Genomic DNA, 144,179 nt, shown 5'->3' with positions numbered 1-144,179 from the left:
GTGGTGGATGACATTCTGGAAACTTAGGGAGAGCGTTGAGGGCTCCGGTGCAGAGTACGTTGTTGTCATTTTGTTTTTTAGGTGTTTTTGTTTGTTTGTTTGTTTCTGCCTTTCTGCTGGGGATTGACTCCAGGATGCTCTACTACTGAGACATAAACCCGACTCTTTTTATTTATTTTTATTTTTATATCCTTTGTGACAGAATCTTACTAAGTTTCAAAGGCTGGCCTCAAATCTGTGATCCTTCCTCAGCCTCCTGAGTGGTTGGGATGACAGGGGTGCACCACAAAGCCTGGCTTTCCAACACAGTTTTAAGTTTCAAAGACAAGCAAATTAGCAGTCAGGGGACAATCTACTTGGTTAAGGACTAAGATGACTAGGAAAACAGAAGGGGGAAAATGAGCAGTAACTAAGTCCTCTGTACCAGGGTGACAAAAATATGGCTAGTGGAAGCATGATAGAGAATGGCAGGGAAGAAAGCGCTCATTTTCTTTCAGTATTTTTCTCTATTATTTTTCTTTATAGTGATAAAATCCCAAAGTTTTTCTGGGGCACATGAATTCCTTGCTGTGTCTTGTATAGTCCAGTCTACTCATGAGAAACAGCCATGATTTTGATTTTTGAACAATACAATGTGAGTGGTAGTGATACAGCCTCTGAACCAGACTTTTAGAAGGCTACGACTTTTCCTCTGCTCTCCCTTTTTCCTGCTCCACTATTGAGATGTGATGACATCTGACCAAATACCTTGAAGGCTAACACAGAAGCCCTGTGTTGATGGTGGACCGAACAGCCAGCCTAGATTCTTGCATGACTTTGTGGAGTGGATCTTTCTATCCACCGTGTACCTCCCATTTATTAATTTATGCCAATTTAATATGATTTGCCTATTAGAGATTAGATCAGTTCAGCTATTACATAACTAAAGCAGAATAGCAGACCCAGAAAGGAAGAGTGCACTTCTCAGAAATAAGGCAATGAACAATTCTGTGCTAGGGAAGACTGAGCTTGTGGTACTAAGTTCAGTGACGACCTAAGTTCTAAATTAATCAACTATAAAAGGGAGTTACATTAAAGGGACATGATTAGTAGAACTCTAAATTAGACTTCTGCAGGATAGGTTTTTACTGTCATATCAAACAAAAATGGGTTGATCTTATTAATGGTTCATTCCTTAGATGGATGTAGAAGGACTAGGATTAGGTGAGAGTGAGAAAAGATAGTAAAAAGAAGACCGTTTCCTCAGTGACTGATCATTGACAGTCTGGTATTTCTGGATCACTCTATAGTTTGTCTTTGATCTGCCCACCAAGATTATGAGTTCTTGAAAGGATGTTCAGGTCATTTTTATCTTTATGTGTTTTGTGTCATGGAACCCAGTGTTTTTCACATGGAAAGTACTCAGTGAAAAAAAAAAATTCCAATTGAAGTCGGGCACGGAGGGGCACACCTGTAATCCCAGAGGCTCAGGAGTCTGAGGTGGGAAGATCACAAGCTCAAAGTTGGCCTCAGAAACTTAGCAAGGCCCTAAGCAACTCAGAGACCCTGACTCTAAACAAAAAAGAACTAGGGAGTGGCTCAGTGATTAAAGACCTCTGGATTCAATCCCCAGTCAAAAAAAAATTAATTCAGTTGAATTGTTAACTCCAAGTTAGGTACTTCGTCAGGAACACTTCCTTGCTTCCTGTGCTAAACCCACTCCTCTTGGAGTCAAACTGTTCTGACATGGTGGCCTAAGAGCAACAAAAGGAGGAACAGGAGTTCAGAAAGCCCTAGGATTTTTCTACACTCTTTATAGGCAAACTTGATTGTGAACCTGAATTTGAAAACCAAGCACCTGAAGGGTTTTAGAAATAGAAAGGGATTGAATTCGCCTTGGTATCTTCTCTGCATTTCTGCCTTCGGAGAAGGAGGAAAGACCGTCACAGCAGGTGGGTTGAGACCCAGAGACCAAAAGATAGAGAGATGGAAAAGTAGCAGCAGGCCAAGAAACAGCATATTCCAATTCCCTGAGCTGTCAGCCAGGCACCTTTCACCCCACATCAAATTCTATCCCAATTTTCCCTCTTAAATTGCAATCCCAAACACACTGCAGATGTGATATCATTTTCCCTGATAACTGGACCCTCAGAGTTAATGACTTTCCTTCCTTCCAGCGGGGAAACAATTTCGTTTTGCTTAATGTAATAATCTATTGTAGTTCTTTTCTGTGTGCCACTCTGACCTGAGACCCTGCTTCAGAGGAGCCACCCTCTCCCATCCAGCTGCACATGGGTACTTTATTACTGTGTTATTCTCCATTGTGAATCGTACAGCCACACCGCCCCAGCCGGCTGATGACTCCCTGTGGACAATACCCATGGGCTGCCAGGAGATAAAACTGGTCAAGACTGAGGAGAGACCTGTGTGTGAGAGGGAAATACGAAACAGTTCTTTTCTGTTTTAATGTGACCCACCCAGATGGACCTTCCCTGATCTAGTGACAGAGTCTGGGAAATATGAGCAGCTTCGTTCTGTGCTTTACCTCTCTCTGAGCCACAAGTGGTCTCTGGGACCCCCTTTTGCTATCGTGATCTGTACTTCTACCTGGAGGAAGTATCAAGCGGGCCTGGGCCAGTAGCCAGGAAACAATTTGAATGAAGACCACTGAGCTCCGCTAAAGGGCAGCTCTGGGAAAGAGTGTCAGGGCTTCTGCAGGGAGATTCCTGAAGCCAGAGGCAGCCGCCTGGGCTCCTCCGTTGCTGAGTCAGGAGAGACTCAGAGACTTCACCAAAGCACTTGACGAATGGGAGCAAGGCTAATTTGGTGTCGTTTGTTTCCCATTTCCAAGTCCTCATTAAAATAATCTGCTCTGATTGTCTAGGGAAGTTATTTTCTGCGCTTCCTTTCCCTTCACTGTATCAGTACAATTTCACAGGCAGCAGATTTCTGTGGGGAGGGGTCCAGACAGCTCTGTGGAGGGAGGGGAGGGGCTCATGGATTGCTGGGAGCAGGGCCAATCTCTTGGCAGCCAGCGAGGTGGGAATCCCAGACCCTCCATGGCCCCTGGACTGCATTCCCTGAAAGGCATCCGATTGAGGGAGTCCACCTCCCTGGGAAATTCCTTTGATCTGAGAATAAAAATGAAATCTTGGTTTTGGTTAATATAATTCGAAAAGGGTTCTCTAGGAAGGCAATGAAGTAGCCCAAAATAGAACATGGAACTTGGATTCCCTCAGTCGCCCAAATGTCTGATTTGGCTTATGCTGAGATGATCAGTGACTGGGGTTGTTCACCCATAGCTGAGCACCTACTATGTGGGAGGCAGTGTGCAAGTGATGGGGATACAGGGATGAGGGGAACCCAGATTCTATCTTTCTGTCAATGTCTGACTGCTTTCTTTCCCATCTGGTTCTCTTAGCTCAGAAGACTTGTCTGCATCCAGGTCCCCGTGGCCATTGGGGTCCCTCACACCCTTGCAGATGCTCGTTGTGCCCTGCTGATTCTGCCTTGACACGTGCCTCTGGCCCTCCTCATCTCCCAGAACTCTGGATAGGAATTCTCTGGTTTAGATTTTGCTGTTCCAAATCCATTCTCAGACCCCTGCTCTTGGCTAATGCCCAGTCAGGCCAGTCCCAGCCCCAGTGCTATTGCACGTGACCTTTGAGTAATAGTTTTAAAGGGAATTACACTCAAACAGAGACGTAGAATACCCATGCTTACACAGACCATTCAAACTGCTGGACAGCGCATGCCGGAAGCCCAACCTGGGCTCATTCCTGTACTTCATCTTTCTCAGCCACAGATGAAAGCCAGACCAACCAGGTTCCTGCCCCTGCCAGACTGACATGACAATACCAGCAGCCCCCTTCCTTGGCTCCTGTTTAAAACCAGTAATGTGATGTATTTCTTCTTTGCATAAAAGAATAACAACATTTTCTTTTTTTCTGCTATTTATTACAATTTGTTATGAGGATCACGTGCTTTTTTTTTTTTTTAAGTCACTCTATATTACTACCTACTATGTGCCTGGTGGGATGCTGGAAGTGAAAACAAAAATCAACAAACGCAGTCAGTGTTTCCAGAAATCCACCCAAAACAAACAAAGAAAAGGTATTGGATAGCCCCTCTAGCTACTGTCTGCACGGGAAGAATCCTTTACATACAAGGCAGAGTGCATGAAAATGTCTTTCTCTCACAACATCCTTTATCTTCGGTCTGGTATCTGAAGCTCGCTGACTTTCGCCTGCCTCCCTTCTTCCTTCCCTCCCTCACCAGCCCTCTCCTCTCCCAAGGCAGAGGTGCCTCTTGCATTCAGATGTATCTGCACGGCCTTCAGGCACTTCGTGTTTCTATAATCAACATATTTTAAAGTCTTGCGAAAGGTTTTAATTGGCTGAAATGCTGATTGCCATAACAACTGGCTAATGAACCGTCTGGTAACACATGTAATATTTATTTATGAATTAAATGGCCATGGAGTATGAAGTTGAGTTTCCTCTCAAGGGCAGCACGGGGCCATCTTTGGAGAGTGCAAGTTCTCTGCAGGGGTTGCTTAATGGGGATCCAAAAAGGCAAGAGAAATGACACTCCATTCCAGGTCAGGTGTGCACTTGTGTCAAGAGGAGAAAAGAACGGTCATAGGTAATGGACAGGGCTGCCCAGAGAGGTGATAACAGGTAGGGTTGTAAGGACTGCCCCTCCTTACACTTTGCACCTAAAGATGGAAAGCTTCTGACAGTAATTCTCAGAACAGAAGAATTTGTTCCTTTTGAATTTCAGTAAATTTCCCATCTGTAGGTGTGACTATCAGATCAGAATTCGTATACATCAAAAATACACAGAGGCTAGGAACGTGGCACATGCCTGTAATCCTAGCAGCTTGGGAGATTGAGGCAGCAGGAGCACCAGTTCAAGGTCAGTCTCAGTAACTTAGTGACACCCTATCTCAAAATAAAAAAATAAAAAGGACTGGGAAACATAGCTCAGCGGCAGAACACTCCTGGATTCAATCAAAAAGAAAGGGAAGAAGGAAGGAATAAATGGAGGGAGGGAGGGAGGATGGAAGGAAGGAAGGAAGGAAGGGAGGGAGGAAGGGAGGGAGGGAGGGAGGAAGAAAGGAAGGAAGGAAAGGACGGACGGAAGGAAGGAAGGAAGGAAGGAAGGAAGGAAGGAAGGAAGGAGAAAGAGAGAGAGAGAGGGAGGGAGGGAGGAAGGAAAGAAAGAAAGAAAGAAAGAAAGAAAGAAAGAAAGAAAGAAAGAAAGAAAGAAAGAAAGAAAGAAAGAAAGAAAGAAAGGAAGGAAGGAAGGAAGGAAGAAAGAAAAGAGGGAAACAGTATCAGTAATTGTTACTCAGGGTAAGAAGAGTCTATAACGTAATTCCAAGCTGGTTCCAGTCACTATTACTTTCAAGATAGGGACTTGTCTTTAGGGCACCAGAGACCCTCTGAGTGTCTAAGGAGAGCTATAAATCTTTCTGGATACATATATTCACATGAAACTTAACTATGACTTAAGGATCCATACTCACTTGTTTATACCTCATCTCAGGATTTGAAAATCCCAAGCTCAGTAACTGTATCACCCCAGTGAGTGTTTTAAGTACCCACAAGAAACTGAATGATAAAACCAGTATTTCTTCACCCCACCCACAACCACAAAATGAAATAAAACGAGATGATGTTAGCAAGCACGAAGGTTTACCTCCATGATCAGGTCAGAGGAGAGGATCAGTAAAGATGAAGTTTGAAGACTTGCGATGGATAAAAATACTTGCTCAACTAATTTTTAAAGCAATCAAAGGACAGATTAGAGCCATGTAAGGGAGACCAAAATGATGGCTTTATTATTTGCTTATGGTATTTTTGGAAAATGTAACCTAGGCTTGCAAAGATTGAACCTCAGAATTAAATAGCTAGGGCTGGATGTGGCTCAGTGTTAGAGAACTTTCCCAACATGAATGAGGTCCTGGGTTCAATCTCCAGCATCACAAAACACACCTACAAAGAATTAAATAGACTTGTAGATGGAGGCTCTTCTGGAAAGAGGTTGAGCTTTCGCAGAGGGTGGGGCCTGTACCCACGCTCTTCAGACAGAGGCCAAGGAGAAGGAGTAGAGAAGAAAGCTGCGGATTGCATCACAACAGGTAGAAGGGGACATCAGGAACGAAGAGTCGACACTCTTCTCTCAGTCTTTCCCTGTCATTCTGGGTGAGATAAAGTCAATTTCCCCTTCCAGGAAGATGAGGAACTTCTCCTTCAGTGGTCCTCAGGACCTCAGGTCTCAAGTCCTCCCAGAAGCTGGAAGGTAAACAAGGAGGAGCCTGGAACTTAAAGTCAGACAGACCTGAACTCAGACCGCCAGTCTGCCTCTTACCAACACTATGACCTTGAACTGTGGGCTTCTCTTAGCCTTTCTTGTGCTGACAAAAGTGTCTGTAGACATTTCTGCGTGGGTGTAGGAGGAACCCACATCATGGCTTCTCTCCTCCTGTCCCCATTCACGGCGTGCTCTGCTTGTGCAATAGTGATGGCAGGCACCAGGAGGGTCATAAAAGGAAGCATTTGCAAAGGGGAAGGACTGGAGTTCAGAGTCAATGCTGTGACCGGGAAACTGAACACTGATCAGGATCCAGGCCTGGGGAGCATGCTTGGGCTAGAGATTGGGGAGCTGACCAAAGAGATGCTGAGCACAAAATGCCAGGAAATTGATCGAGTTCACACACAGATAGGCACATGTGCATGCACGCACACACACACACACACACACACACACACACACACACACACACACACAGCTCATGACAGAAATCAACGTGCTGAAGAGATGGCCACTAACTAGACAAGCCATCAAGGTCTCTCCCTTCTGTGCTGACCTGCTTTTTGACTGTGTGTGGCTCCTAGAGTTGCTTGTTCCTTGGTTTCCAGTTTTGTTTGTTTTAGGCAACACTCGAAAAGCATATAAACAAAAAGGGGAAAATGTATTCACTGGCTGCCTTAAAATTATCCTCCAAGGCTTCTCACCAAACTGAACAGTAAAGGATTCCAATCTCTTCAGGATCTGTTTCTTTCCTGCCTCCTTTCCTTCTGTCTCTCTGTCTTTCTCCCTCTTCCTATACACACACACACACACACACACACACACACACACATAATGATGATGAAAAAGAAAACACAGGGAAAGAAGATGTCTGTCTGTCTCAGAGGGTAAGCTTCTTGTGCAGTGTAATCTCCCTCTTTTCAATAAAAAAAAAAAAAAATTCTCTTTCCTCAATTCCTGAAGATTCACACATCTCACTTAACTTGTGGCAATGTCAATGAGGCTGTGTAATTTCTTTAAGAGAATCCTGGACATTTGTTGGTACCAATCAGCAGAGAACCTCCTCCATGAACGGAGTGGAATGAGGCCCTGAGTGATGGGAAAGAGAGAGAGTCTTAGTTTGTGGTGGGGGAAGGGTAATGAAGGGGGTAACCAGAGAAGAATGGAGAAAGCCCAGACCCATTTCATGAAATCTCCCTGAATATGCAAAAGAGGACTAATTGCCCTCTTCAAAAACTAATCATTCTGAATTTTACAAGTTGAATTATAAAACCTGACACACTTATTTTTCTCTTTTATTATATTTGTAAGCATTACTCCTTCTGCAAAGAAAATCAAATCCTATTTTTATCAGTTACCGTCATCTCCCCTTTTTCTGCTCCCGACCCTGTTTCTCCCCTCCCCTTTTGCTGAACACTGCAGCATTGCCATGTGTATTAATTGCCCTGTGAAATGCACTTGAAGTCATTAGAATTCCCCATTCAAAACTATTATCTTGTGCCATTATGCCTTTGCATTATATTTATTTAAATGTGCCTCTTCTGAATGAGCTCATTTTTAACAGCTAGCCATGCCTGAAATATTGTTCCCATCCAAGCTGCTCTGGTATCATTTTTCTCCTCTGTGGAAGAGATGTCTGCACCCCAGTCTTCCATCGTGACAGGGGCAGCTTTGTTAGAAGGCAGAAGTGGCTTTTGTGTCACAGGCTTCCTTGAGGAGGAACAGTGGACTCAAGGAGGGACCTTTGGGGTCTGGGTTAGGTATGTTTTCCCAAGAGCTGGTTGCCTATTACCAATTGTGCACGAGCTTCACTTATTCTAGGACACTATCTGAAGAAATGAAGAAATCAAACCAAGTTCCTAGAATGTTCTTTGTCCTTTTCTCTGAAAAGTCCAAACAGGGTATCAGTTGTCATTGGCAACTGCCCAGGTACCACCCAATGTCCACAGGGTCATCTTGCCACTGGGCAGAGGGATGAATTAAATGGCCACAAGAACCAATTACTGAACCTGGGCTTCCTGGAAGTTCTGATACCCCTTTTTGAAACACAAATGTATCTTTCCCAACTAAGACTGAATAGATAGATGTCCCTATTTATCAAACTGTCCTTTTTATTTTTTGCTTCTCCTCCAGAGAATTGGCTTCCATTCCTATCTTCTTTTTATTCAGAGAAGAAAACATACTTTACTCAATGCTGGGCCTAAAATTTATTATTCTTATAAGTTCATACCCCAGAAAGAATTCCACTGGGCTGTTTCTACTGCTAAGCCCAGGGCTGTCCATGTTGTGTGTATACTAATGCACAAGACCATTGACACAGCACATTCCCAAGTGTAGTCCCAAAGACTTATGATTATACCCTTATTATGCCATTTAATCTATGGAGCAATGGGAATAAAGAGGTTTGACCAAGTTTAACCATCTAGTGGGTGGTGGAGAGCAGATTTAAGATCTGGTTCATTCTGGATCTTTTTTTCCTTCCATGACACCAAGTTGCCAAGAGTAGAGAGAAAATAAATGTGTTGGCATAAATATTTGGCAGAGAAAATCAAGAAAGACATTTGGACTAGGTGAGTCAGAAGATTGACATAGAGATGGAAAGAAGAACTTTATGATATGAAGAGCAGAATAAATAAGTTTCTTCCTAAAATGGGAAGTTCAGACCTCAGCAATCTTGGACTTCTTGCAAGTCTTTGAGAAAGCATAAATGTTTAGGAAAAAGTTTGGGGGAACTATAATGAAAGATCCATCTGTGTGGAAATGGTTTGATCACTGATGAATCCTGAGCCCTAGAATGATGTCCCAGGAAATCCATGTCTGGTCAATAATTTATGTGACTCACAGTAAGTCCTTTAAAATGCCTTTGATTGGATGAGCATGTGATGCCATCACTATTGACAATTCTCTTGAAGGTGCTCTTGCTCTTATTATTAGCAAAACACTGTCCATGTGAGCTTGGAGTTTTGATGGCCAAGGGCACAGCCTAGCTATCAAAATAGTACCATTGTCTATGAACCTGCTCTGAACAGATCTACCTGAAGTGCCATGGGGAGATTTGAAAGAGGAAGGAGCTCCGCGATTCCTCTGGTGTGTTTAAGACTAATAAGGAAATAAGACCAGAGCAAACGGAAAGATGAAGGACTCTTTTGGCTTTTCATTCCCCTTAAGATATTCCCCTACTCTGCTCTGTCCCTAGGCAATGGAGTCTTAAACTAGACTTCCTGAGTTCTGAAAAGAAACGAAGTAACTGAGAATTGGAAAGTGCAGGGAATGGACTGGAATTCTCCCATGACAAAGGGGCTAAACATCTGTCCTCTGGGCTGGGGTTTGGCCCTGGAAGTGGTTCTCTGCTGTCCCCATGGGGCTGTGAGGAGGCTGAAGCAGAGGAAAACAGGTGAAAGAGACACTGATGTTGTAGTGGGTTTGCCTCCTCCCCTCAGTACTGAGAGACACCCCAGGAACAGTCTGGTTCTCTCTCTCTCTTGTACTTCTTGGTTCTTATTAGGAGACAAGAACAGAAAAGAAGGCAGTGTCTTCCGGGGTTACATCTGGCTTTGTTTCTCTTAAAGACTCATTTGGCAGCCACAGCAGCCTCTTCCTTGAGGGGAGGGAATAACCATCTGTTCCCAACTTTCACATGAAGAACCTCCAAGTACCCAACTGCAGAGAGTTCAGGGGGACAGTGCTGGTCCTGAGAGACTCCCACTCTTCTGTGGCCTGAATCTCAGAAACCTTCCTGTCCAGTCCTCTCCCCAAGAATCACAGAGATGACTTTTTCTTTTATAAATATATTCTTTCTTTGACAAGTAACAACCAGGAAAAGCAAACACATCCCTATCTCACTATCTCGGCCACAAGTCAAGACTTTCATGAACAATACCTCATTCCTAAAACAACCACAACACACAAGACGACTTCTCCTTCAGAGACTGTTCCGGGACTGGACAAGTGCAGAGGGCTACTGTCCTCCAGTGTCCAAGTACTGGGACGTGTAAGGAAGTGGGACGAAAGTGGGACCTGGGTAAGGGCAGGTGAATGGCCAGGGTGCAACTAGACGCCTTCATTACCTGTGAGGAACTGATGCTTCTACAGAGAGGAAGTGGTTGAGCAAAGAGCACCTTTTTACTTTTTCAAACACTTTTTCTTTCCTTTCTCCTGTCAGATGACCCTATTCATTAATTCATTTTCTCCCTGAAGACTGTTGAATATTTAAACCAGTGACCCGAGATGCGCCCAGTGATTTCAGATCAGGGATATATCCGGCTTAATTTCCTCTTACAAGGCCTCTTCTCGTACAACCAGCAGTCTCTTCCTTTCCTGGACGGACCCTTTGCTTTCTGCCACATGAACACAGTAGCACCCTGTCTCCACAGCCAGTCCATGCTCCGTCTACCTCACTCTCTTGCTCCAGACTGTTTGATTTGAGTATATGTCGAGAGGGAATTTGGAGATAAATTTGTAGGTAAAAGAAACCCTCTCCTAGCTCAAAATTATTTATGTAAAATCTGCTCCAAACACTGACCCAATATTTGTGTGAGGACCCAAGCACAAGACTGGGACAAGCCAGGCCTTCTGAAATCTGTCATCTCCATGTATTTTCCTCTGGTTAAAAATGAGTTGATTTTGAATGGGAAGCGATGTGTTTAAAGGCCTGGGTTCTACTTCTTCTTCATTACTCACTGGCTGAGTGATTTTGTTCAAGAAGCCTAAATTATGACTGATCAACTCCTTATCTTTAATATGGAGATAATGATTGTATCAAAATTCACAGGGCTGATGTGAGAATTAAAATGTGATAATATTTGTAAAAGTGTGTTCTACAACACTATAAGCATAAGACATATTATTCGTGCTGGCTGGAGGCAGATGTCTTGACAGAAAATCTCTGGAGGTTGCTCTCAATATGAACATTCTATGATTCTTCCGGCCATTTAGTCAGAGCAGAGATAAATGGCTGCAGCTGCTGTCCTTAGCAACTGTCCGTCTTTGCTGTAAGCTGCGATTCATCACAGCCACCACGAGGTGGCGCCTCCTTTAAAAATCTCTCCCCACTCTGCCAACGGAATCTGGATCCTTTCAGAAGGGAAAGGCATCAAAGAGAGATTTAGTCAACATTGAGGGAGCTTGGAGTACCGTCTCCTCCACAATGAAAGAAGTCATTTGCAAGATCAAAAGGACTCTCGAATTGGAGAAATATGCATAAATTAAACATATCCACCTTCCTTGCTTGTTCTGTTACCTCTCGCTAATAATGTGGTAGGATTTTCATCACTGCCTATGGCATCTGTCCAGAAATGCTGCTGAGCCATTCTGAAGCATCTTGGAGAAAAAAACCAGCAGCTTTACCTGAACTCCTTGGGAAATACAGCAATACCCACAAAGCCCCCTTTCTGTTTTCCACAACTGGACATGGATCTTATTGCCCAGCCAGCCCCTCTTGATTAGAAAGCTCTTTCTCAGATTTATCCACAATGTTTGGCCAGTCTGAGCCCAGAACGAGCAGTTAAACGAAAAGCTTATCAAACTGTAAGATTTTTTACTCAAAGTTAGACAAAAGGAAACTTCATGAGGTTAGGGACAGAGCCCTGAGCTGGGAACAGGCAGGACAGGCTCTATCCAGGTAGTTCATATATCAGCTGCATGATCTTGAGTAAATTTACACCCCTCTTCCTCATGCTTTTATTTCCCTCTCCTTATAAAAGGAGATTTGAGTAGGGGGATCATTGAAATCCCCTTCAGGGACTGTAACTCTGTGGAATCACACGGCTACATGGGTTAACAGATACATAACATTGACATTGACCTGGCCTTGCCTTGTCCAGGCTCTTGACAAGGACCTTGTCAATCTAAGAAGCACACATTCCTTTATTTATTCAACTCCACTCTCTCTCTCAACAAATTAATAAAGCTACCGTTTCATCTTTCTGGACCCCTCACGATGGTTCAGGGCTTTTCAAGGCTGCAATAGACAATGATGAACCTCCATTTATGTTGTTATTGTCACTGAGTGGTAACTGAGAACAGGCACAAAAAGGTGGTGTGTTTAATTTATGCACATTTCTTAACTTCAAGAGCCCTTTAGCCCTAGATGGTCTTTGCACATGACCTGAAACTCCATGAAAGCAAAGGTCAAGTCTTCAATCCATGTCCCCTCCTCCTCCCATCTCTGTAGACATCCAGACATTGACTCAGGGCTCTGTGCTCTGTGGGTACTTAATAAATACACCTGTCAATTCTCTGACATCAGTTAGAGAAAAAAAGACAATTTAGATAAAAGTCCTGGAATATTTATATTTAGCATAACATTAATAACAATATTAGTGATAGCTAGTATTTTATTGAACTTAAGAGACAAATGGAAGAAAGATAGAGATTTCCATCTGCTTTGTTAATTGCTGTATCCAAGAGGCTAGAATAATGTTTGGGACATGGGGTTGGTACCGGATAAATATTTTTTAAAGAAACAAGTGAATGGATCCTTACCACGGGCTTTTTGTCAGATTGCTGGGAGAGGTGTCACTAGTCTTTACATCACGTTAGAGATGAGAGAAGTGACACCCAGAAGACAGAGTAGCTTGCCAAGGTCTCACAACTCAACATGGGCAGCACTGGGATCCATCCCAGCCAGTCAGTTCATTTTTTAAGTCTACCCTAAATATGAAGTTAAATACTCTCTGAAAATGCCTTGCCTTATCTTTCGATAACTCAGCAGAGGCTAGAATACATTTTGTTCTTTTGTGACTATTAATAATTGTTTTTTCCTCAAGAGAAGAGGGTAGGGAAAAACATTTTCCTAGGCCTCCCAAATCCATAGAGCGAAGAGGTCAAACCTTCCATCTCAGCACACGTCAGTTTGAACATTTAGACACTAGGTGGCGAAAAGCAGATGAGCACCTGACTCACTGAGGACTTGTTGAGCATGGATTTGGTGCTTTGTCTCTGGGTTGAAAGATGGAGAGAGAGACATGGAGAGACATAAGAGAAAGAACTTTGGCCTACGAGGAGGGATTGGGAAATGCCCTGATTGGAGGATCCGTGTGTGATTAGTTTTCCCCTCACAAAGGATGCATTTGGTCTCCAGGTGGTGGGGCTCCACTATTCTCAGGGTTGGGGATCCAGCAGAGAACCCGACAAACATACCTGCTTGCATTATGGAGCATAGGTGCTACCAGTGCACCATGGATTCCGGGTAAACCAAAGTTGAGGGAATGCCATGGAAAGGTTCGCAGGGATCTTCCCAAACCTAAAACCAGAAAAGAAAAAACGAGTCGAGTTGCTCTTTCGTAATGATTTCAAATACATTAACGTAACTCCCATCAACTACATACATTCCGATTTTATTCTTCCTTTTTCCTTTTTGTTTCTAGTCCACCAGGATGGAGAAAACAGACCCCAGGAAGCCAAGAATGTGCAAACCGAATCAAATATTCTTAAACTATTTTTTTCCTAGAGTTATCTTACACATAAGAAGACTAATCATGTAGTCATGGCCAACATTCTTCAGGAAACTGTAAACTTAGTGTTGAAAGAGACCTTAGAGATGATGTTTTTTAACTCTTCTGTTTTTACAAATGAGTCTACTGAAGCCTAGAGAGGAAGCACAGTGGACTTCATCAAGGGCACAGAGACAGTTTGACTAATGTGCCTAGACCTTAAATCTCATGTTACCTAATAGAGAATGGCACAACTCTAAGGCTCCCAATGGAGATGTGAAGAGAAGGAAGAGGCTTTGGGGAGAGAAAAAAAGCATAAATGTCTTCAAGTATACTGGATGTTCACTCTATAATTTGCAATGACTTAAACTGGCAAAATAGTTTCCATCAAAATAGCTGGTGGGGTTTTCACTTCTCTCCATCAGAATTGCAAGACTCCAGGTATGAGTAGGCACCCCTCTCCCGCTGGCCACACGCCAAGATCATTAACTAGATCACCTCTCACCTCCAGGAAGGTCTCAAAGTTGTCAATCTCTTCACATTTGAGGTTACTCTTAAAATCCTATTATCTGGTTATTCAGCTTCACATCTAACCGTGACACTACCTTATCTCTTCAGACCAAATATGGCCTCAAAGTCTGATATGAAAGGATTGATCCAATGTCAGCAGCTATTGTTAAATGCCCTCCTATCATGTCCCAGACAATGTGCTTCATATTAGCATCTTCCCTTAATTTTTCATCAAGACTTGTAAGTTCTGTGTGAGTTATCAGTGCTATGTGATAAATATATACAATTGTCTTTCTGATACAGTGTAGTGTCGTATTTTCTGAACCCCTTAAAGTAAGACGTGACCTGTTTGAGAGGAGGAGCAACACATAATTCACAGAACACCCCAACCCTTTGATCTACAATGGACATGAGAGGGAAAGAACATTTTTTCAGCTACTGAGATTCAAGGGTCATTTGTTACTGTAGCATAATCTAGCCCATCCTGACTGATGAAGCTGCTCTTACTAACCCCATTTTATAAAGCAAGACTTTGGGGCTCAGAAAAGTACTATAAGCTGTTCAAATTTATTTATCTAGTAATTACAGAGCAAGAATTTAATTTTAAGCCCCAGAATGTTTGCTTGTGATCTTTCTACCACAGAGAGAAGTCTGCCTATTGAGTCTGGGCTTCACAATTGGTCTCTCTACCTTCGATCTTTCTTTAATGCTTCCAATACTGTTCATTCAAATATTTATAGTTTATTTGTCCTAAGTACAGCTTTGATTATGGTTCTCACTGCTTCAAACCTCCAAGGCTCTCTTTTGCCTCTAGAATGAATGGAGGAAAGAAATAGAAAATCTGAAACAAGATCCTTTTCTCTCAAATAGCTAATGTTTGCTGCTTCTCAACTGCCTGGACTGATGTCACATATGTGGCTGTGCTAAGGAGAGAAGGGACAGCACTATAGAGTCCTTTGCTTGCTGGTTACAGAGATCCTGTGGAGGAATCAGATCTTTTGGAGTCATTTTAATTTCTTTGCTGAAACTCACTCCTCAAAATATGCCAGGGAAATCCATTTCCATCTCACTGTAGGGTGCACATTCTGGAACTTTCTCAGTCACGTGGATCGCTATAAGAATTTTCTTTCTTTTCTCTTTACCATGAGATCAGAGATGGCCAAGCTCTCACCTGCAAGAATTCCAAAAAGACAGATCAAAGCCACCTGGAAAAATTCCACCATTCAGCCATGTACCCTAGGTTAGATTCTGATTTCCCATGGCTTCTGCATGCTCCCTCCAATCCTTTCCTGGCATTGATATTTACAGAAAAATAATAAACATAATCCACATTGGCGCACATATTGATCACCAGATTTCACTGACATTTACGAATAAATGATGGATTGCCGTTTTTGTGAGGCTGGCTGAGCTGACCTCTGTGCCCTGTACATAATTTACTTTTGATTAAAGGAGTGCTTCAACATCGAGATTCTGTTTGAGAGCATGAGGCAGGATCAATACGTTTATGACACAAACTTTCAAACAATGTACTGTGAGCAAGAAATCTCTGCAGTCAATTCATGGCAGGAGGGGGTGGGGTCAAGGAAGAGGGAAGACCCAGCATATTTCAAGAGCTGGGCACGAGGCACTTCCTAGAGTCTAAAATCACTGTGACTTTACTTTTGTAGATCCACACCTGTGCTACTGTCAGGGAAGACAGGGGCCCAGAATCTGTCCTAGATATCACAGAGGAAGGAGAAAAGTGACAACAGCTGATTAGGAAGGGCAAGCCTTCTAAGAGAACTGGGAATTGTCTTATCCACTGTTTTGAGTACTTTTACCCCTCCTACTGTGGCATAATTTATTTTGCAGTCTATATGATTTGCTTTTGCATGTGGAAAGTTGAGTGCTTTTAGGGATATTTGTGCTCTATTTTGCTACGTTGCTTACTACCCCTAAGTTCCCTCTATTGACCTGTTTTGGTAAGTTTGCTGCTTCCTTGACCTGGAGGCAATGCATGCTGACCTTCTCACTGAAGTTAAACTGCTTTGTTGATACTTTTTTGGAATATTCTGGTCCAACAGGATATCTCCATTTGCTTCATGATCATATCATTGATGGGCAGTAGATAGTAATATCTAATATACATGACATGTAGACTTGCCTCTCCTTTTAATGTTCACAATAGACCTCTGAGAGAGGTAATGCCGTTGTTCCCATTTTCAAGATGAGAAAAATCAAGGCTTTGAAAGATTAAAATCACTTATTCAAGATAGCATAGCTACTCCCTGGCAGGCACTGTGTTCAAATTGTGTATGTCTCACTTCCAGGCCTTTTACTCCATTTCTGCTACTGCTCCTTCCCAAGTTAGAGAATAAGATTCACAAAGACAGGAGCCCCACTTTACATACCACAGCAGCCCTGGTGCCTACAGCTTGAAAATGCACACTGAGTAACTGTGTGCTGCTGCTGTAGCTGAAGTTCAAGGGAGGCCTAGATCACCAAGTACCATTGTGTGAATTGTACATTATAGATCTGATCCCTACCTTTGCAATCTATTGCAGTAGGAGAAATAACCATTAATTAATTATATTACAAAAATGATTTCAGGATGATAGTCACACATAGTTACCATTCACTGAAGGATTATGGTGCATCAAGAATTTTAGAGAGCATCTTTAATGTACTTTTGCAGTAGCCTTTCCAAATGCTATGAATTAGGCATTATTATCACCACAAAATCCATCCCAAATAAAAAGAGATAAGAGATAAAGCTTTTTACCCCTGTCAAGTGACCCACTCACAACAACTCGGATATTTTACCCATTTTTCTCTGCATGCTTGGAATTTAATACTGCTGTATCTTCCTTAGTCTCCTCCTTCTCTAAACATAAGTCTGAAAAACTTCAGCTTCATACCACTCTTGTTGCCTGAACAACAAGACTCTTGTTGCTCTTTATTTCAGGGCTCTGTGTAGCTTTCCCTAACCTCCTGTGCCCTTTCTGTGCATAGCCCATGCAGATTTACTTGCTAACATCTAATCCCCAACCCCTGCTCTTGAAAACAGAATATCCTTCCTTGGCATTCTGTACTTAATGTTGCAGATATAAAAGTCGTTAAAGTAGAATTTAGACTTCCATTAGCATGGCTTATGACTTTCTCTTTGAAAACTTCTATGTGGAAGTATCATTCCTTTGGCTGAGCAAGAAAATGGTGGTGGGCAGATTCGAATTCAAACATAACATACCAGCATAACATGTGAGCGTACCATGTCACTGTACTGCTCCATTACCTGTCCTAATGAAGTACTACAGAATCACTTTCCTATGTGATCATACAGAAGATGCTTACTTGAGACAAAGGTCCACTAGGAGACCCTCATGAGGTACATTATTGACGGATACTATTTGTCAGATCCTGTGCTAGGGACTACACTTGTTATCTCCTTTTGGTCTTACAAAACACTTGGAAGATGCTCTTATTATTGTGATTTTAAAAATTGGAAAATCGTGTCCCATTGAGATTAAGAGGTCTGCCCAAGATCACACACTTAACTAGGGAAAGAGCCAGATTTTCAAATCAGGTCTAAAACCCAATAAAGGTCCCTACATGTGCCTGCTCACACACCAGATGAAGGTGGAGCCAGTGTACAAGGTCCAAATGTTCTCAAAATGTGGGAGGTCAGTCCCTCAACAACACTTGGGGACTTGCTAGAAACGTCAGTCCTTGAGTGCCATCCCAGACCACCTGAAGCAGAGCCCCAGGAGATGAGGGCTCCAGTCATTCAGTTTTATTAAGTCCTCCAGGCAGGTTGAAGTTTAACAACCATTGCCCATTCTCCTTCTTCGAAGCTTAGTGGATATTAGTCATTGTTCTTTGCAAATCGAGTAGAAGTAGAAATGTTCCTCTGCCTGAGCATTTAAAGTTTGTGAGATGCTTCCAGCTGGTCTGGAGATTTGAACTGCAGTTTTTGATATTGACTTGGTAGAGGGGAGATGCTGAAGTAGACCATCTGGTAGGATGAAAAATGGTAGCTTCATATTACCAAAAATGCTATAGAGATTCAATGTCATTCCCACCAAAATTCCAATGACATTCTTCACAGAACTAGAAAAAGCAGTTAGGAAATTAATTTGTAAAGTAAGAGACCTAGAATAGTCAAAGTGATCCTTAGTGAGAAAAACAAAGCAGGAGGCATCACCATATCAGACCCCAAATTATCCTACAGAGCTATAGTAACAAAAGCATCATGGTACTGACACCCAAACAGGCATGGAGATCAATGGAATAGAATAGAAGACACAGAGATGAAACTACATAAGTACATTTTCTGATACCAGATAAAATTGCCAAAAGCATACACTGGAAAGAAGATAGCCTTTTTAGCAAATGGTGCAGGGAAAACTGAAAATTCATATGTAGTAGAATGAAATTTAACCTCTATTTCTCAACCTGCACAAAGGTCATCTCAAAGTAGATCAAAGACCTATGAATTAGACAAGAATTCAGTTACGTAGGAAGTCACTTCCTTAGCAAGACACCTGAAGCACAAAAAAATAAAATAAAAAATCAATAAGAGAGCCAGGTACCACAGTGGACACTAGTAATTCCAGTAGCTAGGGAGGCTGAGGCAGGAGGATGGAAATTTCAAATCCAGCCTCAGCAATGGTGAGGCACTAAGCAACTCAGTGAGACCCTGTCTCTCAATAAAATACAAAATTGGTATGGGGATGTAGCTCAGTGATCGAATGTCCCTGAGTTCTATCCCTAATACCCCTTCAAAAAAATCAATAAAAGGATGACATAAAACTAAAAAGTTTCTCCACAGCAAAGGAAAAATATAAGAGCATGAAGACACACCCTACAGAATGGGAGAAAATCTTTGTCATCTGCTCCTCAGATAGGGCATATAATATCCACGATATACAGAGAACTAAAAAATCTTAACACCAAAAATACAAATAACCCAATTAATAAATGGACAAAAGAACAAAATTGACACTTCTAAAGAGAAGAAATACAAATGGCCAATAAATATACGAAAAAAAAATGTTCAAAATCTCTAGCAATTAGGGAAACAAAACTTAAAACTACATTGAGATTCCATCGCACTCTTGTCAGAATGGCAATTATCAAGAATACAAATAACAATAAATATTGGCAAGGATGTAAGGAAAAAAGTACATTCGGGCATTGTTAGGGGGACTGCAAATTAGTGCAAAAGGAAAGCAGTACTAGGAATGGAAGCACCATTTGAGCCAGCTAACTCACTCCTCTGAATATATCCAAAGGACTTAAAATCAACATACTACAGTAACACAGTCCCATCAATGTTTATAGCAGCACAATTCACATGAGCCAAGCTATGCAGCCAACCCAAGGGCCCTTCAACAGATGAATGGATAAAGACAATGTGGTATATATATGCAATGGATTATTACTGAACCATAAAGAAGAATGACATTAGGTCATTTGCTGGTAAATGGATGAAACTGGAGACTATTATGCTAAGGGAAGTAAACCAGTCCCAAAAAGTCAAAGGTTGAATACTTTCTCTAATATACCAAAGCTAATCCAAAATAAGAGGGAGTAAAAATTTGAAGAAAGATCAGTGGAGTAGATAAAGGGGAATGAAGGGAAGAGGTATGGGAGAGGGAAAGATAGTGGAAGGAATCTGACCTAACTTTCCTTTGTATATGTGTGTGTGTGTGTGTGTATATATATATATATATATATATGAATATACCACTGTGAATCTCATCACCATCATCTATATCCACAAGATGCTAATTAAAAAATATTAACAAAGAGCAGAGGGAAGGGAAGAGGGCAAGGGTGAAGGGGAGGGAAAGAGGAAGTACTGGGGACTGAATTATATTCCATGGTTTTATAATTATGTCAAAATGAGCCTTAATGTTATATATAACTAAAAAGAACCAATAAAAAAGTTACAAAAAGAATGGTGTCCTCTATCATCCTAGGACAGGAAACTCAGGCAGGACCTAACAAGATTAGACTCAATCAAAGAGAGTCTTAGTGGTTTTTCTTAGAATAAGAGACATAGGACCAAGGAAAGCTAATGAGAATCCAAAGAGATTGAGATTTAAAAAAATGATTATGCTCCCTTCCTGAAATTTTGAGTGAAGTTATCTTTTGAATGCCAACCTCATTTTCTCACCTACCTCTGGTCTAGCTGTTGATCACAGACAAAAGATTCCTGAGCACTTAGCAAAAGAGTGGCTGACTGAATCAGAACAGGGAACTTCTAGGATCCTGCTGCTTTTCATATGAAGCTTCTCTTTATTAGGTGTTCTTCAAGTTGGGTCCACGTAGTGTGTGTGTGTGTGTGTGTGTGTGTGTGTGTGTGTAGTGTGTGTGTGTATGTGTGTTTTGCAGGGTGAGATTAGGGAAACGGACAGTGCTTTTGCTTTATTTCCACAATGGACCCTATTCCTTGGAAGCTGATCTGTATGTGGAAAGTGAAGATCCAGGCCAGGCAAATTAAGATCTTGGGGTTAGAGCTTACCAGAAACCTACTTATTTATCAATGGATAAATAATTTATTGAGCAGATATCTGATTAAAATTGTATCAAATATAATCTTGAATTCAGAAACATACACTGTAAGTTCCTCCCACTTGTTTGAAGCCTTGGAAAGGCAAAGATGTCACAGAGAGGCACACAGGTGTAAGGGGACGTGTCATATCTTGGTAGTGGAGGGCAGGCAGGCAGCTTGTCCTTGGATGTGGCCTGGAGGACTTTCTTACTGAATGATACAGGTTGAGGTCATATCAGTCCCTACTCAGACATCTTCAGTGGTTCCTGTACACCCTGCTCAATCCGGTCTTTGATCCTACTGTAGGAGGCTACTGTACAAAGTCCCGTCCAGTCCCCAGAAGCTGTGGGCTTTTCCTCTGTGGCTTCCTAGGACTGTGTGTACTGCCTGCCTTTCCTCCTCTGTTCACTGCGATGCTGTTCAAGGCTCATCTGAAATGGGACCCCTGTGGTATGTTTTCTATCCTGCTCTCTCCCAGGAAGAATGAATTGTTCTACCATTCCTTTCCCATTACTGCTTTATTTGACTTCCAACGTCACCTCTCCTAGCTTCTTGTGGACAGATCATTAAACTTGTCTGGTTTTGCTCATTTGCATTATTCCTGCCTCCTACTGTTGTGTAGATTAAATGACATGTTACATGCCTTGCACAGTTCGGTTAAGCTTCCCTTCCTCCCCTTCCTCCCCTTTTCTTGTTACTCTGCTTTTTCACTCTGTCATTCATTTGCTTAAATCTTGGCCCAGCTATTTCTACTGTTAAAGTTGAGAACTCCTGAATGACAGGGGTCACCATATGTATTGCACAGTGCCTGGCATTTGGGCTGGTATTTTAGGGATGCTTGTGAATGTGTACTTATGTTGACTCTAGATTCACCTTCCATGGGTGGTGACCATCTTTGCTCAAATGCTGATTTACAGAAGTGTCCAAACACTGTTTCTTCAGGGATGATGGGGTTGGGCTAAGGAATCACCTGTGCACCTACGGTTGATTATATTATCCACACTTCCAGATTCTCCGCAAAGGATACAATATACTTCACCATCTTTGCTAAGCTTCCCTGTTTATTAACAGACTCTGTCTGGGACTTGCTTTGGATAGTAGATTGGAAGTAGACGTTAAATAAGCATTTCCAAGAAGAAATATTAAATGCACTTGACAGATCACTCTCAGACAATTCCACCATGACAAGATGCATTTCAAACACTGGCCCTTCCTTTAGCCTGGCTTCTGAATGAGAAGGTACAGGAAGCAAGCCACCCAGCAACTTACAGATCTAATGAAACACAAAAGTGCAAGAAATCTTAGTGTAATAGGCCCCTTCAAACTGGGGACTGCTTCTGCAGCCAAAGTTACTTGGTACCCAAACCCAAATTCCCATTTGCAGGGACTGCTCTGGTCCCAGGCATTCAAATCTCCTAGGTGTTTGCTCCTTAATTCCTTTCTCTCTGAGATTTACTTTCATAAAGCTCTACACCTAAATGGCAGCATGTACTGTAACTAAATGTGACCATAAAGAGGGAAAAGTTATAATGTTGTTTCAGAAAATTGTTGTTCTCATTACCTACCTTATTGCCATATGTTCTAATCTGAAGCACTACGATATGGGAAATTATGGTGACACAAAGATGAAATGATGTTCTGGCTAACGATACCCCCCAAATATTTATTCTGGCTCCCTCCCCAGCAATGCCCACATGCATAATTGATGCCAGCTTCCTCAATTAGAAGTCCAGGGCATAAAGAAAATGAAGACAAGGCCGTTTGCATTTTTGAAGCCTGACAAGGAAAGATTAAAATCTTTTATGAGTTCTCCCCCATCATCTGTGGAATGTGGCACTCTCATATTTCATTTTCTCCGGAAAAAATAGTGTTTGCATTATTTGGAGAAAATCATTACGAATGCAGCTAGTCAGCAGCCGTGGTGGGCCCGGTTACATTACCATTTCTGAGTTATGTTTTGTACTTGGTTTTCTCTACAGACTCTTTCATTTCTTAGAGTTTGTGCATCAGAAAAGGAATAAAACACAGTAGTTCGAGTAATGTGAGCACACTGGATACGGTGCCTGGAGAAGCACGTCTCCCAAACTGGAGGTGACTGGAAAATGTGAACTAGGTCCTTCTGGCGTGAGCAACCCAGCTCTCAAAATTAAATTGTAGACAAGGTCCCTCACTCTCTTTCCCTATAGACCCTCCCAAGAAGAAATGGGCATTTCTCATGGTTGGGTCATCTCATCTCAAGGGATGACTGCCCTTTGTGGACATGTGTGCTGGGTAACAAAGAGCTGGGTCCAAACATGAAAGGCAGTTTTGCCCAAAGAGCAAATATGAGAATTTGAGTCACATTGAACTGGTTTTGAATCCAGTTTTTCCATTAATGGTTGTATAAACTATACAATCACATCAACCTCAGTTATTGCAGGTATGAAATGGAGCAATGATTTCTTAAAATGTGAGGGTTCATGGTAGTATGTATAACTTAACAGACATAATAGGCATTCAATACATCTACTTATCAAATTTTACTGAATCCCTTTATAACAGAATAAATGACTCCATGGGAGTTTATGTGTTTGTTTTTTTTTTCTTTTTTTGTAATAGTTCTTTTTTTCATTGGTAAATCATAATTCTGTTTATTGATGGGATGATTTGATGTATGTTGGTTTGCTTCCACATCTTGGTTATTGTGAATAATGTGATGCGTCTCTCTGACATACGTATTTCAACGCCTTTGAATATACACTCAAAAGTGAGGCTGTTGGATCATATGGTCGATCTATTTTTAGTTTTTTGAGGAATCTCCATACTGTTTTTCAAATTGATCATACCTTTTTTTTTTTCCCCACTAAAAGTTACTGTCAAATGATTTTCAAAGAAGCTGCCAAGAACCCACAATGGGGAAAGGGACAGTCTCTTCAATAAATGGTATTGGGAGAAATGGGTATCCACATGCAGAAGAGTGAAAATGGACCCTTATCTCACTCCATATGCAAAAATCAACTCAAATTAGATTAAATCCCTCAATGTAAGACCTGAAAGTTTAAAGCTACTAGAAGAAAACACAGAGGACACACTGTAAGACATTGGAACGGGTGGCAATTTCTTGGATAGGACTTCAAAGGCAAGAAAAGTAAAAGTTGGCAAATTAGATTGTATAAAACTATAATGCTTCTGCAGTAAACAAAAGAAAACTATTACTAGAGTAAGAAAAAAAACCCCACATATTGATAGAAAATATTTGTAAACCATACCTCTGAAAAGGGGCTTATACCCCAAATATATAAGAAACACAAACAACTCAAAAGCCAGAAAACATATAATCCACTTGAGAAATGGACAACAAATCTGATATTTCTCAAAAGAAGAGACACAAATGGTTAAAAGATATATGGAATAATACCCAACATAACTAACCATCAGGGAGATACAAATTAAAACCACAATGAGATATCACCCTCAACCTCATGTTCATTAAAATTATTATTATCAAAAGACTAATGATAATGACTGTTGTTAAGAGTGTGAAGAAAAGGGTATCTTTGCACAATTTCGTTTGTTTTTTAAACAAAGGAGAGAAAGCATTCTATGATCTCTAAGCACATTTGGCTAACTTCAATTTTGATGCTGATCCCTTTGTAATGTAATTATGAACTGACCTCCTTCTGTTTGGTGGTAATCCACCAGAAACAGATGATGATTTTATTTTCTACTATAGCTCCAGTGCCTAGTTAGCAGAGTCTGGAACATAGAAGTCACTCAGTAAATGATTGCTGAATGAATGGATGGATGAATGAATGAACTTAACTGATCAACATGCCTAGGTAGTGTTGGAACTGAAGGTTGAAACCAGGCAGGGCTGGCAGCATAATTCATGCTATTACCATTACACCAATGCGTGCCTCTCCTCAAGTCCCAAAGCTTTTGGGGGGAACAAAGAGGGGAACACATAAGATCCCCCAAGGGTTCAGTTGCATGACCAAAAGGTTTTGAGTCTCTTTACTTCTTCAAGTGGATAACTATGCTATCCTCAGACATCACCAAGAAATCAAGCATGTAACAGATGCATGACAATTGTGAAGTGGTTACTTCTTGTTTTGGTTCTTGAGTACCCTGGAAGTGACCTAATGGGTGTTGTCTTTAGCTTTCTCCTCTCACTCCTACATCCTCTGACTCCAAGAGGACTTCAGAGATGTTGTGATTTATCATAGATCACACACCTCTAGAAGCTGTGCTCCAAACATAAAGGCTCTATCTCCAAATTGTATGTTCTTTCAGCATGGGGTGAGGCTGTTATGTCAGAACAACTCTGCATAGGTAGGCAGCAAAGAATTTTGGACCCAGAGATTATTCCATTTGCAAGAAAACTTAAGAGTTCATTAGCACCAATCCCTGCATTTTGCAGTTTGGGAAATAGATGGCCAGAAAGGGAAAGAAACATGCCTAAGGGTTAAGACTTCCAGCATCAGCCACTTACTAATATAGAAACTCATTTCTTACTTGGGTGTCCTGGAACCACTTCTACCTCACATTAAAGGTGACCTTTCAACCTGCTCTTTATCAAAGCCAACAACTTCTAGCATTCTTCTGGGGAAGCCAGAAAAGCAACCCCTATTTTCCTATTGACGATCTTTAACATTTAGACAATGATCTGCCAAGTTTGTGTACCAAGATTCACCAAAATCAATTCTATGTTAGGCATAGGCAAAGGCAAATATTTCTCATTTCCTTTTCATGTTTTGCAAATAAGAGCAAGGAGATTTTGACATAATTTCTCCGTGGGCTTTGAAGGAAGACTTGCATGCTTCTCAAACTTCACTCCCCGCTATTTGCCTGGGCACCCCACTCTCCCTTCTTGCTAAGAACTAACCTCAGTGCCGGGCTCTAGTTTCAGCTCCTAGCACAGTTGGTTATGCATAGCAAACTCCCAGTGGACACTGATGCCAAGAGATGGAGGCCTGGAGAAGTAGAAGTCATTGGGATCTACCTAGGCATCCATGGAAGCCCAGAATGAGGTTTTCATCCTCACTATCTTGTGTCATCAAAAGACATTGCAGTCGGATTTTGGTTCCTAATTTGGATCTTAGTACAATTCTCAGAAAGGCATCCAGGTAATCTTTTCTTGGACCAACTTGACACCCACTTCCTGGCAGAAAAAAAATCAGCATGTGAAACTGCTGAAGGAAGAAGCCTCCTGAAGTGGAGGAGTCATCCTTTTGCAGGTCTCTGATCAATGCTTAAAATATTCTAAGCATGTCCATTTCTATAGTTCTGACTCAGAGAATGTATAACTCAGATTTGCCGCAGTATCTACCGGCCAGACCCAAGTCACTCTGGATATAATTTATACACACGCCGGGCTGCCTGTGCCAAGCATTGGCATGCCTGGTTTATGTGCTCCTTTCATGGGGACCTCAATACATTTTTAATTAAAAAACAATTGACAGGGCTGAAGCTATAAATTCCCTTTTGCTGAAGGGAAAACTTACCAAGAGTTTCGGTTTTGTAGAAGGAAGGGGGAAATATTCTGGACTGAGGAACCATTGTTATTTTTTAATTCTCCATGTCTTTATAACTGTTCTTTGATCATTCTATCTAAATGTCATGTGAAAACTTACTGCCCAGGCTGAACATAGGTGGTTCAGTCCCAAAGAGTTTCAATAGAGTAGTTAGCTTACTAGGTCAAGGTCTGTTTAGAACATGAGAGGAAAGAAAACTCCCCTGGGAATCTAAAGAGGGGAATTTATGAGTCATTGCTGTCTCTCGTATCCTCCCTATAATACCATTATATGTACACATTTTTGGCCACAGGACTTCAAAGTATCTTCTGCTAAAAGGGGTGCAGCATCTTTTCCCAAATCACTGCTTTTTGGACTTAGCCCATATGACTTTATTTTGCCAATGGAATGAGGATGGAAATAAGTGTTCCAGTACTGAGCTGAGGTCTCAAAAAGTGACAGCTTTCTATATATGCCCTACTGTACTCCAAGGTTCCACTATAAGGAGGCAGCTGATGATCTGAGAGGGTGAGAGACAGGTGAAGCAGACCTGTACTCAATCAGAAGTCCAAACTGTTGGGGACTATGCCATGTGGACGCGCCCAGATGGCACCTGGCAGCCAGCCAGAAGTTGTTTTGCTCACATCGGCAGTGAGGAGGTTGATTAACATAAGCACACCCAGGTGATTTATCATTGGCCTTAATTCAATTAAGTCCACGCACACAACGTGTGCACAAGTGTTCCCAAGTGCTCCTGATCATGCCTGCTCGTTTTGACCTTTGCCATGATTGGGCAGCCAGCTCCTCGCCTGATCTTCGCATAATTGGTGTCAGCCCTACCCTTCACCTCTTGGAGGGGATGTAAGCAGGCTCTCCTGGACCGCCGGAGTTCGGAGTTTGGAGTTGGAGTTGGAGTTGGAGTTCGAGGTTGGAGGTCCCAAGTTCCAGGATCGAGAGCCAGGGTTCCCAGGTTTCCTGATTCAACAATAAACCGTTCCGAATTCAAGAGCCTGGCTACTGGTTTGTCCCCTGTGCCAAATAGAAGCCACTGGACGGCGTCACAAACCAAGCCCCAAGGAGCACAGTAGAAATAACTGACCATAACTGACTTGCAGGCCTGCAAACAAAACAAACCAAAACAAAACAAAACAAAAACAAAATAAAAAAAACACTACTGAGTTTTAGAGTGATTTGTTACACAGTCATAACTGCCCAATACAGACTTTAACTTAATCCTATAAATACTAACTAATCCCAACCAAGTAGCTTGTGCCCTAGGCCTCAGTCTTCTATGTAAATTGTGAGAGTAAAGACAGATGATCTCTAAGACCCTTCAGAAGCTCTTCATATTGTGGAACTTGGTGTCTACAATGTCTGGCATGAATTCTTAGAAAAGTTTCTTGAAGTGGATGTTGTTAGTTACTAAGGAAAACTGAACTAGAGAGTGAGTTGTTCTTTATTATTAATTGTTCTTCTCTAGGAGCAAAATAAATGTGAGAATGGAAATGCTACCACTACAGCATAGTAGTTGATGTCTGTTCTGCTAACCCACATTAGGAGCCAATGTGTCTCTTTGTTGGTTGTTAATTTCATTTGCAGTGAATTTGAATCTATGCTTAATAGAAATATTGCTTTATACAATGGGAAATTTATCATCAAAATATAGTATCAGTGGATAAAAGAACATATCAAATTTGGTTAAAATAAAAAATGTTCCTATTTATGAGGACAATTATAATCCCCATATTAGACTCCTATTAACAATTAAGAAATGCTCTAAACAGATACATATATATTATCTCATTTAATTCCCCAAGAAGTGTTTCTTAGATGTAGTAAATTTAATTTAAATGTCTGTCTAAAATTACCACATTATAGAAGTTAAAAGTACAGATTGGAACCTGAGTCTTTCTGGCTCTAGATCTGAAGCCTGTATTTCACATGGTTTTGTTAATTGCTGGAGAAACCTCAATTGTTAGGTTTCTGACAACTCAGAAGAGACAAGACAGGTACCTCAACTGGGTGCAGTGTCACACGACTGTAATCCCAGAGGCTCAGGAGGCTGAGGCAGGAGGATTGTGAGTTCAAAGCCAGTCTCAACAACTTAGTGAGGCCCTAAGCAACTCAGTGAGATTTTGTCTCTAAATACAATACAAAAAAGGGCTGGGGATGTGGCTCAGTGGTTAAGTGCCCCTGAGTTCAATCTCTGGTATAATAATAATAATAAAAAATGATAGATACCTCCTCTGTGAGGACAGTATTGAGTAGCTAACTTCTGAGTTATGGACTTCAAATCTGCATTACCTCCAAAGCTTTTGAACATCTTTCAAGTATGTGTAACAAGTAAAAATTTCATATCACAAACTCAAGTGTGAAAAAAAATGGATATTTATTTCTTTGAACTTTTCATTTGTACATCAAGTCTCATCTCTACCTGATAAGCAAAAAAAAAAAAAAGAAAAAAAAAAAAAAAGAAAAAATCTGGATATTTTAGTTTTATCTTACAAAATTATAATGAAACATTTTGGGTATAAACCCAGTCATCTCTTGTCTCCTTTTTCATCCAGGAGCCCTCTAACATTTAAAGCATCTAGGAAGTGATAAGGGAAGAATGAGGGAGAAGATGGATTTACCACTCATTGCTGTCTCCCCTCTGCTGGCACTTGATGCCCCTTGACTATTAGCCTTGATCCCCAGAACTCAGTCATTTCTGTTTTCAATTCCTATCAGGAGCCTTTAGGTGTAATAGATATCTTTCAACCATTTCCAGGTCTCTCGGAAAAGTCTACATGCTTCCTTCTGCTACTCCTAAAGATACATGGGAGGTGATTTCAGATCCAAATTTGCCAGACACCCCACACCAGCTATCCTCTTTGGCACTGCTCCATGCTGGCTCTCTCTTAACTCCTTGGGCTTCATCAGCATGGTGAAGCCTAACTCTTTAATCCGAGACCTCTTGCTCCTTCAGGATATGCCTCAGTGGGGAGCTGGCAGACCTCTGCACCCTTTGTCAACTCTCCTCTACTATCTTGTCCTGGTCCCTGCTGACCCTTATCTACGTTTCTCCCTTCCCGTCCCCACTGCCAAGACTTCCATCTTTATCTTGTCTCCAGGGTTGGATACAATGGCTCTTCTTCTTTTTTTTTTTTTTTTTTTTTTTTCAGTCCCTTGTGTGTGGCATGCACTTTATACACTGATTCCTTCAGGACTTTACCTCTGAAATAGAAAAGGGCCTAAGTTTTGCAAATCAAAGGCTGAATTTTAAAAAATCTATTTAGAAAATCACAAAGACTAGAACTGTTCGTTTTTCCTCTTAACATCAGGACTGTAATAATCCTACTCTTCCCTGGGGCTAAGGGTGCCACTGCTTTAATAGGTGGAGAACGGCAGGATAACTCGTAGTTTCAAGGCAAAGGAAGTGAGGAGATTCTGGAATAATATTTCCAAATAGTCTTCAGGCCAATAAAGCGGCTGCTGATAGCAGAAGTCATAAAGGCTCAATTTCTGAGGTTTCTCATTCATTCATTCAATAAATATTTGTTAAATAATTACTACACGCTGTCTGAGGAACTGCGTAAACAGCAATAAACAAGGCAGATGAGGCTTCTGCCTTCATAAAACTTCTTCATTCCGGTTTGGGGAGACAGACAATGAACAGCAGACAAATGCATGGGGGAATTCAGCAGAGGGATGACTAAGAGAAGGACGCAGTGATCCACAGGGTGTAGGAAGGAAGCGAAGCAGCCACTTCCATCAGTTGAATAGAGAGGGTCGTTATGAGCATTAATGTCTGAATTGCAATCTGAATGAAGGAGCCAGCAATGCAAAGAATTGGGATCAAAACACTCCAGGAACAGGCACAGCAGGTACAAAGACTGTAGCTGGGAAGGAAGAAAAGGAGAAGGTGTCTGGAGCATCTTGGTGAGAAAAGGAGGTGGCAATGAGGTGGGAGAGGGGAGGTGGGGCCTCTGATAATCTTGCTGGCAGGATTGAATTCTAAGCTAAAAGGCAGAGGCAGTCATTACATAGTAATAAGGAAAAGACCAACACGATCAAATTTACTTTTTAAAAGGTTTCTATCTGCTGCACAGAGAACAACCCACAGAGAGGCAGAGCAGAAGTAGGGAAGGCCACTGCAAATTGTTGACGGGAAAAAAAAGCTTGTGTTTCTCTGTGCCAGCAATGTGGGGGACTTTGCAAGGTAGGGACATCAAATAACCTTCTGATGCAGGGTCACTAGGATATGGATCACTGAACTTCAGCATCTTTACCTGTTCCTGCTCTCTGTCCAACTGGAGCATTTTAGAGGGACCCCAGCATACATGGTGCTACGTAGGTTCTGGCTGGAAACTATAAATGTAGTTATTTTGTCTTATTTAAACTTAAGCTCCCAATGTAGTGGTGGGGTGTCTCTCCCCTGCCTCATTGTTTCCCCCACTGTATTTATCCTAGTGCAAGGCACATACTAGGGAATCAAAGAACATTTGTTGATTCAGAGATTGATTGATTCTGAGGGACTTGAGTACATTTGCAAATATTCTTTGAGGATCTTGCTTCCCATTGGAATAAAATAGCTCATGTTTTATTCAGTTCTTTCCCCATATGCAAATGTGCAGGTGCCCCAATGGCATATAGATAACATCATTACACTCACACACTCACACTTGCACACCAAAGAAATGACTGCTCACACAGAAGATACAATTAGAGGAAGATTGCATTTGAGAAATCTATTGGGGTTTAACACAGGAATGATTGAACGTGTTCCTCAGTTGCTGACAGTCCTGCATCTGCCTGGCAACCTCTCCTGCAGGCTCTAGAAAACAGGAGACATTTAAGGAAAAGGGTCAGAGATGGAGCAGCCGACTAGACAGGGAGCCAGGATATTTTTGAGTGCTAGCTCTATAATTCCTAGCTACTCGATCTTGAGCCAGGCACAAGATGAACTTCAGTTCCTGATCTGCAAAAACAAAGCCAAAATATTCCCCTCGAATAACCTTTAAGTTGGAATGAAACATTAAATAAGAACCATGTAAATGCAAGTGGTGGGTAAATTGTAAAGTGAAATACGCAAGACAGTTAAGTTACAGGCTGGTTTCGCACAGCTCCTATCAAATGCAAGGCCCAACCCTGTAGTGCTGGAAAAAAAATATGTCAGTGTTTTTAAAATGATGGAATCAGATCACTGGGTCCATTTCAAATTGCTATAAAAAGCATATAATTAACTTTCAGTATTTTACATTCCTTGACTATTCAGCAACAGCTGTTTCCATAGTTCTTCCGAGGTATTTGCATTTTTCTCATATTTTATGCCCCCTTTTTTTCAATAATTAGATGTCCTCATCTCTATCATCTAAGAATATGTTGATGTTTTTCAATACTATTTATGAAGATGTGAAGGAGTCACTTTTGTACCTTATTCACATTTTCTTTGTTTTGATGTACATTCTTTGATCTTCTTTATTAATTCCAATGTTTTAAAAATATCAAGATTATGTGTAGATGTCCCAGACCCATGACTCAGAATATAATATCCTTTTGAAAGAGTTGCCTCCTTTTAATTTAAAAATTAAAAGCATTAAAGAAAACAAAATCATGTTTACCACTGAGCAGCACCATCATGTATAAAAGGAAGAACCGTCAAAATGAAGATTGAATAAATTGAGCCTAAGGAAAAAAATTTTTCGTTTGATTTTTAACTCTGTTTTAATCAATATTTTGAATTTTATCTTATATAACTAAGATACTCAGCATAGTTGCCACATTTATAAGAAATAAAGGACATTCAGCCTCAAATATTCTTATTCTAGTCTCTCAGCTGCTGGGTTCCCTTTTTCTTAGTTACTATCAATTTTATGTGAATACCTCTGGAGTTCTTATGCACACAGAATTTTCAAGTGTGTGTGCAAATATGCATTTGTATGTTCACATGCATGTGTTAAACTTTACTATACAAATGGTAACATGCCAAAGAAATTATTTTTCGCTTCACTCTTTCCTTTAACTATAAATTTTAGAAACTTCTTCATATAATCTCAAGAAGAGATTCTTGTTCTTATTGATGGATACATGGTGTTCCATCATTTTATGGATGCCCCATAATTTACTTCATCAATATCCCAGTGATAAATACTTAGTATGTCATCCACTAATTCAGTATTGCAAACAATCTGCACTAAATAATCTTTTGTATTTATCGTTTTACATATGTGCAAATATATCTTCAGAATAAATTACCAACAGTGAAATTACTGAATATAAAGGATTGTTCAATACTACTGAAATGTCCTCGATAGATATAGCTCCAATTTATTCTGTCCCCAATAGCTTGGGAGTGTTTCCCCATACCTTCACGGGGACAGTAAGCTATAAACTTTTATATTTTTGATGCTGAGATGGGCAAAACTGCTCTCTTTTTCAGTTCTATTTCCATTTTTTTAACTTGAGTGAAATTGAGCATGTTTTTGTACTTTTAGTAGCTAGTTATATTTCCTTTTCCATGTACTACTTTAGCCCTTTCTCCACCTTTTGTCTTTTGAAATATTTGGTTTTTTATTATTTTTATTTTTAATTTTTTAATTGTTGATGGACCTTGATTTTTTATTTATTTGTATGTAGTGCTGAGAATCGAACCCAGTATCTCACACATGCTAGGCAAGTTGTCCACCACTGAGCCACAACTGCAGCCCTTGTTATTGGTTTTTGGTTTTTGTGAATTTATTTTACACATTGGGAAATTGACTGTCTATTGATAAGACTTTTGTGATAGTTTTCAAAGATTATCTCAAAACTTTTATTGCCTATGATTCTTTTTGCTGTATGTATTCTAATTTATTGTGTTTTGATATATCAATTGTTCCTTTGAGTTTCTGAGATTTGTAACATGGTTAGAGAGTTCACTGAGATTTTTTTTTTTCCCTTTGATGCTTGTAGTACTTCTATGGTTTCATTTCTACTCTTACATCTTTTATCTATTTTTTAAATTTATTCTAGTATAAGGCCATGTATGAATCCAACTTAAATTTTTTTTTCCAGATGGTGACCCAGTTTCCCAACAAAATTTATTGAATAATCTATCTTTTCCAACTGATATGAAATGGAAATTGATCATAAACTAATGTCACATAAGTCTTTTAGCCTACTTATAGACTTCCAATTCTGCCCCATTGACTGCCAGTTTATCCATGTGCCACAGCCAAGATTTTATTATTGCAACCTGGTAACATATTATAATATCTGGTAATGTTAACATTTCTCTCTCCATCTTATATTTTTACATTTTACATGCCTTTTCTTTGTTTGTTTTTCTATTTGAATTTCAAAATCAGTTCATCTGCTGGAGGAAACATATCTTATTGGCATTTTTATTGGGATCCTGCTCAATGTAAAAGTTGAGCTCAGGAATAACTGATAGTCTTATGTCACCGAGTATTCTTTTTGTCCCAGCACATGACAGGTCTAATTAATTTGTGTAAGTTGTCAGGATATCCTCTGTAGTATATTTGAACACACACACACACACACACACACACACACACACACGCACACACATATGTACTTTATTAAGTTTATTACTAGGTATTTTAAATATTTTTAAATCAAGTGAAAATGCTGTCTTCTACTAGCGCTTTTAACTGGTTGTTGCTTTTAGGTGAGATAGCTTCATCCCTTCCATGTACGAGTTTTCTTGTTTCTAACTGTCCTCAGTCACGTCATATGCAAATAAGGGTACCTTTACAGATTCTTTCTAAGCTGCATGCCTTGGATTGCAACCTCTTGGGTGATCCATTTGGTAGCACTTGCAGATGATGTTGAGTAGGTGATGTGGGGCTTCTTGCTCTATTCCTGAATTTAACGATTTCTGACTATTCGCGTTTCTAATGTTTCCTTACAAAGCATGGTGCTGAATTTGCAGTAGAGACATATTTTATCACGTTAAAGAAATTCCAGTTATTTCTATTTTATTAATGCTTCCCTTTATCTTTGAGGAAAGGAAATTTAAAAATGTGAAGTTCCCCTTTTCAGCCTCTGTAGAGAAGCTCATCTGCTATTCTTTGCCTCTCAAAATTGGTGGAAGAGTTGGGCTGTGGCACAGCCCTGTAATCCCAGCTTCTTTGGGGGCTAAGGCAAGAGGAGCACAAGTTAAAAAGCCAGCCTGGAAAACTTAGTGAGACCCTGTTAAGTATTTTAAATTGAAAAAAAAAAAAAATTAAAAAAATATTTTTAAAAGAAAAATTTTAAAAAGGGTTGGGGATGTAGCTCAGTGGTAAAGCATTGGCCTAGCATTTGCAAGGTCTGGGTTCAATTTCAGTACAGAAAGAGAAAGAGAGAGAGAGAAATAGCAGCATGCTTCCTAAGAACTATTTTTCATTTTTCTATTCCATGAGCATACTTTACTTTGTTAGAGTGGTTTATATTCTTAATTTATTTAGGATTTTGCATCACATGTGAATGCCGCCTTCATCTGGATTTTTAAGCTTTCCTGCCACCCATTATCATGTTTTGATGTAAAGTTTCATATAAAGAGTGCCCTAGAGCTGGAATCCTTTCTCTCTATCACTCTTGTCCTTCCACCTATCCTCTGGAGGGGTTCAGATAGGTTTAATTGTGTTCTATAAAGGTTTAGTAGAATTTCTGGGTTTCATGCCTTTTGGTGTGTGGGACAAGGATGATGTCTGTAGTTTTCCTCCTCACTGAAAGTGACTGGTCTATTTTCTAATGTTCTTTCCATTTCATCTATGTTTCAAATTTATTTGTGTAAAAATGAACTCAGTAATTTCCTTTAATTTCCTCTGTCTTTGGCGTGACTTACGATCATTTTTTATTATGTACATTTGTACTTTCCTTCTTTTATTCTTGTTTGGATTAGCCAACAGTTTAAATATTTTACTTTAAAATCAGCTTTTGAATATATTTGTCCTCCTTCCAGTTTCAGCTTCCCTGCTGTGATGGTTTTTACCCCTGCCAATTTTTAAGTTGTGTTCTGCTAGATCATCTCTCACCTCCTCCTGTTGTTTTGCATTATTGTGCTATTTTTTGTGTGTTTTTGTTTCACAGAGATGTTAGCTTTAACTTTATTTTCTCTTTTGTGTGTGTGTGTTGCTGAAGTCAAACCCAGGGCCTCACATGTGCTAGGCAAGTGTTCTACCGCTGAGCTGCCTGCCTCACCCTCTTTTGTTATTTAAACAAAATATTTTATTGCAATTTTCAGATCCTCTATCAGCCTATTTTGGATTACTCAGCTTTAAAAGAGATGTTTTCTTCCTAAACAATAGCTGTTGCTGGAGGTGTATGTTGGAAGAAGTCAGGGCCATGTCTCAGGTTAACCAGAATCATAATTATGACCAAGAGCTCCTATGCAAGTTTTTTTGGTTTCACTCCAAACAAAGGATAAACAAAGATTAGGAGTTTCTACAATTCAAAGTCCACCCCACTGCCAAATTCTTCCTGAAACTGTGACCTGTTTATGTGATCTCTTGCACTGGTTCTTTTAGGAGTTGTGATACACAGAAAAATAAAACCAGTTCTTGTTTCTGATGAACTTTAAGGGTAGTACAAAAGAAAAGAAAACAATTTCAGCATAATATTTAAGTGTTTTAGGGTTTTAAAATTTTAGGTACCTATTTTCTCTCCAGGAGAGACTACGTTTGTAATCTTTTGGTCACAAGAAAGCAAAACAAAACTATTGGAATAGTTTTCACTCTTATTATACTGACCACCAAATTTGGTGGCAAGAAATACACAGAAATTTTGCACTGACAGCTCTCTTCAATACTGTTAACCATCCCGGATCCCAGATTCATGTGCTTCCACTGCATAGTCAGGAGTCTGCCAGGAGAGTTGGTGGCTGTTGCAACACAAGGGTAGGGAGAATATTGACTTCAGGAGTCGAATTGAGGGTCCTTGGTGCTGTCTGATCATAACTAATTTTTGCTTTCCTAGGACATACAAAATAAGATTTTCCCAATGTATACACAGAAAAGGGAAAAAAAGCATTAGATTTCTACTAAGACCCTTTCAACAGGAATTTATCAAGTATTAATTGTTCTATCCATCAGTACAGAGACAAGGTCTTTCCTTTTGGAATTGTTCTCAAAATAGCCAGTAGATAATTTATTCATACAGTTTTCATTCCATGAAGAGATAAATTTTACCTGATGCTGAAAGAAAAATGTTAATCTTCTTCCTGTTGCAGATTTTTACAAAGTTTCCTAAAACAAGATAGTAATGCACATTTGAAACTATGTGTCCTGGGAGCTCAGCTGAGTTGAGCTCCCAGGACACATCAAGGTAATGTTTGAACTGGGTGGGAAAAAGAGACCCTGTACCAGGAGAAATGGAGAAAGGCCTGTCCACCAGAGGAAAGAGCAGAGAAAAAAAATAAATAAATAAATAAAGGAATTTAGAAAATGTTATATGAAGAATCACATGAAGCACTCTCATCTTATGGATGGTAAAACTGAGACAAAGTGTATTTAAGGCATGTCCAAGTTTAGTGGGTAGCTAGTAGCAAGGTAAATACAGAGCCCAGATTTTCTGACTTCCGGTCTCTTGTGCGTCTGTCTTGGCCCTGTTGCCTCTGATTTCGCACCCCCAAAAGACTAAGGTGATGGTCCTCGGGAAGGGGAAATGAACGCTCCAAAGAATGTCCTTATGATGTTCTTTTGCTTTTTGCAACACTCTACCTTTCTCGTGTCTAAAACATCCTTGCTACAGAAAGCCAGGTTGGTTTTTTTGGCAAGTTTGATTAGAGCAAGAGAAAGTGCTGAATTTCCAATATGCAAATGAAATTAAAGGCCACCTAGGGATGAAGGAGCCCTACAGGAACGCTCTATTGACTGCTGCAAATTTACCCAAACAACAACTATTTTTAAAAAAATAAAATAAATAAATTGAGGTATAACCTCCTTTGTTCTTCCCCTAATTTCATATCACCGTCAGAGTGGTGCGGTGTGCGTTATTTACAGATGGAATATCAAATGAAGGTGGCTGCGCTAGGAAACCAGAATTAGATTAATCACAAAATGTATGGATATAAGCCATTTGCTCCTTAAGTGCTTATTTTTGGTGAGTATAAACAGGGAGTAGAATTTCATTTTCTTGGCTAGTATTAGCAGAAATTATATAAAATATTCTAAGTCCTCTTTACATTTATTCCCAGAGTGTTTGTGCAATTATAATTTTTCTTCCCCCAGAGAAATCTACAATACCAAGAGCTTCTGAAAGTGTATTGACATTAGGGGAATTGAATTTTTTAAAGACAGGGAATTAGAAGGCTCAGAACAGTCCTATATTAGCATTTGAGGTCTACCTTGACTAGGTAAGACCATATTTGAGTGTGTTTCTGTTGCTACTAACACAATACTGCAGATGGAGTTGATTATAAAGAAAAGAGGTTTATTTTGGCTCATGGTTCTGGCCTAAGTTCCAGGGGCTGTATCTGGTGATGTCCTTCTTGCTGACAGAATCTTGAGACTACACAGGACATCACGTGGTGAGAGATAGGAAGCCCACAAGAGACCTGACCAAAGTGGCTTTAATAGCAGACCCACTCTGGAGATTACATATTAATCCATTAATTACATAAACCAATTAATCCCTCCATGAAGGCAGATCCCTAATCACCTCTGAAAGGTCCCACCTGCTCCCATTTCTTAAGATCACCTAATGACAGTTAAATTTTGACATGAGTTTCAGAGGGAAGAAACCACAGTCAAACCTGAGCAGACAAGAAACCTTTTAACAAGCACGAGGTTTATTAAACCCACTTGTATAGTGTCTAAATGTGCTGGAGCCATTTCCATATACATTTAAAATTTTAACCCAATTAGGATCCTATTATCTCCAGAAGTGGTTGGAATCATTGCTTCATAGGTTTCCCTATCCCCCTTTATTCCTTGAAATGAGGGGTTGTGACACTTGATCATGGAAAATGGCTTGGCTGGTGATATTGAGAGATCAGCAGCAGATCAGCTCCAGTATTCCCAGGAGGATCATGGGAATAAAGGGGGTAGGAACTGAGTTCATTGCTCCAGATCTCGATTTGGCCACCACATATCTATCACTTTTCAGAAGACCTGTCCAACCTCCCCAGGCAAAGAGGGGGGGGGGGTGAAGGAAGTTGTCAGAATTGCTGTTGTGAGTATAGGCTTTGGAATTAAGTAAATATACCTCTGATTCCCAGCTTAATCCTCGCAAGCACCCAGAGCTGGTACAAGGAGCTTGAGAAATGCTTCAGTATTGACATCTGTAAAACAGTGATAGCTTTGCCTACCTCCCAGGCTCCGTGAGAGGATTAAATGATACTTAGAAAGTTCTGACACACAGCAGTTGTTCAATTTTAAGAAACTTTTCTTTAAAAACATGAGAAAACAAGATAGCTCACACTTCCACCATGTTTCCATGGGCCACGGGCTGTGCTGAATGCCTTCCGGGTATGAGCACAGCGATCCTTTTACCACTTCTTCAGGGGAAGAGCCAGGATTCAAACCCAGGCAACCTGACTCCTGGGCCAGAGCACTTCCTCTCCAAGCCTTTGATAGGCTGGCCCTGAATAAAACTGTACCCCGCATAATGACCCAGGAATACGGCATGCCTCCATCTGGCATTAAAGAAGAAGAATATGAGAAAGGTAGGCCTGTGGCAAAGCTCCTGAGCTTCCGTTGTGCTTGCAGACATGACTTCTGTGGCACAAGAGGGCTGACAAAGATATTCCACTTCTTGCTTTAGGGCCTATAATCGGACTGGCAAGTACTTTCTGGGTTCTAAATAGCACCCTTAAAAATTAATAGAGGAAAACCTGCAGTCATTGTCTGCATCTGAACAATTTTTAAACAGTAAGAGGTAGTGACTACAGGAAAATGCATTGATTGTCAATAAATGTAATTCCCTTCTAATTTGAAAATAATGTGAAATCAGTCCAGCAAGAATAAAGCAAAGAAGTATAAGGCAAATAAACTCATACAAATCTCTACTATAGTCAAAATGATCACCTCTGAAGCTCATTTAAATCCCTAGATACCCCTTTATGAACCTGCAGAATAAGGTAGGAGTTTGGTTGATGGTCTTATGGTCGACTCTTAAACTACATTTTGAATCAGTCCATTCAAAATGTGCAGAGACACAAGCTTTCCATATAAACCGGAGGTCAGCAAACTTTCTTTATAAAGGAAGAGACAATAACCATTTCAGGTTCCGTGGGGCATAAAGTCTCTGTGACAACAATCCTTACTCAGCCATATAGAGCAAAGCAGTCATGGGTGATATATAAATGAATGGACGTGACTGCATCTCAATAAAGCTTTATTTACAAAAGTGGGTGACAGGCTGGATTTGGTCTATAGGTCATAGTCTGATAACCCCTGGTCCAAACCTCCATTCCTTTTCACCCCTTTCAGTCACTGTTCTTACTCCAACACTATGAACCTTTTCCAATCCATTCTAAATGGAAACTCCACTTCCTTGTTTTAAAATGCTTCAGTGAAGCTTCATTGCACTTAAGTTGAAGCTAAACCTCTTGGCATGGTATCCGAAGTCCACATAATGGAAGCCACCTGCTAATGAAGTGTTATTTCATATCTTATCTATATCAACTCACTGATTTCCTTTCTGTTGCTTTCAGTGTACTACCTCGGGTCCTTTGCACATGCTATTCCCTTCTCTTCTAAGACCCCCCTTCCTCACTCACTCATTTCTTCCCTGTGTCCCAAATTCAAATTAGACCTCTTTCTATGTCTTTTGTAGTACTCTATACTCTTCCTTCAGAACACTTAATTTATAATTACATATTCATTTAGGGTGAATACTTATTTAACAGATATTTCCCCTACCAAACATAGTGCTGTAAGGACAAGAATCAGATCAATCATGTTATCACTTACTATTGACATGTAGTGGGTGCTCAATAGTTGCAAGATAAATAAATAAACACACTTCACTTTTTAGTGTTCAAATAAGTTCATGAAATTTGATCTTCTTTTTCTTGGGAGAAAAAATTTATGGGGCTAGGGTTTATTATTTTTTTCTATATTGCAAATTCAGAAATAGGTTCATTAATGGTATTGCGAGCAATCAGGAGAAGTTTGATGATAAGTCTGTGCTTTCCCAGCTTAGAAACTTCCTGAGACGCTTGAAAGTCCCATAGGTTCACGTTTGGGGAATTGTCATGTAATTTAAACATTATCCTTCTTGGTGTCTTTGGAAAACTTCCAGTTAATTTTCATAGGCCACTAAATTTTGAACCTGGGAGATACTTTCCATGGAAGCCCCTCTGATGCAATTATCACCTTCTTTTGGAGTACTGACCCAGCACAAGAGTTGTGCATTTACTACGTGTTAATTTGAAAAAGTTTACAGAGCCGGCTCCTCTACAGATTTTCAGGAAGACATTTATGGTTCTAAGCACCTTCCTTGGAATCATTAGGCGACAAATTTGCTTGAAAATTTCTTTCATTGTGTCTCGGTGGAGATGAAATACGGTCACTTGCTAGAGAGAAAACAACAATAAAAGGAGAGCGAAATCTCCCTAAGTGCTCCCTAAAACAAGGAAATCTGATATGCAGCCCATGTGCTGATACAATTATGAGGCTTCCAGCTCTGAGCTGTAACAGATGGGAGTTTTCTCTCTGTCTTTGGTGATAAGGTGAATGGTTTCCCCCAGGGATATGGGGGGAGAGTTGCTGAATTGACAGTGTTGGTGCCAAGCAGCTGGCTGCTGACAGAATTATAGGCAGAGATTGGGATGGGGGTGGTCAAAAACATGAGGATGGAAGACTGAAAATCAACAATGGCCCCCTCTCCTGTCATTCCATGAAGCTGGAACTTAAAACAGTTCATTCTAAATTATGAATGGAGTATCCAAGAGATGCCAAGGACATGCATCTATTATCCAATCTACAACCATTTTTTGAGAAACTCATAGGTGTCAGCCATTGTGCTGGCTGCCATATGTGAAGTCGTAAAAGTGGATTGTGCCTACCCTCAGGTAGGCTCCCAGCTAGTGAGGAAGATGAACACTGAAAACAAAACAAAACAAAACAAAAACTAAGCTTGATCTTTCTCTTTCTGCCCCGATCCCACTCAGTCTCTACCCCTCTGCTGGACCTTTGCTAAAGCCATATCCACTCCATCCTTACAAAGCATCACTGTTGCCTGTTTCTGCTCTTTGTCCAGGGTCCCTGACCTACTGGATTTCCCTTTCTTCTCTCTTGAATGCATATGAAACTGTGAAGGGTGTTTTAAGCCATGGTGGACAATGTGAACCTTATCTGAAGGCCATGAGGAACCATGAAAAATGAATAAGCAGAGTAGTTACATTATCAGATTTTCTTAAAAGAAAGTTCACTTTGCTGTTTGGGGGAAAGAAAGTGAGCCTGGAAGTCCATCAGGACACAGATAGAGTTGTTCACCCAGAGGTGCTGAGATCCTGAACCAGAGTAATGACAGTTATCGGGGAGAAAAGAACCTGGGTATGAAGGATGTTAAGGAGATGAAGACAAACAGAATGGTGTCTGATTGGGTACAGGAGTTATTTTTGTCTTTTGGTTGGTTTGGCAAATGGTAGCAACGGCAGAACATCATTGAGAAACAGTGGATTTGCCTTAGGTTGACAATGTGGGCTTAGGATTCAATGTTGTAGGTAGAAATTTGACTTCCAATGGAAATGCTAGGAAGTATGTCATACAGAGATTTGGAACCCAAGAGACAGAGGTCAGGACTTTGATCCACTGGGAAAAGCTAGGTTATGATGTATGTGGTCAAAACAAAAACTCTCAGTGGCTTAAAGCAACTAAAGCTTAATTTTTTTTTTTCCCTGACACTGTCAACTATTGAGGTCAGCAGAGGTCCTTGCTCAAGGCAGTCACTCATAGTCCATGCTGAGAGAGACATCATCATTTCAAAAGTTGTTTGCTATGGAGGCTTATGGAGAAAAAGGGCTCTGCAGGGTCTGATTTAACAACCAAATGTTTGAATAGGAAGTGACATAGGACACTTTTGCAAAGAATTAGTCAATGGCTACACCCAACTGTAGGAACCAGGAGAGAATTCCTCTGGGAGGGAGATAGCTGGAGGTGGTTGGCATACAGTAGTAAAGACTATCACAGGGTCAGCAATGTAGGCTTGAGGATGGCTACCATGTCATCAGCAGTAAACTGTGACAGTGGACAATGCCAGTAAACTACAGGGTGCTTAAAAAGGGAGGCTACAACCAGAGTCCTGGGAAGATACCTACATTGAGGGTACTTAACCCAGAGAAAATGAAGACACAAAGTTAGGATGAGAAGAAATGGTCACAAAAGTATCAGTGAAACCAGAGTGGTATTTCAAAAGACAAAACAGCAAAACATTTCATTATAGAGTGAATGCCCAGGAAGCATTTGGGCAGCAACTAACTAAATTTCTTTTCAGGCAATAGCTCGTAGCTACATGGTGATGGATGAAGTCCTTTTTTTTTTTTTTTAATTTGGTGTATCGATTCATTAATTCCTGAAACTGACATCCAGTTTACCTGTCCACCCACTAGCAGAACCCTTACAATTACATGTTACAAAGCTCTACCTTATATTAACCTGAAATCCTTCTCTGTGCAATTTGTACCCATGGCTTTACTGCTTCTAACCTCTAAAATCAGAGTTGGGTGAAGAGTTTTGTATTTATTTCCCACATGGCCTTATAACATCATTGATAGTAGTTAAGGTTAGGGACAGATTTCTAAGACATACTTAATTTGCATAAGAAATAACTGACAGAAAGTCCAACTCGGGCCAAAATCTAAGTCTTCTGACTCCCAGATGAAGGAACGATTATCCAAACTCCGTTTTCACTTTTGATTCAAGTAGGAAATATAAGAGGAGAAATAAGATGAGATGATATAATTTCGAAGGAAAAATTGAAGATCGTCATTTAGAAAAATGTATACTTTTTTTTTTGTACCAGGGATTTAACCCAGGGGCACTTAACTACTGAGTCAGATCCTCAGTCCTTTTCTTCTATTTTATTTTGAGACAGGGTCTTGCTGAGTTGCTTACAGCCTCTCTAAGTTGCTGAGGCTGGCTTTGAACTCGTGCTCCTCCTGCCTCAGCTTCCTGAGCTGCTGGGATTACAGTCATGTACCACCGTGCCCGGCTAACTGTTTTGGTTTCTAACTGTGTGACCTGGAAAGTCGTTAACTTCTTTGAGCAGGAATTTTGCATCAGTGAAGTGGATGCCTGCTCTGTCTACCTCCCAGGATTGTTATGAGCCAAGATAGAAGCAATAGCTACGAGTAAAATATGCATGTTAAATACAAAAAGTGAGAAGAGATAAAATAAGGAAGATACCAACATAACATTTAGTCATGGCCAGGCATCATCTGCTGAGTCCCAAGCTCAGCTTGAAGGTCAGTAGTTATGATTCAAGGAAACTCCTCCTGCATCTATTGCGAAGGTCACAGTAACAACAGCCACAACCATAAAACCCCTGGACACAAACACTCTTTTCACTCATGATACTATAGGTCTGATGGAAGTTAATTTGACTTGACTTAGTTATGTGTCTGTAGGTCTGCTGGGGGCTGGCTGGTTGAGGATGCCCTAAAGTGATATAAGTCTTCTCTAATAGTCCCTGATTTTCCATCATGCTAGCCTGGGCTTGTTCATGGGTGATCACTGCTGTCTAAGAATCCCTCTTGGAGCTTAGACTCCTAGTAGGATACCCATCACTTCTGCTGTGTTGTATTTATGAACAAATCAAATCATAAGACTAAGTCCAAGTTCAAGAAATAAGAATGACTTGACTTCCTAATGACATGGGTCTTTTTTTTTTTTTTTTTGCGGTGCTGGGAATTGAACCTAGGGCCTTGTGCTCGCAAGGCAAGCACTCTACCAACTGAGCCATATCCCCAGCCCAACATGTGTCTTTTTAATTAGTCTAGAGGAATCTTTCCTCTAGTAGACTATAGGTAGACAGGACGAGAAAGTTGCTCAAATTCAGAATGGTTTCAGAATGTAAGGATCCCTCTAACACACAGAGCATCCCCAGGACAAAACCAAGAGCCCTGGAGAACAATGGTGAGAGGAACCATTCCAGGCAGCAGGACTGGAACCTCATCAGGAAGCTCTCCTTTGCCTCCAGGCTAGAAACATTTGCTCAGGAAAATTTCAGAATCTCTAGGGACCAGTTCCTAGCTGTTTTCCTTCTGCTATTAAAATTTGTTAGTAAAAGAGTTTGTTGTAGTCATCTTGTTACCATTCACTATCACACCTTTGGCGTTTAGTAGATGTAAGACATGTCACTGGGCATGGTGGTGTATGCCTGTAATTCCAGTGACTACAGAGGTTAAGGTAGGAGGATTGTAAATCGGAGGCTAATCTTGGCAATGCAGTGAAGCCCTAGGAACCTAGTGAGACCCTCTCTTAAACTGAAAAAACAAAAGAGCTGGGGATGTAGCTCAGTGGCAAAGCACTCCTTGGTTCAATACCTAGTACAGAAAGAAAAAAAGAAAAGAAAAGGAAAGAAAAAAGAAAAAGAAAGAAAGAAAGAAAGAAAGAAAAGAAATAAAGAAAGGAAGAGGGAAGGAAGGAAGGAAAGAAAAAAGACATATCTTGTCTATCTTACAGACTCTGGATTATAACAAGTAGCATTCAAACTTGGTGTCAATCATAAGATCTTGATGGAAATTTTGAGAGGAAATAAGACTTGAAATAATTAGAGAAGGGTATAAATAACTGACTGGAAGATAGACAGGACTGTGGTAGTTTGTAAAACAGGCTGCAATTCATCTCTGAATTCATGTCCTCTGCAATGTGACTTTTTAGCTATTTTGATCAATAGGGGAAGTCTGTTTTTCCACATTTTGAATGAATCTGGCCAATGGAATGCATAAATGCAATGGTGTGCCTCTTTTAAGTATAGATCTCCAGAGAACTTGCCCATTTCCACTGTCTTGGGACACCTGTCTATGCCACAAGAATAAGCCTGACTGAAAGGATGGAGAATGAGAGAAATGGGGTCCCATTGCCTCAGCTAATAGCCAGATAGGTGAGAAGCTATTTCAGTCCACAACTCAATTAACAGGTATGAGGCAAACAAAACATGTATTTTAGAAAATGGAACTCCAAGGAGATTTTTTTTTTTTTTTTTTAAAAAGCACTTGCTAGGCCACCAAACAGAGGCTCTCAAAGCAGATATTAAACATAAGATGGGAACCTCAGCAATTCAAGTGAATGGGTATGTGAATAACATAGACCAGTGGTGGTAAGAATCAAAGAGCAAGGGTATCTGATAGTTGTGCACAACAGGCTCATGTTAGGGCTTGCTTTGATGGCAGTCTGCGATCAGGTCTGGTCCCACTAACAGATCAGGGTCCAAGAGACTCAGCCCACCCTGGAGCTATCAGCCAAGAGGGATGCATTCTGAATCCTATTTCTACCTTGACATAATTTGTTTATAATATCTAATATTGTTTTGGAGAGAATGTGAGGGAAGATGGCAGAGAAGAGAGAAAGAGGGAACGAGGAAGAAGAGTAAGAAGATACGAAAAAGAGAGGTGGAATAATTTTGATAAAGGAATAAGGAGAAGAAAATGGATAATTGAAAAATAAAATGAGAAGGAAAGGAACTTTCCAGTCCTTATAAGGTTGAAGTGCTAGTGGTATTTAAGTGGTCCCTTTGGATGGGGAGACATGTCGAACATTTCACTTTTGCTTTGTTTATATTTATAAACCATAAAGTCAAGCTCAGATTTCTGCTAGAAAAGCACTTTTAGAAGGCAGTGAGATCTTATCTTTCATTTTCTATAGATCAGTTTTGCAGCTTCTTGAAGTATTTATAGTTTTAATACATAACCATAAATGCCCCTAAACAAGGAATATTGCACCTTTCGATTACTATTATTGCTTTATTGCTCATCACAACCATAAATTAGCAACATCCTCCAGCATTGCTGAAAGAGCAAGGAATTAGGTTATGACATGAATACACAAGAACCTATTAAGCCTTTTTTGTTTCTTAAAAGTCTTTATAGTTTTCTAGTGTACCCCATAAGTGTTTCAATTAAAGAACTACTTGCCTGCTCAGTAATAGCCCTCCTCTTGAAGATAGGATTGCCTATCAGGAAAGAAAAGCAAGATTAAAAGAAGGAAAATTGGAATGTAAAACATTAAAAATGAAATTGCTATAAAAAAGGAAAGCAGGGGTTTAAATTATGCATATTAAAAGCATTTAAATTGCTTAACTCTTCATTTGATATGAGTGGATGTACATACGTATATATCTCTATCAAGCCTGGAGCTAAGACTATGTTTAGGTTTGTATCTGCATATGCTGCTCTCCCAATGAGTCTCTAGTGCCATCTTTGACATTATTAATGGAGTTCTCAGCCATGTGACTGATTATTTAATTAATTTTTAATATTTTAATTGTACATATTTATGGAATAAATGGTGATCATCTGAAACATGTATATGACATACAGTGATAAAAGTAGGGTCGTTAGCATTTTTATCTTCAAGTATTTCTATAATTTTTATTAACACATAATAGTTGTACATATTTATGAGGTAATATGTGGTATTTCAATAAAAACAATGTGTACTAATCAAAATCAGGGTAATTAATATTTCCATCTCCTTAGCATTATTTCATGTTGGGAACCTTTGAACTTTTCTAGTTATTTACGAAATATGTAATAGACTGTTGTAAAGTATAGTCACCCCAATATGCCTATAGAATTTATTACTTCCTCTAATTGTGTTTTGGTACCTGTAATTGACCTTCCTGTACCCTTCTTCTCCTTTATTTTTCCCAGTCTCTAGTGATCACTAGTCAGCATTCAGCTCAACTTTTAAAGCATCCCTATATCAGTGAATATGCAGTATTTCTCTCTGTGTGACATATTTGCTTAGCAATTCTATTCATTTTGCTGAAAATGATAAGATATCATTATTTTTATGGCTGAATAATATTCCATTGTGTATATGTTCCACAATTTCCTTATCCATTCATCTACTGATAGGCATCTAAGTCGATTCTGTATCTTAGCATAATAGTAAGGCAATAAACATGAGCATGCAGGTGTCTCTTGGATATATACCCAGAAGCAGCATAGCTGGATCATGAAGTAGCTTTATTTCTGATTTTTTTGAGGGACCTCCATATAGCAGCCCATATTAGCTGTACTAGTTTACATTTCCATCTACAGTATGTGAAAGTGCCCTTTTGCTATCTTTTGTCTTTTTGATAAGAGACATTCTAACCCAAGTGAGCTAATATTTTATTGTGGTTTTGATTTTATTTCCTTGATGGTTAAAAATGCTGAGCATTTTTTCATGAATTTTTTTGGCTACCTGAATTTCTTCTTCTGAGAAGAGCCCATTCATATCATTGTCCCATTTTTAAAATAAATTATGTGTTTTTTGTGATTGTGCTTTTAAAATTCCTTGTACATTCTGGATATCGATCTTTTGTCATATGAATAGTTTAAGAATTTTCCCCCATTCTGTAGGTTATCTCTTCACTCTGTCAATTGCTTCTTGTGCCATGCTTCTTAGTTGGAAATAATACCAAATATCTATTTTTGCTTCCATTACCTGTGTTTTTGGTTCTTATCCAAAAAACAAATTGTTGTCTATGCTACTGACCTGAAGTGTTTCCCCTACATTTACTTCTAATAGTTTCAAAATTGCAGGTCATACATTTAGATCTTTGGTCCATTTTAAGTTGATTTTGTACAGGGTAAGAGATAGGGGTCATGTTTCAATCTTCTGCATGTGAAATACCCACTTTTCCTCACATTGTTAATTCAACAATGTATGTTCTTGGCATCTTTGCTAAAATCATTTGGCTATAAGTGCATGGGGGTTATTTCTGGACATTCTCTTCTGTTCCATTGGTATATGTGCCTTTTTATGCAAATGCCTTGCTGTTTTGATTACTATAGATTTGTGTACATTTTGAAATCACACGAATAATTATTAAAAAGGTCTAACAAAGTGATGACATATATTTGTCAGCTTTTCATTGCTGGGACCAAAATACCTGACAAGAACAAATTAGGAGAAAAAGTGTATTTTAGTTCATTGTTTCACAGGTCTTAGTTCATGATTGGTTAGCTCCTCTGCTCTGAACTTCAAGTGAGGCAGAACATCATGGCAGAAAGGTTGGCAGAGGAAAGTTGTTCAGTTAATGGCATCTGGAAAGGAAAGAGAGAGAGAGGGGGACAGGAAGGGAACAGGAAGAGATATAGCCCAAAAGACCACAACCACATTGATCTGCCTATAGTACCACCAGTAGTCCATTCATCCACTGAAGAGGTTAAAGTCCTTCTAATATAGTCATTTCCTAAAAGTCCCATTTCAAACCTTGCTGCATTGGTGACCATGCTTTCAACACACGAACTTTCGGGGAGACATTCTAGATTCTAACCACACATGAAAGTAAACATGACAATTATGCGATAACACATTGGAGATAAACACCAAATAGAATATATCAGAATTAGAAATCAAAGTCCAGAGAGCAGAAAAATTATTGAGAACCAGGAAATCAATAACTCAATAATAACTCTTCTAGTAAACTCTGTAAATCTTTTTCCCTTTCCAGTTCTAGGTTTTCTTGGGCACCAGAGGGTTGGTAAAAGTATATAATATGTAAACTATTAATTCTAAGTATGTATCAAGTCACTGCTAGGCATTGTGGGAAATTTAAAAATCATATTGCTTATCCACAAGGGGCTTGTAGTTCTGGGAAGATAAGAAAAACATACATTTAGATATTTAAAATGCAAATGACAACCTTTCTGGTTTTTATGTAAAGAGTTTCAAAAGACTCTCAATCCACTTTAATAAAGAGAACAAGTCAAATCAGCAACAAAAACAAAGCTGTGCTTTGTGCGCCTTTGTGTGTTTAAGCACATTATAGGACTGAGGATGCAAAGAAACATCCAGAAAATGATTATCCCTCCCTAAAAAAGAGGAGTTCCATGATAGATCTCAGGATGATAGTGAAAACAACCAGATAAAGCACAGGGTACTGTCTTTGTTGTTGTTGTTGGTGGTGGTAGTGGTTTATTTTCCCAAGTCCACCATAGAAACAAGAATGCAGTGCCACATAAACCACAGAATGTGGCAAGTTCTTCCTAGGAGAGAAGCAACCCCTGGCTGCTTTCATTTCTGGCAGAGCAGTAGGATGAGTAAGAATCCATAAGAAATAGGGGAAAGGCAGCCAACTATTTATCCATCTCTCTTGATCCTTTTCTGAATACAAAGGGAAATATGCCAAAGGATGAAAGATGGGCAGGAAAGCTGAGAGAACGTTCCTGTAGGCATATAAGGACATAACTTTCAAACCACCGTGGATGGCAAAGGGGACCTGACATAAATCCTGCCAAGACATTCTGACCCCATGCGGTGGTCTTCCAAAAGCCAAAATCAGGGAAATTTAATGAAAATAGACCTTCCAAGGTGCAGACATTTGAGGATGGGGATAGAAACCAGAGAGAACCCCCCCCCCCAGGAATTTAAAAAAATAATCTGGTCACTTGCCTAAAAAGAGATTTTTCATGGTTCAGAAAATGAGCCGCTGAGCTGCAAAGCCTAAGATGATATACAAAGTTTCTTGAGAGCTCAGATTCTAAGTCCGGCTAGAAGTCAAGTCCTGATCCTGCCCGCAAAACATTTGAAGTCAGTGGTAAACTGAATCTAAATTGCAACAAAGGTCAGACCCAGATTAATTTAAATTAATCCTCACAAGCCAGTCTGACAGAATGGCATGACCAATTTGAGACAGAGCATATTATTCTTTCTACTGTTCTTTTACATATAAATCAGGCAAACTTTTTTTTTTAAAGCACAAAGAGGAAAAAATGAAACTCCATAGTCAAGAGAGAAGAAACAGTTAATAGAAGTAGACACACAGATCACACAGATATTAGTGAAGTCCTGGTTTTAATACTCAGCACCACATATAAAGAAATAAAAGATCCATTGACAACTAAAAATTTAAAAATAGAACAAAAAGAGGCTTTAAAATACACATAACAAATATGCTAACGATGTAGAGGAGAAGTTAGACATGTGTTGTAATAGAAAAGAATTCCACCAGAGAGAAGGACACTATGAAACAACCAAATGGATCTGCCAAGGCTCCTTCCCCAGTAGTGTTCAGTCAAGTAATGATCAGCACGTGGGCATGAGAAAACAACTGTGTATACTTGTCCAAGTTCCAGAAGGAAGCAGGCTGGGGACACCTGGAGGGGGCACAGTCACCAATCTCTGGAATTTAGATAGAGCCAGGGCCAGTTTATATTCCACCATCCAGACTGGAAAAATGGGAGAAATTATGAGGCACCAATAGGGTACTCAGAAGCGCATTACCTCAGTAGTAGGACAAACATCAACCATAGACTGAAGGCCACTCTGCTCCCAAGAAATTTATAAACTGGCCTTGAAATAGTCAGATAGTTTATAAGTAATTTAACTACATCCCAGACCAAAAAAAAAAAAAAAAAAAAAAAAAAAAACTTGAAGAATGTTTACAAAAATTCAGTAAGGTATTAAAATAGATAAAATGTCATAATCAAAAATCAGATTTAAAAAATATCAACCGTATAAAAAAGGAAATGTGATTCACAGTGAGGAGACAAACCAAGCAATAGAAAGAGACAAAAATGAGGTAAAAGAGAAAATCAATAAGCAATGGCATTAAAGTAGTTATCTTAATTGTATTTTATCTATTCAAAAAGTATAAAATATTTAACCATGTTGAGTATGTAAGCTATAAAAAAGAAAAAAAAAACATCAAAATTCAGAAGGTAAAAATTGAAATGTCTGAAATGTGAAATACATTAGATGAGATTAATAGTGAATTAGACATTGCAGAAGAACAGATTAGTGAACTTGAATTCATAGTGATAGAAACTATAACAAGTTTAAAACAAAGAAAAAAAGCAATAAGAGGAATAGAACAGAGAATCTAAGATCTGGGTAACAACCTCAAGTGGGTTAAAACCTATACATGAGATGACTTATGGGCAGAAAGAGGTTTTGAGAAGAGTATTTGAAGAAATAATGCTAACATGTTTTCAAATTCAATGAAAACTATAAACCTACAGGCCTAAGAAGCCTAACAAAGCACACCACCATAATCACAATAATCATAAAGTAAACTGCACCAAGGCAAAAAAGATTCAAATTGTTTGAAACCAGTAATACTGAGAAAAAAAATTAACCAGGGGAAGAGGACACACAAATTATAATACAAAGAATTCCAGTAAGGATGAAATGATTAATCCTATCTGTCACAATGCAAGCCAGAAGATGGAGTCACATCTGTGAAGTACTGAAGGAAAACTGTGTCAACTTAGATATCTTCACCAAGAATGAATACTTTACAACTGAGAAGACAAAATTAAAAATTTTTCAGCCATAAAAATATAAAAGTAGTTATCAGCAGCAAGATCTGCATTTAAGGAAGAATAATGTCAACTACAAAAAATTATATAACCATTTGTGGGATGCTGCTAAAATAGGGCTGAGAAGAAATTTATACTACTAAGTGCTTACAACTAGCACTTAAAAGGAAAAGTCTCAAGACAGTTCCTCTTTAAGAAACTATAACAAGCAGAGCAAAACAAATTCAAAGCAAACAGAGGAAAGGAAATAATGATAACAGCATAAAATCAGTAAACCCCTAGCCAGATTGATTAGTGAAAAAAGACAGAGGGAAAGCAAGAGAAAAGATGTAAATTATCTACATTCAGATAAAAGAAAACACTAGAGAGAGAATCTCTAGAGATCCTGTAGGTATTAGAAAGATAATATGGGAATAAAATGAAGAATTTTATGCCAATAAATTTGCAACCTAGACGTAAGGAACTTTGGAAAACATTACCAAAGCTCACTGCAATTGTCTGACTTTATTAGTTGGTGGATTTTCTACAGTTTCAGTTACCTATGGACCACCACATTCAGAAAATATTAAAGGAAAACTCTAGAAATAATCTGCAGGCTTTAAATTGCTGTCTAGTAGTGTGATGAAATACCCCATTATCTCACTCCACCCTGCACAAAACATTCCATTGTTCAGCATACCCATGCTGTACTCCCTAACTTTCCAACAGTGGTTGGGGTCGGGAGCAGAGACCACATTCATATAACTTTTATTACAGTAATTGTTATAAGTGGGTTTTTTTTTGTTTTATTGTTAGTTATTGTTGTTGATCTCTTACTGAGTCTGATTTATGATTTAAATCTTGGTCATAGATATGGATATAGGAAATGTAGTGTATAGGGTTTGATATTATCTATGGTTTCAAGTACCCACCAGAGAGTAATGAAATTTATCCCCTACAAATAAAGGGGACTATTGTAAGGTAAATTGGGTGATGATAATGGTCCTATATTACAGATATTGAATTTATAATTCAAAATCTTTCTACTAAGAAAATTGCAGGCTCAGACAGATTCAGGAGTGACTTCTATCAATCATTTGAAGAAAAAGTAATACCAAAGTCTGTACAAATTCTACCATAAATTTGAATAAGAGGAAAACATTCCAACCCACTACACAAGGCTAGCATTACTCTGGCATCAGAATCAGAAACAAACAAACAAACAAAAACCAAACAAAACAACAACAACAAAAAAACCCATTACAGATCATCCCTGATTTACGGATGGTACAAAAGTGTTTTAGTCACCTTTTTTACTCCTGTGACTAAAAGACCCGAAAAGAGCAATTTTAAAGGAGAAAAGTTTATTTGGGGGATCATGATTTCAGAGGTCTCAGTCCATATACAACAGTCTCCATTCCTTAAGGCTTGAAATGAGGTGGAACATCATGACAGAAGAGTGTAGTGCAGGGAAACGGCTCACGTGATACTTAGGAAGCAGAGAGAATGAGTCTCCTTGCCAGATACAAATACACACCCCAAAGGCACACCCCCAGTGACCCTCTCCTCTAGCCACTCCCTACTTGCCTTTAGTTCCCACTCAGTGAATCTCATCAGGAGGTCAATCACTGATTATATTAAGGATCTCTTAAACCAATCATTTTGCCTCTAACCCTTCTTGCATTGCCTCACACATGAGCTTTTGGGGGCCACCTTACATCCAAATCATAACGAAAAGCATAAACATTCAGTAGAAATCTACTTCAAATTTCCAACTGATCACTTCCCAGGCTAGCAGTATGCAGTTAGATATTTTCTTGTGATACTGGGCAGCGGTTCCCAGTAAGCCATGTGATCACACAGGTGAGTGACACATACTCTAGAGTATGATGTATTGCTGAGCTAAGGTGAAAAATGTGTTAGGTATGTTAAGTGTATTTCTTACTTAATATTTCAGCTTATTATGGGTTTATTGGAATACAACATCATCAAAAGTTGAGGTGCGTTGGTACAATATTTAAAAGGATAAAAAGTCATTGCCAAATAAGGTTTATCTTTTGAATACAATGTTGGACTATTAAAAATCAGTTAATGTAATTAATTATATTAACAAAGTAAAAACAACAAGTGATCGCTTCCATAGTTGAAGAGAAAATATTTGACATAATCCATCATCCATTCCTCATAAAAATTCTCAGGAAATTAGAAAAGAATAATTTTCTCAACCTGATTAAAGACTGATAACAAAACAAAACAAAACACCCTACAACTAACCTCATGCACAGTTGTGAACAACTGAATGTTTCATTTCAAATATGAGCAACAAGAGAAAAATATTCTAACTCATCAATACTCTTTAACTTTGTAATAAACCCCTAACATGCAGAATAGAAATAGAAGGCATCCAGATCAGAAATGAAAAAAAAATTATCATTATCCTGAGGCAACATTCATTGATATAGAAGAACCTATGGAATTTACAAAAAGAAAGTTACTAGAAAAAATAAGTGACTTTAGAAGATTGGGGAATACTAAGCCAATACGAAAAAAAAAAAAAAAAAAAAAAAGGATAAATATGACAGAATACTTATAACACTTATTATCGCCAAAACTATAAAATAATATTGAATGAAATTGAAGATTGATATAAATTGACATGTACTATTCATGAATCAGAAGATTTGATATGTTTAAGAATGTCAATTACCCCAAAATACATTTATGGATTCAATGCAATAGCAGTTAACATCATCAGCAGGTATTATTTTTCTCACTAGATTTTTTTAAGAAGATTGTTATGTGAAAATAAGTATAGATTCACAGAGTAAATTTTTAAAGAACAAAAATAGCTTTAAAATAATTAGAAAATCAGCTTTTAATACTTACCTAAAACTAGAATAATTGATTTTGTGACCTGGCAAACACATGAGATATTCATTAATGGAATAAAGAATCAAGTAACAGACCCACACATATGCTGTCCATTGGTTCTCAACAAAGCTGCCAAGAAAATTCAAAGAAGAAAAAACATTCTCATAAAAACAAGGTTGCTAACTCAAAAAAAATATGATTCTGAAACAATAAGATAGCAATATACAGATGAACTTCAATCTTGTCTACCACAGTATATAATAAGGAACTTAAAATAGTTGATCAATTGAGTAGGAGAGCTAAAAATAGAAATCTAGAAGCAATGAGAATGTCATCATGATCTTGCGTTTGGCAAATATTTCTTACGCAAGACTCAGAAAGTATGAACTATTAACAAAAAGTTCCAACTGGAATTCAACAAATTTTAAATATTGCTCCCAAAGTCACCATTGCTAAAATTAAAAGGCAGGTCACAGTCTGGAAGAAAATATTTCCAAAATATGTATCTGAAACAGGACTAATAATCTGAAACACACTAAGTGCTCTTACAACTCAATAATTAGAGGGCAAAAAGATGAAGAGTGAGCAAAAGATTTGAATAAATACTTCTTTAAAAAGACTCACAAATGACTGCTAAGGACAAATGAAGAAAAACCTCAACATCATAAATCCTTAGAGAATATGAAATGGAAAATGAGGAATCCCTCTATTCTTTTAAAATGCCTAAAACAAAAGACTTGATCATACCACTCTTGGTGTGGGCATGGAGTAAATAGAAACCTCATTTACTTCAAAGAGATGTTAAATGATACAATCAGCTTTAGAACATTTTATATTTTCTTCAAAGATTAATCATTACTTGCAAAAAATATCAAGTGGTACAACTGCTTAGGAAAAAAAATCTATTTCTTTAAAAATTTCATATGCAAATAAAATTAAACAAAATTTCCATTCATATATCTCCAAGGGAATATATTTATTCCAAGGGAATAAGAATATTTGTCTCTACAAAATTTTCTACTCAAATATTCACAGTGGCTATATTTATTATAGTTCAAAACTAGAAACAACCTCAAAATCATATGAGGAAAGTCTATACAATGGAATACTACTGAGAAAAGAAAAGGAACACCAGTAACAGGATAGATAAATTTAATAATCATTATGCTTTCTGAAAGTATAATGAATATTACATAATCGCTTTTATATTAAATTCAATAAAAGACAAATAGAGAAAGTAAAAATAGTCAAAAGCTTTTCCATTTGAGAGGATTAAAAACTTTCAAGAAAGACTTACAAAATAATAAACACAAATTACTGATATTGAGAATATCACTCCAAAGCCTACAAAAATCAATAATCAGATATCACTTATAATTTTATGCCTATTAACTCAATAACAAATTAAATTTCAATTTCCCTTTCAGAAAGTGGGAAAAAGGAAATAAACAAAGTAGTCTTATATCTCGTAAGACAGTTGAATTTGTAACATAAAGTTTTCCACAGAAGAAATTCAGCATGTAATGGAGATATAATTCCAATCTTACATAAAACCAAGAAACAGAAAAGGAAGGAGCACTTTCTAATTTCTTTTATGAATCCAGCCTAAACCTAATATCAAAATCTGACAAAGACCTTGCAGAGAATGAAACTGACAACTCAATGTACCTCATGAGAAAAGAAATAAAAATCCTTAAGAAAATATTATCAAATATTATCCTTAAGTAAATAAACAGATAATAACCCTTGAACAAGTAGGGTTTATAAGTTAATGTAACAGGAATGTCAATTGATGTAATTTCCAGTATTAATGGAATAGACAAGGAAAATCATATATCTCAGTAGATATAGGAAAATATAGGCACCAGTCAGTACTCATTTATGATGATAACTTACAACAAACTAGGAATAAAATAGAACTTTTACAATTTTTTAAAGCCTAGCTGGGAAATACATATATCTAGCATCTTTCTTAATGGTAAAATACTAAACTTTTTCTCTTCACAATCAGAGAGAACACAAGAATATATCATTTACAATAGCCTAAGAAAATCATAGACTAAGGAATAAATCAAACAATCTACCTAGAAATATATAAATAAATCTTCACTGGAAACTAAAAGTAGTGCTGAGAAAAATAAATTTAAAGACATAAATAAATTGAAAGATATACCATATTTGAGAGACTCCATATTGTGGCCCATTCTCCCCATGTTTATCAACAGATTTAACACAATCTGAATAAAAAACAGCAGGCTATTTTGAAAAAATTGACAATCTGTTTCTATAATTTATATGAAAATTTAAAGTTATCTAGAAAGCCCAAACAATCCCCAACAATAAGAAGAAACTAAGACTCACACTACCTGACTCAGGAATATCTATAAAGTTCCAATAAGGATGACAGGGGTAGTATTACAAAGATGGACAAACAGATCAATAGGACAAATTTACATGGTCCAAAATAGACCCACATATGTAAGATCAATTGGTTTTCAACCAAATTATTATGTCAATTCAATGAGGGAAGGGAAAGGGTTTATACTAAGAGGTCAAAGTTGATTTTAAATGGTGCTGTACATGAGGACAAAGGTATGTATCAAATTCAACCCCTGTGCTACTTATTCCAAACACTAACATTAATTAAAAGTGAGTAACAAATCCTAAAATTAGCTAGAACTTCAAGCTTCTAAAAGAAAAGATTAGGAAATGTTTTCCTTGGGGGCAAAACAGTTTTCTTTTTACAAAACATGAAAAAGAAATAGGCAAGCCATAGACTGGAACAAATATTGATAGGCAAATGGATGGATTGATGGTACAAAGAACATGCATAAGGAATGTCTGAATATTTCTGACCTGTTACAAATGAATAGTAAGAAAACAAACAATCCAATTAAAAGTAGGTCACACTTTCCAAGTTTAGATCACAAGATTGATCACATGAAAACGGACATTAGTGATAAGGGATGCCAAATTGAAACCAAACCAAAACACCATTGTATGACCCCCTGTGTGTCTAAAGAGAAAATATTCCAATAACACCAAATTTTGGAAAGTTATAAGAAATAAGTATGCAAACTGGAACCCTCACATAGTGCTTGTGGCAAAGTAAAAATGTCACAACCACATTGATTAACAGGGTTTTTTTTTTTTTTCTCCTTAGATGTTAGACATACATCTATTTTGTGACCCAGCAATCCATTCCTAGATGTTTACTCAAGAAAATTGAAAATGTGTCCCTGAAAGACAGGTATAATAATATCATAGAAGTTTTATTCATAATAGTCTAATATTGAAAGCAACTCAAATGTCTATGAACAAGAGGAAAGGTAATAAAATTGTTCTATGTTCATACAAGGAATACTATTTATTCAACAATTAAAAAAGAGTGAATCCTAATATGTCAACATGATTCAAGTTCCACATTTTCTTTTAAGCCAAAGGAGGCAGGCATAGAAGAGTACACATTGTATGAGCCCATTATAAGAAATCCAAGAACAGGCAAAAACCATCTGTAGTTAAGAGAAATGGGAAAGTCTTTTGCCTACAGGACATGGAGGAATTAACTGGAAAGGGGCAGGAACAACAGTGCCTGTTATATGTTTAACAACTGGCTCAGGTGGAGGGGTTAAAGTCCTGATCTGTAGCATTGGCTGATTTTTCATGCTCTAAAATACTCCCAGTTTCAATATTTTTCACCAATTCGATGTAACTGAATAAACAGTTAGGAATGGGTTTGAACCCTCGGGGAGGCGGGGGCTGGCAGGCTACCGCTTCCTATCAAGAAGGTGAAGGAAAACTCTAGCAATAGAAATGTTCTAGTTCTTCTTCTAAAATGTGGTTACAGGGGTAAATTAAATTATTGGAAGTTATCATGTTCATGGAAATTTTGAGATCTGTGTATTTTTGTATACATACAGACATTCATTTCTTTTTCTAAAGTGGTAAGGACTGTATGTTAGATACAGAGAACTCTTCACCCCTGGGATTATTCTCAGTCTAATGACGTAACCTCCCAGTATCCCAGTGTGACAAACAACCCCCAAAACTTAATGTCTTAAAACAACAACATTATTTACTTTGCTCAAAGGCAAAATATTTATTATTATTATTAAATGTCATTTAGTTAGGACAGAGCTCATCAGGGACCATTCACTTCTGTTCAGTTGAGAAAGCTTAAAGCTGGGTACTGGAATTGTCTCTCACTCCCTTGAACATCTGGCAGCGGATGCTGAAGCCATTAAAGACAATAATTACACATGACCTCTCCACGTGGCCTGGGCTTTTTTTTTATGACATCATGCCTGGGTTCCATAATGCCATATTCCAATTCCAGAAAATATCAAGAGAAGGAAAGCCAGGTGGAGGGTCTGTCACTATTTCTACCTAGCCAAGGACCTCCCACTGCATCCCATTCTGTCAGCATTGTTGTAAATCTGCTCAGGTTCAAGAGATAGGGAAACAGAGCCCAACTCTACAGGGAATGGCAAAGTTCTTGGAGAACATATAAGGTTGAAACAATTACTGTGACTATTTAGAAAAAAATACATTCTTCCATAAATTGTCATCTGGTCTAATTCTTCTTCTAACCTACATATGAAATCCTCAACCCTCCTCCCAGACTCTCCAAAGATTTATTCCATATCAGTATCATATTTGGACTCAAGATCCAGGATCTCTCCATCTAGGTCAGATCCAGGAAGACAGAGGGCTCTTAGAATATGATCCTCAAGTACAGAGACTTGAGAGAGTCTCCTTATGAAGAATTGGGAACTGAAGACATGAGTTATCTGAACCCTACACACCTAACCCAAATTCTGTGTCAAGTGTTAGCCCACTCACGATGAATCTCCCAATCATAAAGTGGAAAAGCTGGGAGTGCTCAGTATGCACTGGTTCACTGCAAATCTGAAGTCCTTGCTAATCCTTCATGAGGGTTTTGTTCTGCTTTCTGGGAATGTATCCATACTGCTCTTGGCTCTGCCCTTTGAGCTCTTGCTTCTGCCCTCTGTGTCTTCCTTCCTTCCTCCATAAGAAGTGATTGGTAGCTCTCTGCAGGAGTCCAAGAGGCCAAAGTCCTCTTTTCAAAAGCTTTTTTCATTTCTTAACATAAACTACAGACTTTATTCAAAAGTCTGTTTCTATTAATGTCCTAAAATTCCAAGATCCAGCCCAAGAGACCACATTTCATTAAGTCGTCATTTCTGTTTAGTCTCCTCCAATCTGTGACTGTTTCTAAATTTTCCTTTTCTTTTATTACCTTGACATGATGTGTTTTGTTTTGTTATAAAAAAACTTTATTGAGATATACTTCACATACATATCATAGAATTTACCCATTAAAGTGTACAATTAAATTTTTTGAATACATTCAGAGTTTTATAATCTTTGCACAAGCTAATTTTAAAATACTTCATTACTTCAAGCAGAACCCCTATATCCATTAGCAGTCACTACCTGTTCCTTACCTGCCATCTCCAATCTCTGGGTAACCAATAATCTATGCTCTGTCCCTAGAAACTTGTTTGTCCTGAACATGTAAGTGAAATTATATAATATGTGTTCTTCAGTGTGTGGTTCCTTTTACAAGGCATATTGTTTTCATAGTTCATCCAGATTGTAACATATATTCATACTCCATTCTTTTTATTACCATATAAAATTCCCTTGGATTGATATACTGCATTTTATTTCTTCATTCAGCAGCTCATCAATTAACATGTGGTCTGTTTTCACTTTTCGACCACTATGAATAATGTTACTATGAATATTTTTGTGGGCACTTTTTGAGTGGTGTTTTTATTTATATACCAAAGATTATAATAGCTAGGTCATATGGTAACTCTATGTTACATTTTGAGAAACTGATGAACTGTTTCCCAAGGTGGCTGAACTATTTTCCTGTCAACAGCAATGTATTAAGGTTGTGATTTCTGCATATTCTTGCCAGAACTTACTATTTTTCTGAGTATAGCCCTCCTGATGTCATGTGGGTGTCATGTGGTACCCAATTGTGGTTTGGCTAATGATGTTGAGAATGTATTTATTGCTTATTGACCATGTGTGTGTCTTCTTTGGAGAAATGTCTATTTAAACCCTTTACCCATTTTAAAACTGTATTATTATTTATCTTTGATTGATGAGTTGCAACACTTTTTACGTATTCTGGTTACAAAGTCCCTTCTCAGATACGTTGCTTGCAAACATTATCTAATTGCATGGATTGTCTTTTCACATTCTTGATGGCATTGTTTGTAACACAAGTTTTAATTTTCATAAAATATGCTATATCAATTTTCTTTTCTTTTGTTGATTTTGCTTTTGGTGTCCAACCTAAGAAACCTTTGGTTTTATTACTATTTTAAAAGTTTTAATCAATATGCACAAATCTAATTATTTATATTCATAAGTGATGAATCCTCCGAAGAAATTAAGAAAACCACTCCATTCACAAGAGTCTCAAAAAAAAAAAAAAAAAAAAACTTGGAATAAATCTAACAAAAGAGGTGAAAGACCTCTACAATGAAAACTACAGAACACTAAAGAAAGAAATTGAAGAAAACCTTAGAAGATGGAAAGGTTTTCCATGTTCTTGAATAGGCAGAATTAATATAGTCAAAATGGCCATACTTCCAAAGGCGCTATACCGATTTAACACAATTTCAATTAAAATTCCTATGACATTTCTCATAGAAACAGAAAAAACAACCATGAACTTCATCTGGAAGAACAAAAGACCCAGAATAGCCAAAGCAATCCTTAGTAGGAAAAGTGAAGCAGGAGGTATCACAATACCAGACCTTAAACTATACTACAGAGCAATAGTAACAAAAATGGCATGGTATTGGCCTCAAAATAGACCAGCAGGCCAATGGTACAGAATAGAAGACACAGAGACAAACCCACATAAATACAGTTAACTCATACTAGACAAAGGAGCCAAAAACATACAATGGAGAAAAGATAGCCTGTTCAACAAATGATGCTGGGAAAACTGGAAATCCATATGCAGCAAAATGAAACTAAACCCCTATCTCTCACCCTGCACAAAACTCAACTCAAAATGGATCAAGAACTTAGGAATTAGACCAGACACCCTGCACCAAATAGAAGACAAAGTAGGCCTGAATCTTCATCATGTTGGCTTAGGATCAGACTTCCTTAACAAGACTCTCAAAGCACAAGAAATCAAAGCAAGAATCAATAAATGGGATGGATTCAAACTAAAAAGCTTTTTCTCAGCAAAGGAAACAATCAAGAATGTGAAAAGAGAGCCTACAGAGTGGGAGAAAATCTTTTCCACACACACTTCAGATAGAGCATTAATCTTCAAAATTTATAAAGAACTTAGAAACTTTACACCAAAAATACAAAGAACCTAATCGATAAATGGGCCAAGGAACTGGACAGACACATTATAGAAGAAGATATACAGGCAATTAATAAATATATGAAAACTTTGTTGAAAAATGTCAAAAAATGATTCCTGTTTTCTTCTAGGAGTTTTGTATTTTTAGCTCTTAATTTTAGGTTCATTATAAGTGAATTCTTGTGTATTGTATATTTTTACTTATGATATCCAGTTGTCCCAACAGCATTTGCTAAAAAATACTACTATTTCCCCATATTTTGGTTATGTATCAATTAACAATAAAGGCAAAGTTTTAATCTCTAGACTTTCAATTCTATCCCAATGATTTATATATTGTCCTTGTGCCACAGATATATAGTACATTGCCTTTATCACTGTATCTTTGTGGGAAGTTTGAAAGTGGAGAGAGTGAGTCCTTCACCTTACATTCTTTCTCAAAATCATTTTGACTTTTCTTGGTATCTTCAATTTCCATATGAATTTCAGGATCATATTATAAGTTTCTCCAAGTTAAGAAAGCTGGTTTAAGCCTCAGCAACTTAGGGAGGCCTTCAGCAACTTAGTGAGACCCTGTCTTAAAATAAACCAATACAAAGGGCTGGGATATGGCTCCATGGCAAAGTGCACACACACACACCCACACACACACACACACACACAAACAATAGTCCAAGAATGAGGTTACAACTGTGGATTTTTAATTTGTTTTTGTAGATGCCTTTTATCAGGTTGAAGAACTTTCCTTCTGTTCCTCATTTGTTGGGCTCTTCTCATTTTATACTATCTTCATTCCTTCTAGTTAAATTACATTAAGATTTACTCTAGCAGACCAAAACCAAAGCCATAAAATTTCTCCACTTTGAGCTCCCTGTCAGACTATTCTGAAACAACACCTGTAAGCTTGAGACTATATGTGAGACATAACCTTCAGGTCATTGCAGGAAGATCAGTAGTTTTTGAGTTTAAGACACAATCTTAAATATTTCTCAGGTCTTAATTTAGGGTTTTTCCTCACGGCACTGGTTTCCTCTTTAGATAAAGCTTCATATGTGACCTTTCTGCTTAGAAACCATTTCTTAATTTTAGCATCATTTTCCTTATGGTAATGAGAAAATTTTTTATTTTTTTGAGCACATTAAGTCCTAGTCTCTTTATATTTGACAATTGCTTCTTCAGTTTACATTTTCCTATCAACAACTAGAAGCAAGGTGACATCTGTCTTTAACACTCTGCCTGGAAATATCCTTAGCTAGATCATCCAGGTCATTTGGTAAATTTTCTATTTCCTATTCAAATATAGATGACAGTGTTACTAGACTTCCTGTCACCTCATCTCATTGTGTCCCTTTTCCTCAAGCTTCCAACACCATCCTCACTTTTCCAAGCCCTCACATAAAAACTCCTCAGGTCCATCAACCCTAGGCTAATGTTGCATCAAAGGTCATTTGCTTCTACCCTCCCCTTGTTCCCAAAGCCACCATCTCATATTTGGTGTTTTTGTTACAATAGCTCTCCTCTTCAGATAGCAAAATCCTCCCTAGTTACTATGGCTACCTAACAAGCCACCATAAATCTTAATAAGTCAAAACAATGCAAGAACATGTTTCACTCCTAGGTCTGCAGAGCTGGGCTTTGCAGTGCTACCTTGTCTTCATGCTGCAGTGGTGGAATAGCTCTAGAGTGAGAGCTGAAGTCTTCTGAAGACTTGTTCACCCATGCATTTGGGATTGATGTTGACTTTTCCCTGGAACTTTCTATCAGAACGCACTCAGACACTTCCCCATGGGTCCTAAACTTCCTTACAACGTGATAACGGTCCCAATGGCAAGAACATGAGAAAGAAATAGAATTAGGGAGAAATTCTATCACCTATTCTAAAATAGCATGTGAAATCATGTAATTACACTTCCACCATATTGACTATGTTGAAATAGTCACAAATCTGCCCAGGGAAAGAGGAAAGACAATAGCCTTTACCCCTTCATAGAGAATGGCAAGGTTATGAAGGATCGGTTTGGATTTAATTGTTGCCATATAATTTTGATGATTATAATCATCTAAACAGTCTTTTCTTATGAAAATGAGGCATTATGGTTATCCTTAAAAAACAGGTAGAGTTGAATAGGAATTCATGAACAATGTGAAATATATATATATATTTAATAACTTGACATAGTGGTGTATGTATAATTCTAGCAACTCAGGAGGCTGAGGCAGGAGGACCACAAGTTCAAGGCCAGTCTCAGCAACTTAGCAAGACTTTAAGCAATTAAGTGAGATCCTGCCTCAAAATAAAAAGGAAAAAAGTTGGAGATAAAATAATTAAATATATTCCACTATTTAATGCTGAGGTCATTTAATAGAACCTAGGTTGTATTAAGCTCATTTGTCCTAAATTTTAGAATTTGTACATTACATAACTCACTTCTGCCTGCATATATCGTTTTCATGAATCTCCCTTACAAAAGCAAGAGGTTGGATAGAGGCAGATCTCTTAATCAGAGATAGTTGAGGCTTAATATATTAAATGAGATTGCTCAATGCATCACAACTTTTTACTGTAGAAATGGGCTTTTGAACACATGTTCTTACTTGTATAGGAGGGTAAAATTTATCTATGATTGTATGGGTGAAGACCGGACAAGTGTGACTCTATGCCTCCAGCTTGACTTAATCCACACCACCAAGATTCATTTGCATACATCTGCATTCTGCTCCCTACCCAGGATCAGTTTTTCAAGAACTAAATATCAGTAGGAAGGAATGCAGTACACAATAACTAGTGGGCATTAATTAAGGCTCACTGGCCTGGCTCCAGCAGAACACATGTCTAATGGCTACATGGAGAGGAGAGAATAGAAATCAATCTGGTTAATGTTATTCTGGACTCTGTCAAGGAATGAGAAGATGGACTGATCATACTTTAAAATGCAATGCAAACATGGATATCAGGATGATAGCATAAAATGCAGAGAGAACTGATTCTCTTCTTTCTTCAAAGTCCTTAAAGAACAAACTTCCCATTTGGCAGCCCAGGAAGATAAGGATACATATAAATGTAACAATGAAAACATCAGTGTTAGTACTGTCATCAACATCAGATTGTAGCAGCCATTTGTTGGCATGAATACTGTGACATTATGAATCTTAGGCATAGAAGTTCACCCCAGTGAGAATAGAGAGGCAGTAGGCATGAAATACTCCTTCCAAGGAAGCCGAAGCACACCTCCTAAAGTCAGTTGTGCAGTAGTGTCCATAATATATCTTCTGACTTGGATCAGCACAATGCTGCGGGTGGCTGAGTGCACAAGGATAATAACAAATTGGGGTTCAGGGGATTTCGATTCTACTCATGACTCCACTATTAATTTAAGGTCTCAGTTTTTGCATATGTCAAGTGAAGAGGTTGGTTTTCATGCTGTCTGAATTATTACCGAGCTCGAAGCTTTCCTATGGCTTCTCTCCCATGGTTCCAACCTTAGTCATGTGGAGTGGTCACCAGCTTTTCCCCAAACTCCCAAGCTTTCATGGCACTGTCCGAGGTTCTGAATGTAGTTTTATTTTGCATTGTATGATGTATATGATTTCTGTCAGGGATTCTGATCTCGCCACTAGAAATGCACTTTTTACAAAATAGTCCTCTGAGCAGGCTAACGTCAAAATCATCTGAGGGTAATCCATAGGCACACCTAAAGAGAACAGGAGGCATTGTTTTCACACGGAAGAATGCCTGATAGGCTGATCAGTAAAGAAGTTGCTGACTGAAAGGTTTTGGGGTCTGACCTGCCCTGGAAGAGATGGGAATGTTTTGTACAAGCTGTAGAGCTGAAGAAAGGCTTTGGAGATCCTACTTTCCCTTCAGCACTTGTATATTCTTTGGTTAAATTCCTTCCCACCTTCGGTGAATAAAATGTTTGAGCGTATAGAGGAAACAGTTGGTCAGTTCTGCTTCCTACGTTCAGCTCTGTTCCTAGCTCACTTTTTATCATGGAAGGGGTGTCATCTGTCACTCTGTGTCCATAAAATGGACTGCCTTCCTCATAGTGTGTGTTAATCACAATTCTCCAGAAAAAACAGAACCAATAGAAGATTGTGTGTGTGTGTGTGCAAATTTTATACATAAATAGATTTATATATAAAGAGATTTATTATAAGGTGATGGCTTACATGATGGTGGAGGCTACGATGTCCCACAATCTGCCATCTGTAAACTGGAAATTCAGGAAAGTCTGTGGCATTGTTCAAAGGCCTGAGAGCCAGATAGCCCATGTTATAGATTCAAGTCTAAGCCTGGAGGCCTGAAAATAGGGAATACTGAGAGCAAGAGATGAGGTCCCAGCTCAAGTAGTCAGGCAGAGTGCAAATTCAACCTTCCTGTGCCTTTTTGTGTGTGTGTGTGTTACTCAGGTCTTCAGTGCTCACTTACATTGGGAAGGGTCTTCTGCTTTACCCCTCCCATCACACTTCTAGACACACATAGCTAGTTGGGCATCCCCTAGCTCGGTCAGGTTGACATATAGAATTAACCACCACACTTATGAGACACTAATTTTATGTTTTTAAATAAAATCTCATATAAAAAATTCTTTGAAGATGGTGTAGTAAAATACAATTTTAAGGTACTGTTAAAACTGAGTTATTGGGCTTCTTTGGAAACTCTGGAGTAGTTCAGATCAGCTCTGGATCATCTCTGGGTTCTTTTCAGGTACAAATAGAGACTCAAAATCAAGCAACCTGAGCACTTAGAGATGAACTATTTGAAGTTGGCACCACAGAGGGAGCAAAAAAGGTAGGGACAACCCACAGACTTGCCTTTTCAAAGGAAATAATAAGGTATACACTTAGCACTCTGTGGGCTTTAAAAAAAAAGATTTTGGAAAATGTGAGTCCAACCACTGCTACTGAAAAATTCTTATCACTCAACCTATCTGCTATAAATTAAGCCAACAAACAATTCAGAGATGCTGCAGATTTTGGAGTCAAAGATTTCAAAAGCATGAGTTTCCTTGGCTCCTAATCACATTTTAAAATAAGAATGGAGCTTTCAACTCAGCCCCAGAGCTGTTCTTTTTATTACGAATCTTTCTTTGTTTAAGGTCTGGGATGTCCAACCTGGAGCTATTGGACCGTTGTCTATGACTGGATTTGAATCTTAACTCTATTCCTTTGGCATTTACAACATAGTAGGAATAAGATGGAGGGCTTGACAGGTTTGGATTTTGTCAGGCTCTTCCCCTCTGCAGAGGACACAGGAACAACTCAATCAGCAAAAATAGGAACTGGGCTCAAAGAGTACTCCACAAGCTTTTACTGAGTATCCGGGACTGCACCCAGTAGTTAGCAAAGGCATGAAGGTGCTATGGCTTTTGTCTGTTTTCATTCACATGAGAAAACTGTCCTGGCATAGTTATCCTCTGCTTCTCTGATCTCAGCATCTGGTTTGGAATCACCATCTCTCTCCCATTTTTTTCCTTCAGCCCATTTTCTCTTACTTCCTAGCTGTTTAACCTATTCATTTCCTTTTCTTTGCTTATCTAGTACGTTACAATTCCATCTCTGGCTTGACACTCTTTGAATTCCTCTCTCACACTTCTGGCAGAGACTGTGTTCCAACCTCTCCCCAGCTTCAGCATATTTCCTATATCTCAGAGGGTTGCTGTGCTCAGGATTTCTTTGATAGTAGACCCCTCCTGGTAGCCAGGCCCATGTTGGTTGAAGTAATCTTCTATATACAAACAAGAAACTAAACTGTCACTCACAATCATTTACTGGTGGGAATCAAAATAGGGCAGTCACCTTTTGGGAAAGTGATTTGGCATTATATATCAAGAGACATCAAAACCATCAAAACCATTAGCCTAGAAATCCCACATGGAAGACTCTACCCTCATACATTGTTTATCAAAAAGCAACTGTTTCACTAATGATCTTAACTAAGATAAATGTCTAAATATAACTAAGTAAGTTTTGAGCATAGTTGAATAAACTTTTGAAACAAAATGTGGTCTTTCAATAAGTACTCCACAAGTATTTATTGAATGAAGGAATATCCTTAAAGGCTATCAAAGGTCAGCTATCCATACATGATTTATTTCCATTCAGCTTTCTATTGGAATACCCAGGAAAAGACAGAAAACAGAGTCAAACAACAGAAGAAATTAATATAATCATTTGTTGATAGCATTCAAACTAGTGTGAGTTTCTGGAAATACCCTGAAATTCAGAGAGTCTGAGCAAGATTTTTAAAAAAGTCATTTAGATTCCTGAAAATGAAACAACTACATTGCCCCTTTATTCAGGATGTAGAGGCCAAGCTATAATCAAATCTCCTGCTAGTCTCTTTCCTGCTGTAGGAGAACTGGTTTTTAGATACATAAAGATACCACCCTCATCAAAACCCCATCTCTCATCAGTTATTATTTTGTTTCTGAAACAATTTGGAAGTCTCCAATATCCAGCAATGTAAAATGGCTATAGAAGGAAGAGGAGTTTATGAGTTGTGGCAGCAGAAATATACTTCATATATGTAAGAGCTCAAAAAATATTCCAACCATCTAGTCATTCTAAAAAAGTTATTCTAAGACTTAATTCAGCTGACAAATATGTGAATCAAATGTGGGAACTCAAAAAAGAAGTCAGAAGATGGAGGATTTCAAGCATAATGATATTAGTTCACACATAAAGTTGTGTTGAAAGATTAATCATTGTTTTTACTTTAGCACTGTTTTTACAATGTAGAAAGTGATATATAACAAAAATAATACCTAGTTTTAGAGTTTTCCTTTGTGTTAAAAAGATTGTGTAATGGTAAATCAAGGGAAGAAAAATCCCACTAATCCTTAAGGATTACTTTAATAATAATCCTAATTATATATTAATATGAGCTAGTTAATATCCAAATTGTTGGAATTATGAAAGGAGATAAAATACTTTTGACAATTCAAGAGTATAAAAATAGACACAAGTTTTAATAATGTAATTAATAAAACTTAATAGGTATTTTAATCACTACAAACCAGACTTTAATCTGTAAAATTAATCACTTTAATTTAATCACTATAAAATTAATATGCCTTCCCAAGTGTGTTCATACAACATTTACAAAAGTTGACCAGAAACTACTTTAAAAACAATTGCAATAAATTTCAGAGGGCTACTATCTATCAAAAGTTCTTCGGGCATTTATTTTCTCCTGTAGGTCTGCAACCAATCTATTCAAGTGAAGTCCTACCTGTTAATGGTCTGTAAAATCCAGTGGGCATCCGACATCCTTTGTGATTCCTGACAGTTATGATTTGACAGTTTTTATGGTGGTGGATACAGCTTTGTTTAAAAAAAAAAAAAAATACAGCAGAATCTCCAGCTTCCATTTAAGCTTTAGAAACCTAAGGATGGATAATCTACAAAATCACAACTCAGACTTTGAACTCATCAGAAAACTGACCTTGTAAGGCACCCAACTGGTCTGAAATCTAAGGAGAAACAGATGCCTTTTGGCAGATACAGGATACAAACCCTGGTGTACCTGGGGCAGAGCCTTGAAGGAGTGTAGTGCCACCATGAAAGCAAGTAAAAGGAGCTCAGATAAAATATTCAACAAACGGCAAAAACCAGAGTGGGAGCTAGAGCGAGAGTGCAGTCATAGACATGAGGGGAATTTATAACCATTTATGAGCTTCTTCATTGACCTTCCGGAGGTCATCAGAAAGCTCGGGGGGCAGGGTACTATACCTCAAAATGACCCTTTGGTTGTTTTGCAGGTTTGGGAGATGGAGTAGCCATTGATGCGGGAAGGAAGAAAGGTACTGAGCCCCCCACAGATGGTTTTCTCCTATAAAACAGTCACATTCCAGCCGTAGGGAAGGCTGGCAAGGTTACCTTCCGTCGGGTGTATTGGAAATCTAAGACTAGAATAAGGAAGTTGAAAATCTCTCTATCCCTGGGAAAGGACAGAAGCCGTCTCAGGCCCTGACCATTAAAGATCAACCACCACCACATGGAAACGGACTAAGGGCATCCACCCTTGAAAACCAGGGAAATTGGGCTTGCTCCAAATCCAGGTTACACCAAGAACACCCCTTCCACGAATTGCTGCGTGGAGGGACCCTCTGTGGGGTGTGGATTCAGAGAAAAACCTAAGACTGAAGGTGATAAGGAAACTTAAAAACAAAAAATCCATCAGCAACCCAGACTTCACTGTAAGTACAAGCAATGTTAGATGGATGTGAAGCCAGTGTTTTCACTGAGGGTAACTTTCATAGCCAAACTCAAACTCATCTACCCACACTAAGGCTACCAGAACAAGAGTGTCCATTTCCAGGCACGAATACTATTTGCTTCAGGTTCAAGTATTCTGCATTGAATGTCTGGCTGCTAATCCAAATCTGCAATGCAAAGAAAGCCTACAAACAAACACAACATTGTCAAGAGGCAGAGCCATCAAAAATCACACAGATACATGGCCCTCACAATGGGTCTATCAGACAAGAGTTTTGAAATACTTCTAATGACTATATTAAGGATACAGAGGAAAAGCAGGAGAAGATGCATAAACAGAAAGGAGAATATCAGCAGGATGAAAACTATAAAAAGAAATCAATGAAAGTGATAAAAATAACACTGATTTAAAATGGAATATATAAAGAATAACTGCTATGGACTTATCCCTACTCTGGGCATAGCTGGGGAAAGAATAAGCTAGCCTAATAGAAACCACCTCAAATGAAACAGAACTAGAAAAAAAAAAAAAAAAGAGTGAGAGAGAGAGAGAGAGAGAGCGAGAGCTCAAGAATATCAAGACCTATGCAATAATACTTTTGGGATCTCAGAAGGAAAAGAGCGAGATGAAAGAAAACAGAAGAAAAAATCAAAAGAGAAATAACTGAAAATTTTCCAAAAGTAATAATATACATCAAACCATAGACTCAAGAAGTTTTCGGAGAACACTAACAATGCCAAAAGCAAACACATAAAAAATTTGGATGCAGCAATTGAATTGAAAGCCATAGAAAATGTTCAAGGCAGTCAGGGTGGGGGGAAGGGACAGAAGACATACAGAGGGATGAACATTAAAATTTCAGTAGATTTTTTTGTCAGAAATTATGCAAGTTGAGAAGATATCCTTCAAGTGCTCTCTTCTTTTAAAATTTTTTTTTCAGTTGTAGATAGACACAATACCTTTATTGTATTTATTCTTATGTGGTGCTGAGGATCGATCCCAGTCTCACACATGCTAGGCTAGTACTCTACCCCTGAGCCACAATCAATGCCCCTTAAAATGCTCTTGGGTCCCCAAAAGGTGAAAGGTATATTATTTGTTCTCAAAATCACTTCAGAAAAATTTATCTTCTTCCCTTCTTTGAACTTTAGGCCATCAGGCTTAGCACCTAGAAGTTTTTCATAACCATCTCACTATTTTCATCCTCATCTTGATTTCTATTCCCATTACCATTATGACAATGTCTTTTTGCTGACTCCTCTGTACCCCATTTTTTTATTGTTAACTTCTACCCACCCCCGACTTAGACACTGGCTTTCATTCCCATACTTATTAGCCAGTGGACTTAAGACATATGTTTGTGCAGAAATGGAAAACCAACTTCCTATCACAATGTTTCCCTTTTATAACAGCTTTCCACCATCAGTGCACTATGAAACTTTTCTCTTTATCAAGTTAGTTGCCTCTGGTGTTTTATCATGGCAATGAACATCTAATAACTCTATATTATTCTTATGCTGTTATTTGCTATCACTGTATCATTTGTAGTCTGTCCTTTACCAGGAAACATTTAAGTATGGCCCTTTATTCCAAAGAGAGAAATAAACTACAGTGACTTACATGACATGTGTATTGTTTCTCTTTTTCCGTTTTCTTTTCTTTTCTTTTTTTTTCTCTGAGACTAGGATAAGAGTGAGGAAGACATTGATTCATGTGATTGAAAATTTGTGAGCAGTAGGAACAATGCCCCATCAAAGTTATGGAATCCTGTAATATGTTTACAATGAAGACATTGCAACTGAAGAGTATTTAAAAAATAGAACAGGAGTCATACATTTGAATTCCAGAGTCAACATCATCCTTAGCTATTATATAATTTTGGACAAACCATTACTCCCCTCTAAGTCTTCGTTTCCTGTCTATGAAACAGAAAATGTGATAGATTTATTTGCTTTCCTATGAAATATGGGATGGGAGGAGGGGGATCTCTTTCATGTGCAGGATGATTACAGAGACCAAATTAATGTCCCAGGGAATGCTTGGGAAACAGTTTAGCACTATTCAAATGAGTTTTCTGAGTTTGTTGTTGTGCTTTAAATAGAGAGCTGGCATCTCATTGATGTATAATTCTGCTCTGAATGAGGTCATGGATACAGTCTTTTCTTTGTCTCTCCTAATCTGAGGATTCAAGAAGACCCAAAAGTCACAGTCTGTAAAGGGAAGCTGCCTCCTCTTTTCCCTTGGTCCCAGATCACAGCCTCCAGCTCCCACATCAATGTTACAGGAGTTTTCCCTTCACAGACCAGGGTGGACAGAGACCACGGGTCCCCTCCAGAGATGCTGGTGTTATAATTCATCTTTGAGTGGGTTATTTTCCTTTCTGACTATTAAATCTGACATCACAAACAAAGCATGTTTGAAATTAATTTAAAGGTTAAAATCCTTAAACCAACCAACTATGGGTACATGGATATGCTTGGCATTGAAATGAGTTGTATTACAGTTCTCCCATTCAATTAGCATGGTTTGGTTGGAGTTCCCACTTAATAAAAGTTGAAGTAAGGGCTTTCCTAATGCTGTATTCACTCTTGGCCAGACAGGAAAAGGCATCTTTTGACTGGGAAGCTACTGAGCTACAGTGGCTGCTTTGGGTAATATTATTCTAATACATTCTAACTCAGAGATGTTAGCTATCTTACATTAAAAAAATGTTATAAGAGGATATTTAAGAAGTCCATAAATCTGTATTCACTGTGGCACTAAAGATGCTCATTTTTAAGGAGGAAATAACGTATGGCGTTTTGCTAGAATTCTGTATGGCCATTTTACTGCAACAGAGTTGTAGAGATAAAAAGAGTTGTTGCTTTCACTGACTTTAACTCTCATTTATGAAGGGAAATACACTTGCGTATCTTTTACCAGAGGAGATGTAATTGTTATTCATGTTGAGAAAGAGGCTTATTAGCAATTTTATCATAGAGATTCAGATAGAAATAAAGGCATTTGGGTTATTATAAGATATTAATTATGAATGTTAGCCAACTGCGGTAGTAAGTTTCTTTATGTTATAAGGTGCAAAATTATCTGCTGATCTGGTGGATGCTTAAAAGCACTGCAGTTTTAGTCTGAATTCACACTTTTCGTCACATGTATTAATAACCACACAGCATTCAGATTATGCCACTCTGTTTCAAGTAACTCATTTATTTTGGGGAACCATAGCCAAGATTCCTTAGTTATAAACTGTTTCATAAAGTTCATTGTCATGCTTTCATTTTCCTCTCAAGTGACAAAAGTGTTTCCTAGTGATTATTTGTATTTATTCACACAGCAGGCATTTATGATTTCTATGTGATAAGAATTCTGTTTAGATCTGGGAATACATTTGTAAATAAGAAAGACATAATTTATCAGAAAAGGTTTTGCAGAGAACTTACATCTAATCTGAGATGTAATGGATTAGTAATGATTGTAATGTGAGAGAAGAGAAAACTGTTCTAGGTAGACATGAAAATGAAAGAAGAGACTGAGGGTCAGAAAGGACCAAGCAACTGCTCAGAGCCTGGTGTTCAATATGGTGACAGCATTGAGTAGGGGAGTAGGAAGAAATAAGACTGAGAGAAATCAGTAAGACTCGGTCTTAATAGGGAGTACACATCCTATAAGGCAGTTGGTGTTTCATCCCTATGAATCTGAAGGACTTTAGGCAGAGCAGTGAAATGATCAGATTGACCATAGTGTGGGAAATGGATTGGAATGTGACAAAACTGAAAGTACTTAGGAGGTTATTGCAATAACGCAGATGCAAGTGGTAAATTTTGTGGCGTAAAAGCTGATGCCTCTTATTTTCTGCATGAATTGGGAAGAGACTATCTGAGAATGAAATCAGAGGTGGTATTATAAAGATTTGAGAACTGTGGAGGAAATGCTGACTAGGAAACAGAAGGACTGCCAGGCCCCACTACGGACCCCGCTGGTGACAGGGAGCATCAAGTTCTAGTGGCGAGGCATGACTGCAGCATCTTCTCCATGACACCCCAAAGCACCTGTGCTCATGTTGCTAGTGGGCCACTTGACTGTCAATCAAAAGACCGAATGAAGAGATGAAAGAAAAACTATCAACTGGGAAAGCAAGTAAGTGAATGTGAAAGGGGCTAAATGACAGAGGACAGAGCAAGGACTCGTGGCCTGAGGTCAAGCACGTGAGCACTGAGCGGAGGGCCGACCAACAGGGTGTGTAAGTCATTGATCTACCAAAGATTCAGGTACCGCTAGTGACTGAGATATCTAGGTGGGGAAACTTCTGGATTTCAGATTCCTTTTAGGAAGAACCCTATACCTGCTTTGATTCTGTTGCAGGTATGTGATCTAGTTTTGCTTATTGTGTGCCATGGTTGGAATGTGGTTGGTCCTCACAGGGCTCAAGTGTTGGCAGCTTGGTGCCTGGTGTGGTGAGTTTGGGAGGCGATGGGACCTTTGAAGTGGGACCTCGTGGGAGTGGGTTAACTTACTGGTGGCGCTGCCCTCTGAAGGGACTAAGGTAATTATCTTGGGATCCTAGTTAGTTCCTATGAGAATAAATTGCTGACAGGCTAAAGAGAGACAGGCTGCTGAGTCTCTCTCTGGCCTCTTGTCACATCATGTGAACTGCCCTCTGTTATATACTTTATACCATGATGTCACCTACCACGAGGTCTTTACTAGAAGCCAAATAAATAGAACCCATGATACTGAAACAGTTCAAGGAAATAGAATTAGAAGCTCAGAAAGGTCTAAACACATCTGAGCCCTTAGTATATAATTAGAATAGATATACAATATCTATTGGGATTAAAATAATTTTCAAGAAGTTGTTCTTTTCATATGGAAAGTAAAACAAAATTAGATTTTTCTATCAACCAAAGTTAAAAACAAACTCCAAAATTGTGCAAAAAGCTTTGAATGCAGTTCTTAACTATAACAACAAAACAGAAATCTTCAATACGTGAAATTTCTGTGGAATGAAACACCATATGAAATGAAGATATATACAAAGTGAAGAACAGAGTTACAGCATATAAAACAGGCAAAATACTAATATTTAAAATATGAAAAGACTCTTGCAAATTGATTTAGAAACAAATTGAAAAATAAGTGAAAGATGCAAAAAGGCAATTCAGAGAAGACAAAATTCAAAGAGAAAATAAAAATGAAAAAATATTCCAACTACCTTTAATCAGGAGAATCCAAATAACAATAGCAATGACGTACTCTTCAACCCCACCAGACTAGCAGAGATCTGTAAATCAGAGGCTATCAAGTTTTGGCAGAGAAGAGGAGAAAGAAGAACTCTGAAACACTGCTGGTGAGAATCTAAATTAGCACAAGTATTTGGAAGAGTGGTTTGGCAATTTCTAGTCAAATTGTATGTGTACAACCTGTGATCTGGCAAAATTCTTCTCTGTGTGTACGAGGAGACATATTCAGAGATCCTCAATGAAGCATTGTGGATTATGGCAAAATCAAACAAACAAGTTGAAAAAAACCCACAAATGTCTATTAGGCAAAGAAAGGATGAATAAAGTAATATAGGACATATTACACAATAATTACAAGAGATGTGATGGAACTATATGTACTGATACTGATCTGCTAATCATAACACATAGGAAAAGCAAGATGTGAAATGAAATTTATAATATGACAGTTTAAAAATAAAAATCAGTATAATACTCTGTATTTTAATAGATAGTTGTCCATGCTGTGAAGGATGACACGTGCATTGTATTCTAATTAAAATCCTTGATGGCATTAACTGGAAAGAAAGGAAGACACTGAACACTAAGGAAAACTGAGGGAACTTTAACTTTAGCAGTTATATTTAATTAAAAAAAATCTGAAATATGAAAAATAGTTTAGTGGTGAATGCATGGGTGTTACTGTATCATCAGTGATTTTACTGTGTTTGACTTGTAAAAAGAAAAACTTAAAAAGTTAGGAAAGAAAATGGAAAGAGGGAGGAAAACTTCAAACGGCCTCTAAGGAGAATTGCAGAAAAGAGAAGGGAGAAGGAGGAGTGGATGGAGGACTGGAATCCTAGGAACAAAACCAAGTGAGAGTTCAGGGGCCAATGCCACTAAGATCTGGCTCAAGATCTTCATTATTTTCAAGTGCGGTTGGCGATCTGTGGACACGTCTTGGCTGGTTCCTGAGGGCATGTCTGTCTGTCACCCACATCAACGGGTACAGCACTTTTCAAAAGGTGATCCCCAGAAATATGTTGGATCGTCAAGTAAACGACCTTCCCATGAGACATCCCGAAAGGTGAAAATAAAATTTTTCCAGTCACTCAAAGGATTAGTTACCCACTTTGAAATAGAAAAAGATAAACAGAAGAACGATTTGCAACAGGGGTAATTGGTCTGGAAAGCTTTGCGGAGCCCCCACCTGCATGCGTGACAGCTGCTCACACAATGGATCTTGTAGACATATAAAAAAAAAAATTAGCAAATGGGTAATGGGCCAAACCCTTTTCATTGAAAAGGGTGCAATAAAGATATTCTCCTCTAACTCCTCCTGGCATGGATCAGTAACGAAATCTGATCTATGAATCACCAATGGATGGGTGGGAAGTGCCAATCAACCTTAATTTGGTACTATGAATGTCCTGGCAGGAGGGACAGGAGGCCATCCTGCTAAATCATATTTAAATTAGCCAAGGTGGGCAGCTGTCTCTCAGATAATGCTGGTGGAGGACAATGCAAGACAGATGATTTACCAATTAAACGAATCAGGCTTCCCAAACACTGATGGCCCGAGGACTGGGGTGCCATGTGTTTCCGCCAGACACAGATCTGTTTCCATAACCAAATTAGGCTTCAAGTTTATAACTCATATGTCTAACCCTCCCTACTCTGTCTCCCACCCCCTACACACACACAAAGAGGATTGCATGTTAATGAACAGAGCTCAGACTTTCTCCATTTCTCCACTTGTCAAAATCTCTTTCACCTTCACAACCAATAGTAAATCACACGTTCTGCTTGAACAGTCGCTCAGACAAAACCCCTGCCAAATGGCTATCATAGGAAAGGGGCCTTTGTTAGAGTGGAGGCATTGTGTTTTAAAAAGGCAAAGATAGCCCATGTGGAAATGGAAAAGCTTGTCCTGGCCATTCTTCTAAAAATGCAATATGTCTGGTGCAAACTAGAATTCAAAAACAAATTCGAGCACCGCTTTCCAAGGGACAGTCAAAACCAGTGAGAAGACTGGGGAATTATATAACAATAGCAAAGAACAGAGAGTAGAAAAGTATGCAATGTGCTTTACACTATCTCTCGTCTATCAAAGAAAAGAGTTTAGTGTTTTTAGTATTTCACATTTTACATTCTCCACTTTACAGATGGGGAAGCAGAGATGTTAAGTACTTTTCCTAAAATCACAGAACTAAGGCTTACTAACAAAAAATCTGATTCTCTTTTTACTATAGCATACTATTTCTCTAATTATGTTTTTTTAAGTTAGAAAATCTATACATAAAGATCTAAATAGCAAAAAGCATGGAGATGCTATTTGAAATAATTTATGGCTTCTGTTACTCAAAACAAGAAAGAAGGTAGGGGAGAATAATAGGCAGAAAGACAACCAAAAGATATAATAAAAGAAAAAAATCAGAAAATAATAAAGGAGGGAAAAAACTATAAAAAGAAAAATAATATTCAGGGATTAAGATAAGGGAGATTTGTTTACCTTCATTTTGGCTCAGGAAGGTAAGCCACACTCCAGTTTGTTTTTTTAATTTTTATTTATTTATTTATCTTTTTTTGTAGAGAAGTAGAAGGCACACGGTGAAATCTTAATAAATGTACTGGATGTTGCAGAATTAATTGATGAACACCACAAGATAAAGGCTCCAAACCAGCAAATGTTTTGGAAGATGAATAGCAAAATTGTGGACCAGAAATGGGCCTTAGACTCCTTGAAAAAATATAGCTAGAGGAAGTCTTTGAGGCAACTGACCGCAAAGGCCCCATCTTACCAATGAGCAGGTTGAGTAAAGAGAAGAGACCCTTCAGTACACATAGCAGAAAGAGAGTTCTGTCCGTCCTGTCCCCAGAGTGAATGGAAAGTGAATTAGAAATGAATGAAGGTCCAGAAGGGAAGAAGACTCCTCTGACCCAAGCACTTTTTAGGAGACTCCAGAGCAGCCTGTGCAATGTCTACCTCAGGTAGCTGGAAGATTGGATATGTAAAATGGGGTGTTGAACTCAAAGGTAAATATTACCCACTGTGGTTCCAGAAAAGGAAATTGTATCACCTTTAGCTCCTGGAACTGGTTGAAGAGTTTGGTGAGCACGGGAAGCCAATGGGCATATTTTTGTAACGATCTTGGAAATCTTTTGTCAATTTTCTAAAAGTTGTTTTAGAGAGCATATTAGCCTGGAATGTTCAAAGGGAAAAGACTTCATTAATATTTTCAAGATTCTGGTTTAAAATGAGGAAGCAAGGTAGATTAAAAGAGATGCTTTTGTTTTTTAATATGCCAGTTATAACAGAGAAATCTCTAGGATATTGATACTGGAATGTATCTAATATTATGTGAGAAAATTATAGGCTGTGCCACTGGGCAGATATCTAGCCCATGGATTTTGATGTGAGCTTGTGTAGTGAATGCACTTAGAGAAAAACATGAATATAGATGATACCTGTATGATGGTGGGCTCACCTTCTTCTACAACGTGGAATATAGGGATGAGGAAGCATTTGTATCCATTCTCTGAAATACCTGCTGCACGTGCTGATGTTGCTGCCAAAAGACCATCAATTACCTGGACATGATTGGGAAGGAGGCTGAGAATGGACATAAAGTTTTATCATTCTGTTCAAAATCAGGATGGAAAACTGCTTGTCAGTTCAATGTGATGCATCTCCTAGGAGATAGGTGAGAAGGAAGCTGAAGAAAGGACAGAAAAAAGCACGAGAAAGAAAAGGAATTAGCATGAAGACCCTCTAAAATAGCAGTTGGTCTATGAATACAGAGATAATGGGAATTCAGCAAGCAATGTGGAAGGAACAAACACTGAAATAAAGAAGTAAGTCGCTCTCACACAGATCTGTTTAACTTGAATACTTGAATAGGGGCATTTCAAGAAAATAAAAGCATTAGTTCTGGTCCTACTACTAAGTAGCTATTTGACCTTGAGTAGTTCCTTTAATCTCTCTGGAATTCACTTTCTTGATCTTTAAGAGAAAGGGGTTAGGATGCATTAAATCCAATCCCATGCACCAAGTTTTTATTGAGCTACCACTATGAACTCTGAGAGCTACAAAGCTATAGGTCACTTAGTTTGCATCATCAAAAAGTTTACAGTCTAGCCACATAAATAAAACATGTCCAAATGGTATGTTTAAAAAAAATAAAAATTAGGATGTGGTAAACAACTGCAGAGGCACAACATGCTGATAGAAAAACTGGAGGAAGAAATTTGCTCTAATAACTTGATTCATGAACTTTGGGCAAAGGAGTCTCTGTTTTTGTTTTTTTTTTTTTTAATAATACCAAAATACCAAAAATACCATATTTAAAAATCAAAATATGAATAAAATTGCCTTACTGTCAAAGATAGATTTGGAAATCATTTATGTTGGAGGAATTTAAACAGGCTAATGTTTAAGAGGGAAAGAGGGAAATATATATAAAGTGTTTATAGAAAGAAGAATGATGGGTTTAGCTGTACAAATTATGGTGTGAGAGAGTCAGGGTTGATGCTGAAAAAGATAGATTGGGAATACAAGAAGGAGGTGCTGAGATTCCAAGAGCAAGAACTTCTGTCTAGATCCATTTAATGTTTATAATCAGGGGATCAACTCACTTAATACCTAGTTTTTTGAAGATTATTCAGAAGATCAATTAGAAAGAGCTAGTACTAAAACAGCAAAGTCAGTGCTTATGAATCCCTCCACTTGTAAGAGGAAGGCAGAGAAGTGAGTCAGAAAGAGAAGGAAACTCATAATTTCAGGTGATCCACAGTTCTGGTCAGATACAGCAGCAAGCCAGGCACAGTGGCACATGCCTGTAATCCTAGTGACTCTGGAGGCTGCTGCAGGAGGACTGCAAGTTTGAGGCCAGCCGCAGCAATTTAGCGAGATCCTAAGTAACTTAGTGAGAACTGGTCTCAAAAAAAAAAAAAAAAAAAAAAAAAAAAAGCTGTGGATGTGGCTCAGTTAAAGCTCCTCTGAGTTTGATCCCAAAAATAAAAAAAAAAAAAAAAAAAAAAAAAGAAAGAAAGAAAGAAAAAAATGAAAAAGAAAAGAGAGAAAAGCAGCCAGTTTGAGTAGGCTGGTAGGATGAGGACTAGGAAGATGGTCTTGATCTGGTTTAGTACACTGATGACCTTCTAGAAAATCACCTGGGTAATGTGTTCATAGGATTCCCGAATCCTTACTTTTGCAAATTCTGACTGAGAAGGACCAGGGACTGCCAATAATTTCAGAGCCGCTAGCACACAGACCACATTTTTAACAAACACTAGGTAAGTGTAATTTTCATTAAGAAGATGAAAAACATGAAATTACCTAATTTGGGGACTATTTCAATGACCAAATCAAATCAATACCCTGGTTGATCTGATCATCTGTGCAGAAAGTAGCCATTCCCATGGCAAAGGGAGGAGGAACATTCAATAAAAAATGATTGATTGATGGTTCATATAAAAGAGCAACACAGATTCAGCTTTTGTTTGAAATGATTTGGGTGAAAAATAAAAGGTAGCTTAGCTTGGAGGAAATGTCTCTTTCTTTAAATAACTTGATTTCCATAACTATTTTTTTAAAAAAATGTATTAATGAAAGGGGTAGATATTACATCCCCCTTCTCCTGCCATAGCCTTGGTCTTTGTGTTCTCCCATTCAGTAGAGTTGGAGAGAGAGTGATTAATTTCTTGTTTTCCTTGTTGCTACACTCCCCTGCACTTCTTGATTGCTGCTGGGACTGGAACTGAGAAAATGACACAAGGAAGAATGTTGTTGTGGCATTTCCGACCCACTGGATCTAGGAGATATTTGAAATCTTGCCAGAGAGCTGGTCCTCAGGAGAGTGTCTCCCTTCTTCATTTAACTAAAAATGTCTTTTTAAAAATATATATATTATACAGAAGTTTGTGCTTTTAGTAGGAATGAGTCATTGAGATGGAATTTTCTTGGTACTCAGGTTATCCTAGAACATGCCATCATGCAGAGCGATCAAGTTATGAACTCAGAAACTCGAAGACCTGGGTTCTAGACCCTACTCTACCCTCAGTATAATAAGTAATCTAGGAAAGAGTTTTAACATTTCTGGGATTATAAGAACTTCTAGACTAGAGAATTCTAGTGATTATTTGGTATAAACCTTTTAATTTACAGTTAAGGAAACAAAGGGTCTGGTCAGAGAAATCATTGCTCTGTGGTCATCTGAAGGATAGTAGCTGTTTTAGTCAGCTTTTTCATTGCCACCAATAAAAGATCTGACAAGAACAGTTTTGGGGTGGGGGGAGTTTATTTGAGGCTTACAGTTTCAGAGTTCTCAGTTCATAGAGGAGCAACTCCATTGCTCTGTGCCCAAGGTGAAGCAGAACGTTATGGGGGAAGGGTGTGGAGGAGGAAAGCAGCTCAGGACAAGACAACCAGGAAGCAGAGAGATCTCCTGTCACCAGGGACAAAATATAAAGCCCAAAAGCATGCCCCCGGTGACCTCCACTCCAGCCACACCCTCCCTGCCCAGGTACCACCCAGTTAATCCCTATCAGTGGATCCATGCATTGATTAGGTTGAGGCTCACACAACCCGGTCATTTCACCTCTAAACCCTCTTGCATTTTCTCATACATGAGCCCCAGGGGAAACTTCATATCTAAACTGTACCAGTGACTCTTGGCAGAACCAAAAACCAAGGCTTTTTTTTTTTTTGGTACCAGGTATTGAACTCAGGGACACTCAAGCACTGAGCCACAACCCCAGCCCTATTTTATATTTTATTTAAAGGCAGGATCTCACTGAGTTGTTTAGCACATTTGCTGGGGCTGATTTTGAACTCTTGATCCTCCTCCCTCAGCCTCCTGAGTTGCTGGGATCGCAGGCATGAGCCACTACGCCTGGCCAAACCAAGGCATCTTGACGGCCTAGTCCTATCTTTTTCCACTGGACTCACAGCTTTGGGGTATGCACCAGGAAAACAGAGCAGTTTCCTTTTTAGAAAGGAAACAAAGCAAGCCTCAGAGCAATTAATAACTTTCCCATATCTCATATTAATATGAATGCAAAGTAGACACTAACACCCTGCCAATGCCTTTCCCCTGTGTTAGGAGCATTGCCAAGCACAGCATATTCTTTCTATTTACCATTCAATACATAGAAAAGAAATCCACCATCTTGTAAGGATGGTACATTTAGTAGACTCAGAATTCCTGAATGATGATAAATCAGGATTGGAACCAATATCCTCTAATATCCAGTCTAGTGTTTTAGCCACAATAATATACATCATACTCCTGAAATGATCTACCAAAGGAGAAGTTTTGGTTTGTGGCACAAAAATCACATGTAGAATGGGTTATTATCTCTTCCCTCTTTTGCCACTCATGCAAAAGAAACCTTACAAACGATGAGTAAAAAAATTTTTTTGCCTAATTCAAAACATGCAGAAGTCTCGGATTGTGTTTTATTTCTTCTAGAAGCAATGCTTTCAAGAAGGACTAGTTCCTCTTTATTTCACTAAAATTTCCCACTTAAGTTCACATCTGCGTGGATGCATTAATATAAAGAGTACTGTGGGCTTGCATGGAATTTGTGGATGCATCCAGAGCGCTTCATAACTTCCTGTGGAATACAAGATGATAACTATCGATGGGGAAGAGAGAGGGGAGACGGAAGGGTTCTGGAATCCAAAGACCACCAGAAATCAGAGTCCAGTCTTCTGCCTCTTACTGTTTGTTCCCTCCAAAAGGATTTGAATGAAGACTTAAATAATAGGATATTTGCAACTAGTCTTGAAGATAATTAGTGGAAAAAGGAATGAATTGTCACAACAGTCAGGGAAAATTGTGGGGAAATTTCAGAATCTCCTGAGTCACCTATAATAGGCACAGTTCCCAAAACTCTTGGTCTCAAAATGCCTTTATTGACCCCAAAGAAATGAGTGAAAACACATATATTGTTTCACTTTAAATTTTTTTTCTGTAATTTCTGGCTTCATAAAAAAAGTTAGATTCTCAAATAGTTTTCTGCAATCAGTTTTTTGTGCTTATCTTATTCCAGTTGAAGTATGTGAAGAAAATTGGGCCTCATCCAGATATGTAGTTGGAAGAATTTTAATAGCTTTACATATAATTGTGGCTATTCATCTTTGACATTACACCAAAACTGAACAAATAGTTTCTTAAAGATTTGTTATAATGTGGAATCTGAAACCATATTAATTTTTCATACTCTGCTACATCAAAATCCATGGGTTTCTTATACACATTAGCTTTTTTGCTCAAATATGATTTTGTAACATCATGTATTGGTCAGTTGGAAAATATTGGTTTCTTAAATAATTCAGTTCTTTCAACTGTTGATGTATTTTGCTATTCAATATCAAAAACATCTCATTCATTGATATAACTACTAATCTCATCAAAAAGTCTTTAAGTATTGGGAAGCTGTCAAAGTTACAGTGAGAAATACAGTTTCCTAGAATTCTAATTTTTGCTTGAAAGCACAAATATTATCACTGGAAAAAAAACAATGTCAGTTGTTTTCTTTGAAGTGACAGGCTTATTTCATTCATTTTTCAAAGAAAAGTCTGCCAAATGGATCCAAATCTAAATACCCATTGCTTATTGGTCTACAGTTCATTCTATTGATGGCACATGAAAAGAGAGACTAATTCAAGTCACAGTTTAAAAACTTGGAAGTTTCTTTGTCTGAGTCAACCATCATACTTTGCTATGCATTAATGCACTTTCTATATATTTTCCATTTTGAAAACTGAGTATTAAAAAGTGTACCCCAGATTCAAGGTTTAGTAAAATTAGTAATTTCACTTATTCATCAGGACACTTTGAATTTAGACTGGCTTTAGCTTTCCGTACCTCCATCCTTTCTCTCTCTCTCTCTCTCTCTCTCTGTCTCTCTCTCTCTTTCCTTCCCGTTCCTTTCTTTCCTCTGTGAGTTTAAGCTGGGGAAGAACACAAGGGCTGTACATTTTGTTGACATTGCCTTAATTTGTACTAAAGTGCTAACATTTGACCCACTATTTCCTCGCACCATCACTGTAATGTCAAGACAGTGAAAAATAATGCTTTTTATCATTACAAAAAGAGTCTTGACAATAAAATGAAGAAAAGATAGCCTTTTCAACAAATTGTACTAGAACAACAAGGCATCCATATGCACAACAAATGAGTCTAGACAGAGACCTTACACCCTTCACAAAAGTTAAATCAATATGGATAAGAGACCTAAATAAAAAGTGAAAAGCTATGAAACTCCTGGATGACAACAGAGGAGAAAATCTCAATGACCTTTTAAGATTTTTTTTTAATCAAAAAATTGATAAGCTGACTGCATTAAAATAAAAGTTTTCTGTTCTGTGAAATATACTGTTAAGAGAATGAATGGAACAAGCCACAGATGAAAAGAAAACATTTGCAAAATACATATCTGATAAGGAGCTATTGAAAACTCTTGAAACTCAACAATAAGAAAACAACTTGATAAAAAAAAAAAAAAAAACTGGGCCAAAGTTGGGTGTGGAGGCACACACCTGTCTGTAATACCAGTGGCTTGGGAGGCTGAGATAGGAGGATCACAAGTTCAAGGCCAGGCTCAACAAAAGCGAGGTGCTAAGCAATGCAATGAAACTCAGTCTCTAAATAAAATACATAAAAGGACTGGGGATGTGGCTCAGTGGTTGAGTGCCCCTGAATTCAATCCCCTGCACCCCACCCCCCCCCCAAAAAAAAAAAAACTGGGTCAAAGACCTTAGCAGGCACCTCACAAAGTAGATATTTGGATGACAGGTAAACCTATGGGAAGATTCTCTGCAACTGTGACCTAAAGGAAAAGCAAATTAAAGTGACAATGAAGTATCACTATATACCCAGGAGAATTACCAAAATCCAGAACCCCAACACCAAATGCTTTTGAGAATGTGGAGCATTGTTAGTCGGAATGCAATATTGCACAGAATATAGTTTAGTGGTTTTTTACTAAACTAAAATTACTCTTACCATACAATCTCAAAATATTGTTTCTTGATATATACCCAAAGGAGCCCAAAACTTATGTCCATACAAAAATTTGAACATAGATGTTTATAAGTAGGTTTATTCATAAAACCTATTTGTAAAACTTGGAAGCAAGATGCTTATCAGGAGGTCAATGGATAAACAAGCTGTGACATATCCAGTCCAATGGAACATTGTTTACCTGTAAAAAAAAAATATGCATTGTAAGTTATGGAAACTTAAATGCTTGTTTCTAAACGATGCCAATATGAAAAGGCAACATTCTGTATGATTCAAATTATATGGCCTTCTGGAAAAGGCAAAGCTATGGGGACAAAAAAAAAAAAAAAAAAAAAAGATCAGTGGTTATGAGGCTGGGGGTCAGCGAAGGGAGCTGGGGAGTTGCAGCAGAGAGTAAAACTGCTCTGTATCTATGGTGCCACAGTCATAAACACTTGTTGTAACTTTTGTCCAAACCCATGGAATGCACAACACAAGAGCAGATTGCCAACTCTGGGTGATGATGATGTGTGAAGTAGGTTCAACAACTGTAACAAACCTATGACTCTAGTGGGAGATGCTGGTAATGGGGAAGGATATGAATGTGTGACAGAAAGAAAGACCCTATACCTTCTGCTCAATTTTGCTGTGAACCTAAAACTACTCTGCAAAAACAGTCTTTGACCTCACAAACCCTCTAAAAGTGTCTCAGAGATTTCAGTGAGTTCCTCAAATCTCATTTTATGAATTGCTGACCAATATTGTCTATTCTTTACATGCCTCCTTGACAAAGGCACTGGGATGTTTTGTTAATATTATTAATTTTTAATTAAATAACTTGTACATTTAAGGAATTCAAGATGTTGTTTTGGTATATGTACAAATAGTGAGTAGCTGGGGTTTCAAGATGGCAGCCTAGAGGGTGGCTGCATTTCATGTTGCTCCAGGACTCAGGATTCAAAAGAGGAGATATTGAGAGCTTGGGACCAACTCAAAGCAGCCGGGTGACTCTCACCCCCTGGGGAGGCATCCCGGATGGGACGGGGGTCCCGGAACGCAGGAAACTTTGTGAAGTAGAACTGCTGGCGAGACGCCCCTCCCCCCGCTGGAGCAGTGAACTCGGACAGCTGGGAGTGCCGTAAAGGAGGCCGCTCGGCACAGCGCTGGGACTCGGAGCCACCACTGGGGCTCCGGCGGCTGCCCAGGGGAGGAGTGGCGAGGAGAGCTGTGTGGACTCAGGACACCGGGGCCTGCCCTGAGGAGGAGGAGGAGGAGCGTGGCCACTTGGATTCGGGTGACTACACCAGAGCTACAGGCGGTTGCCAGAGAAGGGGCTGCGTGGCGAGCTGTTTGGACTCAGACCACTTCTGAACCCCGGGGCCTGCCCGGAGGAGTAGGAGGAGGAGGAGGAGAAGCACGGCGGGTCGTTTGGACTCGCAGTGACTGCATTAGCGCTCCAGGCGGCTGCTCAGAGGAGAAGGAGAGTGGTGAGTTGTTTGGTCTTAAAGTGACAGCTCCTGAACACAGGGGGGCTGCCTGGAGGAGAAGCGTGGTGGGACGATTGGTCTTGAGTGGCCGCACCAGAGCTCCGGGCGGTTGCCCAGAGGATCCGTGCAGCGGGTCACGTGGATTCAGAGCCACTCAGAGGGACTGCTCCTGAACACTCGGGGGGTTATCTGGAGAAGGAGGAGGAACGGGGAGGGTCACTTCGACTCGGAGTGATTGATTGCCCCGGGCTACGGGTGGTTGGTGGGAGGAGGAGGCACGAAGTGAGTTTCTTGGACTCCTAGTGACCGCACCGGAATACTGGGCAGCTGTCTGGAGGAAGAGGCCTGTGGCGAGTCTCTGGGACTCAGAGTGATTGTTCGGGGCCACAGGTGGCTGCTCAGAGGAGGGGCCACATAGCCAGGCGATTAGGTGCAGAGCAGGGTCCCAGGATCTAGGAGGCTTCTGGGTGGAAGAGCTGCACAGAGACAGGCTTAGGGCGGAGCGAAGGTTCCAGGCCTGTGGACAAATTCTCTGAGGAGGGGCAGCCTAAGGAGATTCATCTGCGAAGGGTGAGGCTCCCAGGCCCAGGAGGTAGGGCCAGGCACCTGGGAACTTTGCAGAGGAAGGCAGCCCAGCCCAGGCGGTAGCTGTAAATTGAGGGGAACCTCTAGGAGGGAACTGACCAGCGAGACCTCCCCACCGGGTGAGTCTTCCCTGCTGGGTGAGGTTTCCCCACAAGGAGGGTAAAACCAGAGACTCAGGCCCAAACAGGCCTTGCCTCAGCCCGCAGCCTAGGTCCCCTTTGGATGACCATTGGTTAACAAGTGGAGGCACCTCTGCCCACTAGCAGGGATTATACCCCACCTGAAGGCCACCACTCCTAGAGAGGCAGCTTCCTTGTGGAGCACCGCATTATCAACTTCCTCCATGACTACAGCCTACTGAAGGCTAAGGGGGGATATATATAGAAATCTTCAGGGACATTGTAAGTCAATAGAGGAAATCTGCAATATCTCAGCGGTCCACTGATACCTGAACAATATGAGAAAACAAGGAAAGAAAATGCTGCAAACAAATCTAGATGTTACATCAATAAAACCCAATGACAGCATGGCAGAAGAAATGACAGAAAAGGAGTTCAGAATGTACATAATTAAAATGATCAGAGAAGCAAACGATGAGATGAAAGAGCAAATGCAAGCATTGAATGATCGCACCAATCGACAGTTAAAAGAGCAAATACAGGAAGCAAAAGATCATTTCAATAAAGAGTTAGAGATATTGAAAAAAAACCAAACAGAAATCCTTGACATGAAGGAAACAATAAACCAAATTAAGAACTCCATAGAAAGCATATCCGATAGGATAGAACACCTGGAAGACAGAACCTCAGACATTGAAGACAAAATATTTAACCTTGAAAACAAAGTTGAACAAACAGAGAAGATGGTAAGAAATCATGAACAGAATCTACAAGAACTATGGGATATCATGAAAAGGCCAAATTTAAGAATTATTGGATTGAGGAAGGTCTAGAGAAACAAGCCAAAGGAATGAACAATTTATTCAATGAAATAATATCAGAAAATTTCCCAAATCTGAAGAATGAAATGGAAAATCAAGTTCAAGAGGCTTATAGGACTCCAAATACACAAAATTACAACAGACCCACACCAAGGCACATTATAATGAAAATACCTAACACACAAAATAAAGACAGAATTTTAAAGGCTGTGAGAGAAAAGAACCAAATTACATTCAGGGGGAAACCAATACGGATATCAGCAGATTTTTCAATCCAGACCCTAAAAGCTAGAAGGGCCTGGAACAACATTTTTCAAGCCCTGAAAGAAAATGGATGCCAACCAAGAATCTTATACCCAGCAAAACTTACCTTCAAATTTGATGATGAAATAAAATCCTTCCATGATAAACAAAAGCTAAAAGAATTTACAAAAAGAAAGCCAGCATTACAGAACATTCTCAACAAAATATTCCATGAGGAAGAGATGAAAAACAAAGAAGCAAATCAGCAAAGGGAGGAATTATCCTAAAGGAATTGTCAAATAAAGGAGGAAACAAGTTGTGTCAAACAAATAAATAAACAAAATTTTAAAAATGAACCAAATGACCGGGAAACCAAATCATTTCTCTATAATAACCCTGAATGTTAATGGCCTGAATTCATCAATCAAAAGACATAGACTGGCAGACTGGATTAAAAAGAAAGATCCAACAATATGTTGCCTGCAAGAGACTCACCTCATAGAAAAGATACCCATAGACTAAAGGTGAAAGGATGGGGAAAAACATACCATGCACATGGACTCAGCAAAAAAGCTGGAGTATCCATCCTCATTTCCGATAATGTGGACTTCAAGCCAAAGTTAGTCAGAAGGGATAAAGAAGGTCATTTCATACTGCTTAAGGGAAGCATAAATCAGCAAGATATAACAATCATAAACATCTATGCCCCAAACAGTGGCTCATCTATGTATGTCAAACAAATCCTTCTCAATTTCAGAAACCAAATAGACCACAACACAATAATACTAGGTGATTTTAACACGCCGCTCTCACCACTGGACAGATCTTCCAGACAAAAATTGAACAAAGAAACCATAGATCTCAATAACACAATCAATAATTTAGACTTAACAGACATTTATAGAATATACCATCCAACCAAGAGCGAATACATTTTCTTCTCAGCAGCACATGGATCCTTCTCTAAAATAGACCATATATTATGCCACAAAGCTAATGTTAGCAAATACAAGAAGATAGAGACACTAGCATGTATTCTATCAGATCATAATGGATTGAAGTTAGAAATAAATGAAAGAGTAAAACACAGAAACTATTCCAACATCTGGAGATTAAACAATATGCTTTTATATGATGAATGGATAACAGAAGATATTAGGAAGGAAATTAAAAAATTCTTAGAGGTAAATGAGAACAAAGAAACATCATATCAAAATCTCTGGGACACTATGAAAGCAGTACTTAGAGGGAAATTTATTTCATGGAGCGCATTTAATAAAAGAAGTAAAACTCAACAAAACAACAACCTAACACTACAGCTCAAAGCCCTAGAAAAAGAAGAACAGAACAGCACCAAAAGTAGTAGAAGACAGGAAATAGTTAAACTCAGAGCTGAAATCAACGAAATTGAAACAAAAGAAACAATACAAAAAATTGACAAAATAAATAGTTGGTTCTTCGAAAAAATAAACAAAATTGATAAACCTTTAGCCACACTAACAAAGAGAAGACGAGAGAAAACCCAAATCACTAAAATTCGGAATGAACAAGGAAATATCACAACAGACAGGATTGAAATACAAAACATAATTAGAAGCTATTTTGAAAATCTATACTCCAACAAAATAGAAAATTTCGAAGACATCAACAGGTTTCTAGAGACATATGAATTGCCTAAACTGAACGAGGAGGACATACACAATTTAAATAGACCAATTTCAAGTACTGAAATAGAAGAAGTCATCAAAAGCCTACCAACAAAGAAAAGTCCGGGACCAGATGGGTTCTCAGCCGAGTTCTACAAAACCTTTAAAGAAGAGCTCATTCCAATACTTCTCAAAGTATTCCATAAAATAGAAGAGGAGGGAACCCTCCCAAACTCATTCTATGAAGCCAATATCACACTGATACCTAAACCAGACAGAGACTCATCAAGGAAAGAAAATTTCAGACCAATATCCTTAATGAACATCGACGCAAAAATTCTCAACAAAATTTTAGCAAATCGCATACAAAAACATATTAAAAAGATAGTGCACCATGATCAAGTGGGTTTCATCCCAGGGATGCAAGGTTGGTTCAACATCAGGAAATCAATAAACATAATTCACCATATTAATAGACTTAAAGTCAAGAATCACATGATTATTTCAATAGATGCAGAAAAAGCATTTGATAAAACACAGCACCCCTTCATGCTCAAAACACTAGAAAAAATTGGGATAGTGGGAACATTCCTTAACATTGTAAAGGCCATTTATGCTAAGCCCATGGCTAATATCATTCTAAATGGTGAAAAACTGAAAGCATTCCCCCTAAAAACTGGAACAAGGCAGGGATGCCCTCTTTCACCACTTCTATTCCACATCGTTCTTGAGACTCTGGCCAGAGCAATTAGACAAACCAAAGAAATTAAAGGGATACGAATTGGAAAAGAAGAACTCAAACTATCCCTGTTCGCTGATGACATGATTATATATTTAGAGGAACCTGGAAATTCCACCAGAAAACTTTTAGAACTCATAAGTGATTTCAGTAAAGTAGCAGGTTACAAGATCAATGCCCATAAATCCAACGCATTTTTATACATAAGTGATGAATCTTCAGAAAGAGAAATTAGGAAAACTACCCCATTCACAATAGCCTCGAAAAAAATAAAATACTTGGGAATCAATCTCACAAAAGAGGTGAAAGACCTCTACAATGAGAACTATACAACACTAAAGAAAGAAATTAAAGAACACCTTAGAAGATGGAAAGATCTTCCATGTTCTTGGATAGGAAGAATTAATATTGTCAAAATGGCCATACTACCTAAAGTGCTATACAAATCCAATGCAATTCCAATTAAAATCCCAATGATGTACCTTACAGAAATAGAGCAAGCAATTATGAAATTCATCTGGAAGAATAAGAAACCCAGAATAGCTAAAGCTATCCTTAGCAGGAAGAGTGAAACAGGGGGTATTGCAATACCAGATCTTCAACTCTACTACAAAGCAATAGTAACAAAAATGGCATGGTATTGGTACCAAAATAGAAAGGTAGATCAATGGTACAGAATAGAGGACACGGACACAAACCCAAATAAATACAATTTTCTCATACTAGACAAAGGGGCCAAAAATATGCAATGGAGAAAAGATAGCCTCTTCAACAAATGGTGCTGGGAGAATTGGAAATCCATATGCAACAGAATGAAACTAAACCCATATCTCTCACCATGCACGAAACTAAACTCAAAATGGATTAAGGACCTCGGAATCAGACCAGAGACCCTGCAGATTATAGAAGAAAAAGTAGGTCCAAATCTTCACCTTGTTGGTCTAGGACCAGACTTCCTTAACAGGACTCCCATAGCACAAGAAATAAAAGCTAGAATCAACCACTGGGATAGATTCAAACTAAAAAGCTTTCTCTCAGCAAAGGAAACTATCAGCAATGCGAAGAAAGAGCCTACAGAGTGGGAGAATATCTTTGCCAATCATACTTCAGATAGAGCACTAATCTCCAGAATCTATAAAGAACTCAAAAAACTCTACTCCAGGAATTCAAATAATCCAGTCGACAAATGGGCTAAGGAAATGAATAGACACTTCACAGAAGAAGATCTACAAGCAATCAACAAACATATGGAAAAATGTTCAACATCTCTAGTAATAAGAGAAATGCAAATCAAAACCACCCTAAGATTCCATCTCACCCCAATTAGAATGGCGATTATCAAGAATACGAGCAACAACAGGTGTTGGCGAGGATGTGGGGAGAAAGGTACACTCATACACTGCTGGTGGGGCTGCAAATTAGTGCAGCCACTCTGGAAAGCAGTGTGGAGATTCCTTAGAAAACTTGGAATGGACCCTCCATTTGACCCAGCTATCCCACTCCTTGGCCTATACCCAAAGGACTTAAAATCTGCATACTACAGAGATACAGCCACATCAATGTTCATAGCTGCTCAATTCACAATAGCCAGACTGTGGAGCCAACCTAGATGCCCTTCAATTGATGAGTGGATAAAGAAACTGTGGTATATATATACAATGGAATATTACTCAGCCATAAAGAATGATAAAATTATGGCATTTGCAGGCAAATGGATGAAATTGGAGAATATCATGCTAAGTGAGATAAGCCAATCTCAAAAAGCCAAAGGACGAATGATATCACTAATAAGTGGAGGATGACACATAATGGGGGGGCGGGAAGGGTTAGTGTTAGGGTTAGAGTTAGGGTTAGGGAGGGGGACAAGTATGGAGGAAGGAACTACTGTATAGAGGGTAAAGAGGGGTGGGAGGGGTGGGGGGAAGGGAAAAAATAACAGAATGAATCAAACAACATTACTCTATGTAAATTTATGATTACACAAATGGTATGCCTTTACGCCATGTACAAACAGAGAAACAACATGTATCCCATTTGTTTACAATAAAAAAAAAATAGTGAGTAGCTAAACTAAGCAAATTAACATGCATTACCTAACATACCAATTTTTTGTTGTAAGAACTCTCAAAATCTACTTTCTCTTTTTTTTAAGTACATGATATATTGTAATTAATTATAGTCACCATTATGTACAAATTTCTTGAACTTATTCTAATGGAAATTTTGCATGCTTTGCCCAAGATCTCTCCAAATCTCCACTCTCCCTAGGTTCCGGTAACCACTATTCTGTTCTCTGCCTCTATGAATCTGACTTTTCAGATTTAACAAATCATGCAATACTTTTCTGTGCCAAGTTTATTTCATTTAAAACAGTGTCCTTCAGGCTCATCCATATTGTCATAAATGACAAGATTTCAATCATTTTTAAGACTAAATAATGTTGTTATATATAACATATGTGATATGATATGCTATTTATCATATCATGATACATCATTTATGATATGATGTATTATGTAATATATCATATATTATATGTTGTCATTTATCATCTATGATATGATGTACTATGTCATACATATATCATATATAGTATTACATGATATACTATATATGATACACCATAGGATACTATATATAATATATGACATACTATATGTTATACATATGATATGCATAATAAAACTTTATTCAGTCTTTAAAAATAATGAAATCTTGTCATTTACAATTACACAGATGAACCTGATGGACACTATGCTAAATGAGAAGTAAATACTGCATGATTTGTGAAACAGTCTTGCCATACAATGTGTCCATTGATGTCATCAATAAAGATGATTTTCTTTCTTCATTCATCCATTTATGGACACTTGGGTTGATTAAATAACGTTTCAAAAAGCACAGGCAAGCAGGTATCTCTTCAATATACTGATTTCATTCCCTGTGGATACATAGCCAGCAGTGGGATTGCTCTTTTTAACTTTTTTTGAGGAAGCTCCACACTGTTCACCATAGTAACTCTACCAGTTCGCACTCCTCCCAGTATGGGCAAGGGTTCGTTTCTCTCCACTTACTCACCAACCCTTGTTATCTTTCATTATTCTGTTAACAGACATGAAGTGATACCTCAGTGTACTTGTAATTTGCATTTCCATGATGACTAATGACGGTAAGAATCTTTTCACAGGCCTGTTAATTGGAGGTATGTTTTCTTCAGTTTCTTTACCCATCTTTTAACTGAGTTTTTTTTTTTTTTTTTTTTTGCTATTGGGTTTTTTTGAATTCCTTATATATTTTGAATATCAATCCCTCAACAGACACACTGTTTGAAATACTTTCTCCTATTCTGGAAGCTGTTTCATAACTGTTGATTAACTCCTTCCCTATGCAGAAGCTTCAGCTTTTAAACTCTTCCCATTCATTTAATGTGGGTTTTTTTCCCCTGTGCTTTTGAGGTCATTGTTAAAAAATAATTGCCCAAACTAAAGGTGTAGAGATTTTCCCCTATTTTTTCTTCTAGTAGTTTTACAGTTTCAGATCTTAGATTTAAATCTTTAATCTACTTTGAATTGATTTTTGTATACAGATTGAAGGGTTTAATTTCATTCTTCTCCGCGTGGATACCCAGGTTTCCCAACACTATTGAAGAGACTGTGCTTTCTCCATTCTTGGGAATCTTTGTTGAAATTCAGTTGCTTTGTTCTTGGCATCTTTGTTGAAAATCAATTGACCATAAATGCATGAATTTATTTGGGGGCTATCTGTTCTGGTCCACTGGTCTGTGCATCTGTTTTTATGTTGATGCTGTGCTATTTTGATTACTAGAACTACAGCATATTCTGAAGTCAGGTAGTATGATGCTGCCTGCTTTTTTCTTTCTGCTCAAGGTTACTTTGCTTGAGTCTCTTGTGTTTCTTTACAAATTTTAGGATTTTTTTTCTGTTCCTATTAAAAACATTATTGAAATTTTGATAGGGATTACATCGAAACTGTAGGTCTCTTTGGGAAATATGGATATTTTTAACAATATTAACTCTTCCAATACATGAAAACAGGACATCTTTCTATTTATTTGTGTCTTCTTCAGTTCCTTCCATCAGTGTTTAATAGCTTTCAGCATAGAAAATTTTACCTGTTTATTTAAATTTATTCCTATTTTAGTTTGTTTTTGTACCTATTGTATCTGAGATTTTTTTCAAATTTCTTTTTATTAGTATGTAAAACACTGTTGATTTTTGTAAATTAATTGTGTATCTTATAACTAAATTTGTGTTTTGGTTTGGACAAGTTTATGTTTGTTTTTGTTTTGTATGGAGTTTTTAGATTTTCCTATATGTAAGATCATGTCAGAGACAATCCAACTGTTTCCAATTTGTCTTTTATTTCTTCCTTTTGACTAATTGCTCTGGGTCAGATTTTCAGTACTGTATTTATAGAAGTAGCAAGGATAGTTTTCCTTGTCTTATAACTGATTTTAGAGGAAACACTTTCAACTTTTCCCACTAAGTATGATATTATCTATGGGCTTGTCTCATCTGTTCATTATATTGAGTTACATTTCTATTTTTTGTTATTATTCTTTTAGTTGTAGATGAACACAATGCCTTTGTTTTAATGTGGTGCTGAGGACCGAACCTAATGCCTCACACATGCTAGGCTAGCAGTCTACCACTGAGCCATAACCCCAGTCCTGAGTTACGTTACTTTTACGTCTAATTTTTTGAGAGTTTTTATCATTATAGGAGGATGTCAAATTTGTCAAAGTTTTTTCCTCGATCTATTTTATATTATTGTTGTTATCATTATTTAACTTACATGAATAATATTCATATTATTCAAATTAGCATGAATAAATGTGTTTTCCACTCTGCCTTTATTCAGCTGTGAAAAAAAGTGTGTGGTTATTTTCCCTCTCTAAACTTCAGTTTTCTCTGGTGTAAAGTGAATGCTTGGGCAAAAGCCATTATTACTGAACTTCTTTTAAAGTCACAGAACCCCTAAAAAATACATGAGTCTGGGCTGGGTATATGGCTCAGTTGGTAGAGGGCCTGCCTCGCATGCACAAGGCCCTGGGTTCAACCCCCAGCACCACCAAAAATAAATAAATAAATAAAATAAAATAAAATACATGAGTCCTCCTTAGGTTAAACAGACAACCCTGTAGGTTCTGTGGATGATATGGACATAGAGCACCCAGATCCCTCTCTTGCGGGCAGATGCTGAGATATTTTTGTGAAATTGGAAGGGTCTTGGGAACACAATTTTTAAAAACCAAAAAAGAGATGATGACTGAAATTTACCCTCAAGGCCAAGGAGTTTGAGTGTGTAACATAGGACACAGGATGAAAGCAATGACAGATTTAGGATAGGGATGTTTGAGTCTATCTCAATACTGGAATGTGGGCTCAGCTAGTATAATATTCGGATGGTAGGGAATGGGATATTTTTGAGAAACTGAATGGGAAAAGCAATGATGCTTTAAGCCAAAGGAAGTAAGAAGAACCAAGAAAAGTGGGGTTGGGGTGGGGCTTCATAAAGGAACAAGAGGCAGGACAAACGTGGAGGAAAATGCTTCCTGGTTTTACCTGGGGTCATCTGACCTAGGAGAGATATCAATGACCTGCCAGTTGGAGGGAGGAATGGCGTCATGATTTCTTCCAAATGGGGAAGAATCCTTCCTAAGTACAGAAGAACTAGTGGGAGCCCAAACCTTAAGTAATGGAAACTTGAACTCTGGTCCTAATCCTAGCCATTCACCAGGAAGTCTGAGACTACAATTCATCCCTTTCCTCATCTGCACCTGAGCAAACCCTACCTCTCCTCAGTAATATAATCCCTGTCTCCAGACAGGCTGCTCCACTTTTAGCTTCTGTTCTCAGTCCCATTTCCTATGCCCTCAGCACATGCCCCATGTGCAAACACAATTTTGCTTTTCCTTTTTTTCTCTCTTTTTTCCACATCATATAATCTGTAAACAGAAGGGGTGTGTACAGATGTAAAAAAAAAAAAAAAGAAAAGAGAGAAGATGCCTTTCTCAGCTTTGAAGGCACTAACAAGAACTGTGTAACATGTATGGAACAATTAAAGCTGCTATGATCTTTCACGTTTCAAAAGCCTTTTAAATTCATGTCATCTTTGGTCAACAGCTTTACAGTTCTAACAAGCAATTTTCACAAAGCGCTATTAAGGGCCGTAAACTTTATTTTCTTCTCTCTAATTCTTCCTTAAAAAAATTTTTTTTTTGGTTGCTCTGTGTTGAGAAGGGATGGAGACAATGTATCTTTAAATAATAAAGAAACCATTTTAATATTCTCATAAACATCATCCCCTCTGCTCTCCGCTACAAACTTTAACAGCCCAGAAGCCAGAGAAGCAAGTAGGGCAAACAATACAAGAAGAGTCATTATTGTAACTAAATTAGACCGTTTGTTTTCTTTCCCTCAAATCAAATTGTGTAGGAGCTGCTTTATTGCAAAACAGACATTAAAATTCCAGCAAGACCTCAGAGAGAAAGTAATTTCTATTTTATCAGTGCTGTAAAGCTGTCTTTATGTTCTGAAGCAGGAAATATTGCAAGGATATTTATAGCTTCGGCTCCAAAGCCAGTTTGAATAGAAATGTTACTGCGGTCGCTGGAGCTGTCATACTGCTCGGTGGAGCAGGGAATTTTAGTGAATTTGTGAATTACTGTTTGAGTCTTGACAAGTCTCTCAGTGAGGCTGGTGTGTGTGTCTGGAGCTGTTTGGTGTTTGGGGAGATAATGATTAAAGACTTGGATTTGCTTTAAGAGGAGATTTAAATGATAGTCTACAGCTAATCAGTTTTGCTCGTCAAGTCTTCCTGGAACAAGGCAAAGCTTTCAACTTTGCCATCTTTAGCATTTGGTGGCCCAGCATCAGGTATTCCCCAGAGCTCTTCCCCTCCTCCCTCTCCCTCCTGCCCCTCCCTCTTCCATCCTTGACCTGCCCATCAGGGCACCGCTGCTCCTCAGCTGTCGGGAATGTTTACCAAGATTTGACAGTTATTTACCGTCTTGCTTCTTCCCTGGGGTCTGTTGAAATGATTCGTCATTGTATCTTATATTGATCTCAAGTCTTTTTGTGAAATGCTCCAGGATTCTATCAACATTATCTTCACCTTCAAAGTGGAAAGAGCATCCCTTGTCTTACGTGGGGAAGAACTAAAGTCTAAACATGGAGAGACTAAGGTCACCCAGCACTTCAGAACAGATGGGATGAACATGAAGCTCCCTCATCTGAGTTCAAGCCATTGCCAACTCCCATCACAGCAAGTGTCTGCAGACAGTTCATAACTGGGGTGGGAATAGACAACCTTTTGAACTAACTCATCCAAAAGTGGAGCAATGAATAGAGACTTTTAATAGCTCCAGGGCCACCCCAGGCGAGGAGGGAAGCAAGTTATTGCTCCCAAAGCCAGCCGCATGTGGGTAGGGAACGGGTTCTCAGGACTTCTATCCATCTTTGGAATGAAAGAGACCATGGACGTGTGCAGTGTTCTTTTTAATAAAGCTGTTCAAAACTCATCAAAAGGGTTTCTTGGCTTTCTGTTTGTGGGTCAAAGTTTGATTTATGCCATGCTGCTCGTCGCCTGACCACTAAGGTCAATAGCAAAATTTAATTCCCGATTAAGCAATCCATACAGTAATGAGGCTTTCCCCAGAACTAAATCCTGGGGAATGCTTGATGGGACGGAGATCCTAGCCTCTGCTCAGAATCTGCTGACTTGGTGAGAGATGAAGATGCTTTTTAAAGCTGAGTGGAGGTAGCTGACCCTGCCTTAGCGTATATCTGACTGCAGAGGCTTGGCTTGGCCATTCTCACCCAAAATTGCAAAGCACCCACATCCTTAACATGCCATTGAATTAGAGAACATAGGTCCCCAAAGATAATAGACAGTCTAATACAATCCACCAGTTGAAACTATTCAAGTATTGAGCTGGACATGGTGGCACACAACTGTAATTCTAGTGGCTGGGGAGGCTGAGGTAGGAGGATCACAAGTTCAAAGCCAGTTCAGCAATTTAGTGAGGCCCTAAGCACCTTAGAGTCCCTGTCTCAAAATAAAAAATAAAATAAAAAGGATTGGTGATATGGCTCAGGGGGTAAGTGCCTCCAGGTTCAATCTGTATTGTAGTACCAAAAAAAAAAAAAAAAAAAAAAAAAAAAAAGAAAAAGAAAAAAAGAAAGAAAAAAGTAGAAATCAGGTAGTTTTACCCAGGCTCTGTTATTTTTCCTCTCCACTCCACTATCCAGAATAAAGTAGTTACCTGTGGCAGTTGAACAATTGAATGTGACTATTCCAAACCAGGAGGCACAGTGAACATATAAAGCACATATCAGATTTCAAAGACTTCCTGTGATAAAAATATAAAATAGCTCAAAGTTAATTTTCAGGTTGATTTCAGGATGAAATTATAATCTATATTGAATTAACATTAATTTTATAACTTTGCTATAAAGCACTGACTCTTGACTCAGTTCTGTAGACTAAACACAGGATCAAACATAGCATTTCTGCCTTCATTTTCTTTCTGTGTACTTTGTTACCTTAAACTGTGGGTCAGGTTCCTGATCAGCTGTATGCATAGACTTATTAATCATTCAGCTGGCAGCTTTTACAATGTCCTTTTCAAGATCCCTTGAAGCTGCACCTCAAGGTCTCTAGTCATTGCCCTGCATCTTCCAGGACCAGCAGAGCCCTGCAGGCAGATTGTCCTATAGTGAGACTGCCTCTACCCCATGTAAGAGCAATCGTTTTATGGGAATCAAATTGATTCCCTTCCAAGATTGCAGGTCTGATGGTCAAACATCCTGCAAGCTTATTGCCTATCAAGCAATAAGAATATCTCTGGGGCCATCACACAGAACAAGAATTGAGATTAATGATCAACCAGACCACAGTTTGATCAAAACTGAGTAATTCTGTATACCTCTCATTCCATGCCCCCGTGCTTCCTGTATTTTAAACCTAAAGTTCATGCCAGTACTACCAAAGACAGAGCTGTGATCTCACTTTGCCTTCTCAATGAGGCCATAGTGATTAAAGTTCCTTTCCTGCTCTTCCCCCTTACTTTTTCTGATGAGTTTTTGGGGCAAGTGGCTGGACCTGATTTGTTGAGAGCCCCAGAGTCAGGTCTCTGGCCTAAGACTCTGGTAATAGTTTCATCTATTTCTTTTTTGAATATGCTACCAGCAAATTTAATGTGCATACCTGGTTCACCTTATATTTCTGTTGGACAGCACTGTTCTACACATCTTTCCATCTTGAGTGCAAACTCATAAAGAAAGCAATGAGCACCCAGACTCTCACATTCTCCTGAGGATCCAACTTAATTCCAGCCAGGTTTCCCTTTCCTATTAGCTGTCTGACCCCATGTGCCTTAAAAACCAAAGAAACGGTGGCCTGTCATGTAGCCCAAGGCTGTACAGAGTGACCACATCCCTGTGAAAAGTTCAGAGACTGGGAGGAGAGGGTTTCAAATTTATTACCTTTGATCCCCAATTCAAGTTCCCAGTATGGATATCCCAAATTAGGAAACATTTGGATTATAATTGTTTTTTACTTCCAAGTCTAAATAAGAGCAACATCTCTTATTGCTTTATTGTTAGGATAAACATGAAAAAGGATATATTCAAACATATACCTTATGGTCTCAGTTCCAGGGGCAGAGCTCCTCTGTCAACTGCAGGATGTTTCCTGTTATTCTGTGAAAACATCCCTTTATAGTGGTTAAGTTGCTGCCCAAGCTAGCTTGTATTTCTTTTTATAATTTAGATGTTTTTGCTATTGATGTATAGCTAGATAGAGATATAGTTCTTTACTCTAACTAATTTGACCATTTATATTGGAGAAGATGTTGTGATTCAAGTGAACTTTTTAGTGTTGACAGGCTGTTTCATATCAGGGCCTGCGAAAGTGATATCCAAACTTGACTGCAGATGAGAATCATCTGGCAATCTCTTAGAAGTGCCAAAGTCCAGACCATACCCCAAGCAGATTATGTCACAGAGGCTGAGAGAAAGAATATCTCAGATGAGATAATCAATATGCAGACAAGTTTGGGAAGCACTGGTTCATCAGACAACCAAACCTCAAATACCTATCAGAGGACATATTTATTTATATTGCATTATGGTTATTCCCCAGAGGGTCAGATGGTCACACTAAGTCTTCTCCACTTTTTGTTGTTGTAGTATTGGGAAGGGTCTAAATTGGTAAGAAAATAGAACAGATAACATGTGAATTAGAGCATGGCTTCTACCTACTGCTTCCTAAGAGATGTTGCTCTTATGCTATTGGAAGGGATATAAATAGAGGAAAACAAATTTTAAATATGATAGAATATGTAAATAGGTTGTAAATGTTTCCAATTTTATTCCTTTAAGTTAGACTTCAATATCACATTTCCTACTTCCATAGTACCTGTAGAATTACTTTAGACTGTTGGCCACACATGTCTTTGTCCTTAATTAAATGCTATGAAACTTAAGAAAAAATTCCAGAAACACTAATACTGCTGGGTTCTGTAATAACAACTGAACTGAGGAGAAACATTTCCTACACATTTGCTCTAGAAAGGACTTCTATGCAGTTTCAGGGGACAACCAGCCTAAGAATGTCACACTAGACTTGTACCAGAACAATTTACCAGGGTCAACAATACCTGGATAAGATTATGGTGGAACTCTTGATTATAGCTTACTTTAGTTGCCATTGAAATTACTTAGATTCTGGTATAATCACAAATGCAAAATAGAACCTAAATGACAACTAGCAATTATCTACATAGTACTTTTTTGTTAGAGCTTTATAGTTACACATAGTAGTTGGGTTCATCCAGACAAACTCATACATACATGGAATTCACAAGTACATTTTGAGTGGAGACATTAGGCTTTCCAGAATACCCTAAGATGATTCCTATTGATATACTTGTATGTTCTCAGGACATGAACCGCAGTTAGTTAAAAATATGGGAAGAGATTAGTTCAGAAACTGTAGACCTTAATTTCTGATGTAGTACAAAATCAAATTCTCTCCTTTTCTATATATATCTGCTTTTCTTACCAAGAAATTAAAATCTAAGGAGCATGCATTAAGTATGTGTGTGTGTGTACAACCATATATATATATAAAATATACATATATAAAAACCATATATATATTAAAAACCATATATATATATATGTGTGTGTGTGTGTGTATATATGGTATATATTTTTCCCTCTTACCCTGTGATATATGTTTTATTCTGCCTATTCTACAAATAAGCATGAGGCTATGCAGGGTCAAGCAAATTGACCTATATTCTATAGCCCCAAGAGTGTGACAAATATGAAGCTAACTCTCTCTGATTCCAGGGTCTGTGCTTTTTTTACTAGGCTGTGATATTTGCTGAAAGTGGAAAGTGCCTTAATGGGGCAAGGTTATGTGGGTGGAGGTTAGATGCAATGACAGGCAGTAATGGATGTTTTCATGAAAAGATACTCAAAGCTCTTCTTCTTTTCTTTTGGTTATTATCATCCATTTTTATTCTGCAATTGTGTATCATCACAAAAAAAAATGGAATCAGAACTTATGTTCTGTATTTACACAGCTGATTACAAGTACTTTCATGGTTCATGATCTATCAAGTTTCTGAGAGCTAATGCATTTTCTCCTGAGGCATAGGAACATCACATTGGGATATGGAGAAATTTTCTATTGAGTGGATATTTTGGGCAATGGTTGGTGCACCACCCCCAACAGTGCCTAGGCTGCCTATATTAGAGCTTATATTGAATTCCATGCCTGTTTCCACTTGTGTTAAATTCTTATGGCTTACTCCTTTTCATTCATTCATCATTTAAGGTTGTTTTTTTTTTTTTTTTTTTTAAATGTACTGGGCATTTCTCCTATGTGAACTCCCCTTTGCTAAGGATGCAGTAATAAAAGAAAGGGCAATGATTCCTGCCTTTTTGGTATTCAAGTTCTAGTAGGGGAACAGGAGACAATTAAAAAAATAGGTAAGTTAAATATAGACTATGCTAGACAGTGATAAGTGATATGGATAAAAATAAAGCAAAGAAGGGGAATAGATAGGTTATGAGCAAGGACAGGGTAATTTAGATGGCATGTCTAGGAATGACCTAAAAGAGGTGAAGGATCAAGTGCTACAGATGTCTGGGAAGTGTGCTCCATGCAGAGGAACTAGCATGGCCAAAGGTCTTGAGGTGGAGGTTTGCTTAATGAGGCCACATCATGTACATCCTTGTGCATCACTATAAAGACATTGCCTTTTACTCTGAATGAATTGGTTGTAAGTTGACGAGTGACATGATTTGACTTACAAAGTTAATCTGGCTGATACATGTAGAATAAACTGAAGGTTGGCAACTTCACACCAGGAAAGGCCCCTGTGATAATCTAAAAGATGACTGTGAAATGGGCCAAAGGGTAATCTGTGGAGGTGGTAAGGTGTGGTTTGGATCCAGACATTTTCTGAAGATATAGCAATAGGATTTGCCAACAGAATGGATGCAGACTGTGAATCAGAACATTACAGATAATTCTGTGGGTTTGGATTTGAGCAATTGGAAGGGTGTAGTTGCTCTTAACAAAGATAAAGGTACAGCAGGTACCACCGATTTCTAGAGAATATTAGAAAAACAGTATTGAAGCGTTGAAGTTTGGGATTCTTTTTGGATGCTGAAGTAGATCTGCAGAGAGCTGTGAGCATTCTGGGCTAGTAATCTAAAGTTTGGGTCCTCATGATGCCATTGAATGCCTTAGACTACATAAACACTAGGGAAATGAGTGCAGATAAAAAAGAGAAGGGAAATAGGAACACCCCAACATTCAGAAGTCAGTGGAATGAGAAGGAACTTGCAGATAAAACAGAAAGAGGTGCCAGTGTTTCAAACGGACCGAAATAAGTGTCATCTTGGAAGTTAAGTGACGGGAGATGCTACTGACAGGTCAGGTAAGAAGTCTACTGAAAATGGCCTACTATCATCGCAATCAGAGCCCTGGAGGGAGAGAAGGGTCTTGGGCTCAAACACCAGCTGTGCCACATATTTGTGTGTGACCTCGGGAAGTCACAATCTCAAGGAAACTCAGTTTCTTTGATTCTGAATGATGATCGTTGAAAAGGTGAAGTAAGATAAAGTGAAAACTACTTAGAAGAGTAAGAAAAATATAGTAGCTACTCAATAAATTTCAGTTGACTCTAAACTACATCTACTACTAGTCTGATTTCCTGTATCCTCCTACTGGGTCTTAGAAATCAGATCATCATTATTTGACTTGTCTCTGCACATAGGTTGAACCCCTAGATTTTGCCTTGAACTAACACTATTTTCTCACTTTGTCATAAGTAGTTCAATTGCCCTAGATTCCCAGTCATTTATTCAACAACATTTGGGGAATAATTACTGGGGATTGAGCCCAGGACTGATTTACTACTAAGGTATACCTCCAGTCATTTAAAAAAAGTTTTTTTTTTAATTAGGAAAGGGTCTTGCTAAGTTGCTGAGGCTGGCCTCAAACTTGCAATGTTCCTGCCTTGACCTCCTGAGTCACTGAGACACCCAGCCTTCAATGATATGTCTTTTTTTTTTTTTTTTACTACCTACTTCATGAGCCCCCATGCTTAAGGGACCAGTCATGACTTTACCAAATTATCCACTAGTCCTTTCTGAGAAACCCAGATTCCCATTCCTGGTTCAAATAGATCCCAGATTACCTCTTAGTAGTCATGAAATATTGAGGAAATTACAAAATTTCTGAAGTTTCAGATTTCTTATCTATAAAATATTAATAAAATTTGCCATGCTGCTAGATAGATATTATCCATATTATGAAAATAAATGATACCAAAACATGGGGATTCTAGGGCTTTGCCATTTATATAGTAAATACTGGGTGCATATTAATTTATTCTCTTTACCCCACTCCATGCTGCTGTCTCCAAAGATGTGGTTCTAATCTTCTACAATTATCCAGATGAAACTGGGAGGGTAAAAGATGGTGCACTATATATTCTAGCACACCCTATTAGGTTGGGATTTACACTGTTGGATTAGCTGTATAACAAATATCCTCAATTAGTAAACCTCTTAGTCATGTACATGGATAGTCCGTATGCACATGCATGTACCCAACATACATACATACACACATATACACCACCTGGTCCTGCTTGCCATAGTAGCAAAGATTTTAGGAGGAATTTTAACAAATATTTTGAACAAATTTTCACTAACACTTGGGTCAAAAATCCTGAGAAGAAGTAACAGGATCATACTCTATCCCAATGGTAGCCTGTGTTTTCCTATCTCAGTTCCTATTTTCTTTCTTGATTTTATGACCTTGGCCAAAGGAAGCTACAAACTAAAAAAAACAGATTTTTGCCCAGTTCCAACCATTACGTATATGTATTCTGGACTCACTCTGAAGATTGCTCCAGAATGAAATAATGGTGTTCCTGGAAAGAGAAAGAGAAGAAAGACTTCTGCTAATCTATTTTAAAATATTTCCTCAGTGATAAAAAGTTATGCTCCTAGAAAAGACCCCAAATTTTATTTTGGTATTTATATGAGAATATCCTGAGGAACTTAGAGTAAATAGAAGTCATAAAAATAGCAAGATAATTGACTTGAGAGGCTGAGGCAGGAGGATCACATGTTCAAAGGCAGTCTTAGCAACTCAACAGACACTAAGCAACTTAGCAAGACCTTCTCTCTAAATAAAAGACAAAATGTCTTGGAATATGGCTCAGTTGGCTCAGTGGTTAAGCACCCCTGGGTTCAATCCCCAGTACCAAAAAAAAAAAAAAAAAATGCAAGATATTAATATTTTGAAAAATAAATCTTGATGTTTTTCCATTAATAATGGTTTAGAATTCTTGGTCAGACTGACTATTCATGATTGATTTGGTTTAGAAATGAATTTATGCAGACTTAATTATACTAGGAGATCAGCATATTGATTGTGCCTTTGACATGAATAGCTACATTAGATTGTGATGTCTTCACTACCAAAAGATCAAAGCTAGGATGGACTTTCTCTAGGAGCCATTAGTCATATGTTCATGGAACATGCTCTATTATTTTTCATTATATAATAGATAGGGGAGACTGTAAAAAAGAGCATTAGCTTTATGACATTCAAAAATCCATCTTAGACATGTGGCTGATGGAAACAGACCATATCTCTCCTCCCACCCAACAGATGCTTCATTGACATGAACAGAACGGAGGAGCAAACATTTCTATATTGAGTGCATCACTCTTTATCTTCCCCTACTCTACTATAGCAGACCTGGGGTCCCTTCCCTGGTAATCATAAATCCTATATCACCATCTGTGTTAGTCAGCTTTTCATCACTGTAATCAAAATACCTGACAAGAACAATGTAGAGAAGGAAGCATGTATTTGGACTCACAGTTTCAGAGGTTCAGTCCGGGGAGGGCTGACTCTATTTCTTTGGGCCAAGATGAGGCAGAACATCATGGTAGAAGGGCATGGCAGAGGAAAGCTGCTCAGCTCCTGAGAGCCAGGAGGCAGGGAGATAAAGCAAAGAGTCATAGACCAAATGTGATCTCCAAAGGCATACTCTCAGTCACAAACTACCTCTAGCCATGCCCCACCTGCCTACAGTTACCAACCAGTAACTTGAAATGAATTAATTCACTGATGAGGTTGCAGTTCTTGTAATGCAATTATTTTACCTGTGAACTTTCCTGCATTATTACATGAGCTTTGGACACCTCATACCCCAACCTTGATCTAAGTGCTGCAGTCAACCACTGAAGAAAGGGTAAATGCTGCTGTAGTGTTTTGAGTCCAGGCACCCGTCATGTGGCAGAGCAAATCCCCGTGCCCCGTAGCCAGCGTGGGACTCCATCCATTTCAGTCAGTACGGTATTACTAATAACTTGGAGAACACAACAGAAAATATGAGAACCAAGGCAGCGGTGACAGGAGAATGAGATGCAGAGCTATGCATGCTGGGAAGTGTTGGCCTTAATTAGAATGCGCATGTACAGTATTTATCTTTTCCTCGAACCTATAAATAAGGCCAGCACCGTGGCGATTACTGATGTCTGCCGTCATTTCGCAAGGCCTCTGTTTTGATGGAGCACCAGTTGCTGCAAAATAATATTTCTTTCCTCTCTAGTCTGCTTCTGCCCCTGCGTGGAAATCTCCCAAAGGCTTTCAGAACCGAGACTGCGGAGGAGAAGAGGGGGTGTCATTGCCTCCTAGGAATCTGGGTGAGGATTGCTCTTTTGGGACCCTTTGCTGCAATCAAGATCCCGAAGGTGGAGAAAGGAGTGTTCAGGACAGAAGGTCAACACTGCTATTCAAGAAGAGGTCTTCATTCTCATCATCCCTGAAGGCCTTTTTCAATTCTTCCTTGAATATGTTTAGTGTTGAGCCAGGTACTATCTCCCTCAGCAGTCAATTCCAATTTTGGAAAAACTGAATCACCTCCTTAATACTGAATAAATCTGCCTCTCTATCTGCCTCCGTTGATCTAAATACACAAACCCCAAGTGGAAACTTTCTCAATTGTTCCAAGTACTTCTCTGATTCTCCTGCATGTCCCAATTATTTACATAATCCATAAAAATTATAAAATATACACACCTTTATAATTTCCCATCAAGTCTTTTATTTTTTCCTTTCTCACAACAGGAATATTGAAAAGAGCTCAGACATATATGCTTCATGAGTTACCAAGAGCCATGTTGACCATCTTCTGTAAAGGAGAAAAAAATATAACCTTCCCTCCTAGGACCTTCATTTCCAAAGGTAAAATGAGGATCATTTCTAAGACTTAAATATTTCATAAGAGAATGACTTAGATATTAGCATACGTGAGCACTTTCCAACCCTGCTCAAAGATGAAGTGGAAAATTGTCATTGTTTGCTGCTTAGTTTCCTTTCTGGTTAAAACCAGAAAGTGAACTTCTAAAGGATAGAAACTGGGTTTTTGTTACTGTTGGTATGTTCAGTATTTACCAGTACATGTGCATCATAGAACTTCAGTTGAAAAAGGAAGGTATTCGTGAGCCCTACTTCCAGTGGCGTAAGTCTTCTCAAAATCAATACTCTGTCCACTAGCCTGGCTCACCACATGTGAAGTTAAGAAAAAAATTAAAGGAAATATGTGAAATATGCTGATCCAGGAAGGCATCTTCACATGAATGTTTATTCAGAAGGCAGTAGCTCTCTACAAAGCACAAACCATCTCTCAGGTTCCTGGATCTGAGTAGCTGTCATCATTTCCTCCCTGGAGGACACTTCAGATCATTTCTTGTCCAGCTAGACTACTGCTCAATCTGTCTGCTCTCCCCATTCCCCTTCCTTTGAAGAGAAAATAAAAACCAAGTCACCCAAAAGATACCTTCAGTCCCAAGCTCATTCCTGGTGGGTCTTCTATCTCCTGTCTCTGTGTTTCCATTACCCAATTCATGTACCTTGCATGAGATACCACTGGGCTACTGTGAAGCCCCACAGTGAGGAACACTGCTGGGCTGAGTATAGAGAGATTTTCCTTTCCCCTTCACTGCTGCCATGGTAGAAAGAGTCCCTTTGCTCAGATAAATGGGGTTGTAGATATATCATTGCAGACCAGGACAAGAGAGTTACAAAATTTTCATGGACAAAAAACAGGTACCTGACAATAAAAGACAACTATTTATAAAAATAATCTATAAGAGATAGGATGAGTAGCATCTTCATGCTTGCAGATGACATTAAATGCTTCGTCTGGGTACTAAAACGACAAACAAATGTGCATAAACTTCAGGAAACCTTGCAAGACAGCTCTAGTGCATTGCAACACATGTAAGTTTAAAGTCAGGTGATCTGGATTTAATTATTTACTGGCTGTGTGCTCTTGAGCATAAGTCTGAGCCAACATGCCTGAGACTTTTCTGCTGTAAAATGAGGCATTTAAGACTGATTTACAGTAAATGGGAAGCCATAAGAATGGGTTCTCACCTGCAGTAATGTTCAGGAGCTGATGAGCTTTGGTGTTGATGCTGAAGAGATGAACCATTTTGCAGCTGTGGTTTTGCGGGTGATGAAAAAGTCATCTCATCACGAATGGCATATAGTTTGCTGGAGGGGTTTGAAATTGAAGCATATGAGACAAGACAGAAGTTCTGGGTGAATATAAGGTTATGGCAGAGATGAGGTGGGTAAACAGAGAGACATCTTTCAAGGATGAGTCTCATAGCAGGAGCTACTTTTTATATGAGTTAAGTAATAATGACTTGGAGAAGGAAATACATATGTAAGAGGATGTTGAAAACTTCCGAGAAAATGAAGACAAATGTCTGGGATGCAGATAGTCCTTGCTGGTCAGGTTAAATACTCTTAGTCATTGTCATCTTCCCGTATGCAAGGCACTGTTCTAAGTGCTTCATACAAATAATCATTTAATCCTGAGGATAATCCTCAGAGAGTCATATCTCCCTCTTATACATGTAGAAACTGAGGCTAAGAAAAAAATCTGGTGACTTGCCCCAAGTGACATACTTCTTGAATGGCAGGGCTGGGGTTCAAACTGTAAATATTTGAATGTAGAGCCCAAGCTCTTAGCACCTATACTAGATTGCAGTATGCTCAAGTGATGTCAGGATTCAGTAAAGCCGGGGAGAGGAAATGGGCTGTGGAGGAAGTGTAATGTAAAGAGGTTTATTTACTTTTGACTTAAGGTTCCAGATGGCATTTGGAAGAAAGGTCAACAGAAGCAGGATGTATTGGTAATAAAAATAATGCAGAACAGTTCATAATGAGAAGACTGAAAAGGGAAAATACATGACCAGTGGAACCTGAATTGGGGACAGTCTCTCATGGTGCCAAGAATATGAAACATGGCAAGTTCAGCAGGCACCAAAGTTAGTATAGAGCTACCCCTCTGACATATCCTTTAGTCCTAGTTCCAAATAGAAACTCAGTGAGAATTTATCGACTTGCCATAAAAGATATTCCCTGGGCATTACAGAATGAAGGGACCTGGGTCTTTGCAACTGAGAAGAACTCAATTCTTTCTGATGGGTATGATGGCCATTTGCAAGGTCACCAATGGTGCTCAAAATTTGTCTTCTTTGTCATATCGGACACAGTTAGAAACATAGGATAGAAATTCCAAGAGATGGAAGGACTAGGCAAACAAACTTGTGGACTTTGTGGTTTCCCTGTGATCTTGGAGCAGAGAGTTTACTACTAAATAGTGATGCTTCAACTTGCACATGATATCAGGTACACTATGAAATGTTGCAGACCTTGACTTTCCCATTCTGCTTGCTCCTGAGTCACCCTGATTGCTCCAGGCCAGAACACCATATCTTTGTCATTGTTGTGTTTAGCTATCTTCCACCCAAACAATTAGGGGAAAACAGAAAAGAACAAAAAAGGAGGTAAAGTGTGAACATCCCAATGTTTGTCCCCTTATCACACACAATGTTCTTACCAATATGGAGTGTGTGTGTGTGTGTGTGTGTGTGTGTGAGAGAGAGAGAGAGAGACAGAGAGAGAGAGAGAGAGAAATCCTTTCATCCCCTCTGTATGTTTAACTCAGAACAGAGAAATAGTTGATGTTCTCTTTTGTTGGAGTTTTGAAAAAGCCCAAGACTTAATTTGGCATTGTTAGTCCACATAGTGGGTAGTAAAGAAGAGTGGAATTCTTATTTATTGACTATTTTGATTATTGATTCCTTGCTTGATTGCTTGAAATCCTTTACAGTCTGAACATAGTTATAAATTTAAAAATGTACAGAGAAGTTCATGAATGAAACATCCGTTCTAAATTACCAGTGAGACACAGAATATTTGGAATAGAGCTTTTGAAGTTGATATAAACTAGACATTTAGTCCCCTCCACAACCCCACTGTGAGATGTATATCTGATCCTCCTATTTTAGTGCAGGAGCTAGGGAAGTGAGGGTTTGAGGAGGGAATTTTGCCTGAAAGAGAATGCAATACCACCCAGAGCAATATATCCACAAGTAGTCCTCAGGAATATCAGTGTTTGCCATGGGACTTGGGATCAAGATGCAAAATCTAGGAGTCATTACCATGCAAGGCATAAACATTAAGTATCATGTTAGAACCAGTGAATTGAATAGGACTGGATGAATTTTGGAGATAGGAGGAACGGTCAGACACCAAGATTATTGAAAGAAGTCAAAATTGGATGTTTTATGTATACTATTTTTGATCCCCTAACTGGGTCATAAATAGTAACTAATTGGTAAGTCTAAAATTTTTAATGGAATCAAACTAGGTGTTGGGCTCAGAAGGACAAGAACATCCTTGAGTATATTAGCTTGGAGTGCCACATTAGTAAAAAAGGGTAGTTCACCTAAGAGTCATTAAGAACATTACAGAAGTATAACAAAGTTCTCTATGATCACCTGAGGTGGAAGCGGTAGGGGTGGCCAAAGAGAGAGAGAACTCAGAGCTCCGCTAGACAAGATAGCTGGAAGAGTGAATAAATCCAAGTAAGCAGGAGAAGGTCCTGGGAAGAAGTCACATCTGGGAACCAGCAGTGAGGTGATGCTGGTGAGAAGAACCCAGTCTTTGGGCAGCAGAACAATTTATGAGCATTTCAAACATGAGGATTAGTTGGCATGACTTACGTGTATGATAGAGTAGGAAACGCAATGGAATAAAGATAGAGAAGGCCTGGATTCTTGTCCCAGCCCTGCCACTGTGCAGTGTTAGACCTATTTCCTACCATTTTCTTTCTCAGTTTTTTTCTATAAACCAGAGTTTCTCAACCTTGGCACTATGGACAACTTGCAGTAAATGATTCCTTACTGCTTATTGTAGGATTTTAACAGTATTCATGGCCTTTACATGCCAGTAGTTAGGTACCAATAACACCCCTCTCCTGCTCTGACCACCCAACATGTCTCTAGACATCACCAAATATCTCCTGAGGACAAAGTCACCCCAAATTAACAACTATTAATCTAACCAAATGAAACAACAAACAAACAAAAGGTCATGCCTCATTGTCCCTGATGATCTCTGCACTCATTCCCACTTTGGGGAAGAGTCCCAAGCAGACCATACAGTATATTACAATTACACAGACTCTGGTTATTGTTAGGGAGACCCATGTTCATGGCTGGCTCTGTCACTTGCTAGATCAGAATCTTAGGCAAGTCACAGGCTCTATCTAAGCCTCAGTTTCCTTGTCTGGGAAATGGGGCTGGTAATGAGAAAACTGTGAGAGTACTTATGTAGAGCTCTCAGAACAATGGGAACATGGTAAATGTTTAATCTATTCATGTTATTGGTACCACTTTATGAGAAGATGACTGTTCTCATTATGTCACTTTCTATCCTTTCTGGGGGTAGGAAGATGAATAAGACGATCTTCTTCTTTTCAAGATTCTGCAGACCAATAAGGAGGAGAAGCCTGTCCATGAATCACTGGGATACAGGGAACCAAAATCATTGCTAGTAATGAAATCTAAGTTGCTGCTGTTTGGTAGAAAGACAGGAAAACAGATGCCAGATCACCTGGGTGTGGTGTCACCTGGAACACACTATGTATTTCTGGAAGCCACAACTGAAGATCAAAGGGAGCCAGGAGGGGTGTTTAAAATGACACAAAGTGTGATTCCTATTTTGGAAAATAGGAAAGTGTCTTTCCTATTTTGGGAAGACAAATGCAGGAAGAGGTCAGGATTAAAATCTATGAAACCAGGAAAAGTAGACATTTGCTCATCCACACCTTTACTTACATCACTATTAAAAATGTGTAGACAATCCAGAAAATATCTGTGTTTAAATTTTAGACATAAGTACAACCTCAGTACTCAAGGATTTAAGACTTAGCAAGGAAGACAATCCTGGACATAAGAATTTGCAAAGTATCAATAGCATTTATGATAGTGTTATGACTGCCTTATAGAGGAGGTCAGATGGAGAGGAGGCAGGATGAGGACAGGTTTCACAGAGGGCAGGATTCCTGATTAGTGTCTTGAAGGATGAATTAAATTTCAACAGAAGAGAGGAAAGTCATTTGGGGATGAGAGAGGGAATTCCAATAGCATGAGTGTGGTGGAGATCGGAGCAGATGCCCCAGAATATTTAGCACGAACAGTTCCGCAAGAATGCAGGCTCATCTTTCTCCACCCCCTTTCCACCGCCAGGATGAGCTTATTCCCATCTCCTACAATTGGTCCAGCATCTTTTCCAATGAACAACTTGCTCAAACTATACACTAGTAGATACCAGAAGTTCAGAGAGTTCACCAGGGCCAAACCTCAGGGGCAAATCTGTGCTGTGACTAACCACCCAGACCTCCTCTGGAAGTGGATGTCACTGGCTCTTTGTGGTACAAAATCCTAGGATATTTGTCACCGCCTGCAGCAACAACTTGCACGGGTCTTATGGGTGGTGGAGTGGAAACTGAGGCACTTCTATCTTTCTCTTTAGTGCACTGCTTTCTTGCTTGTTTGTTTATAGAGGATAGAGGAAATGAGGTTTACTTGCTTTGAGAGGAGAGAGAGAGAGAGACTTTGCTTAAGAGAGACCTTGAGAGAAGGACAGGCTTTGCTTAGAGCTTAGAGGAGGAGAGACTTGCTACGCCTCACTTAAGGTCTGCTGCTTACTGGTGTGTCCTGCATCCTGTGAACTAAGGGTAGGTCTACCTAAGGTGTTTTAGTGATGTGTCTCAGTTCTCTGCTCTGCAATCTGCCTTTCGCCGCTGCCCCTACTCGCTGCTGCCGTGTGTTTTTCCCTCTGGCTGCTGTTGCGTATGTTTTGCGGCTTTTTTTCTGTCTCGCTCTGCCTACGCTTATATCACCTCCAGGAGGCGGAGAGCAGGGCCACACCTCTTACGCAAAGATCAGACACAATTAGGAGTGCTGGAGAACACATGCGCATACCTTGTATACGTGGACGATAAAATCACCTGAGTGTGCTTATGTCAATTAACCTCCTCGCTGCTGATGTGATCAGCATGGCACAGCCCCCAACAGTGGATGCTTACAGGAGGCATTCTGGGTGCTTCCAGAAGGGAAAGCAGGGTTGAGCCCTCCTTGCCTACAGCAGTAATCAGAATAATCCTTCCTTGTCTTGCTCTCCCTGCTCCCTGCTCCCTGCTCCCAGCATCCAGCTTTCATTTCTTTTATTTCACTCCCATAGAAACCATTTTTGTCTCAGGATGTTTTTCATTTTATGTTTTATTTTATTTTGGAGAAATCTAAACTAAGACAGGGGTTGAGTGTTGATAAGGAGAAACCTTATGTACTTATTTCAACCAATACTTGATTTTCTAAATTTATAACAACAAAATACCATGGTATTACTCTGTGGTCAGAGAAACTTTTCAACATTCTTGATCACTAGTTTTTGTGATCCTATTAATCACAATGAGACTCATTTTATTCATCTACTTCTGTCTCTTAGAGTAGGGAAATGACATGAGATAAGGCATTTAATGTGCTTACGTAAGGCAGTCAATACCTCTTAACTGCTGTCATTATCAACAATAATAGTACATTGGACTGCCAACGAGAGCATCCTCCTCAAAACCTGAGTAGTTATGGTAGTAAAGAGGTTTGGCTGTACTTTACAAGGAGCTTTTTTTTAACTCTAGTATCATAATCATAAAAAGGGCCTGGATTGACACATCCAAAATGCAGCTAAAAAAGTCTTTAAAAGTAATGAGATTATTTTGATTTTTGGCTCAATATATGACAGCATGTTTGGCCAAATGGAAAGAGATTTTCTTTTCAAAACAGCCTTCTTAAGATGTCAGTACTTGAATTCTTTCTGGAACTTTTCTTTGGGTTAAGTACGCAAAGTCAATTCACACGACACACTGATTTAAAAAAATCATATTAGTTTATGGTCATAGGTAATTTTTTTTTTTTTTTTTTTTTTTTTTTTTTACCTAAACTGCTTTTAACCAGTTTGGTCAATCAGTTTAATTTCTGAGATCAGCTCTTGATGATCATTGTCTGTTTTAAATCAAATTTGCTTTCAATGGAAACAATGCAACCAATGAGGAAATTCAAAAGAATGTATCATAAGGAAATTTTTGAGAGTTCCCTAACGTTTGGCACATAGAAGCTGTAGACTCATACGAATATAGAGATTCAGGAATTTGAGAGATCAGTAACCTCCCCCATTGCAAAAGAAAAAAACTGAGCCTGGGAAAGGAGAAGTGATTTGGTAAAGGTCGTGCTGATAATTAGTGCTGATAAGAAGAAGACTCCCTCCTAGGGCCTCCCACTGCCTAACTCCTAATCTAGCTTTATTCTGGCTACACCATGAAATAGGAACATTTTGGGGGAAAATGTGTAGTTTCACAAAGTGAATATTCTAGAAAGGATAATGCTACAATTGCCAGTTACCCAGGATTCATTCAAGTTTGTCAAAAATCATATCATTAATTCAATTCAAATTAATTTAGTTTAAAAAAAAGAGAATACAAAAGTTGAAAAATGTTATCATATATGGTCCTAACTCTGAAGTGGATTGAAGGTGAACTTAAACAAGTTTGTCTCTAGTTAAACCATGTCAAAACAGATGGAAGATCAAAATCAAGGATAATAAAGTCTCACCTCCACAGCACGTCTCTAGCTTAGAGGTGAGTGTTGGATTATGGGGGTGGAAGATTAGTTAAAGATCTGTTTCATTAAGGCAATTCCTTGTTCCTGTGTCAGTAGTAACACACACCCCCCCCACACACACACACACCCACACCTGCTTCTTATAATCCGGAACTCTGTCTTTGCTTCTACAGGGAAAGAAGGAACAGCAATTTCAGATTTTAAGTTTTACATGAATCCACAAGAGAGTACAAACTCAGATTATTATTCTAAGTAACAACTTCCTCAAAAATTTAACATAAACACACCATAACACACGTTTCTCATCCAGTCTCACAGAAGCCTTAGTCCCATCTGCAAGGACACAGAGATAATTAATTATTTTAATTTTGATATTTGAAGGTTGCTGATGCACAAATTATCAAACAAATAGGAGATTGTGTTATTCTTCATGGGGATTCTCTAGGTAGAAAAGAAAGTGTTCAAATAAAGAAATGTTAATTGCCGACAAATTATTTGGAAAATTTGGACATCTCTGTTTCCCATTAGTTGCCCATATTAAGTCAGTTCTCATTTGATTTTCACGCTTTCTTTTTTTCAAACACAAGCCTTTCTGTCAAGCTACAATTGCCAGTTACCCAGGATTCATTCAAGTTTGTCAAAAATCATATCATTAATTCAATTCAAATTAGTTTAGTTTAAAAAAAAGAGAATACAAATTGTATAATATTAAGTATTTATTCAATGACTTAAGTAAACATTATAATATATGATCTATGTGATTTATTTTATACTGTTTATATACTTGGATATAAAATAGATGATGTCAGGCATCATAATAGGTGTCAGGGATACAAAAATTAAAATGTCATAGTCTAAGTGTCTGAGTTGGTTGTGCTCAGCCATAGTCTGATTTGTGAAGGTTCCAGTTGTCTCTGAAAACAAGCTGCCACGGAGAAAAGATGCACTCGCCTCCTCCACAAACCCTCTAGCCCCAGCCACCCACTCTCTCAAAGCCATAAATTTCCTCGTGCCTAGTGGAGCTGTTTATGAAATAACTGTCCCTATTGATTTCTGTGTCCAATACAGGTATGCTTGCTCAGCTGCCTATCTGTTTCCTGCCTAAGGCAGGATCACTAGGAAAAATAAAGGAAAGAGAAATGTTTGCATGCACTGGCCTGTTTATCTGTGTACATGTTGTGTGTGTGTATGTGTGTGTATAGGTGTGTGAGTAGGTGTGTCCATGGAGGTGTGCATGACATTAAAAAGAAGAACAGGAATACAAGCATTCCTCCCTGAGAGGAGACTTGATAACCTGCAAGGTGACCACAGGTATGCTTCAAAGGTTGGTAAATTTTGCTACTTCAAAGCAAAGGTTGGTAAATTTTGCTACTGTTTGGAGGTTGTTGGGATAGCAAGAGCCTGTTAGAGTTGTAGGAGACATGGTCTCCTTGGGAGCTGCCACTGGCCCCTCCATGCCTGAGCCTGGTGAAACAGGCTGAACCTCCACCATCCTTTACCTCATGATTTTCATCACCTGTAAAATAGATTGATGCCTCACCACCCCTCCCACTTCATAGGGAGGTGTTAAGGGTCCCAGGGAGAACTGCCTGGGAGTTCTTGGGAAACTACAGAGTGAAATATAATTAAATACTTGAGATGGAGGGTACGGTTGAAAAAGATGATCAGGTAATACTGACATAGGGACTGCCAAAATCATAAGGTTCTTCGAGTTGTCTCCAACCCCTGTCCTGCGTTCCCCTAGGGATTGGCCTTTCTTCTTTTTTTCAGGTGACTACTATTCTTTTGGGCTATTTATTTTCCATCATACCTTAAAAGCTTTTTGCCTCTTGTTGACTCCACAGACACCATTTCTCCAAAAGGCTTTGAAGAATGATCTATGAAGGAAGCTACAAAACATCTCAAGATCAATTGCTGTAATTATCTTCTGAATAATTTTCTGCCATTATTCAGGCTGTACATATTGTACATGAAAGGCTATGTTCAGCCAAACCAGAAGCTTGCTGGGTCCAGGATTTACAGCTCACTGTGCAAGAAGATTTAGAAGGCAACCCCCAGGAAATCCATCTGGAGATTGTTGAGAGGATAAAGGAAAATATAAGTTCTTTTAATCTTAATATTCTTTATGCTCTGCTCATTATGATTAGATATATCTTCTAGTTAAGCCCTCAACAAAAATAGAACTGGCAATGAAAAGACTATTTATTTTCTTTCTATTGCTAAGGGAAATAGCATGCATAAAAATAATAATAACAATATAAATGCTCCAATGCTTCGCTATTTAGAGAGTCATCCAACATCTCTCATTTACTAAGTTTGGAGAAAAAAAAGAAAAGAATTCCTCTCTAGACTACAACTGAAGAATGGAAAAATACTAGGAGACTTGTTGTCACTTCTCATACTTTGTAGGCACTCAAATACTCCCTTTCTTTTTAATATATAAGAGAAAGAAAATCATTGAGTTTTCCATTTCTGTCTCCCTCAAGCTCTCAAGGGAAAAATATTGTCTGAAGGGAGAAACACTAGGCAGCCAAAAAAGATCATGAGTTTCTTTCCCCGTTATTAAGATTATTACTGAGGCAGGGTTAAAGGGGAGAATAAAATCCAATATATTTGCTGTTGCATTGATCATTAATATAAACCAGCTTTGGCTCAGGTGAGACAGTAAATGCTCCTTTTCCTGGGACTTCCAGCACCCAGGTGATAGGCCATCAGAGACTGGACAATAATGCATTTTAGCAGCAAATTTCCTCTGAATCATGGCTGATGCTTCTCTCCTTGAAAGGGCTATATAAAATTATATTGAGGCGAGATTTGGAACATAACTAGGTGTTTTCTGGTATTTTTGCAACCAGATTCAGAAAAAGAATCAAACTCCAGGTTGTTTAGGCAATAACAATACATGATAAGTTTCCATAATAGGACAATTCATTTTGAAGATTCCATTAGTGTCCACAGGGGTTATTTAGTTGACAACATTGGTTTAGGCAAGGTTTCTAAAGTGTCCTAAAATAAAATGGCTTACGTATAGCAGCTGAGGGTCATTACTCTGCAGCCGGGAATGTGTGTTCTGGGTCTAAATTTAGCTGGGGGCTCTGCTGTTGAAGGAAGAACAAAATGATCCAGCCCATAGACACAGAATAGACCAAAGGTACCTCAGTGTTTAAAAAGCATAAACTCAACCTGATCCCTTTTTCTAGGCACACGATGAATGGGATTAAGAGTGATAATAGGAGAGTTAAAAAGTAGTAAGGCAAGATGAAAGGTCAGGACATCCTATTCTTCTCCTGAAGGACTTAATACCACTGATTTATACCTGGATGGAAACATCTTGCTAGGACTTTACTTTCCAATGTGCTCATTTTTTCATTCTTTCTTCCTCTTGGGTATCCATGGTTAGCACAGGTCCAACACACAGTGGGAATTCAGAGCATATTGATGAATAAGCAGTCTTTCTCTTTTTAAAAACACATACATTGAAAAGAAGTTTAAATGCTGTGCCTCATGTCACCAAGTTAGATAGTGGCATCACTGAAACTAGAGCTCATATCTCTTGTTTCTTTGAAAAAAATAGGATGAATCTTTAAAAGAACCAAAGATTTAGTGTTATTTGCATTATCTCATAACTATCTGCTCTCATAACGTGGAATTTTCTTTCTTTTTGTTTTTCTTTCTGGTGTGGTATGGTCAGCTAAATCCTCATTGGAATTTTTATCATGAACTTTGGAGACTCATGAATTCAGCCAGAATGGAAAATTCAGGAAATAATTCCAAATTTCATCAGCTGGTGTGTGTGTATGTGTGTGTGTGTGTGTCTACATGTGTGTGTGTACATGTGTGTGTTTGAGAAATTGCTGGCAGTAAGCATTCCTAATAGGACCTCAGCTATTTCCATTGCCAGGTCTGTTGTCATGCTCTCTTGATGCAAAAAGACTTGGGAATTTTGCTCCATCTCTCCAAGGGCCACAGTACTCCAAAGCATTAAATACATACCAATGCTATCAAAGTGGGAAAAAGCCCTAAAATCTAAGGATAATTACACACATCAAGCTAATTACCCAGAAGCACTATTAGCTAATGAGATTAGCCAGAAGCCCTGTCCAGCATTGATTAATCAAAGAATAATGCCAATGCACCTGCAGTAAAAAGGCACCTGATCTCTAACAAAAGAATGGGTTGCTGGTGTTTGGAAATACTACTACACATTTACTTTTTACCCTTTACTTGCTGTATAGGAAGCAAAAGTCTTCCTTAGATTAATGCCCCATGGGAGGTTACAATGGACTATAAATTTAATAGTTATGTCACTCTAGACCAAAGAAACTCAATCTAACACTCAATTTCTTCATTAACAAAGTAGAAATACTCATAATCTATGCTCCTCTAGTTCACAAGATTGTGAAAGCATGTGTAGGGCCATGCACAATCTTAGCTCCAAGCAAAATCTTTGATGCTTAAAAATAGCAAACTAGTCAAATGCCCCAATAATGAAATGTCTAGCTGATATTTCTCTTGTCTCTTATTGGAAAAAATACTTACATTAAGAATAACCCTCTATTTACAAAATATAAATAACCTAAAAGGAAATGGCAAATAATTGAATAGGAAAAAAACAATATAAATAAATAATCATATAGAAAAATATTTCATCTTACTCATAGTCAAAGTAAATTAAAGTAAACCCAATCTACAAAAACTCTTCTCTCACAGCTAAAGAAAGAATGTCATTCATTCGTTTTTTACTAGGCACCAATATGCACTATAAAGATGCAATATTCATTACTTTTTTTAAAGAAAAATTACCAAAGAATGACCATGTAATTTAAAAATTCCTATACTAAATTACGTTTCATTTTTATTTTTCTGGATGACTCTTTTTGTCCTAGGCCCCATGCAGGGGGTTTTTGATATGCATTCAAAAATATCATCAGTGACTGTCTAGTGGGGTTTTATTATTGATGTACCAGCTAAAAGAATTCCAGTTAGTAAAAGGCTCAGAGAAAAGAGTTTATGTCACTACTTATTGGAAAGCATATTTAAATGCTTTTGAACTTCAAAGACTCTTAGTAGAAAGAAATTAACTGTTTCTTCCCATTGAATGAGGGATTTTATTTTTTACTATGAGAGACATGGTAGAAAGGCTAATAGATGAATAGTCTGGGACAACTCTAAGTTCTGTGGATAAATCATCCAAGTCAGATGTCTCTAGGAGGCCAAGAAGATGCTATGATGGGAATCCATGTTTCCTCTTCTTTGAGCAGCAGAGTAGAATTACCATCTCTGCTTTTTTTCCCCCCAGAAACCAATTATTATGAGAACGTTCTTAGATTTCCTTATATAATGAACTTCATTCAAAGTAGAGGAATTATGGGGAAATTACTTTAAAGCATTTTCTTAAGTAGATAATTTGTGCATTCCTTTATGATGGTCTTTTTAGCACAAGGGTACCATAATCTGTTCATTTATATCCCTGCTAGAGTGTATGTTTATTGAAGGCCATGGTCAAGTTCTATTTGCCAGAGGATTTTGGACACCATAGCACAGTGCCTGGCACAGAACAGAGCTCAGAAAATGTGGGATTCTTGAGTATAGGCTGTCTGGAGCTGTCACTGTTGGCAATCAAATCCTTTTCCTTTAAGCCACAACTTCACTTATATATTCCTTAGCAATCTCTAATACTGTATCCATTCTTTCAACAAATATTTACCGATTAACAAAGCTGAACTAGCCTCTATATTAAGTGCCAGGGACACAGTAAGGAACAAACTGCAAAAATTGCTGCCTTTATGGAGCTTAAGTTCCATGAAGGAGAAACAGATGGGGATAAATAGAGAACAATAAAGCAGGAATAGCAGAGTATCTGTGGTTGGGGTGTAGTAAGGAATGGAAATTTCCTTGTTTTAGTTAGCCTTTCTTTAAAAGGGCAAATAAAATGTGTGGAAATAAGTCTATACTTGAAAGTAGGTGGCCAGGTATAAGGACAAGCAACAGACCAGTAATAATACCCTGAAGAGGTGTGTCATTTATCAAAATCCTGTCTTCCTGCTGTTGTCTTTATACCCAGTCATCTCACCTAAGTAGAGACTTGATTTTATGCCTTTGGACCTGTGTTTCCTCTTTTCCCTGGGATGCTCTTGGTTTCTGCTCATATGGCTACACCAGCTAAGCTCATAACATACCCCCATCAACCTACTGTTCTTCAAGTGGACAAAACGGCTGCTACTTCTGAGTATATGTGGCATACTCTTGGGTGCCATTATTTTCACATTCCATCATACTAGGAAATCACATCCACCTTCCCTTGGGAAATAAATAATATTAGTCTCATTTTCTTAGATGTGGAAGTAACTCAGAAAGTTTCTCAGTATGCAATTTGACAGTTGAAGAGATCATAACCAAATACTGTCATTTTTATTTGAGAATTCATGCTCTTTTCACTGCACTATACTTTTTTACCAGCAACTTTGAGATGCAATAGGTGCACAAATTGTACAGAAAGGCAATAAAATGATCCTAATGACAAACAGCAAATTCACATTTATGCAGAGCTTGGGCCTATATGAACTTATCTACCTCACTTTCACTTTCCCGCCATTGAAGACCCCATGATTTTTAGAATTCTGTGAATTTTATGACCATTCCCACAAATTAGTAAATCCTTAGCTTTTCTCAATGAGACAAACAAGATACTTGATATTAACTTTCTTCATGATTCTATTTATAATATGTCTTTCCTGAAAAAAAATTTATTCAGCTGTTACTACATTTGTATTTTCAGACTTAAGAAGATAGATTTTCACAGATTGCATAGTTTTTTGTACAGAATCTAAACCTTAAGACAATCTGTGATAACAATTGTAAACCTAAAACCAAGGTATTTTTATTATTTGTTGGACTCCATCCTTCTGATTTCTTCAGATATTTCACAAGGAATAAATTGTCATGTATTTCTTTTTTCAGTCTCCCGACCCCATAACATCTGCATTTACTGTACTTGAAGAAGGGGTTAAGAGATCAGAGAAACGTGGAAATTAACCTGCCAAGAATGTAAGGTAAATACTATCAGAACTGGTAAAAGAAAGCAAAAAAATAGTCAAACAATAAGAAAAGAACAGACTATACTGGGGTTTTGTTGTTGTTGCCTTCAAAAATTTGGAATTACTATTTGGAAATGTCTTTAACAGGGGCAATAAAAACATGTCAGAAATGTAAAACATTAGCCTGCTCCCCATACCTGCTTTTAAAAATTGCTCTTTGATTGAATCCACAGGGAACAGCCAAAGCCAGGCAATGGGCCTCACACAATGAAATACTTAAATATGATTGAGGAAAGGCCAGTGTTTGAAGCTGTGGCAAGAATTTATTCAGAGTGTTTAAAACAGAGAGTGGGGAGGTGAGGTGGTAGGAGAGGGGGAAGGCAGAGGTGGAGTTGGGGGTAGGCAAGAGCACAGAATGGGGAAAAACATTTTTTAAATAAAATAAAATAAAATACCCCGAAGTCAGATTCCTTTATATAAACCTTTGGGGACCCAATAAAAAGCTGCGACTAAATGAAAGTGTTACCAAAGCAGATGGAGAATAACATCAGAAAATCAAATGACACATTTAAAAGGGCAAAACATCAATATTACCTAAAGAACTGATCAAATGTGTCATTTTGAAATGCACACCAAAGCAGCAAAATCATGAAATGCATTAAAACGGTGAACTGAGGGATGGAGAGTGGGCTCTTGGTTGACTCCTGCCATGCAGAAAATCCGACGTTATGTGCCAGAATACATGAATATAAAGGGAGGCAGGTTGTTTCTATACACATTTAGAAATTGTCAAAAAAAATATCAAAATGATGGGCCACGCTAAGAGATGTATTTGTTCCAGCCAAGGGGACTCCGTGGGTTTCCTGGACAGACGTTCTCATGCTCTGCCTTGTCGAGTGTTCTTTGCCTGTGAGCTACGGTGTCTCTTCGGCAGAGGATTCACAGATTGGAGGACCCCAGGCTAAACCTCTAAGCTACGGACTAAGAATATGATGTGGTTTTTAATAGTAGGAGCCCTTTGATGACCAGCTTATCTATAGGTGTCACCCAGCCCTAGTAGACTTGTTTGCTGCAAACTAATCATATTGGCCAGAAGAGCTGGGCCAGAGCAATTAAATGCAAGCTCTGTGCTGCCTGGATGAGGACAGTGACTGTATGTTAAACCAGCAAGCCAGCAACTTATCAAAGTAAACACATTCTCTAAGGATTTTTTAAATGTTGCCAGAAACCTCAGATGGGGCACTGAAAAACTTAGGAAAGACTTTATTAGGTGCAGTGCTGTGGAAGGGGCAGAGGACATGTGTCTCCGGTTCTCAGTTCTGATGATATGGTGTGCCCCCTTCTGCCCATAGAATGTGATGGATGAGGGTAGGGCTTTAGAATCAAATTGACATGGAGTTTAATCCTGGATTAGTCACTTATGAATTATAAGACTGTAAGCAATTTATTAAATCCCTCTAAGCCTCAGTTTCCTCATCTCAAAAACAGAGATAATAATGCTAAGTATCTCCTGGGAGTCATTGGAAGGATTAAATAAAATAATGCATATGAAGGGTTTAATAACTGCCTGGCATAAAGTAAACACTCAATAAATTAAGCTATTAAATCATAAGCTGTGCAACTAAAAGGGACCTTTTCATCTAATATAAACCTCTTTATAGTGTAAGAACTTAGTTAAAGGAGGCCCAGAGAACTGAAATACCCAGCCAAGGCAACATTGCCCTAATGGACCAGAGCATTCAGTACCACTTGCTCCGCCATCTTTGTGTGCTAACCTCTAATGCTGTTTGTCTTCATGGTCTGGCTGCAAGGCCAACATTCTCTTTCTACACTACCCACTAGTTCTTCCTTTCCATGTGCTTTGTTCCTAATTAGAAAAATCACTCCTATTTAGCAAAAATCAATAAATATACATTGAGGTGTTATGAGGTATTAATGACTGATTCTAGTTTAAAGTACACATACGTGTGCCCTCTTGAGAATATTTAGATTTCAGGTAGAATGAAGAACTTTAATAGGATCACAAGCAAGGATTGGGTGGTGAAGAGAATGAAGACATTTTGGTTGTATATGGAAAGCCTCTTCATGTGCTCTTCAAATGAGGCCATAAGGTCACTGCACAGAGCAACTTCAGGAACACCATTCAGTTCTCTGTGAATGATGCCCTGATAAATATACAGTGTAGTCCACACATAGCCAATGCATAGGGCATATATATATGAATAGAAGACACTACCTCTCTAGGATTAGCCCACAAGTGATAGAAGAGTGAAACAACTGCTTTCAGAAATATTAATATTAATTAAAGTCCCTAAAGAAGATCAATAGGATTGAGAAGGAATAACCTAATTAATTTCAATGTAAACTAGAGTTATTTTTAGAGAATTTCATTGTACCTAAGAATGTCTGTTCTTAAGTTTTTCAGAGCCCAATGGATGTTTGTTAAAAAAATATATAAATATTTCTGATTTCTTAATGTTAAATAGAGAACTGGGGAATGGGCAGGAGGAAAGGAAGTACAAACATACCTGGAAATCCTAAAAGAAAATAATAGTTCTTCCAGAAAGGAAATATATGACCTGTGTCTGTCAAACTGTAAGCTTTCTCTACTTCACAAGTTGACCAAGACACCAGAAAACTGAGGATTCCATGGTCATTTTTCATGAGGTTCCTCTGATGTTGAGTTGATAACTCTAAGTGCTCCAGATTCATCTGAATAAGAACTAGAGGTCCATTGGCAGGTCAAAATATGTTTGAGTAGGTTGGTCAGGATCCAGGCTTATAGGAAACCTGTTGGTGATTCTGCAACCATCTGTAGAGCTTACTCTCTCCTTTCCTTCAGACCGTTGCTTCAATCAGCCTTTGAGTGAGGCCTTTCCTGATGCCATATTAAAACCGTAGCTCCATGTCACTCCAACACACACTTCCCCCTTACTCTTCTCTAGTATTCAACACCATCTAACTTAGTCAACACCATCTAGTTACCTATCAGCTAAATGTCACTTGCTGGTAGACAGAAAGATGGCGCCCCCAAATCTGCCAACATGCCTTCTATAGGAAAAGTGTCTTTGTAGATGTGATTGAATTCAGGATTTTCAATTACGGAGATTATCCTGGATTCACAGAACAGACCCTAAATGCAGTCACATGTATACAGAGGAAGGTAGAAGAATTCAACATACATAGAAAAGAAGACCAGGTAATTACAGTACAGAGAGAGATTTGAAGATGGTGGCCTTGAAGATTGGCAAGATGTGGCCACAAACCAAAGAATGCTACAGTCACCAGAAACTGGAAGAGGCAAAACATTAGTTCTTCCCAGAACATGTGGAGAGAAGAATACCAAGTCTGGCAATACCAAGATTTTAGTCTGGCCTCCAGAACTATCAGTGAATAAACTCCTGTTGTTTAAAGCAACTGGTGTGTGGTAGTTTACTGTAGTCTTCTCAGAAGGCTAATTCACTGTCCTTAGAGGAAAATAACTTTTTCTCTTTTCTAAAATGTTTTAGTATTTTTATTTAATAAACAAGTGCATGGAAAATAAAAAGAATCCATATCTCATTTGGATCCACATTTATTAATTCTAAAATAAAATTATTGTGAGTAGTTCAGCACTTAAAAGACTCCAGCATCTAACAGCATAATTCAACAGTTCACTCATGATATAACTAGGTCTCTGAAAGAATTATTTCAGGTCATATTTTAACAGAAAAGTCTTGCCCCATTAGTAAGCAGCATAGCTTAATTTAGGTAACAAGACTTTGACCAGAAAGTCTAATATTCTGTCCAGTATGGCTCATCTCTCCTTATTTAGATACAAGTTCTTTTGGAAGAATTTACAGGGTTCAGACAGAACCAAGACTAGTTTTTCCATAGGTAGCATACACTAACCAGTCTCATTTCTTTACAACCATATTTTATCTAGCATATCTCCAACAGATTACTATTCTAATAGTCAAGGCCAGCTGCTATCACCCAAGGCTGATTCTGCCAATAATAGATTATTATAATGCATGTAGCTAATAGGGCTTATGCTGTCATAATGTGGCAGGACTAGATGGATCTCTGTAATAAAAACTAAGACTCTCTTGCATTTATATACAGCTTTTGCTTTCTAAGCACATTCACATCTGTTATGTCATTTTCTCATGCCAATCAATACTCCTGGGAATGATGGGTCCACCAGGGACAATCCCTTTTTTATTCAGATGTAAAAACTGGCAGGAAGACTGAAAAGTGTTCCCAAGGATCCCCCTGGCAAGTGGGGGTTAGCCATTACTCTCCCAAACTGCAAGACCTTGTTAGGATCAACTAGGAAATTGTTGTCACAGTCTGTCTTCCCAGTTACTGGCACAGATGGGAGGGTGGTAAGATCAAGGTCAGCCTGGGCAACTTAGGGGGGTACTTTCCTAAAACATGCAAACAAACCAACCAACCAGTAAAAGGACTGAGGATAGAGCTCAGTGATAGAGCTTCCCTGGGTCCAAACTTCAGTACCAGGACAAAAAAAAGGTAGCTATAAAGAGGCTTACCCATCTGATTGAAGTTATTCTAATCAACCAGACTTTGCTTTAAAAGTGAAAAATGAATTTCTGGCACTCTCACCAGAAAGATTGCGATTACTGTCTCTACTTCTCTCTAAGCACTGTGCCCCATCCCTCTTCTCTCCTACACTTGGCAGGTAAACTTAACGTTCCCACTTAATGAGTCAATCAGAATGGAACCCTAATTTATTAAGTAAAGTGCAACCTTGACAGACAGTGTACTGTAGCGATGAAACTGCCACGGACATAAAAACAAAACAGCAGCAAACACCTTACTTTTCTAAACTAAAACAGTCATCAATGGGAAAAAGTTATGTCTGTGTTCACCAATTGTTTTCTCTAGTCTTTCCGCAATCCGCTGTGAAGAAGAAAACTAAATGACAATAACTGTAATGGGTTCGTCAAAGCCCAGCATGAGCAGAATAATTTGTACCATCTCTGTATAATTTCTGAAAATATTGAATTTGGCACGGGTCAGGGGGTGGATGGGATATGGGAATAACACCCATGGGAAAAATCTTGGTCACCAAATTTATTTGGTGCAAAATTTTCCACAAGTACATTTCTCATTTTAAAAAACCCAAATGTAGTACATTTAAAAAGAGTTATGAAATACTTGTACACCTTTTTAAACAAAATAAGGTATCGCATTAGAAGCCATTTATTCCTAATTACACAAGTACTTTATTATGCAGCACTTCCTGAGAAAAGACTATAAAGCAAAGAATGGGCTGATTCAATATATTTTCTTTCATTTTATTGAAAAAAAAGTAACAGTCCAATTTCTTTTCCTTCTGGAATTAGAAAAATATGTTAAAGCGCACTAAGAATTTCTCATTTCTGGATAATAAAATAATGATGTAATTAACAATTAAATAGCATGCTATCATAAAAAATTGTTAAATCTACTTGTGAATAGAAGTAAAAGCCATACTATTTTAAGGGATTTTAAAACTGGAGATAATTATTATCTACCTTGAGAGTGGAATCCAAAATCTTTTAAAGCTCCTGCTGTTCTTGGTGAGCTGTGAGGCACTTTTAAAAAGTTGCTCTGACTTTGGGACCATTGAGGCTTTGGGTGGAGCCAGTTATAGCCACAGATACACTCTGCTTCTGGAACTTTATTTTTATTCCTGGTGACCTTCTTCTCCAGCTGCCCTCTCTGGGACACAATGTCAGCTAGTCATGTTGTTTCTGTGGTGGTTCTGTGCATTAGTCAACTTTTTTTTATTACAACAAATACCTGAGATAATCAACTTGTTATGATTTAGGTACAGGGCATGCCCTAAAGGCTCATGTGAAAGACAATTAAAGAGGGTTTAGAGGCGAAATGATTGGGTTATGAAAGCTTTTACCTAATCAGTACATTAATCCATGGATAGGGATTAACTGGGTGGTAACTCTAGGAAGGTATGGTGTGCCTGGAAAAGGTGGGTCATTGTGGATATGCCTTGGAGCATGCATTTTGTTCTTGGTGAACGAAGCTATCTCTTTGCCTCTTGTTGTCTTGACCTGAGCTGATTTCCTCTGCCACACTATTCTACCATGATGTTCAGCCACATCTTAGGCCCCGAGCAATGGAGTAAGCCATCTGTGGACTGAGACTTCTGAAACTGTGAGCCCCCAAATAAACTTTCCTCTGCTGAAATTGTTCTTTTCAGGTCTTTTGGTCACTGTAGGGAAAAAAAAAAAAAAAAAAAAAAAAAAAAAAAAACTGGCTAAAACCAACATACGAATAGAAAAGGTTGATTTTGGCTCACAGTTTTGGAGATTCCAGTTCACAACTGATTGGTCCTCTTGCTTTTAGGCCTGTCATGAAGCAGCTCATCATGGTGGGGATGTGTGGCAGAGCAAAACCACTCACCTCATGAATGAGAGTGAAAGAAAAGGAAGAGACTGGGTTCCTGCAATCCTTGTTGAGGGTACTCCTCAAGGGAACTATTGTATGAGTCTACTAATAGTCTCCCTTTAAATCACAGGGAGATTTAGTCTTGCCTAAAATCCATCAAGGATTCACCTTTACTCTAAAATCACATTCCAATGCCATAAAATGGCTTTCAAGGGCTTCTTCAGTGTGTCCAAACCTGCCTTTCCAGGTCCCCTCCTGGTTTTTTTTTTTTTTTTTTTTTTTCACTTAATGTCATGTGCAGCTAAGATTTGCATACCTTTTTAGGGAAAGAAAAAAAAAATAAAATTTTCTCAACCCTCATAAGTTCTTGTTTGGAATAATCCCTTAAGATAAAAAACAAATTAACAAGAAAAAAATTATTAACAGGTTTATTTTATATATAGGTGGGAGACATCCATGGATTATCTCCAGGAGGTGACTTTGGGTCCCAACTTTTATAGCACCTTCACCAAAAAACAGTAACATTTCAGACAGGTGAAAAGACAAAGGAAAAGGACTTTGAGTGTCCAGGGGTATCTCCTGAAGGAGGGAAAATGAATGACAAATAAATACTGGCTAGTGAAGCTTATTCATGTTGATTCCTCCGGTGCCATCTCCAGGGCCACTGGGGTCTAAAGTTGTCTTTAGTGGTTAACCTGCTTGCTGCAACAAAATACCTGAGACTGGGTAATTTAAAAAGAACAGAGTTTTATTTCTCATTGTTCTGGAATCTGGAAGTCTAAGATCAAGGCACCCACAGATTTGGTGTTGGTCTTCCAAAGTCTCCACCTTTGGAAGGTGGAGACTTTGGAAGACTTCCCAGGTGGGGGAGCACTGTGTCCTCACACAGAAAGGGGAAAGGGCTGAATGCAGTGTGAGACTTTAATCTCATTCACAAAGGAGGAGCCTTCACAACCTAATCACCTTCTGCAGGCGCCACCTCTTAGTACTATTGCTTTGCTAATTGTTTCAATATGAATTTTGGAGGAACACAAACTTTTGAGCCATTCACCATTCACCCCCTACTTTCTATTCTTTATGTCTTCTTCCATGATTTATCTTTATGTACTTCACAGTGTGTGAGTATGTGTGTGTGTGTGTGTGTGTTTGTGTATGATGTGTGTGTGTGTACGTGTGTGTACGTGTGTGTGTGTGTTAGTGTAGCTCACTGTGGACTACATAAGTTGCTTATCAGATACTTTTCAATTAGCATTGTGGATAGAAAAGAACTAGCATTTCTTATAAGACTATTCTTCCTCTGCAATTCTTTTGCTCATTTTCTCATTCCTTATCTATTTCCCTCCAACAGGAAGATAGAGGATGGGAAGGGACTTGCAGTTGGGGAGCCTTTGGTGAAACCAGTTGCTGTGCCTGTCTCAACTGGAATTTTTTCTTCACACCCCATTGAATGCATCTGCCTCTGGGGCTTGGACGGCGACAGCTGTTTAATAAACCACATCGGCAGTGCACCATGGCTTAAGACAGAATTGAAAGTGAGAATCTCATATTCCATTTCAACTCTGGTGATAACCTCTGAATTCCATTATTCACCATTTTAATACAACCTTTATTATTTCCCCATGCCCCTCCCCCGCCCAGGGTGTGCACCTTCCCTTTGGTGTAGTCAAATGGCCTTTGCTTGGAGCTGGTGGCTTTGTACCCACGGCCTCTATTCATATGCATAAGCTTACAGCTACTCAAACACTTCAGAAATCTGATCAGTCTCCCCTGCTCCCTCCCTCTCCCAAATGCTTTGTGAAATCTTTGCTTGGCAGAGAAAAAGGCCCATCTCTTAGCTGCTTCTGCCCTGCTTGTCCCCATTCAACTGTGGAGATGCATTATAGTCAAGTGTGGTGGTGGTTATCTTTTCAAAGGCCTTACACATTCCACCTCATTGAATACCAGAAGGTGGGGGGAGTAGAGGAAGGAAGAAAGAAGCTGCCTCTGCCCCCAAGTGAACACTATGGGGCTGAGCTTCTGGGGAGGACCCTGCTTACAGCTGCACTATCTTCAGGGCAAGAAGATGCTCATCTCACTTTACAACAGAGGAGATGGGAGGCTGATTTCAAGACCTGGTATTTTTCCCAAGACACTTTTCCTTTCATCTGGGCACATAAAGGTAACTCTTCTGCCTCTCCTGAGGTGGGTCTGTTGAAACTGACTCTCCTCTAGCAAAGAATTTGTGCAGGAGCAACTGTGCTCCTGGGAAACACCTGTTTCCTGCTCCCTGCAAACCCTGCTCCGTTATCTATCATTTAGCAGAGCGCTGCCGAACTGGCCGGGACAGAGCGCAAGATTGCTGCAGAGGCCTGGCTCCAGTCAACTGCTGGCATCTCATCCAAACAGGTTGAAATTAGGTTTCAAAACTACCTGTGAGAAAGAAAGATGAGCTGGAAAGTCGCTGATGTGAGCAGAAACACTGCAGTGATCGCTGATCAGGGAAGGGCGTGGGGCAAACGGAGCTGCTCAGAACACAGCTCTCCGCCTGTGGCTCCCTTGTCTCCCCCAACTCTCTCGTGTATTCACTTAGCTTCTTTTATGAGTACTTTAATAAGACTATTTTCTACCCTGTACAGGGAAGATCATAAACTCTCCCACTTTCAAAACAAACAAACAAAAACAAATAAGTAGGCAGGTGCCATGGCACATGCTGTATGTAATTCCAGAGACTCAGGAGGCTGAAGCAGGAGGATGACAAGTTTGAGGCCAATCTCAGCAACTTATTGAGACCCTGTTTCAATAGAAAAAATTAAAATTAAAAAACGTGTTTGGGTTCTCTGTGGTACAGCACCCCTGGGTTCAATCCCTAGTCCCACTAAATAAATAAATAATAAATAGGCAATTTAGGATTCTTCAGATATCCAGAAGAAAGAAGAGAGTCGGAGACTGAAGATCAATAAATGGTTATACCTATGGGTTCCTGAAACACAGTCTTATGGAATCTGGGCAGGGGATCCCTTCTGAACACCTGGTTAACACCTGCAAAAAGAAAGCATATGCTTTTAGCCTTTGGAAGGAAGATAGTTCTTTATGCCTCCTCATTTAACTTGTCTATATCTAGTGACTTATCATCTAATCCCTGTGCTGTGACTGAGGTCACTAGAGTCCTGTCTGGTATAGAGCGAGGGCTGAGGAGGTGAGAGGGAGCCTTATTTGTAAGTCCAGGATCTATTATGAATCTGCAGGCTACCTGGACACCCTAAGATCTCTGGGGAGGGTTAGCAAAGGAGATATTCTTTTTCCCTCTGACACATCAAAAATCGCAGCAAATCCTTTGGATTCCACTTTCACATTCCACTTCACATTTAGTACTCCTCGAATAGCATCTTATATGTGGTTCGAACTGCCCTCATCTCTCACTGACACGACTGTGGTAGACCCCACCTGGTCTCCTTGTTCTCACCTCCACCACCCCTCACACACACACACTCTCTCTCTCTCTCTCTCTTCTGCTTGTTCTTTATACAACAGCTTAAGGGTGTGGAGGTCTTTTATTCCACACACCCAAGCCCTATATGTGCCAGCTCATTTCCTGGGATTCAGCCACTTTGGCTTCTTGGGAATGACAGACTGCAGCCACTTTCGTGACTCACACATCTCTATACCTGGAACTCTCCAGAGACTTCATTTTCTTCCAGCCTACTCACACAACACCTTCTCAGCACTCCTTGATTTCCTTTCTTTGATTATCCCATGACCCTGCTAGCATTCCCCACCCACTTTTCCTATGTATTTCCCCCATAATACTTACTACATTCCAATACACTATATCATCTACTCATTGTATTTCCACCAACCTGGACTTTTCAGGAGGGTAGAGCTTTTTTTGTTTGGCTCACTGGTACATCCTCAGGGTTGAGAACAGAGTCTCGTACATAATAGGTGCTCAAAGATAATTTGTTGAAAGACTATGTGTTATGACTATTCTGGGGTCAAAATTCTTTAAAACAAGGGTGGTAAAGACTGCCTCAGAATTAGGGGTGAGAATCCTGATGGCCACAGGACCAGCTGCTCCTGGGATATGGTTGTGTGGTGGTCCTGACAGAGTGATTTGGAGATTGCATGCAGAAATGCCCATCAACTGCTGGCTTGACCTTGGGGAACTGGTCTCCAGCACTTTACCTTGGCGTCAAGGGAGAAATCCTCCCTTAGCTGTAGATCATCATTGTAGAGCTAAAGGCTGCCAGCCATAAAGACCTCAGAATTGCCACTCTGTCTTCTCTGCTGTTACCTTTATTCTCTGTTCTTGTCACCACAGGAATCTTCAGAGTTGACCTACCAAGATTAACAGGGGCAGAATTAATTGCTGAGGGGTATTCATGAAACTCCTTAGAAAGGATTTGGTGGCATGGATTCCCAGTGGCTTCAGTAAGGGAACGAAGGAGTCAAGGACTATCTATTGGTTGCCTTGCCTCCTCTGCTTTCCTTCAAAATTCATGTAGCCTGAATAGAACAAAGGACATCCACATTCTTCCACCTGGAACTGGTGACCATTATCACAGCTCTAGCAAAGTTGATGCAGCATTCATGTCTTCTCCCTGGACCTGCTCTGGATTTAGGATGATAGACTGGGTCTTCTCTGCCTCCTACTCTTTTCTTTTCTTTCTTTCTTTCTTTTTTCTTTTTTTTTTTTCTTTTTTTTGGCAGGGGAGTACTGGGGATCAAACCCAGGGCCTTGTGCTTGCAAGGCAAGCACTCTACCAACTGAGCTATCTCCCCAGCCCTGCCTCCTACTCTTATAGGCTGAAATCAAAGTGTGGAACTGTCTAAACTCTCCTTTCACATTAATACATGACCTCAGTTTCTGATTCAGGATGGGAATCTAGAAGTCCCTAGTGGGCACAGTAGTATTATAACACTGACTCTTCCAGGCAGGGCCTAAAACTGAGTTGACCCCAAACACAGAATCTATAGGAGGATATAGTCACCAGAGAGGATTTCTACATATAATTGGTCTGATGACAACAGGTAGCTAAAAAAATCCCATTGCAAGGAGCCAGCAGGTTTTACTAGGTGAGTGAAAACAGAAATTTAGAGCCCAGGTTTCAGAGGCCTCTTGCATTCTCTCAGAGGGAGGGAGTACCTGTGAAAGGATCTAAAGATATTCAAATAATAGTAGGAAACCATTAAGTGTGGAATAGATTCAATGGGAGAAATAGGGTCTTCACTATATTCGAACTTAAATAAATCTAAGTATCAATAAATATAAGTCAAAACTTACTTATCTTAGTAAATTTTTTTTGTACTAGGGACTGAACCCAAAGGTGCTTTACCACTGAGTTATATCCCCAGACTTTTTATTATTTTATGTTTAAGACAGGTTCTCATTAAGTTTCTGAGGCTGACCTTGAACTTGCAGTTCTCCTGCCTCAGTTTCCCAAGTCACTCGGATTACAGGTGTGCATCACCATGCCCAACTATACCCCACCCCTTTTTAAAGATAAATAAAACACATCTGTTTTATGCTTGGATCACTAGTGATTTGTTTCTTGTTCCCGGTCAGCTCTGCCTCTTTGCCAGGACAGACCCGCTCATGGACACAAAACCCATGGCCATTAGCCCTGTTTTATTGTGGTGAACAAGAGTTGGAATGAATGCATTTGGGAACTTGAGATAATAAAAATTTTAAAGTAGACAAAAAAATCGCTTATCCTTTTAAGTTTAAAAATGACTATTCTGATACTGTCATCAAATTTCAGCCTATTCACCAAGTGTGGTGGAGTTTACAAAACGCTTTTACATAACATATGCTCATCTTTTCCTTGTTCCTCTGGTAAGCAGTGGAGTAAAAGAATGGGATTACTTCAGATGAATCCCCAAACATGACCTATTTGGTCTTTATTCCATTTTGTTTTGTAGCCAGGAAATTTCCCCTTGCCCTGGTAGAGGTTTTCAAAAATTAACTGACAATAGAAAGATTCACAGGGGAGAAGGCTTGTGGGGCAAGGGAGGACTAGCCGCTGTCCCAGGACACCCAGCTAAGCAGGGATGGCAGCAAATGGAGTGCAGAGGTTCTGTCTTGACCACTGCAGGACTGGCCTCTCTCTGAGGACACAGTTTCGGTATAGATGCTGACACCCCATGATAGGCACCTGCACCAAAAGTGGCAGGAAAGCAGTCTTCATAGTTTCCTGCTGTATTAGTCAGGATTCTCTAGAGGAACAGAATCAATAGGAGGTATAATTATAAAAGGAGGATTTATTAGCTTGGCTTACACGACCTGAAGCTGGATAGTCCACGATGGCCTTCTGCAACTGGAGAGCTGGAGGAACCAGCAGCTGTGCAGTCCAAGATGCAGAAGCCCCGGAACAAGGAGGATCAACAGTGCTATCCTAGTCCAAGACCAAGGCTTCTGAAAACTTCCTGGAGAATCACTGGCAGAGTCCGCTTTGGAAGAGTGAAGAAACAAGAGTCTGATATCCTCAGACAATCGAAGCAGCTATCAAGAAGCAGTTCAAGAAGAGCCGAGCTTGCATCTGCCTCTGCTTCCTTGTTCTTCCAACTTTTATTCCATCCAAGCTACCATACTATTGGGCAGTGATGTCCACACTTAGGGAGGGTCTCCAGTTCACTATCTCTCATTCCAATCTTTCCTAGACAAGCCCTCTTGGACACACCCAGAAGCTTCTTAATCATGGGCATCTCTTAATCCAGTCACGTTGACGATTCACATTAACCATTACACCTGCTGAGCTGAAGACCTGGACAAGGGGTACTAGTGCTGGGAAGGGAGAGCACTGAGGCCACTGAGGCTGGTGCTCATGGAGCCAAGCTGGACCGGACTAGAGGAGAGCAGATGCCTCCATGTGCGTGTGCAGGCTGGGAGGCCAGACGAGTTCAAGTCACGCCCTCCTGCGTGGTGCTGCATGCACGGGGCAGGCTTCAGGGAAAGCTTGCGGAGAATGCGATTCACTCTATTCAGGCCAGTGTGCATTAAAGGAAGGCAGCAAGGCAGGGCAACTCACACCAAGTCGATGACCCCTGGATTCCCACAGCCTGTATGAAATCACCTCTCTGAACTCAAAGCAGGTACATGGAACTGGATGATACTTCCCGCAGCTACCACATTGCCCGTGTCCTGTGTGTCCCTGACTCCTGGTACTGAAACAGCTTTCTTTTTTATAGACCTACCCTGTTCTCATCCATTATTAATGGAAACCGAGCCCCGAGTTGCTACCAAACCCATATACCCAGTTAGGAGAGTGGCTTGCTGCCATCCAGCCTCAGAAGCACATACCCTCCAAACTATAAAGTGGTCTTTTCTCTCTGAGGTGAGTGACAAGCCTACTGAGCATGTGCTTCAATCAGGAGACTGAGAAAGGGGCCTCCAGATCAGCAGACCCTCCCCACACTCATTATGCTTCAACAGTTCATAAATTAGGGAATTTTCCGATTAGTACTGGCTCTCCCTCACATGCATTTACTTCTCTCAGACATTTTTAGAATTTTCTTGATAATCTCAGTTACTCTAGCCTGCAGGCTTGTCTCTTTCTGAAAGGATCAACCCAAGACTTGAGTTTGGGCTAAGGTAAGGCACAGAGTTCTGTCTCCTAGAACAATCTGCTCTGCACAAGCCCAAGTTCAAGTTATCTCAGTCCTCAGCTGTGGGCTGTTGGGTGGCTTAAGGTTCAATCTATGATCTTTCAGAAACCCAGGTCCAACCTCCTCCTTGCAGGACATATGTTTATCCTCAGATGGTTCCAGAGATTTAGGGATGAATCATTATTATTTGCAGAGATATGCCAGGAAAACTAGGAACAAACCAAGCAAGTAAGGAATTCTAGTTTTCCCCAGACAGAAATTATAGCAAAATATGAAAAGTAATCTTATGAAAATAAGGGTGTCCTCTGGCACAGCATACGCCTCCCATCTATGAGGAGGCTTGGGTGCAGGATAAAGTGAAAGACCGTGGAGATACCAGATGGACCAACAGGGAGGGCACCTTTCTCTAGTCCTTCCCAAGAAGGACTCCAGGAATTCGCAGTAAGCTTCTTCTCTGAATTCATCGTTACACAGCAAGTGAATAATAGCATTGCATACCATTATTTCTGGGAGGAAGAAAAAAAGATATCAACTTATCAACTCTTGTCTGATTGCTTCTCTTCCTTCTGCTTCCCTACAAAATGAGCAGAAATGACACTCCTGATTCCTCCCCACAGGTCCTGCCCCAGACAGCCCTCACTTCCCAAATGACACTCCTGTCCTTAAGTTCAATACTGAAGTCACTTAAAAACTCTCTGCCCTTGATTTTGATCCTTTCTCCTGTCAAAGTGAAGGTGACATTAACAAGTGTGCACAGAGGGGGGCTTTGTGCCAATTAACAATTTCTCATTAGCTTAATTAGGGGACACATGTTTCTAATCACAGCTAAGAAAGTGGAATGATTGAAGAATTGATTCTGAGCTTTTGCAAGCATTCCTGTCAGTGCATGGAATTTAATTCTGTAGACGTGCTTTAAAAAAAACAGGGGTAGAAAGAAACAGCTTTAAATGGCATGGCTTCACGGAGCATAATAGGAGAATAGGAGTCTGACCAGATAAACAGAGTGTTTCCACTTTGAATCGAGGACAATCTTTTTCAGGCTATCTGAAGAATCGAGAGTCTCGCCCTCTATGTTTTATTATCTGAGGTATCTAAGTGGGACAATTTTGTTTTCCTTTCCACTAACTCTTTATCCCTAGATTCTGAGTAAACAGATCCAATGGTTGTGGAGATGAGCAGATAATATGGGTAGTTTAGATGCAGCTTGGGGTGCTGATGGTTGTTCTAGCTGAATCGACTGTAAAATTCGAACTTCATGGATTGCTTGAGAATTCTGACTTTGCAAAGTCTGATCACATCAGAAAATGATTTGACTTATGCTTTTCCATGCTTGTAATCTTAAGAGGGATGTCTTTCATGGTCCATATGTGACATTCATTTGGAAACTACAAATCCACAGGTAATTGTTGAAAGAATTTGCACTACAAATGACACTGACATATTATTTTGGCTTCTATAACAATGCCGTAAAATCATGATCCAGGTCATTTAAAATCTTGGTAGGTGAGTGTTTCATTAATTATGATATTTAATAAAGTATGCACACAGTTTAATCTTTGTAAGACATAACTTTTACATGTATAATTCTTTTGTAATTTATTTTTAAAGTTTTTCTTGAATGCAAAAAGCAATGATTTCAAACTCAGAAAACTGGAAAATATCATAAAGTCCAAAGAGAAAAGGGTTGCACATGATCCTGAATGTAGGCACTAATTATATTTTAGTGCGTAGTCTTTTTTTACTGTACGTATTTTACAATAAAAATTTGATTATACATTGCTTCTGATCTTAGAACATGCTTTTCTACTTACTATATTATTATCTCCCAGATCATTAAATATTCTTATACAACATAATTTTAATGACTGCATAGTATTCCAGCTCATGAATTTATCATATTTATTAGAGGACATGATGGATATTTCCATTTTTGTTATTCTAAGTAGTGATAAAGTGGTTATGCTTAAATATAAATCTTTTCAAGCATCAGTAGTCATTTCCTTAGAATGAATTTCTGGAGGTAGAATTGCTGAGTCAAAAATTATGTACATTTTAAAGACTTCTGAGCATACTGTTAAGTTGGTCCCTTAGAAAAGTTATATCTACCAATTTGCATTCCCACAATCAACAGTGTAAGAAAGTACTCTCTTTTTTACCAGAGTGAAAAATAATACTAAAGCTTAAAAGATAAAAACCTTGCTTTTGTTTGCAGTTTTCACTACCAGAGAGGTCATGTTTATTAGTCATGTGTTGGGGTGGGATAGTTGAGTCATATCCTTCTCTCATTTTAATCTTGGATATTCATCTTTGTTTTATTGTTAATTTGTGAGAGTTGCTAAATATAGTAAACCATTGTCACCTGTTCTCCAAAATATATCTTTTTATCCTAGTCCATTATTTGCTTCCCCCTTTATGAAACACTTTATTTTTATTTTTTTTAATTTATGTACATTTTTTATATTAGAGAAGTTGAACATATTATTCTGTTTTGGTTCTATCTATAATGTTTGAGGAATTTTCACTTTTCTACTTTATGTTTAGCAACATTTTGTAGTTTCAGTATTTCTAACAATTCATTTGTAATTTCGTTTTGTATACTGCATTAGTAGCTATTTATATTTTGGTTTTATTTCCCTGCAAGATGCCAATTAACCCAATATTATTTATGACATTATTCAGTTTTTCCCTAAATGTGTTCTATGGAATGCTAATACTTTGGAATTCTAGAAAAAAATCCTCTCAGATATACATATATTCAAGAAATGCTGCAAAATCTACTTCCACATTAAGATTCACAGAATATATTTCCATTTAAAGGCTTCAAGAAGTCCTGCAGGAAAAAATACTATTTTATCTTGCTTTACCTAGAATTATGCATTTAACTATGTAATCCTTTTTACAAACAGCATCTATTAGCATCAAAGAAACTAATGTTCCATGGAACACACAGTGAGTATCTAATTTGAAAGACCAAGAAGCCACCCTTTATAAAACACTATTGTTGGAGCACTTGAAGAGACCTGAAAGTGTGTAGTACCCTCTTGCCTACTTGGATTCTAAATAAATTGTGACATCAGAATCAGTAGGGCATCTGGGGGTCAAATGTTACCTTTATTATTGTTAATGGGTGTGATAGAGGATGCAGTTTAGTCAGAGAACCAAATGGGTCCTGCTAGCCAAGCTCCAAAATTAAATGTAGCTATTCAGTCACAGGCAATTCCTGTCTCCAGAGGTTGCCATTCCTGATAAGACTGGGGAATGAAATTGACCAAATTATATTGTTATATTAGGTGCATGTACAAATATGTAACAATGATTTCCACTATTATGTATTATTATAATGTACCAATAATTAAAAAAAAAAAAAAAAGACTTACAGACTGATGGTTTAGAAGAAAATTTTGAGTTCCACAGTACTCAATAGTTAAAAAGCAGAGTGCTGGGCTAGAGATACAGCTCAGTTGGCAGAGTGTTTACCTTGTATGCAGAAGGCCCTGGGTTCAATCCCCAGCACCACAAAAAGAAAAAAAAAAAAAAAAAAAAAAAAGCAGCGTGCTGAGTCTAGCAAATTTATTCTTTCCAAAAGTACTAATCTGATCAATTATTCTCCCTTTCCATGGGTGGAATGACTGAGAGTCCAGGAGTGGTTAAAGACAAATCATCCCATAAGGCATTCCAGGAATGGGGGAAAACCCATAAATAGTGTTGGGTCCATTGGCAGCTTGCACATTACTCAGGCTAGTTCTCTAAGCCCCGTGGGTGGATCCATGGAGAAGTGGCTGTGGCTATCTTCTGGAGGAGGACTACTTCCATCAGAGACCTCTGCTTTGCCTGCTCAAGGCTGCTTTTTTGGTACCCTTCCAGGAGGGAGTTTAGAGTTTGCTTCCAAAAGGCTCTGAAATAGATCAACAGCACATTAATCAAATCAACAGGAAGGCCCCTCTACTGCAGTTGAAAACTCCCTGTTCCATCCCAAGTTGTTTCCAGTTACATTCTTCAACATACATTATCAGAGATTCTTCCCCAAGGGGAAATACAACATGAAATTGCTGCAATAGTAGATACAAAACTCCAATAATAAAATATCAACAATATTTAGATGGACTTAATTTGACTGTAAATTTCCAAAATTTCCAAATTTCCAAGGAGTCATTTCCATTACACATAACATTTCAAAGATATTTAAGTCTAAAATAAAGTCACAAATTGTCTTTCATTGATCTTACTATTCCCATGCCATTATCATGTGGTTTACTTATTAAATTTTATAATAATTTTAGGTATAAGCTATTATAAACCTCCCTTATTCTTGTTCAAAAATAAGTGTATTTCTGTTAACTCTTCTAGAAGAGCATTAGAATCATTTGACCTAAATGAAAATCCCAATTTTGATTAGAATTGTGCTAGTTTTATTTAATTTGGAAAGGATTGATGATATTGGTTCTTCCTAGATACACTAGCTCTCAGTTGAGAAATGTTCAACTATCATTAGATAATCTGATACTTCAACTCAAAAAAATGTGTTAATCATAAAATAAGGTTTCCAGGGCTAGGTTTTTGGTTTTGTTTTGCTTTTTTAAAGATGGGATAGAGAGTATTAACGGAAGTTGGTGCATAGAAATTAGCAGCTAGCAAAAGTTAAACTTGAGTAATATAGAACCAGGGTAGTGATAATTTAGGTAGGTATGACTTTGCAACATACAGAGTCAATATACACGATGACTGGTTTGTCTCTGTTATAAATTGTTTTGTTTTGGTTTTGTTCACTACCTGTAACTACACGTATCAATGAGAAATGAGCTAACTGAACGACATGAAAGCAGTAACAAGGACAGCCCATGCTCTGGTCCTTGACTACAAGATCCATGTTCAGGCCTCAGATTCCTCAATCTGCCTAGCAGCACGGTGACCAGACCCTTGGGACCATCTGCTTGACAAATCTGTCTTGCTCCTTTAGTAAGCATCTGCTATGGTTTGGATAAGGCTTACTTGTGTCCCTAAAGGGTTGATGTGTTCAGATTGAATCCCCACTGAGAAGTATTGAGAAGGTAAGAACCTAATCTGGTTGTGGTTTAGAGATGGGGCTTTTGGGAGATGATTAGGATTAGATTATCAGGTTGAGCAGCCCCCGTGATTGAATTCTAGTAACTTCTTAAAAAGAGAGAGAGACTAGAACACACACACACACACACACACACACACACACACACACACACACACACAAATATACATACATGAGGACACTCTTCCTGTCTCTTGCCACTCTGTTGCCCTGTGATGCCTTAGGACTCTGCTAGCAAGAGTCATCACCAAATGTGGATCTTGCAACTCCAGAAGAATGAGCTAAATAAACCTCTTTTCTTTATAAACTTTTCCAGCTTCAGTTATTCTGCTATTGTAATGAAAAACAGATATACCATATCTACAATATGAAGACTTGGACTAGATGACATCCAGTGGATTTCACTTTTTTGATGACACCACACTAGATACCTGTAGGGGTTAGGTGGGTTGAAGAGTAAAGGCATGAGTTTTAAGTGATGACGTTCTGAGTTTTAATCATGGCAATGCCTCTTGTTAGTTCTAAAAAAATTCATGCAACCTCTTTGTACCTGTTTCCACATCTTTGTACCTGGAGGGAGAAAATAGCACTCCATAGGATTGTTGTGATGATTAAAAGGATCAATTAATGTAGTATGCTGACTTAAAACATTGTCAGGCATGTGTTCAATAAATGTTAACTGCTCTTTTTGTTTTTACAATTATTTTAATCTTCCAGAAAGGGAGAAAATTTTCTGGGTTCAGCAGTTGCTCAAACTTACAATGAAGAGCAATTTTATATAAACTCCTGCAGTATCTTTCCACACTCTCACCAAGCAAAGGTGATGCCCCTTTCAGGTACCAGCTGCCTTCGTAAGATGATAAATGCATGGTAAACATTGGGCAGTATCTGGCATAGCCACCAACTGCTCCCGATTAATCATGCAATGGGGAAATTGGAGAATTCATTTACATGTAGTGCAGTGTTCCCATCCACAAATTTGCATTGGGTTGGGTTGTGATGATTGCTGTCTGACAAACATAGACAGTGGGGAAGTCTCTGATGGGTCCGTAACTCATAGGTGGCTTGGTGCTAGCATTCTTCAGAAGAATGTATGTCATCCTCTTTGTCAGGGAGTCTCATGTAAAGCTCAGGAATTTGAGAATTGCTTGAAATTATGAAGAGCTGGGAAAGAATAGTGAATGATATTGCTAAATACTTTAGCCAGATCACAGGTCTTTACCCTGGATATGTTCTAGAATTACCTGGGAAGAGTTGTTAAAATACATATATCTATCCGAGCCCAATTCAAGGTCAGTTAAATCAGCTCCCTGTGGAGCAGGTCAGATGAATGACTTTTGGATAATCTGTCACTCTGTAGGACATGGCCTTGCTAATATCTTTGATTGCTCCTTTCAAGGCATTTTCCCCCAAATCCTGAATCCTTTCACTCTCTATGTTACTGTTAGAATTCTTTAAGACTCTCAGAGTTAGAAAACACTAAAATTTCAAAGTATCTCACTTTTTACCCAATGAAGGGAAGTGATCTATAGACTTCTTGGCATTGGCCATCTCTAGATGACTGAATACTTTTGGTGACTGAGAATTTACTACCTTTCAAGCTGGATCATTCTGTTTCTGGAAGCACCTTCCAGAATGCTTCAAACCAATTCTTAAGAAACATTTTCTTATCTTGGTACAAAACATGTTTCCTCCAGCAAAAATCTGCTGGTCCTCCTTTGCTTTCTAAAAAATAAGTGAAATAAACTTATTTTTGTCCCCTGGCAGTCCTGAAACAATGAAATCTTTCCATCTTATCTTTCTTACCTTCTTCTTTTTAATCTTAGCAAATTCAGATTCAACCGCTATTGCCCGTAGGACAAGATTCATGGCCCATTCCTAATCCAGGTTATACTCCCTCGGATATAGTGTAGTTGGTGAAAGTCCTTCTTAAAACACAATACCCTACACTGAAGAAAGCAATCTAATTTATCTGAGGAACCTCATGCACATCTAATATTCATCTGAAACTGAGTGAAATCTGTATGAGAGACTTAAGATAGACCTCAGAGGACATTAAACATGCTTGCCAAGAGTCTCATAATCGAGAAAGAAGTGCGGTCATCCGTGAAAGCAGAAAATGATGACTTGTTTAGAGAAAGCTGAAGAGGCCAAATTAAATATAGATTTATTTTTAAAAATATATGATTGTGTTAATTTGCCAGGGCTGCCATAATGAAATATCACAGACTGGGTGGCTTTAATAACCGTCATTTATTTTCTTACAGTTCTGGAGGCTAAAAGTTCAAGATTGAAGTGTCTTCCATTTTGGTTTCTTCTAAGGTTTCTCTCCTTGGGTTGTAGATGGCCACTTTCTTGCTGTGTCTTCTCTTTTCTGTGTCTTCACATTCCTGATGTCTCTTTGTATATACAGATTTCCTCTGTTTGCACATTAATCAGATGGATTAGGGTCCACCTTCAGACTCTCATGTTAACTTAATCATCCCATTTAAAGGTCCTATCTCCAAATAGAGTCACATGCTGAAGTCAGCT

Source organism: Sciurus vulgaris (assembly GCF_902686455.1).
Source record: "Sciurus vulgaris genome assembly, chromosome: 12".
NCBI classification, from domain to species: domain Eukaryota; kingdom Metazoa; phylum Chordata; class Mammalia; order Rodentia; family Sciuridae; genus Sciurus; species Sciurus vulgaris.
This window is presented reverse-complemented; position numbering follows the sequence as displayed.